This window comes from Manis pentadactyla, chromosome 6, assembly GCF_030020395.1.
Source record: "Manis pentadactyla isolate mManPen7 chromosome 6, mManPen7.hap1, whole genome shotgun sequence".
NCBI lineage: Eukaryota > Metazoa > Chordata > Mammalia > Pholidota > Manidae > Manis > Manis pentadactyla.
In genome coordinates, this window is record NC_080024.1 from 27,440,175 (window position 1) to 27,584,353 (window position 144,179).

At 37.8% G+C, this 144,179-nt stretch overlaps 1 protein-coding gene, 1 long non-coding RNA gene and 1 pseudogene across 2 annotated transcripts; 2 read left to right on the forward strand and 1 right to left on the reverse strand.

The window, feature by feature from the left end:
* Positions 1-10,060: 10,060 nt before the first annotated feature.
* Positions 10,061-16,992, reverse strand: LOC130684059 (uncharacterized). The gene is made up of 2 exons (XR_008998185.1): positions 16,932-16,992; positions 10,061-11,617 (listed from the first exon to the last, which is right to left on the reverse strand). It is a non-coding gene; the product is annotated as an uncharacterized LOC130684059 (long non-coding RNA).
* Positions 16,993-38,309: 21,317 nt separating this feature from the next.
* On the forward strand, positions 38,310-40,072 carry LOC130684164 (tigger transposable element-derived protein 1-like; annotated as a pseudogene).
* Positions 40,073-40,974: 902 nt separating this feature from the next.
* Positions 40,975-88,500, forward strand: LOC130684165 (parathyroid hormone 2 receptor-like). The gene is made up of 12 exons (XM_057504317.1): positions 40,975-41,064; positions 42,395-42,403; positions 42,605-42,707; positions 56,269-56,379; positions 56,508-56,629; positions 58,862-59,009; positions 63,305-63,365; positions 69,892-69,958; positions 78,036-78,130; positions 84,393-84,531; positions 86,026-86,067; positions 87,281-88,500. The coding sequence occupies exons 1-12, from the start codon at positions 40,975-40,977 to the stop codon at positions 87,674-87,676; spliced, it is 1,383 nt and encodes a 460-aa protein (XP_057360300.1). The 3' UTR covers positions 87,677-88,500.
* Positions 88,501-144,179: the final 55,679 nt, after the last annotated feature.

Here is a 144,179-nt window from a genome sequence, read left to right on the forward strand (position 1 = left end):
GTGGAAGCAGGGGCTGCGTGTGTAAGCTGAGATAGCAGTGGGAGAAACGGGGAGAAGCGGAGTCATAAGTATAGTGGGCTCAGTGGAGTGGGGGGTAAGGAGAGCTGGCTTCTGAGGGGATGGTGAGGTGCGTATATGTCCAGCATATTTGAGTTGTCACTCTCATGAATAGGGGTGACTTCTCTGGTTCTCCATAAGGCCCAAACAAGTTCTAGGGTTTTCTTTCTCATATGTGGGTAATAAATGCCCATTAGGTGACCTGGGCACAGCCTATGCCATACCTCCTGTGAGACTTTAACACAGTATTTAGGCACTAATAATTCTAAAAGTAATTATTAAAGCTTGTGTTGTCATATCACACATTATAAAAGCATGCCAACTTCACCATTTAGCCTTATGGTGTTTTTCAATCAGTAATGCTTGCATTTTTGCCAAGAAAATATAGTGTTAAGTGGTATTGCTTGAAATACTATGTTTTTAAATGTAAACCAGCACTTTGAAAAGTAGTACAAAAAAAAAAAACCAAGTAAGCTTGAGAAGGAATATTATCCATACTATTTTAGAATAGTTCTTATTTAAATCAAAATGCCTGCTGTTATATTTTAATGTATTTTGTACATATAAATAAAATCAGGAAAAATGATTTGTATCAGATAGGCTTTGTTTGAAGATTAGGTATTTTTCTAAAACTTGTCTGAAGTTGAAATTTCATATTACCATAAGAATTGATCAGCAGCTCATTTACAATGTGTAAATGGATTTGTAGAGTACTCACAGGGTTTTAGCTATTATTTTTGGACTTGCTGCCCAACCCACACATGCAATTAAGTAAGAGTAAGAAAAAAAACACTCATGAGTCATCTATTGAAATCTAGGTTCAACTCAATGACAGCATTTTACTTCTTGATCTCATAATGTTTAGCACATGCCTTGGTCGTATTCACATAGGTGGGCTTTACTCCCTGCAGTGCTCCAGTCCCCTTTCCCTCCTATGTGAGCCCACTCCCCTTTTAATGAAAAATGCCTCTTTCAGGTTTCTGAGGTCCATTTGATAGACAACTGCTTCAGCACCTGACTCCTCCTTTCCCCCCCAGGGGTTTGAGAAGATGTGGTTTTTTGTTTTTTGTTTTTTAAAAATATGTTGTCTGTGCACATAAAACCAGGAATTCAGATTAAAATGAGGGAAAACTAAATTTCCCAACATGTTTGGTGTCACAGACAGAGATAGTATCCTTCCCTAGTGCCTAAGATTGACTTGAGCTTTAACAGAATTCGGACCTGTTTTAGTTTAATCTGATTACATTATAAAGCTAACTCAGTGGCCAGGCCATTCAGGGGTTTCCAGGCAGAACTGACTTTGCAGGGCACCTGACAATGTGTGTGTGTTTCCTAGTTCCCATGGCTGTGCGGATTTAAAAGCATGTAGCAAATAATATTTTTTTGTTAAACCCAGACCTTTCATGCAAGTGTTATAATGAATAAAAAAAAGTATACATACTGGAAATAATAATGACTTCTTCATGAAAGTTTGAAGATTCCTAAGGGCATAGAAAAATACAGGAAGGCAAGAAAGTAGCCAAGTTTAAGGATTGCTGCTGGATGTGTATTAGGCTCCTATTTAAGACCTGAATCCACAGGTGAGCATTGATGACTAAGTAAAGATTATGGAAATTATAAACAGAGCCTGGTCTATGATTGTATAAATATTACTGGTTCTCCTTTTCTGTTTATTCTTTCTTTTCTTTTTTTGATCCATGGAGTTGACAGACCTTCACTTACTGGAAAGAATGACACACATGTAAAGAAGACCCTCTTTTCCAATGAAAAGTTCTTTCTGTTTCAATAAAATTCAGTAATAACCACTTCCTCTCAAACAGAAGTAATGCCAGTACCACATGACAGAGACACCTGTTCTCAACTATTCTCTTTGGATTCTAGCCAGTTGTTACTACACAGAATGTAAGAAGTTCCTTTGGTGTCGTCAAGATGATTATTTTGACAGACTGTCAGCCTTTGCAAGCCGTGTGTGGTTTTCATCTTAAATGAGAGGTAAAATCCTAGCCTAGTTGTATTAAAGTGTTTAACTGTTTTGTTTTCTTCTTGGAAAACAATTTTCATTTCCAGTTTGTTTGCTAGCATAATATTATACATCTCTAGAACGCACCTTTAGTAATTTCTCTCTTCTCTACACAGATTTATATTTATGTCTAGAAAAAAAAAATCTCGTTTAATTTAGGGCATCTACCAACTAGCCAGCCATGTTTCATTCTTTCCCAAACCAGACTTGAAGTGAGAAATTGGTCTCCATAAAGCTCTAGCAAAATTTTTTCAGTTAAAATTGTACAGCCCCCATTTTCATGAAGTCAGCACTATAGGAAATTGATTGGGCCTACTAAATATTCAAACATTTTAAGAAAACATGAATGGTGTTAAAATTGCTATGATGAAAATATTCGGAAAATACTGTTTACTTAATAATGAAGTATTGAAAAAGGTGTTACATTTTTCTACTTTTTAAGGTAAACTTCGATTTAAATTTTTTTTTTTTTAAAGAGGTGCCGTGATATAATGGAATGCCAGGTTTGGTAGGGAAAGGGGGACATCTCTGAGTTTGTTTCAGTTCCACTGCACATTAACTCTGTAACCTTGGGCAAATCACTTACTCTTTACAGAGCCCCAGTTTACTCATTTATAAAATACAGGCAATAATAGATACTAAGTAAATACAAAGGAGTGGAATTGCCAGGCCCTATGGTAAGTATATGTTTAAAATGATAAGAAATCGCCATACTGTTCTCCAAAATGCTTTTATCATTTAAAAAAAAGAAGTAAACTAGCTATTTTGGTGCTCTGTATCTACAACCCTAGAGAATCAAGTGTAGGAATTGTCTAGGTGATACAGGGAGAGTGTGGACGGAGCAGGTACCCAGGGCACTTGGGTTGAGTTTTGCTTTAGCTTGTCCCTCCCACCTTCTTCCTCAGTCTGATCTCTACTCCTCACAAGTGGATTCTCAGCCTTTAGGTCATTTTTTGTTCTAGTTACTGAACCATCAAACAGAGGCAGGAAGAACATAAGCTATGCCAGGCAAATTTTGGTATTACTCCGTACTTACAGATCCCAGGATGGCTTAACAGGTCACACCAGGTGCGAAGTCAACATGGGTTTGTAGCTTGCATTGACCAGTACCCCCCGTTAGTGTCTCAGGGTTGCTTCCTGCTGCCCGTGAGTCCTGGGTCATAAGGCTGGGCCTGCAGCATTGCTCCCACTCCAAGCTCCTTGCTCTGCCTTCCCATTGCTGGCCCGTTGGTAGGCTTGGGCTTATCGTTCTTACTAGTCTGTTCTGCCAAAGAACTGCACCTGTGTACTAACCCTTAACTCATTCTGTTACACCCGAATGGGCAGATCTAGGGCTGGCCCAAACCCTCCATTTCTGTACCATATCTTTCACAGTAACACTGTTAGGTTGCCTAGAAATTTATCAGTGAGGGAGTTAGAGGATGTAAGGTACTAAATATTTTTCTTTCTTTTTAAGTGTAATTTGGATCTAAGGTAAGGACAGTTTTCCATTTATTATTTGTACAATGTATACCAATTGATTCTTAGACCTTGGGCAGAACTGTGTTATGGAGTACAGATATGTGAAATAAGAGTGTATCTGTGTTGGTTGGAAACCTCCAGTGTTCCCTAGGTGAAATCTGAAACTGGTCCCCTTACACAGAGGATAAGGAGAGACCTAAGAAAGAGGGAGACAATCTCAGATTGGTAGGTGGCAGGTTTAGTAAGCAAGGGAACTTATATACAAATCTTAGCTTGGACAGCCACAAGATGAGTATATCTCTCTGCACCTGTCCACCAGAATCTTAAAAGTTTATATTGAGGCCCTAACCTGCATTCAGTCAAATATACCATCCACATGGTCTGAACAACACATTACACTCTCAAGGTTGCATCCCGGAAAATGCCTCACCTGTGGAAATAGGGGACAGAGCACAGATTCCAAGGACAGGGGAGGGGATGAGGGTCCAATTGCTGGGGTGCCGCCTAAGGGTCATCTGTCTGGGATCTCTGCTCAGCTGCTCACATGTAGCTATAAGGCAGAGATTTAGGGGATTGGCATATACAGACAAGGAGAAATAACAACATTGTTGGGGACCCCCAAATTCTTTAGAAAATGGAAGGAATTCCTTAAATTTTCTAGTACAACTGTTTTGAAAGGTAGAAATGCTTGAATGTTTAAATAGATTTTTGTGAAACATATAATATGTGACAACTCAGCTCTTCAGTTTGATTTATCCTGGTCATAAGTGCAGCATAGAAAAACATGCGTATTTTTAGGCTCTTTACCTAAATTTCTTTTGGCCTACAAATATCCCAGGAAAGCAATATAGAAATAGAACATTCCACTGAAGTAATGAATGGGGACCATATAGATTGCCAACAGCTGAACTTAAACATAATGTATCAGTGTGAGGACTGATGTTGATCTGCAGTGAAAGCAGTTGCCTATCACATCCCTGCTGAGATTCCCATGTCATCCCAAACTGCAGCGAGCTTCAGTGGGGGCTCTTCATACTCTGGTCAAGACACATCTCCATTCTTTTTTTTTTTTTTTTAATTTTATTTTGGTATCATTAATCTACAATTACACGAAGGACATTATGTTCACTAGGCTCCCCCCCTCACCAAGTCCCCCCCACATACCCGTTCACAGTCACTGTCCATCAACATAGTAAGATGCTGTAAAATCACTACTTGTCTTCTCTGTGTTGCACAGCTCTCCCCATGCTCCCCCCCACTATACATGTTAATCGTAATGCCCCCTTTCTTTTTTCCTGCCCTTATCCCTCCCTTTCCACCCGTCCTCCCCAGTCCCTTTCCCTTTGGTAACTGTTAGTCCATTCTTGGGTTCTGTGCTTCTGCTGCTGTTTTGTTCCTTCAGTTTTCTTTTGTTCTTATACTCCACATATGAGTGAAATCGTTTGGTACTTGTCTTTCTCCGCCTGGCTTATTTCACTGAGCATAATACCCTCTAGCTCCATCCATGTTGTTGCAAATGGTAGGATCTGTTTTTTTCTTATAGCTGAGTAATATTTCCATTGTGTATATGTACCACATCTTCTTTATCCATTCATCTACTGATGGACATTTAGGTTGCTTCCGTATCTTGGCTATTGTAAAGACACATCTCCATTCTGAGTGTCTGTTTGCCAAGACAGAGATAAGAATGTGGGAGGAGAGAGAGAAGGGATGTGGGGACCTGGCTTTTCCCTCTGATTAGGACCCTCTACATAGAAGCCAAGAGTAGGGAATAAGTGTTTCTACTTAATTTGTTTTTGGAAGAGAAGATATGTGAAAAATAGCTAAAAACTGAAATGAGCATAAGAGCAGGCAATAGCATGTAGGGTACAGAACACAACTGCAAACAGCAGTTTAGCAAAGCGGGAGTATGGTGTAGGCTGGACTGGTTAGGGCAGGTTTCTGGATGAAGATGGGTTTGACCCAGCACTTAAGGATGTGGATTGATGGGAAGACACAGGGTGGATGTTTCATGCCCAAAACAGGCTGTGCCAACGGATTTGAAGAGATTTAAGTACTTGTGTCAGAAAAGCCGGTAAGAGTAGGACATGATAATGTAGAGAAATCCATCAAAGCTTGGAAGCATATGATACCTGTTTTGAGAAATGTTGACTAGGAGCTCTGGAGATTTGGAGAGAGATAATGAAAGCTTTTTAAAATCAATGTGGTAAGCAGAATGGGTAACCCCCAAGTGTCTCACCATTCTATTACCTCCCCCACCAAGAATAGTACCCCGGTAACAATTTAGCACAAAAAAGGTGATTGAATCAGTGTTGCTGCTGAATGAGCTTGAAACACATACAAGCACACATTTTTCTTTTGAGAATGTTTCTATTCTATTAGATATATGAATTATTATTGAAACTAAAAAGTTACATAGTCCCACAAAACAATGAAGCATGTGGGTGATAACCCCAAAAGGAGAGATGATTGTTATGTGTATATAGCAAACAGACTATTTCAGTGTTTGGCTTGAAATGAAAGAGCATGAGCAAACATAGCCTTAGAATTTGAAAACACCCATCTGCCTTCCACCACTTTTTAGAACAGAAATAAAAGTTTGTGCTTTAAAATATTGGATAGAAAAATTTTATTTTCCAAGTTACAATTGCTACTTGATAGTGTCAATACTTTTGTTTAGTATCTTTCTTTAAAAATTACAGGGAAACAATCTGTTCCAAGAAACTGTGTCCTTTAGTTGTATGTGTGCTATGACTATTTTTCAAATGGCCTATTGAGTAAAGGACATGAATAGGTCATTTAAAAAACAAACAGTGAAAGTGGTTAATAAACCGCTTGTTTTGTTATGTTAAACATAACAAAAGTTCCCTCACTCGTAGTCAAAGAAATACAAATTAATGAGATACATTTTGCCTCTCAAGTCATTGAAAATTATTGAGTAAATTTTATGGATAGGGTTATAAATCAGCACACCTTTTTGGCAACTGATGCACATCATAGAAACTCTCAAACTGTTCTTATGCTTTGACCCAGCATTTCCATATCTAGACTTTGGTGCAGAAAGCCCTGTGGTCATCTGGGAGAAAGCCTAGCAGATACAGAGGTATGAGAGCAATACAAAGTCAAGGAAACACTGCAGTTTTCTCCTCAGCTGTACTCTTTTTGTGTGTGGTAGTTCATTTTCTAATTTTCAACCACATATTACCAACCAGGTGCCAAAGTCAAATTTACTTGTACGCAGGCACTTAGTCTCAACATGGTTTCTCCCAGCTTCATAGTCAAAGACCTAGGAAGGCTCAGACACAAAAGATAAAAAACAAACAACCCAAGTTTGACATATGACTTGTTACCAAAATTACTATAAGGCCAGTAGAACTAACCTGAGAAATAACCCTTGCTTTTTCTTATGAAACAAAGCAGCTGTCCTCACCTGAAACACTTATTAAGAAACTTCCCACCCCTACCCTGACTTAGAGACCCAGAAATCTGGGCATTCCTTTTCAACATAGTCTGCGAGTATTTTAAGCAGCTAGATTACTGTTCTGCACTCTCAATTTTCCCATGTCTCTTCAGATACAAAAAGCCCTAGAAAATATTTGAGTCGTCAGATCTTCAATTTGTCCATGTATCTGGCACAAGAAGGTGCCCCAATTACCTTATGCCAAAGAAACTCAGATTTAGACTTAGGTTTGCCAGCACACTCATCTTCTGGACATGGTAAGTTAAGCCCTGATGAGTTGTGCTCACATAATTCACATTGGTAAGTGTATACATATATCACGTTGTGTTTGTGTTTGATGGATTTAGGTGTAAGTAGACACATGATAGAGATGGCTGTGTAGTATAGATATAGATACAGTGGAGCTATATAATTAAATTTACATTTCACATACATTTGTACTGTACATCATACCTTATTGAGTTATGAGGCATAAATAAGTTGATATATGTGAAGCTCTTGGCATAGCACTTGACCCATTGCAATCAACCAGTAATTAGTCAAAGAGACAGAGAAAGAGACCATCAGAGGGACAGATAGGACCTGCTAATAAGCATAATGTATTTGACCAATGCCTTGGTTTGGGCTATTAACAAAAACCACAGAATGGATGGTGAACACAACAGGCATTTATTTCTCATAGTTCTAAAACCTGGGAAGTCCAAGATGAGAGAGCCAACAGATTCAGTTGTTGGTGAAGGACCCCTTCCTGGTTTGCAGACAGCCACCTTCTTGCTGTATCCTTAGCTGCAGAGAGAGAGATCAGCTGTCTTTTGCTCTTCTAGAGGCTAATCCCATCATGGGGGCTACACCCTCATTGTCTCATTACCCCCCAAAGGCTCCATCTCAAAATTCTATCACATTGGCGGTTAGGGCTCCAACATATAAATGTTGGGAGGACACAAAATCAGATCATGACAGGTGAGATACAATATCTCAAGAGTTTGTAATTTATATGTAAGAATATGTCATTAATAATGGGCAGAATTTTAAGTTAAAATGGCAATTTGTAGTCTATGTTCTCTCTCAAATTTTTATTTTGCTTTTCAATTATTGGACTTTCATATGCAAAGGGACAACAATCTCAGTAAATGTTCTCTACTTTTTGAGACCTGGAATATTATATACACTACTATCATTGTGATTATCCTATATATAGCCTTATGTTTCCAGAGATAGCACTTTATATTATTAGAAACGATTTTATATGTAGCATCATATTTTTGGTATTTCAAAAAACATTCTATGAGGTAATAAGGACATTTATTTTTATTTTACAAATAAGCTATAGGAGAATCTGGGGTACCTTAGATTATACAGCTAAAACATTATGGTACTAAATCCTAAATAAACAGTACTGCTTTTCCAAATGCACATTTAGGTTTCCACACCAAATCACACCACATCACATACCACATATCACCTCATCCTATGACATGACATGACATTACTTTACATCATGTCAATCCAACAGGCAGTTCCTGACTTATAACACTGCCCTATCAAATGGCACACCCTCCTAAAAATTTCTCCCTCCTATACTCTGTTCCCATCTTCCCAGTCTCAGAAGTTACTTACTCTACTGCTTTGATTCCTTTAGGAAAAGTTCCTGGGGCCTCAGAAATGAAGAGCCACTTAATCACCATAGAATTTTTATCCCCCTTAAAAGTGTGCTCTGTTCTTTGCAATTAGATGATCATTTTCCACAATGAAAATGATTGGGGGAAAATAACGTTGGGATGACTTTGCCTCTATTCTCCCATCATACTGTTTTAACTAGAGGATGTCACAATATTGTAATCTTCATTTTACTGGACTGTTCTCTGAGGGGGAGTGGCCACATCCATCTCAATCTCTGATTGTGTCATTGCAACAACTTTGGTACAACGGTACCTCTCCCCACACCTTTTATTTTACAAAGAGCAGGAAACTGGGGCTTAAGGGTTAAATAAGTTATTCCAGGATTACAGATGATCCTGGTGGTGGCAGAACCTGAATTTGGGTTCTCCCACTCAAGGCCTGTCCATAACATTGCATCATGTTCCTCGGAAGATAGGTTACACTGTCATGGATGTAGTCACGAATGAACTTACAACGGCTCTAGATTTCACCTTTTATTTGCATCATTCCCAACACCATCGAAGCTTTGATTTCACATATATTTGGAAGGTCTCAGCTTGGGTGACAGTCCATGCCATTTCTCAACACTGCCACAGATGTTTTTCTTCTGTTGTGTTCACTCTTGAATCCCATACCATCAACAGATTTGAGATAATCTGTTAGGTTGTATTTATCTCCCTATCTACCTGCTCTGTGTAGATATTGTAACTCCCCAAATGCTCTTTGCATACAATGCATCTTTATGTTTGAATTTCCAACTAATAGTAATTGCTCTGATATAGACATGTTGAGATTAGAATCATAAGGCAAAGTAGAAGTGGTGAAATAAACATGATTTTAGAAAGAAAGCTGTCAAAGATCCTGGCCAAACTATTAGGATATGAGACACACCAATTCACTGCCCATATCCCTGAACTTCTGCTTCTCCTGATGTTTGGTTGTAATTCCACCCCCAGGAGTTTCAAATACAATTTTTAGCTGGCACCTACAACATGGGAGCGAATACTAACCCAAGGTTTGGTATCCACTAAGTACTCGTGGGTGTAAACAGCAAATATCCTGTAGCCCAGACTCCTTGGAGCATAACACAAATATAAAAAAGCAATAGATTATTTGAACCTTTCATGAATATGAGAGAATACTAACACAGGGTCTGGTACCCAGTAAGTATTCATAGATGTAAACAGGAAATATCCTATAGCCCAGACTCCTTGGAGCATAGTACACATATGAAAAAAGCAATAGAAGAGTATTTGAACCTTTCATGAATATGCTGAGTAAAGTAACCTTAGCATCAACATCTTTGCCCCCTTGTAAAATCAAGAGATTCTGGTTAACAATAATAGGGTGTTCAGTGTAAAGGTGCTTTCATTACATCTGAATTTAAGAATACATTCAAGGTGTTGGACAAGATTAAATTTTTATTATTCTGAACATTAGGAATATGCCATACTTTATAGTGCTACATTAAAAGAAAATCCACATGTGTATGCATGCACACACACACAAATTTATTAGGGAAAATTTCTGGATTCTCTAGACTCCTTGGTGCATCTCCACAGCATTATGCACCATTACATTAAAATTCTTCCTTTTCATCATTTTTAGCTCTTGACAATTGTTCTGCTTAATTAACTCAACCAGTTGTGGATTACTGCCAGTTATGTTTGCAGAAACCATGGCAGTTTATTAACTCTCATAAATGCCAAAAGATGACAGAAGCACTGGAGGACTGATAATTAAATGCACCATTTAATTTCTAGCCTATAAGTGGAATTTAGCTTGTATTAGTTTTCAGGTTATTGGCAGTTGTAGACTCTGGAATAGCACCTTCCCTTGAGTCTAGGCAGTATGTGACCCACATGGGAATTCATGCATGAATCATGGCTAAACTGATTTTTCTATTGCCTCTAACAGTGTGCACAACATTGATGTTTTATTGTGAACCATCCACGAGCAAAATTTTAAGACCCTTGAAGATACTATAGTATCTTGAGAAGTACCTGCCAAAAGAATCTACCCAGTCATTAAATTAGTCATCAGTACTTATCTTTGTGGCCACTATTTTCTTTGCAATGGGATAGTCTTAATTTTTTAGGAATAGCAAGAGCTATTTGAATTCTCTTAGAACCTCCTTGTGTTTAAATGTCTAGTTTAACCTGGTAATGTAGCAAAAATAGCAACATGACTCAGGTCACAACGGGATGGTTCACAATAAATTGTATGTGTGGTTACTTTGATATTAGGTTTATTATCTAAAAATTTTTCTACAGATTCTATTTATTGATTTAATTTAGAGTAAATCATTTAAGACATGAAAAAAATCAGATACTAATTTGATTTAAATGTTTTTCAGATTAGGCCAGTGAGAGTTCAATATATAATTGCTAAGAATAGTTTCTTTAGTCTCCAAAGCCTATTCATGCTTCCTTGGAAATATGATGTATATATGTTATATTCAACCAATCAAGATACTCTTTTATCAAAAGATACTTGATGTCTAGACAAATATTTTACCAGATCTATTTGTATTCCTTGAACTTTTCTGTGCAAGCAAAAAAGTTTTGTTGAGAAAATAAAAGCAAATTGCATAATAAGACCTTAACACATATTTGACAAGTGTTGGCCTCATAGTTCCAGAATAGAAACCTACTGATAAGATATGAGAGTCAGTAGATCTAGCTTAGCAACATTATGCTCTTTCATTAATTGTACTCCAAGTGTCTGAAGGAGGTGTGCAATAAGATTATGTCATGCTTGGATATATTGGATGTGTGTATACATATTGTACAAATAAATCATTTATCTTCTCACATACATGGAGTTTCTTCAACTAGTTCATCCACTGCTGGTCTAACTTCTGCTTGTACCTTGATTACTCCTAAATTTGTCTTCAGCATCCTACTTTCTAATTTCATGTTCTCTTCAGTCCCCAGTTCACCAGTATGTCCTCATGTTCCCTGAAATGGAATACGAAGAGTCAATATTAGCATCTCTCCTTCCAAAGACAGTACCCTTCCCTGCCTTCCCATTTCAGCCAACACTATTCCCATTCTTTCGGTCCCCAAGACTTGCAAAAAGAAATGGTTTAAACTCTGTCATCCCCTTTACCTCCCAATGCCAATCAGTGACCAACTCCTGTTAATATTTTCCTTCACACTTTCTCTCAGCTTTGTTCCTTCCTGTGTGTTTCCCTACATATTATCATCTTTGGAGGTTGTAGCTGCACTTTCCCCTCTTAACAAACTGTCATGGCTCCTGAAGTCTTCAAAGTCTTAATCAATCTTCTCAAGGTTTCTTGCACTTCTTTTTTTAAAGAGATAAACAAATATATTGAAGTTTTCAATGTTCTTTCCTAACCCATCCCCAAGTTAGTGTCATTCCTTTCCTTATCTAGGTTATATTTCTTTTTTTAGTGTTATTTAGACCATTTCTGAGAGCATATGGCTCCTTGTGCTGAAAGACTCAAAGTAAATCACCCAGACATTTCATACTGCCTGCAATGTGAACAATCCTTTCGTATAACAAGAATCTCTCTTTTAAAAATGTAATTTCATGAGGAAGTTATCTTTGTGGGAGAAATGAGAAAATGAATGAGAAGGTGCTTAGTAGATCTGTGATGTTCTATATAAATGCTGAAGTGCATCTATAAGGGTAGCAGGGGGTAGTAGGAAAAGTAGATGTGGAAACAGACGACCCAAGCTGAAGTGTCCACTTGCTGCTGTGTGTCCTGCAAGTCACTTAGCTTCTCTGTGTTGCGGTTTCCTCACTTAAATAGGCCCCATCACTAAAATGGGTGGCTTAGTTTTCCTGTGTTAGGGTTGTTTGGGGGATGAGGATATTTTGCTGACACAAGTATTTGGGAAGTTGTGAATTAAAGAAATTGTAAAATTTGTAAAAATAGCATAAATCCTTAGAAAATATGAGTTTTTGTTATAGTCAACCCTTAAATCCATGGTGTTGCCTAGTTCAATCAGATGTTTCCCAAGTAAATCTCACAACCTACTGAAGTAGTTATTTTCATCCCTAGAATTACTTTTATTGAGGAAACACGGCAATAGATTTATAGAGGTGATTAAGTACTGGGAAGAAGTTGGAAGACTTTTCAAATAATAAAATTCTGTGGCGTTCCTTGAGAATCAAACTTTGATAATCAAAGTTCTCAGAAATTCTTGACAGAAGAATGAGTCAACTCTGAGAAAGCCATATCGTTTTGGAAGGACAAAATTGCAGTTATAAGGGCAGAAGGGGCTATGTGTCCAGTCAACATTTGGACAGGGTTGACTCCTGCTCAAAAGTGACCTAATGTTGCCAACAAATTATCCTCCTATCCTATGCCAACAGCTAGAGAAGATGATTTTTTTTTAGAAGACTTTTTTTTTTTTTTTAAAGAGCAGTTTTAAGTTCACAACAAACTTGGGAAGAAGGTACAGTGATTTCTCATGCCCTCCACACATGCAGAGCCTCAGTTTGTGCAGTGCTCCAGTTGTGGCCAATTCTAATAGGTGTGTAGGGATATCTTGTTTTAATTTGCATTTCCTTCTGACATAAGATGTGGAGCATCTTTTCATAAGCTTATTTGCCATCTTTCCATATGCTCATTTGTATATCTTCTTTGGCAAGATGTCTGTTAAGGTCTTTGGCCCATTTTTTTAACTGGTTACTCCCAGTTGTTGAGTTTAAAGAGTTCTTTGTGTATTTTGGGTAACAGTCCTTTGTCAAATGTGTCTTTGAAATATTTTCTCCCAGTCTGTGGCTTGTCTTCTAATTTTCTTGATATTGTCTTTTGGAGAGCAGAATTTAAAAATTTTAAGAATGTCCAGTTTATCAATTATTTCTTCCATGGACCATGTCTTTGGAGTTGTGTCTAAAAAGACATGACCATACCTAAGCTCATCCAGGTTTTCCTATGTTTCTAGGAGTTTTATAGACTTGCATTTTACATTTAAGTCTATAATTCATTTTGAGTGAATTTTTGTAAAGGGTGTATAATCTATGTCTTATAAAATAAAATAAAAATTGAATAGATTCAATTTTTTGCCTGTGGATGTCCAGTTGTTCCAGCATCATTTGTTGAGAGACTGTTTGCTCCCTTGCGTTACCTTTGCTCCTTTGTCCAAGATCAGTTAATTGTATTATTGGGGTCTATTTCTTGGTTCTGTGTTCTGTTGATCTATTCATCTGTTCTTTCACCAATAACACACTATCTTGATTGCTGTAACTTTATACTAAGTCTCAAAGTTGAATAATGTCAGTCCTCCAACTATTTTTTCTCCTTCAATATTGTGTAGGCTATTCTGGGTCTTTTTCCTCTCTATATAAACTTTAGTAGATGGGATCTTGAGACTACAGGAAAAGCAGTTTGATGCTGGGATGGTATTCAGTTATAATTGCTGCATAACAAGCTAGTGCAAAAACTTAATGACTTAAACTATAACCATTTGTTAGCTCAGACATCTATAACTGGGCAGCGCTCATCTCTGCTCCGTGGAGCATTAGCTGAGGCAGCTCAGTTGGGCTAGAGGATCCATTTTTGACATGATTCACTCTAATCTGCCGATTTGGTGCTGGTTGTTAACCTGGAATATCAGTTGGGTTTAGGAGCTGACTCAGAGTTGTCCCTGTGTGAGTTTGTTTACAGGCTTCTTGGACTTCTTCAGAGCACGGTGGCCAAATTCCAAGAGTGAAAGTGAATCCCTAGGAGTGAAAGTTGCGAGTTACTTAAGGCTAGAGTTCATGTCCATGTATTTTATAGGCTGAGAAGTCATAGACCCCAAATCAAGGAGAGGAAACTCCCCTGTATCTCTCAAATGGGAAGAGTGTCAAATAATTTTGGGTACATATTTTAAAACATCTGCAGATAGAGAATATAAAAAGAGAACAGAGGGCAGAAGTCTTAGATGGCAAGGTCAAACTGGGGTGTTGGCTATTAGGGAAGAAGTTCTTAACTAATTACTCAAGAAACAAATGAAAAACACTGGGTATTTAACAAGCCAGGGCAAATAAAGACTTAAGAAAGAGGAAGCCGAACAGTGCCAAACACATAATTGTCCAACCTCTTAATTTTTTTGAGGCTTAATCTTGACTGAGGTGGGCCTTGAGTTTATTATTTTCTTTAATCCTCAGTAGGAAAAATTTTAAATTTGTTGTTGCTTCCTTTTCATTATTTTCCCTTAAGCTACAAATCAATTACTGAGTATTTTATAAGACTTTGCATATTAACAATTATAAAGTGAATGTGATAGTAGTATATATGAAAGTATTCTGTAAATGCTAAACTTCCTGTCGTTTGTGAAGTTTTGTATAGCTGATAAAACTTTCTCTGCTTTTGTCATTATCTCATTTAATTCACACACAAACACACAGTAGGCAGGTTATTATTAATAACAACCCTTCCAGAAAAAACAGAAAAACAATTGTGTATGAGCCAGTGCACATCAGTTTGGGGCCCAGACAGAAGCCCTGTCGTTACAGAACACCTTTTCTTTTCCGTGGTAACTGACTAATCCCTGTGTTTAAGTGGCCAGGTTTTCCCTGCTGCTATCTGCCTCTGCTTCCCAAGTTCCAGCCACAAAACCCTCCGGACTGAGCTTTGGAGGCCTAATTTCTTCCAGCTTTCCAAGTGTAACAGTCAGGTACTCAGCAGAAACATTGCCAGTAGTTTGATGTAGGCCTTTGACCTCTGGGTTTGATGAATGGGATTCCATCCTGGGATGGAAATGGAAAGTTGTTCTATTAAACCATCTGCAAACTCTGTTTTAATTTCTAAACCTCTTCAAGCATGGCAGCCTTATGTGGAGCTGGAGATGTGATTTTAGAGCCATCAGCAAACTTTCATCCTCTATCTCCCTTTAAAATATCTTCCCATTAAAGAGATGGAATCTTTAATGAATGATGCTGTGTGAACTGGTTAGGTATTTGGAAAATTGTCAAATAGCCATTAAAAACAATTCAACACTTTAAAAAAAAAGGGTTAAATGTAAAATTATGAAATAGTAGGAAAGAACTAGGGAAAGATCTGTTGAAAAGATATTCTAATATTTAGTGTGCAATTTCTTCTGTTGGCACAAAGCTAAGGAAGAAACTGTAAAAGAAAAGATTGATAAATTTAGATACCTAAAAAATTTTAAAAACGTCTGTACTGATTAGACATTACAAAGGTTTAAATGTACAAATCAGGTTAAAAACAAAGTTGGAAAAATATTTTCATATTTATACCAGAAAAAGAATTCATATTATAAATACAGACAGTGCTTTTCTACATAAATAGGAAATACTCAAACTCACCATAGTCCTTTGCTCACTCACAGACTATGGTCACAAGACTAAAATAGGAATAAAAATGATGATGGTAATAGGAAAACAATACTACTTTTAATAGCCAACATTTTTTTTTAGTGTTTCCTTGGACCAGTCATTGTTCTTACAGCTTTATGTTTATTTACTCATTTAACTTTTTCAACAAACTTTTGAGGGAGGTACTCTTATTTTCTCCATTTTACCACTGAGATTAAGACAAAGAAAGGCCGTTATGTAATTTGTTCAAGGTTACACAAATAGGAAGTGGCAGAGCCATATTTCAAATCCAGGTTATCTAGCTTCAGATTGTGAACCACTTCAATAAGAATAGGAGATTTTAAAAACAAGTGATATATTGGCCAATAAGTGGATACAGTAGTTGACATTATTAGTAACCAATGAAAATTAAAGCAATAATGACATGCCATCTTTGCTTAACTGACAAGATTCTAAAAAATGCTGATGAAAACAAGTTTAAGAAAATGCTTCACTGAGACCGTAAATAGTTTCAATTTATAAATATCCACAATAAGTCTTAAATTTGAGCATATCATTTAAATTTTGATTTTTAAAATTTAAGACAATGCAATGATTTACATAAAAACACATTCAAGAAAAGCATCACAGTGATTTTTTTACAATAGTTTTTTAGAATAGTTTCTAGAATTTTTTGAAATTTTTTGTTTCCAGAATATTTTATCATATAATAAACATACGGAAAGTACAGAAAATTAAATAATAAAACCCACCCAGCCCAACAGTCTTATTGAATCTCTTTGTTTCCCATTCTTTAAAAAATATAGGACAAGTCCAATTTCACTTTAAAATTAAATTGTGAGTAGACAAAAGATTAGGTAAAGGAATCTGGGCTGATCTTTATTCTCCTCTGCAATTTTCCCACATTTTTAAGGTTTCGAGCATGTATTATAATAAGAAAAAGGGTGACTAAGAATTTTTTTTAAATGTTTAATTTACCTTGGGTTTCCAGAGATGGGGGGACTGGTAACACATTTATTTCTATTTCCTGTTTAAAGGCCCTGTTGAAATGAGAGAAAATGTTATACTTATTTAAAAGAATCACTTTACAATAATGGAAACAACATTTAGTACACTAAAACTTCTGAGAAATTTCTGGAATGTTAAAGCAGGTACAACTACAAACACAGAAATACAGATGCATTCACAGACACACGAAGCAAAAGCAGTAAAAATCATACATAAGTTTGGGATCAAAATGCTTGAAAAGTCTTAGAGAAATCATCAAGGCAATTAAATTACATTGATGATTAATCTATTAACCTCAAATGAATAGATTTTAGCATTTTAGTTGCCCTTCCCCCACATACGGAGCAGCAGATAGCAGGGATTTTTGCTCCCAGTTGCCCTCGAAGTTCCTCTTTAGAGATGGCGTGGTCTGCTCCAGAGAAGCTCAACAGGAAGTGGAGCCTAGAATGAAGCATAGCAGAGCTTCAGACCTTCAGTCCTTCCCAACAAAGAGAAAGAAGCACACCACTAAAACGAGGAAAGATGCCTATATTCTGAAATGGAAAAACAACCACAGAAACAAAAGCAGCCCTCTTCAAAGTAAGGTCGTCCATGAGCCATTGTGGGGTGGTCAGCCTAGCAGCCTGTTTGTCCCCATATCTTCACCTTTCAAAGTAAGCTGCCTGTTGACACCCTGCCCCCTCATTGCAAAGGATAACACACTCTTCATTGAAGAGAAATACTGGACTAACAGACCTCCCAACCTCCCATGAAGTCCACTCCAGCTGCATGTACCAGTCCGTCTAGCTATGGTACCCAAACTTGATCTTATATGAGAGTTCCCCAGGAGCTTGTTACAAATGCAGATTTCTGAACACCCAGCCCTGGAGACTGGGATTCAGCAGGTCTGAGGTAAAGTCCAAGAATATGCATTTTAACATACATGCCAACTAATTCTGATGCAGAATGTCATTGTGTGACACGGTGGACCTACAAATGATAAAACTCGAATGAATGAAACACAGCAAGAACCTAAACAAAACTGCCAGAAATAACCAGATTAATTTCCTTGGAGCCATGATTTACTTGGGAGTTAGTCTCTTTATCCTTAAGATCCTGATTTTCATTTGTGAATGGGGATGATCAGAACTATCACTTTTCACTGGTTTTAAGGATTGACAAGATCTTATTTGCAAAGAAATTCGGTGGGTGAGTCCCTTATCTTTGCATAATTTTTTGAGTTACCAGTTTATAAATAATATTAATTAATTATTCCAAGTTTACCTGTCTTACAAGCAATTACGTATTTTATGGCAAGAGCTACAAACATTCTGATATCACAGCAATACTATATTGAATATTATCTTTTTCACTTTCCTTAGTTTAATGTCTTTAAAACTTGTAATGTTTTAGTGTAGAGCCAGTGGATTTACACCTGTTTGTATGGATAGATCACTTGAATAGAGTAAATTTTAAAAATATTGATCATAAGGTGCAGTATATGGCTTATTTTAGTTCATAAACATCTAATAGTTTGGGGTATCCTTTTTGCTGTAGTGCGTGGTTTCTCAACATTGTCGCTGTGGCATTTCTGTCAAAAGCAGCTATCCTGTGGACTGTTGGATGTCTAGCAGCATCCTTAGCTTCTACCCACTACATGATAGTAACATACAATGTGACACAATGTGACAAAATGTCTCCATACATTGCCAGATGACCCCAGGAGAACCCCAGGGGAACAACTCTGCCACTAGCCCAGCAGCCCGGGACAGAGCGCCGGGAAGCAGAGACGTGCAGGCTGGCAGCGGCGGCAGCGGCGCCCCGAGTCCGTCGCCCTCGGGTCCGCCTCGAGGGCCGGCCCAGCCCCTGTCCCCGGAGCCCCGCCCGAGTCGCGGCGCGCAGGACGCGGGGCCCAGGAGCGCGGACGCTGGCAGCCCGGCCCCGGCTTCCTCGGCCGCCAGCCCGGCGCCCGCCGCCCCCGCAACGCCGCGAGTTCGCCCCACGCCCGCCGACGTGCGCGTGAGGAGCTTCCCCCGCTCCGGCCGGGCCGGGCATGGCCGCGCCCGCGCGCCTGGGCCCCGCGTCCTGCGCGCCGCGACTCGGGCGGGGCTCCGGGGACAGGGGCTGGGACGGCCCTCGAGGCGGACCAGAGGGCGACGGACTCGGGGCGCCGCTGCCAGCCTGCACGTCTCTGCTTCCCCGCGCTCTGTCCCGGGCTGCTGGGCTAGCGGCAGAGTTGTTCCCCTGGGGTTCTCCTGGGGTCATCTGGCAATGTATGGAGACATTTTGTCACATTGTGTCACATTGTATGTTACTATCATGTAGTGGGTAGAAGCTAAGGATGCTGCTAGACATCGTAAGGTTCACAGGATAGCTGCTTCTGACAGAAATAACTGTCCCCAAATGCCACAGCAACAATGTTGAGAAACCACGCACTACAGCAGAAAGGATGGCGTCTGGGGGTGGCTGCTGCTCGGCGGCTGCGTCTTCGCCGGAGCCCAGGTAAGAGCCCGCGCCCGTGCCCCGCGCGCCACGCCCCTCCTTCCCGGAGCCTCCGGGCGGGCCGGGGGCCGGGGAGCCGGAGAGGAGAGGAGGGCGCGGGGCGCTCACGCCACCCCCCACGCTGACACACCCCCACTGACACCCCCATTAACACCCCACACGCTGACACACGCCCACTAACACCCCCACGCTGACACACCCCCACTGACACCCCCATTAACACCCCACACGCTGACACACGCCCACTAACACCCCCACGCTAACACCCCCCCACTAACACCCCCACACTCTAACACCCCCACAAACTAACACACCCCCACTAACACCCCCACACTAACATCCACTCACACACGCACACACTGACACCCCACACGGACACACTAACACACGCACACACTAACACATGGGCACGCATCCGGCAGGGTGTAACAGGCATTTAGTGTTGCTGTAAAGGTACACTTTAGGTGAGTGATGTTCTGGGGTGGGCACCGTTCAGACCGGCTTCTCGGCATCTACAAAGTAGGGGAATATTTATGAACAACGAGGTTCTGGATCAGGAGGGCGAGACAAGGAGGTGAAGGAACTTTTCTTACTCTTAGACTCCTTGGTCCCCATTTAATCCGAATTTTTTTTGTCTGCTGACAATTTACTGCCATTTTTGAGCACATAAAACTTCCAGGGTGGATGGCGGTCACCGTCTGAAAGGATCACTGGCTCTTCCCCATACAGAATCACCTATCGCTAAAGCGAAAAGACTAGACCGAAAAGTTTGTGTTAAATAAAGCTCAGTTGTTAAGAATAAGTGGTAGTTGTCATTTTGTACTGCTGATATCGTTTAGAGATTTCTGGGTTATCGTTCACAACGGAGCCTCTCTAATGTCAAGCCATACTTCCTCTGCACATTTTCTTTGAGTCTAATAAAATGTAGGGTTTCCACTCAGCTTTTCAGAGGAGCTTGAAAGAGATGCGTGTAGTGGTGGATGTAATGCAGTTTCAGAGCTCTGTGAATTTAAATTCAATCAACGTTACTCCTCGATCCTGTTCAGTAGGGGGCGCAACGTGACCGTCCTAGGAAGCCCTAAGTGGGGTTAGTTTTTGTTGCTTTTTGAATTCTTTCACCATGAGAAAATCAAGGCATTGATTTATGCACTGATACTACCTAAACTTAATACTATGTTCTTGTCTTTCAGGTGACCAGTTTAAATTTCAATTATTCTATAAGCAAAATTGTTTTTTAATCACATAACCACCTAACCACATAAATTAAATAGTGCCCTGCTAAATATTGGGCTTTACCTATCATGACTAGGATATTTCCTGTAAACTTTTTCTGTTAAAACAATCAAATGATATGTATGTTACACGTTGACTGATTAGCAAAGGATGAGTAAAAGTAGGGTATGTTCAAACCTGAAAATTTCACCAAGTTAGCAGAAAGAATATTGAATGAGTGGGGAAAACAAACCAACGAACCTAGGAATTTGGTGACAGTAACATAACTCTGGGATCTCTAATGTATTTCATGTATTTTCTATCTCATTAGATATTTGGGCAATATGTTTAAAAACACTGTTTCATTGTATAAGGGGCAAATGAAAACTCATTAATTTTATTCTGTGTTCTAAATTCCTGTTTCTAAGGAGATGGGAAGATATTGATTAGTACCACAGAAACAAAAATCACTATGAGGTTGTGTGCAGAATATTTCCTTTCTTTTTAGCTTTCAGTAAGACAGTCAGAACATTGAACACTTTTTCTATAATTATGAACCAGGTTTCACAACTTTGGCATTATTGGCATTTGGGGCTGTGTAATTCTTTGTTGTGGGGACTGTCTTGTACATTGTAGGTTATTTAAGAGCTTTCCTGTCCTCTTTCCACCGCACGCCAGCAGTACACCTGCTCTCCCCCTCCTGCCCAGCTGTGACAACCAGAACTGTCTCTAGATATCGCCAAATGTCCCTTGGGAGGCAAAATTGGTTGAGACCCACTGTTTTAAACTGACTTCCATTTATGTTTGTAGATTAAGAATTATACGAAGTGACAGTTTGTAATATATATTACATTTTTGGCACTTTAAACAAAAGCTGAAAGTTAAAGTGATTTACACTAATACATTGAAGCCTCTGATCTTCATTTTCTTCATCTTCATTCCCAGCTAATATATATATCAGTCATTTAAAAATTTTTGTTGATAGAAAAACAGAGGGAACTCATATAAGTAGCTTGTGTGTAATATATGTTTAATATCCAATAAACATTGGATCACATCACAAAGAAGATAATATAGCCTAGTATTCATCAACTGTTTTAAAGATCTCTTTGGTGACATCTTTACCCAAGGGCAACCTCCCTGGGTATGAAACTTGACCTTTCTACTCTTAATCTGTGCAGTGAGGATGATGAGCTTCCAGTGTTGATTCAGAGTCGAGTGGAAAATGAGAAATCTCTTGGTGGCAGGTGGTGATAATCAGTGATGGTGTCTACTAACCTACTAAGTACCAATACTGTGCTAATCACTTTAATCTATTATTATTTAATTTTCATAGTAACTTTACAAGATAGGCACTTTAATTGGAGAAAATGGGGCTAAGAGATGTTAGATAATGTTCTCAAGTCACACAGCTAACAAGCAGAGTAGCCATGATTCACACTCTGGCTTCAACTCTGCAACCACCCCTCATATTGATACCCTCATTATATAGATCACTTGGACACTGCTTAGTTAAATTATGTATTTAATTTAACACATACCCTCTGTCCCAGCAATATCCACCCCTGAATATATACTCCAAAGAATTTCTCACATAGGTCCATCATGATTATTGCAGGAATTCTCTGCTGTTAGGAGAGTTGGAGACAATCTGGCTGTTCATAATGGGCATCTATGTAGTAAAAGCAATAGAGTCAATGTACATAAAGCAACACGAGTGACATCTTTCAAACAGGATAAGATATGGCACAGAAACATGAAATATATGATGTAATGTAATATCATCTACATATATTAAAATATACACATGTAACACAGCAGTATGTATTGTGTAAACATGAGATAAAAGATGTATGTATATGTATTTCATATAAATGGTTGCAGTGGGAAGGTAGCAGAGTAGGATTGGGGTGCAGAGATAAAAAGGGATAGACAGATAAATAAATAAATAAATAAAGCAAGTCAGCCTGCATTCTGTATCCCAACCTCTGTGTTAATTGGAAATTGTGGAGATAATACATGGAACTACCAACAAGCCATTAGTGGTAGATTTAAGAATGAGGACATAATTGGACACGGGCAGCTTCTCCAAGGCGGTAAGCTAGAGGACTGTTCTTAGCAACACCAATCGGAAACCTGACTGCTGACTGTCTGTATTGTGCTTATTTCCACAAGCATTACTTGCGAACCTGTTGGTTGCTTGGTTCTTTTGTATTAGCATCAGAACAGTTTCCATTTGCCTTCTAGTTATAGGACAGCCTTGTATCCCTGAGGTGGCGGACTTCTCAGTGACTATGCTAATTGTGGGTAGTCTCTTCAGCCTCTTATTTTAGAAGCAGCAGGACGCCAGATGCAGCCTTCTCTTGGCAATGCACATAGAGAAGGTTTCATTTCCTCAGAACTTCCTCAATTCTTTGTGAATAAAAATAGAACATTTTCAGCTAACATTCATACCTTCCCTTTATTTTCTTCCTGAGCTTCAATTAGTTTTGTCATATACTAGAATCCGTGTCCTTTCTTTCCCCTCTGGTTTTTGCCTTTTCTCTGGGTTATTCTTTAAATTTTTAATGACGATGTGACTTCAGGCAGCTCATTTCATCTCTTTTAGTCTCCATTTCCTTCTTTCTAAAATGAGGGCAATAATGGCATTTACCTCATAGAATGTGAGAGTACTGAATTTAAAAATACACAAACAAACAAAAGCCTTAAGGGGGCTGGCGATGAAGATGTCAACTCTTTTCTTCTATTCGTAGATAAGTAAAGGCTTTTTAATGGAACGATTATTAGATGAGATTATTTCTAAACAACGGAGAGCCACTGAAGGCTTGTAAATGGTGTGTGGCGTGAGTTTTGCAAGGCTATTCTGTCTGCAACATTCTTCTATTTCTTATGGTCTCTCCTTCAGAACCCATCTGCATTTTGACTGCAATTGGATATTTTACTCATAATACTGATAGATGACAAAATTTTACATTTATTAACATGAGTACTTAATATCTATCTATTCCTTTGAAGAAGTCATTCTGAAGACAGCAACTGATCAGAAAGCAGTTGCAGCCGTCCTGGTAATTACTGGTGTGTCCTTAAAGAAGGGAAGATGCAAGAGTGCAGATGGATTCAAGAGATATTTAGAAGGTACATTTAGCTGAAGGAAGAGTGGATTGGGGCAGATATGACAAATTAAAATTTTAGCTAAACTGAGTGTGGGGGTGCCTGTGAGATATGTAGTAGATGGTGGGATATTGGATTTTAGAGTTTAAGATTTCGTTCTAGATTTAGCACCATCACTTTATAGGTACCTGAAACCACATATGTGAATGATATTCTCAATGGGAGGATAATGGAATTAAAAGGGCAGGCTAACTTGCTTAAAAAAGGGTATAAAGATTGGTTTTCTATAAGATTACCCCTGTATTGTAAATTCACTGGGGGAAGTGGGCTAATAAACAATTTGAAACCTTCTGTGGCAGTTAGCATGGTATTTGGGGTAGTAGGTTCTCCATAAATGTTTGAATAAGCTAATTTGTATTTCTTTTGTTTCAAGAATATTCATCCTCTTTGAGCACACTTGGAACTCAAGTCTCTAACCATTTACTTCCGTTCTAATTTTAAAAGCGTCATTCTATTCTAAGGAGGAGAGGTGGCTGCCCTGCGTACAAATGATGCAGCACCACCTGCATCTGGTTATGAAAATGGAGAGAAGAGCGCTGCTGGTCTCTAAGGGAGTTTGAAGTTCTCAGAACTCTCTTGTCTTAGTAAATGACAAACAAGCAGGCTAAGTGTTGAGCTTATCAGGTATTCCACTGGCTGATGGAATTTTGTAGACTATCAAAGAAAGTAAACCATAGCTTTCTGGAACAGGAGAGCACTTTCCACAATGGTTAAGATTATGGACTTTGATATCAGAACTGAATTTGGAACCTGCAATTCCTACACTCTAGCTGTTACTTAACATCTCAAAAACTCAGTTTCTTCATTTGAAAAATGGGGATGACCTAAGGCCAAAGTCATTGAGTTGGTGTGTCTGGATTACATGAAACATCAGCAAAAGCGTTTACTATAGTGCCTGTTCCAGAGAGTGCTCCCTATGTTAGCCATCATTGTCAGCATCACCATTGTGGCTTCTACCATATTTTCTAATTAGCCATTGCTGGTATAGTGAATCTATTATTTTTATTTACTTATTCATACCAACCAAGTTTATTCCTACACAGTAATAATTTTCTCCAATATCCCTGTGTTATTTCTTTTTACCTTGTCTTATCGTATTAGCTAAAACTCCCAATATAATGCTGAATGGTAGTAATTATTGCAGCCATTTTGTTTTGTTTCTTACTTCAATGGGACTACTTCTATAGCTCTACTACTAAATATATTTGCTCATGCTACATCATTGCTAATTTTGTCAAGTGATTAAATGTAAAGCTAATATAGACAGTTCTGAATTACAATATGTATGATTTTTTTATTGAAGTATAATTGAGATACAATATTATGTGGGTTTCGAGTAGACAATATAGTGATTCAACAATTATATACATTGTTAAATCTCACCCCAACTAGTGTAGTTACTATCTGTCAACACAGAAGGGTGTTATAGAACCACTGACTATATTCTCTATGCTGTTCTTTCATCCCAGTGACTGATTTATATTATGATTGAGGTTTTGTCTTTTTATTCCTTTCATTTATTTCATCCACCCACCCCAAACCCTCCTGCATGGTAACTACCAGTCACTTCTCAGTGTCTATTACTCTACTGCTGTTTGTTCATTTTGTTTTGTTTTGTTTTGTTTTCAGATTCCACAAATAAGTGAAATCATATGGTATTTGTCTTTTCCACCTGGCTAATTTTACATAGCATAATACCCTCTAGGTCCATCCATGTTGTCACAAATGACAGGATTTCTTTCTTTTTTATGGCTGAATAATATTGCATTCTACATATGTACCACTTCTTCTTTATCCATTCACTTATTTACAGGCACTTTGGTTGCTTCCATATGTTGGATATATTGCAAATAATGCAGCAATAAGCATAGGGGTGCATGTATCTTTTTGAATCAGAGATTTTGTTTTCTTCAGGTAAATTCCTAGAAGTGGAATTATTGGGTCATATGGTATTTCTATTTTTAGTTTTTTAAAGACCCTCCGTACTGCTTCCCACAGTGTCTGTACCAATTTACATTCCCACCAACAGTGTAGGAGGGTTCCCCTTTCTCCTCATCCTCACCAACACTTATTTCTTGTCTTTTGGAGTGACCATTCTGACTGGTGTGACAAGATATCTCATTATAGTTTTGCTTTGCATTTCCCTGGTGATTAGTGATGTGAAACATTTTTTCATTTGCCTTCAATGTGTATGGTTTTATTTTAAAGTCATAAATGACATATTATTTCTTTAAAAAATATGTCACATTAGTTGTATTGATGTTTGCCAATGATATTGGACTGCTTGGGGGCAAGAACTGATTCTGAATACTTTTTCTACAGTGTATAGTACCCAGTAGATACTCATTAAATATTGATAAGTGCATGGTCATTGCTACAAAGGTCATTTGAATTAGCAAGTAAGTCAAATATTCTTAGTAATAATAAGATACATATTGATAAATTAACATATCTAGCAAACACACAAAAATTTTGTTTAATACTATTTGGCCAATTATTTTTATGACAATATTGGAACAGACTTATATGTGTAATTAAGATAATTAAGATAAACTTCTATTCTTTCATGAAACCATTCACATCAAATTGCAAACTGGATGAAATTTCCTAAATAAGAACAATTTATACTACTTGTCACTTTCCTTACCTATATAACCAGGCTAAGTCTATTTTCTCTGAGAAAGAAATTTTCAGTTATTTTTTAAATACATTTTTCTGAGAATAAAGATCGAGTTTAACAATGCATTTAAACCAATTTTGTGGTCTCTAAGCCTTTCATATTCTGCCTACACCACAAGAGAATCTGCCTTCAGGAAAGTGCTCATCCATATAAAGAGTACTAAGGTGGAATTTCTCTTTACAACACGTATTCTGGCACATTTTTTAGATAAATGAAGTCTGTAAGACACAGCATCCAGAAGCTTTTGATATTCATGTAAGCAAAACTTAAGCTCCATTTTCATGTTGATTAAATTGAGCTTAAAGATATCTAAAATTTGTAAGAAATCTTGAGTAAACATGTGAGGCTTTCTTGGAGTCTCAAAAATGCCTTTTAAAATCAACCAGAAACACATAGCATACTTCTGTGTCCCACTAGATTGGTAATATATGACATTTTGTTTGTGAGTCTATTGCACTTTTTACCACCCATGATAATTGTGTAATAAGTGGTGTCTGAGAGCCACATTATACCTCCCAACCTACTGAAGGGCCCGATCCATGGCTTGGATTTATTTTATATCTGTCTTCTGCTACAGTGTCTATAGATAGGGTCTTGCCCATGAAAGGTCTCAATAAATACCTGTAGAATAAATAAGCTCAACAATCCTTGCTGCTAAAACAGCAGTCACTGTAGAATGAGTAGGTGCCCTCCAATTAATATTCTTTCTCTCTAGATTTTCTCATTTTCAATTCAGTAAAATCACATTGGAGTACTAAGTATTATGTCTTCTATGCAGGCTCTTAAAGTACTGAAGACATGGCCCTGTCCTACAAGGAGCTTCTGTTCTACAGGAAGAGGCAGATTGCCAGTAACACGAAGGGGAGCTGTGTTCTGACTTCTGTCTCCCTTTCTACCACCTCTGTTTATTCTCCTTCCTTCTAATGTATCTCGTCTGTCTTATATTCCCGTATTTGTGCAGTGTAGATGATAGATCTCCAATTAGAGTGGGACAGGCCTGCCTGGTCTCCGCCAAAGCTTTCTCATGCTCAGCATCCTTTTTTACTTTTTTCTTCACCTAGTTTATTTTAGTCAAATATATTTAGATGGTGATGCAGTGGTCATAATAGCATTTATATGGTGCTCACTGTATAAAGGAATGCAGTGAAATACCCTATACGCATTACTTTCTTTAATCCTTACAACAACCATATGAAGAAAGTATTAAGCATTTTTATTGGCTCTTCAACAGTCATTCCATTCCTCACCAATTTTATGGTAAACAAGGACTGTGGTAAAGTAAGGATACACTGTGAAAAAAAATTCAAAACTGAAAATCCCTTCCTTTGTGAATTTTATCTTCTCTCATTCTCCTGAGGCCGGCTCTGCCTGTGAAATCAGGTACATGTGCCAAGAAATTTCCTCCTATTATCTAGTTAAGTGTATAATTGGCACAAATTTACCTTGAAAACAAAATAAGGTTTGCACTTGAATTACACAGATATGGGAAGACAAAGACTACCTTACCTATTGAACGACATCTCCCTATTTAAGTTGAAGCTGTGCTAGATGAGTAAGTCCTAGAGGCCTGCTGTACAATATAGTGCTTATAGTTAGCAATGTAGTATCGTGCACTTCAACATTTGTTAAGAGGACAAATCTTATGTTAGCTATTCTTAACACCACAGAAAGAACAAACACACAAATAGGAAGGCTCACAAAGGCACTTTGGGAGATGTTGGAGACATCCATTACCTTGATTTTGGTGATGGTATCATGAGTGTTTGCATATGTACAAACCCATCAAATTGAACACATTAAATATGTCTAGTTCTTTGTATATCACTTATACTTCAATAAAGCTGTTAAAAAAATAGAATACCTTACCTAACAACAGCAATAATAAAACCCTAAAGCAGGGTGAGGTGGCAGAAGGTGGTCAAAAGGTATGAACTTCCAGTTGCAAAATGAATGCCCTGGGATGTAATGAGTAGCATGGAGACTATAGTCACAATACTGTATTACACATTTGGAAGTTGCTAATTAAGTAGATCTTAAAAGTTCTAATCACAAGAAAAAAAATTTTGTACCTGTGCATGGTGATGAATGTTAACTAGACTTATGTGATTATTTTACAATATATACAGATATCATTAAGGCACTCTACAGATTCAATGCAATCCCTATCAAAATACCAACAGTTTTCTTCAATGAACTGGAACAAATAGTTCAAAAATTCATATGGAACCACAAAAGACCCTGAATAACCAAAGCAATCCTTAGAAGGAAGAATAAAGTTGGGGGGGATTATGCACCCCAACTTCAATCTCTACTACAAAGCCACAGTAATAAAGACAATTTGGTACTGGCACAAGAACAGACCCATAGACCAATGGGACAGACTAGAGAGCCCAGACATAAACCCAACAATATATGGACAAATAATATATGATAAAGAAGCCATGGACATAACAATGCAGAAATGACAGCCTCTTCAACAACTGGTGTTGGCAAAACTAGACAGCTACATGCAAGAGAATGAAACTGGATTATTGTTTAACCCCATACAAAAAAGTAAACTCAAAATGAATCAAAGACCTGAATATAAGTCATGAAACCATAAAACTCTTGGAAGACAACATAGGGAAACAAAATAAAAAATGAACAAATGGGACTACATCATGTTAAAAAGCTTCTGTACAGCACAGGAGACCATCAGCAGAACAAAAAGGCATCCTACAGTATGGGAGAATATATTTGTAAATGATATATCCAACAAGGGGTTAACATCCAAAATATATAAAGAACTCACATGCCTCAACACCCACAAAGCAAATAACCCTATTAAAAAATGAGCAGAGGAATGAACAGACACTTCTCCAAAGAAGAAATTCAGATGGCCAACAGGCACATGAGAAGATGCTCCACATCGCTAATTATCAGGGAAATGCAAATTAAAACCACAATGAGGTATCACCTCACACCAGTTAGGATGGCCAACATAGAAAAGACTAGGAACAACAAATGCTGGCAAGGATGCAGAGAAAGGGGAACCCTCCTACACTGCTGGTGGGAATGTAAGCTAGTTCAACCATGTGGAAAGCAGTATGGAGGTTCCTCAAAAAACTCAAAATGCAAATCCCATTTGACCCAGGAATTCCACTCCTAGGAATTTACCCTAAGAATGCAGGAGCCCAGTTTGAAGAAGACATATGCATCCCTATGTTTATCACAACACTATTTATAATAGCCAAGAAATGGAAGCAACCTAAGTGTCCATCAGTAGATGAATGGATAAAGAAGAGGTGGTACATATACACAATGGAATATTATTCAGCCATAAGAAGAAAACAAATCCTACCATTTGCAACAACATGGATGGAGCTAGACGGTATTATGCTCAGTGAAATAAGCCAGGTGGAGAAAGACAAGTACCAAATGATTTCACTCATATGTGGAGCATAAGAACAAAGCAAAAACGGAAGGAACGAAACAGCAGCAGAATCACAGAACCCAAGAATGGACTAACAGTTGCCAAAAGGAAAGGGACTGGAGCGGGTGGGTGGAAAGGGAGGGAGAAGGGGAATAAAGGGCATTACGATTAACACACATAATGTAGGTGGAGGGGGGCCACGGGGGAGGCAGTACAACACAGAGAAGGCAAGTAACAATTCTATAGCATCTTACTATGCTGATGGATAGTGACTGTAATGGGGTATGTGGTGAGGACTTGATAATGGGGGGAATCTAGTAACCACAATGTTGCTCATGTGATTGTATATTAATAATACCAAAAAGATATATATATATACACATACAGATATCAAATCATTATGTTGTATATCTGGAACTAATATAATATATGCCAATTACATCTCAACTAAATTCAAGAGCAACAAAAAAACACCCCAAAATCTCCTAACTGTCTCTTCATGACAATTCAATTCAGCAAGTATGTTGAGGGCCTCTCTTGTGACAGACACTGTGATAAACACTGGAAATACAAATACAGTAAAACACATGCTCACGTTTTCAAGGAGATCACGTTCAGCATTTTTAGAAATGTCTCTGAATTTGAATTAACATTTAAAAAACCTTCGAGTGACAATGGTTCCTTGGGGAGGGGAAATCAACCTGCTTTGTGTCTCTTCCTCATCTATCCAAAAGTTTGTGTCCCAAGTCACACTGATCTCAATCTTGTCAAATATAGCCTTTCCCCTCCCCACCTCCCCCCTATACTAGGTTATGTTTTCCTTTGTCTCCAGTAAGATCATACAGACTCTCACTTCTTACCCATTTTGAATCTATTATTCTGAGATCTATTGACCAAATTGCCCACTACATCTTACCTTTTACTACTTTTTTCCTATTATTCACTCAATCATCTAAGAACAGTTACACCTTGGCCTCCTCTTTTTCATCCTGAAAGCTAAATCTTACCTGATAGCCATATCTTTACATCAGAAATTAGGGAAACCAAACTTGAGTTGCAGTATTCACCCCTTTGTTGAGAGGCCATAGAAAATTGTTTAATTTGCAACTTCTCATAGTAATTTTCTTTTATCCTCTTAGTATACATGCATATTGTTACAGCTAATGAGTGCACAGAATTTCAACTATGTGAAACTTTACATTACAGCTCGTTGACCTCATTATTAATGGTGACTTTACCTCATTGCTTTTGCTCAAAATTAGCCTCCTCGTTGCTGATGGATATCAACAATGTTACTTTTCCCAGCCACTCTTTCCCAGGATCCCACAGCTGTGCCAAATGATGAATGTGCTGCCCGTGGTGGTGACACTAGATGCAGATGGGTGGAATGCTGAGCACTGCACTTTGACCCACAGCCTGATATTCTGTAATGTCAAAATTTCCAACTGCCTGAAGGAAATCATCTAATTGGTGATTTGTTATATCCCCAAACAGGTCGACACTGGTTTTTCTTTTTGGGGGTGGGGAGGTTAGAGGAATTTACTTTTTATTTTCAAGATTTTTTAGGATGTACAACGTGATTTTTAAAAGGCATCTAATGTGATAATTTAATATACATACACATTGTGAAATAATTACACTATCAAGGTAATTAGTACATCCATCACTTCACACAGTTACCTATTTTGGTCATAAGAACACTTAAGCAAATTTCAAATGTACAGTACAGTATTGTTAACTATAGTCACGGTGCTGTACATTAGATACCCAGAAATCATTTATCCCGTTACTGAATGTTTGCACCTTTTGACAGACATCTCCTCACTCCTCCCACCCTGAGCTCCTTGCAACCACTGTTCTAGCCTCTCTCTGGTCCTAGGAGTTTGACTTTTTTAGGTTCCTCATGTAAGGTCATACATAATGTGTGACTTTGATTTTGATATTGGTGATGGGTATATCAACAATACCCCCAAACAGGGCAAAATCATCATTTAACAGTATGAATTCTTCCAATGCATGAGCATGGAACATCTTTCTGTTTATTTGTGTCTTCTTCAATTTCTTTCATCAACACATGAGGTCACATATATGAGGACATTTGTCTTTCTGTCATCACAGTTTTGACAGCACTAATCATTGTCCTCTTTCCTTTCCACATGAAATCTATTCCATTATAAAGCAGTGGTTCTATAGAATAGACTTGAATGATAGAGGCTGTACTGTGGGAGAACATTGTACTGGAAGACAAGAGACCTGGCTTTTAGTCCATGTTTCACTGTAAGTGAGCTGGGTGGCCATAGATATATGAAACTCTGGGTCTCATTTCTCTGTATATGAAGAATAGAAGGTTTTGATCTCTAGTATATGCTAGAAATTCAGATTTCTTGAGATTATCAATACAGTTTTGGTATTAAAAATAAATTTATTGAAAAATGTATGTAAACATGAGTCCAAGTCAAAAACTGACCATTTTCATTTAGTCTTTGTCTATGTACATATTCAGTTAATACATACTCTTAGTTATGTGATAAATGAAATTTTACATGTTACTTTTTCACATGACATACAGACCATATTTTTCCATTTTCTACAACTTTTTTCCTGTTTTACACATTTTTTTCTCTTTCTTACTTCTCACCACCATCCGCCATCTCTAATCACACTCAGGTAACATGCATCCTTCTACCCCTTTCTCCTAAGTCATTTGATCATACAAAATAAAAACATATATGTAGGGATGGCATAACATTTTGTTGAGAGTTTCCTTCGTTGTACAGTTTCCTTTGTTGCATTTTATCTTGATGTAGTCCCGCTTACTTATTTTTGCTTTTGTTGCCTTTGCTTTTCGTGTCAAATAAAATCATTGAGAAGACTGATGTCAAGGAGCTGACTCCCTATGTTTTCTTCTAGGAGTCTTAAGGTTTCAAGTCTTATATTCAAGAGTTTAATCCATTTTGAGTTGATTTTTGTGTATGGTGTAAGAGTGGTCCAGTTTCATTCTTTTGCATATGGCTGCCCAGTTTTCCCAGCATGACTTATGGAAGAGTGTGTCCTTTATCCATGTATATTCTTGGCTCCTCTGTCATTTAATTGGTCCTTTATGCATGGGCTTATTTATGGGCTCTTTATTCTATTCCAATGATCTATGTGTCTCTTGTTATGCCACTCAATATCATACTGTTTTGATTATTGTAGCTTTGTAATATAGCTTGAAACCAGGATATAAAGCATGGACATTTTAATGATATTAATTCTTCCAATCCATGAGTATGGAATATTTTTCCATTTATTTGTGTCTTTTTGAATTTCTTTGATCAGTGTCTTGTAATTTGCAGTGTACAGATCTTTCACCTCTTTGGTTAAATTTATTACTTAAGTATTTTATTCTTTTTGATGCCATTGTAAATGGGATTATTTTCTTGATTTCTCTTTTGGATAGTTCATTTTGAGTGTATAGAAACAACAGATTTTTGTACATTGATTTTATATCCTGCAACTTTATTGAATTTGTTGATTAGTTCTAAGGTTTTTGGTGGAGTCTTTAGTGTTTTCTATGTATAAATTACGTTATCTGCACATAGAGATAGTTTTACTTCTTCTTTTCTGATTTGGATGCTTTTTATTTCTTTTCTTGCCGAATTGCTCTGGTTAGGACTTCCAGTACTATATTGAATAAAAGTAGCAAGAGTGGATATCCTTGCCTTGTTCTTGATCTTAGAGGGAAAGTTTTTAGCTTTTCACCATTGGGTATGATATTAGCTGTGGGTTTGTCCTTCATTTCCTTTATTTTGTTGAGGAATATTCTCTTTTTACCCATTTTGTTTAGAGTTGTTATAATATATTCATAGACTAGAAAAATGCTCAGAAATAAAAATTAACCAGCTGCTGATCCATGCAAGAACATAGACAAATTTTGAAAACAATGTTATATGAAAAAAAGATAGAAATAAAATAGTACATAATGTATGATTCCATTTATATAAAGTCCAAGAATAGATGAAACTGATCTGAGGTGACAAAAGTAGTTGCCTCTGACTGGTGTGGGAGTGGGAATGGGTAAGAGGGGAACTGATTTGAAAGGGCACAAGAAAAATTTCTGGAGTGATGGAAATGTGTGTAAGACTGTTAAAACTCAAACCAAAGGCTTAAGAATCTTATTATTAATTAATTTATTACTTTTGTTATTTATATCTCAATAAGAAATGCTAAAGGCAACTGCAAATTATTGAGAATTGTTTTTACGTATTTCACATACACTCACTTAATCCATAAAACAAGATCTGGACCAAATATTTATCTAATTTTACAAATGAGATAAGTCAAGTTCAGAGAAATGGAAAAATTCTCCCAATGTTCACATCTAATAAAAATTCACATCCAGGTCTGCCTGATATCAAGGCACATGTTCTTATTTACCATGCTGTCCTCTTTTCCAAAATCTGGGAAAGCAAATCTGCCATTGTCTTCCATAGAGTCCAGGCACTTGGCTGAATACAGGTGGATTATTTTGCTTTAGCTTCTTTTGCTGTGCCCCAAAGAAAAGGCAATTGTAATCGCACAATCTTGATCTAATCCTCTATTAAACATGTGGATAACCACCCTTATCATGTGGAATGGAAGCTGTGACACCAACCTCATCATTTATTTCAGTAATATTTGAAATTATGTATTTATGCATAATTGCAGGGACCCCATTCTTAGTTTTTCTATTTCACAAAAAAAACCCTCAAATTCATATCATGGCTTGGTTTGGAATACTATTTTAGATGTACTAGCTAATTAGGTTTATAAAGCAGTTTTTAAATAAGAACTAAAAGTCTCAGGCCAAATTTGCTAGGATAGGAAAATGGAATGTTTAAGAATTGAATGCTTCATAAACTTTTTTGATCCTGTGTGCATAATTCTTAACTTAGCTAATTTTGGATTTGTGTTTTGAAGGCAACTTTTTGTAAAATAAGTAAATTACTTTTTGAGGAAGATACAGACAGTTATTGCATTTAACTGACAAGGGAGTTATTTTAAACTGGTTGGTGATTAATAGAGCTTGCTTAAGAGATCTGGTAATAGGTGAGAATTTAAAATTCTCAGTTCTGACTGGTGTTCTTGTTTTCTGAGAATATGGGGAATCTTTCATATTTATAAAAGCCTGTATGTTAGGGGGAACCAGCTAATGCATATTTCTTTTAACCTCAAATTCTTTGCCAAGTAGTCTTAATATTCTTGAGCTTAATTCAGCTCAGATTAATAGATTATACATATTGTAGTTAATATATGCTTAATTTAAAATTTAGTTTGTCTTTCTTATGGTTATAGTCATTAAACTAAATAATTTATGGAAAACTCTTTATTACATGAATTAAAAAACTCCTTATTTTGAGAAAATTGTTGGTTCACATGCAGTATAAGAAATAATACAGTGACACTGTATGCCTTTCACCCAGTACTTTTTTTCCCAATGGTAACATCTTTCATAACTATAGTACATATCCTAAGTCAGAAATTGATATTGCTACAATCCACCTAATGTATTCAGATCTTAGTGGTTTTACATTTACTTGTCTGTTTATTTAATTTTATGCAATTTAATCACATGTGTAGATGCATATGACCACCACTAGTCAAGATACAGATGAGTTTCAACAAGGAATCCCTCCTGCTATCCTGTTGTAGCCAGCCACTTCCTTCTCTTCCCTTGGCCCCACTCTCACCAATACCTGGCAACTGAACTGTTTTCCATCTTTATAATCATTCTGTGACTCTTAAAATATTAACTATTCTAAGTATGAATACCTACTATAATAAATTTGTGTGGTTAAAGGGAAAGGGAAAGGGTGAATAATAGGTATGAAGGATGATAGTTCTAAATAGCCTAATGCTATTTTAACTGTTTATGAGACATGCCATAATTAGATACATTTTATTCTTAAACTGTTTTCAATTTGCTTCTCACATGAACAGGGTCATAAGTTTTACAGTTCATAACCAAATGTGTAAAATGGACTGGTCTTCAGATTTAGTTCTGGGTTAAGGTCACTTTGTGAAAGGATTAAAAAACTTGAGAAGTACACACTTCTGGTGTGTGTGTGTGTGTGTGTGTGTGTGTGTTATTCTGTGTATTTTATCTATATAGTTTATTTTACTCTGAATTAAAAAAGGACAAATGGAGAAACAATTTCATAGTTGGTGGTTTAATTAAAGGTAGCTGGTTCAATAATGTTTTCCAGTTTCAAAGAATATTTTAATAAAATAATCTGTTATTGTAACAGATTCCTTTTCTCTGTTCTAACACAATATTGCAGACAATAAATTCTGAATAATTGAAAAGATATTTCATTTGCAAGCTCCCTTCACAATATAAAAAGTTTGGCTACTCTCAAGGGAATCACACTCTTGAGAGTGATGTTATTATGTAGGTAAAATAAAATATTTTAATATGTCTGTAAGAACTCTTTTGAGGCCTGTGTGAAAACATGAAGTAGAGAGTTAATAAACCTGATTTATTATTTGGCTCTTCAATACTATATTGTATGAAAAATCTGAATTCCAAGCAAAATTCCTTATTATAGACCAGCTTACCTTCCTCTTGGTCTATGGAAAATAGAATGCCTAACATAAAAGAGAATTCATTCTCCTTAAACATATTGTTTTAATCCTTTCCAAATTAAAGTCAAATTTGATATATGAATATTATAATAACTTTCCAAGTGGGCATTATGTACATCAAAGAAACTTTACTTGATGAAGGAGATATTTTTGAAAAATTATAAAATAATCATATTTAATGATTCTTATTTGCCTTTGTTTTTCAACAGCCACCTTGTAGCAAATCTGCATGTACTAGACTGAGGTAACATTTTAATATGTTGTGGTTTTTCAAATTAGGACAGAATTCTTCTGTTAGTAAATTGAACTTACCGAGATAATTGTTGACTTACATGAAGTTGTGAGAAATAATACAGAGAGAACCTGTGTATTTTTCTGTGCAGTACCCCAGTGGTAACATCTTACAAAACTATAGAACAATATCACGACCAGCATATTGATATTAATACAGTAAGGATGAAGAACATTTCCGTCCTCGAGAGGATCTCTTCTGTCGCCGTTTCAGAGCTACACTCACTTCCTTTCCAGTTCTTACTCCTCCTCAGCTGGGGGCAACCACTAATCTGTTCTCCATTTCTGTAACTTAATTTGTGCTTTCTCTCCTTATATCATTGCTTGCTAGAAGTTTGCCAATTTTATTGTCATCTCAAAGAATCAGCTCTTTGTTTCATTGGTATTATCTATTGTTTCTCTGTTTCAATTTCATTGATTTCTGTTCTAATCTTTATTATGTCCTTCTTTCTACTTGCTTTGGTTTTTGTTTGTGTTTCTATTCCTAGGCCCTTGAGGTGGGAGATTATGTTACTGAAATGAGACTTTTCTAATGTAGATAGTTCTATACATTTCTCTCAGCATTGCTTTAGCTGCGTCCTACAAATTTTGATATGTTTTATTTTCATTTCCATTCAGGTCAGTGTATTTTTTGACTTTCCTTGAGACTTCTTTTTTGGCCCATGGATTGTTTAGAAGTGGGTTGTTTAGTTTTCAAATGTTTGGAGATTTTCCTATTATCTTTCTGTTATTTATTTATGGTTTCAGCCCACCGTGGTCTTGGAACATACTCTGTATGATTTCAGTTCTTTTAAACTTGTTGAGATCTGTTTTATGGCCCAGGATAGTGTGACTGCCTTGGTATATATTCTGTGAAGCACTTGGAAAGAAATGTGTATTCTATGTCATTGAGTGAAGTGTCCCGTAAATATCTACCAGATCTTCTTGGTCGATGGTGTTGTTGAGTTCTTCTATAGTTTGTTGATTTTCTGTCTGTTTGTTCTATCAGCTGAGGAAGGAGTATTGCAGTTTACAACTATAACTGTGGATTTCTGTATTTCCTCTTTCAGTTCTATCATTTGTTGCCTCATATTTTTCTGGGGTTTTTTTTTGATGCACACATATTTAGGATAGTTATGTCTTCTTGGTGGAGTGACTCTTTTATCCTTATATAATGGCCCTCTTGATCTCTTCGGATTTTGTTTTTTTTCTCTGAAGTCTACTTTGTCTGGTACTAATATAGCTGGGGAAATGGGAGTGTTTCCTTGTTACTGTTTAGTAGAAGTAGGAGTTTAAGTTTCCCAGCCAGCTGCTGTGGACACCAAGGTGGGGAGCTCCTTTTATTGATGTGTGGGGGTGTGTGAATTTACTGACACCACAATGGGGTGGCCTCACTGTTACTAGGCTGACTCTCCACTATGTCTTCTCTGATACTATCCCAGAGAGGGAGATGGAGGGGCACCTTGTTACTTCCAGGTGAAGGTGTAATATTGGAATTAGATCAGTGAATAACCCTATAATGGCCTACAATTGTTCAGTTGAAAGGAAGAGTCACATTTCTCTCTCTTTAAATCAAAAGCTAGAAATGATTGAGCTTAGTGAGGGAGTCATATCAAAAGCTGAGATAGACTGGAAGCTTGGCTTCTTGTGCCCAACAGTTAGTGAAGTTGTAAATGTAAAAAACAAGTGCTCGAAGAAAATTAAAAGTGTGACTCCAGTGAACACATGAATGATAAGGATGTGAAACAGCCTTATTGCTGATATGTAGAAAGTTTTAGTGGTCTGGATAGATGATCAAACCAATGACAACATTCCCTTAAACCAAAGCCTATCCAGAGCAAGGCTCAAACTCTCTTCAATTCTATGAAGGCTGAGAGAGGTGACGGACCTGCAGAAGAGAATTTGGAAGCTAGCAGAGGAGGTTAGTTGATGAAGTTTACAGAAAGAAACCATCCCCAAATAAAAGCACAAGGTGAAGTAGCAAATATTGATGATGAAGCTGCACAAGTTATGCAGAAGATCTAGCTAATATAACTAATGTAGGGGACTATGCTAAATAACAGAATTTCAGTGTAGCTGAAACAGCCTTCTATTGGAACAAGGTGGTCCATCTAAGACTTTCATAGAAAAAGTTAATGCCTGCCTTCAATGCTTCAAAGGACAGGCTGATTCTTTTGTTAGTGGTTAATGCAGCTGGTAACTTAAGTTGAAGCCAATGCTCATTTACCATTCTGAAAATCCCAGGGCTCTTCTGAATCATGCTAACTCTATTTTTCCTATGCCCTATAAATGGACAAACAGAGCCTGAATGACAGCATATCTGTTTACAGCATGGTTTACTCAATATTTTAAACCCACTGTTGAGGCCTATTGGTCAGAAAAAAGATCCCTTTCAAAATATTACTGCTCAATGATAATGCATGTGGTCACTCAAGAGCTCCAGTGAGGATGTACAATGAGGTTAATGTTGTTTTCATGCCTGCCAACACAACCATTCTGTAGCCCATGGGTCAAGGAGTAATTTCAATCTTCAAGTCTAATTTTTGAAATGTACATTTTTAAAGGATAAAGCTCACATAAATAGTGATCCCTCTCATGGATCTGGGAAAAGTAAATTAAAACTTTCTAGAAAGAATTCACCAGTCTAGATGCCATTAAGAACATTCATGATTAATGGGAAAGGTTAAAATATAAAAATTCACAGGAGTTTGGAAGAGGCTGACTCCAGCTCTAATGGATATCTTTGAGGGGCTCGGGTCTTCATTGGAGGAAGTAACTAGATGAGGTGGAAATAGCAAGAAGACTAGAATTAGAGGTGGAGCCTGAAGGTGTGACTGAATTGCTACAACCTCATGATCAAACCTGAATGGATGGGAAGTTACTTCTTACGGACGAGCAAACAAAGTGGTTTCTTGAGATGGAATCTGCTGGTGAAGATGGTGTGAAGGTTGTTGAAATGACGACAAAGGACTTAGAATATTACATAAACTTAGTTGATGAAGCAGTGGGAGAGTTTGAGAGGGTTGACTCCAATTTTGAAAGAAATTCTACTGTGGCTAAAATGCTATTAACCAGCATCACATGCTACAAAGAAATGGTTTGTGAAAGGAAGAGTCAGTTGGTGTGGTAAACTTCAGTACCGTTTTATTTTAAGAAATTACCACAGTCACCGTAATCTTCAGCAACTACTACTCTCTGGTCAGCAGCCATCAGTCAGCATTGAGGCAAGACCCTCCACCAGCAAAAAGACTATAACTTGTTGAAAGCTCAGATGATGATTAGCATTTTTTAGCAACATTTCTTAATTAAAGTATGTACATTGTTTTTTCAGGCATAATGCTATTGCACACTTCACAGACTACAGCATAGTGCAAACATAACTTTTATATGCACTGGGAAACCAAAAACTCACTTTATTGTAATATTCACTTTATTGTGATGGTCTGGAACTGAACCCATCATATTGCTGACATATGCCTCTACTTTCGGTAAAATACACGTTATCAAACTAGGGCTTCTTTAGTCCTCAGATATGTGATTGAAATTCAACATTTTATTTCAAATTGTAAATGATCACTTGCCCAAGAAAAGTTACTAACATTTTTTTTTCTAAATGTACCACTTTGTTTTGGATGTGATTGTTTCTTTTGGGGTAATAGACATTGCATATGAAAATGGATCTTCTGTTTTAAGTACACTATGATTTTAATGTCCCTCTGTGGTAAAGAACACTTGTACCTGTGACAAAGAAGGAAGAAAAAAGCAAAATAAAAGACATTAAATATTTTAAGTTATTCTCACTTAAAATGACTATAGATCAATGTAAAAGAGCATGATTTAACACATTCTAATCACACTTGCTCCTACTTAAACTGGCCACATTTTTTAGAGCAAAATATCGATAGAAACTGGAGTTTATATGCTGCTTATGCTTCTGAAAAGTCTATTCCAATTAAAAGGCTACATCTGCCAAAAAGAAAACAAAAAAAAGAATATGTTCAAGTGTAAGTGATGTAAGGGGTGATTGGAGAGTTCATATTGGATAATTGAAGTCAGGTTTCTCTGAATCAAATTTATAGTTCTGAAACTTGGTCACAATTTACCCAGTGTTTTCTAGGAGTGAAATAAAAGAAAGTAACTAATGAACTGAAAAAAAGTCAGACAAAACAAAACACAAAACTCGAATGGTGACTGACTGGTTCTGGAGAGTGAGTGGGAAGAAGCCTATTTTCCTGCTGATGACTCATCTGTTTCCATCTCATTCTCCCTTTCAGGTAAGTGAGATTTTATGGCTCACTTTTAGTGCAGCTGCTTTTAACTCAGAATCCGCATTGTGTTAATCTGATAGCTAAATTGTGAGGTGTATTCCAATCCAAAAAATTAGATTTTGATTACTATGTCCTTTCATAGAAATCATTGAAGAAAATGTGGGCACTGAACTATGAATATTATCCAGAAATCTCTGGATATATATACACCTGACTATTCTCTGAGCTACCCCTTGTATTTATAAATATATTGGAAAATAAAAACTGCTAATTTTCAGAAATTAGATAACTTTTTGGTGCTAAAATTAGTTTTTATGATAGATATTCTTTCATAGTGTCCATTTCAGTTTATTCTGCCATTCTGTCATTTCATGTACCATTTAAAATCACAATTGTCAGTAATCTCTAGGCATACTTCTTTGGCCAATAACATAAACATTTTTCTATTTCTACAGTCCATAATATCTTATTGCACAACATAAAAAGGTTTTCCTATTTTCCTTAGTGATTCTAGAGAATAAATTTATCTGTAGACTGAAATTAAAGACTTGGGATTTGCAAAAGGTTGTATCATTGGGAGTTTGTCACTTAGGTAATCGACAGGTTATATCATCTCATTTGATTTAAGAACCTCTGAGTCCCTAACAGAAAGCAGAAATGTAAAGCTTTGCACCTAAACAATACTTAATATTTTCTTTCTAGAAAAGGGATTACCACCTGCAGAAAATTGTGATGGTTTAAAAATATATTTTTAAAATTTGTGATACCTTGCTTTAAGTGGTAGAGATTAATTCCTCTCTGCTTGAGTGAGATTTGGTGACTTGCTTTTAACAAATACAGTATGATGAGGCTGAACATGAGTGGCAGCAGAGACTAGATTGTAAAAGACATTGTGGCAAAAAAAAAAAAAAAAAGACATTGTGGCTTTCTCCTTGCTTTCTCTCCGGAATCACTCAGTCTGGGAATCCAGTTGTCATGTTGTAAAGACATTCAAGCACCCACATGAAGAGAACCATGTAGTGCAGAACTGAACTGAGGCTTTCTCTCATCAGTCACTGCGGAGCTGAAGGCCGCCTGCAGACAGCCATTGAGTGGGTCATCTTGGTTGGAAGTGGATCCTTTAGTCCCACTCAAGTCTCTAGGCGACAGTATCTAGTCCATTTCTCCTCTTATGTGCCATAACTAACATAATGCAAGAGAATTAATAAAATATTGGGTCTTCATAACATTCCAGGAAATTTTCAATCTGCTTATTATTTTTTCTAACTAAAATATAATAATATAATTACCTAACTATATTATAATTTTCGGTATGGTTTTTTTTTTTTTACTTTAGGCTAATAAGGTAAAAGTATGATTATTCTAAATCTTATACATTGATGGACTTTGAATTTTGACTCAGGTAAAGGACTACTACATATAGCTTGATATTAAAACTTTAATTTTCAATTATATTAGAAGGTAAAATAATGAAAGATTGTACCATGGCTTAAAAAAAAGGTGATGAATATGTTTTTCTCTCTTTGTATTTTGTTCACCTCTACAGCTGGATTCTGATGGTACCATTACTGTAGAGGAGCAGATTGTCCTTGTGCTGGAAGCTAAAGTACAGTGTGAACTCAACATCACAGCTCAGCTCCAGGAAGGAGGTAAAGTTGCTAATGTCTCCTGTGCGCCCACCTGAGTCTTCACAGAGATTGCCAATTACCCTCCTTAGTTAGCGTTAGGGAGTTCCTCTTCAGTCATTCCATGTTTCCATGTGGAGGGAATAATAAAGAGCAGAGTAGCGCTCTTTTCATCTCTTTAGCCGAAAAGCTCTTCCCTCTCTATGGAAGGAGTGATTTGTCTGATTTGTTTGGGACTAGCAGCTGGGCGTGTGCACATCAGCCTCTTCCTCAGGCGCCTCCCTGGGATCTGTCTGCCTGCAGAGAGCGTGCATGCTGGTTTGCCCTTGACTGCAGTGAGCTTGGAGGGGCAAGCTCTGCACCTGTGGCTACTGGCTGCTGTTTGGGGTAGTATATAAAATCAGGAGAGCAGACAAGCCAATTTACATGCACCTACTGTTCTCCAAAAAACTTCCTTCTTAATAAAATGATCATTTTATCTCTGTCTGCTCCACTCCTTATGTAACTTCCCAATTAGTTCCAGATTCAAGTAAGAAACTACAAAAATGAAACCACAAAACTCCAGGTGAGCTTGTGGCAGTGTTGGTGCTTGTGGGTGCGGGTGCCTCTACCGTTGCAGCTGCTCGGGGACCTGTGGCTTGTGCTCCCTGGGACCTGGTGGTCGCTCAGAGTTCTCATTGGGGTCTTTGGGTGAAGATATTTATTGGACTGCTTTAGAGTAGTGGGAAAGTTATAGTGTTTTATATGGGAAAATGCTTCGCTTTGATAGTTGAATATATTCAAGGAAAATTTATTTTAAAAGGGAGGTGCTATTTACCAAGCCCCCTAAGATCCCAACAAACTGAATGGACAGATAAGGTCCTTAAAAGCTGTTCTTCATAACCAAAAATGTAGTTTGATATCTGCTTCATTCTAGTCTTCAAATATAAAAAAAATTATGATTAATTTCTCAATTGGTATGATCAGAGAATGTTGTCTGCATGATACTGATTTTTAAAAGTATGTTGAGACTTAATGTCTTATATTGTGGACAGTTTTGATAAATGTTCCATGTAGTCTTCAAAGGAATATGTGTTCTCCAGTTTCTGAGTAGAGTGTATTATAGTGTCCACTGGGTTGAGCTTATTGGTAATATGGTTCATGTATTCTGTATTCATAAAGATTTTTCATCTGTGCTTGACCTATTATTTACTGAGATATATATTTTAAAATCTCTAAGTACGATGGTGGATTTTTTGGTTCATGTATTTTAAAAATATGCTATTGGGATATACAAGTTTAGAAAAGTTCTATTTCCTGGTAAATTAAACCTTTTATTCATATGAAGCAGCCCTCCATACCTCTAGTTTACATTGCTTTAAATAGTAAATAATATACAATATAAAATTATTATATTAAAAATAACAATATTTAATAAACTGGTTTCTTTCTTGGTATTTGCCTTGCATCTTTTCTAATCCTTTAAGAATTTTAGTTGTGGTAAAATACACATAACAAAATACATAAAACATAACATAAAATTTACCATTCTTAAACATTTTTAAGTGTACACTTCAGTAGCATTAAGTGTATTCACATTGTTGTGCAACCAATCACCAGAAATTTTTCATCATACAAAATTGACCCTCCAAATCCATTCAACAACTCTCTCTCTTTTCCCATTTGTTTATTAAACTTTTCTGTATTGTAGGGGCCGGCCTACGGCCGAGGCTGAGTCCCACTATGGCTGAACACCGCCCTTCCACTCTAGTTGACCAATGCCCTAAGGTGGCGCACGCTTCCTGGGCGCCACCCTGCCTGGTTTGGTGGCATTAGCATAAGGAAGTTGCTCCTATAGGCTTGCATGATCTTGATCACCATAGGCCAGCTTCCTTTATGTAAGGCATAAGCAGGAAAGAGAAGCACTCTCTCACTCACTCACTCTCTCACTCTCTCTCTCACTCACTCACTCTCTTTCCCACTCTCTCAATCTCTGTCTCCCTCTCTCCCCTCATTCTTCTTCTCATTCGCTCCCCCCGGCTGTTGCTTCTTCTCACTCACCTTCTCCCGGCCTTCCGAGCAACAATAAACAACTGAAGTGAACCAGGTCTGTGTACGTATCGCTGTCGTCACCGCAACAAGGGGCGAACGCGGTATCTGGTGCCGAAACCCGGGAGTTTTTCTCCAACCACCCAGAGGAGAAAACTGACGGACGCGGACGCCATAGAGCTTCTTACCCTGAAGCAGTACCTGTGGACCCCGTTCGGAAGGATTGCTCGGGAAGGCGCCTCAGATGAGAAGGGTGAGTGGACCAACGAGCAAAGCAAATGTAGGAGTAGGAAAGGAGATAGCAAGCGGCTGTGGTGGGGATTTCTGTTTTGTCTGTCCGTCATAGTGTTCTTTGTTGTACTGTTTTGTTTTGTCAAAAATGTTATGAAAAGTTAGGGCGCCAGTGAAAGTTCGCGGGATAGCGACGAAGCCAGGAAAGTTCGCGGGAAAGCGACGAAGCCAGGAAAGTTCGCGGGAAAGCGACGAAGCAAGGAAAGTTCGCGGTATAGCGACGAATGCAGGTTAGCGATAAGAGTTCCCTTTACCCATAAACTTAGAAGTAGCCTTTTATCCTTTAATCGCTAACATGGGATCTGAAGAGTCTCGAATTAGAGTAGAAGAGCCTTTGAGAGCACTCCTGAGGGCCAACGGAACCTCATTAAAAACAAAAACCGCAAGGGCTTTCCTCCACACGGTGGAGAAGCATGCTCCGTGGTTCCTAGATGCAGGAAGAATCACTACCCCCGTGTGGGAAAAGTTAGGCGAGGATCTGCGCAGCGCAGATCGCAGGGAGCCGCTCCCGGCTGGGACGCTCCCCATATGGGGGCTGGTTAAGAGCTGCCTAAAGGAGAATAAACCTAGTTGTAGAGAAGCCATAAGGGAGGGAGAGGAGATTCTTGAGGAAGTGAAAGAGGAAAGAGCCTCTGCGAGAGCATCTGAAAGTGGATCTACACAGGGGGGGTCCTCTGATGAGGAAGAGGACCAAGAATTATCAGGAGAAGAGTTAGAGGCTAGGGCTGCTCAGAGAGGACATCGGCCCACATTGTGCTCCTCACTGAGCCGACTGAGAATAAGCAGAGAGGAAGGAGAGACTAGCTCAGCCCCTCTTCCCAATAAGAGCAGTAAGGTAGAAGAGATTGTGCCAACCGCCCCAGATTATCCATTTTGCTCTCCAACCTATAGAGCAGAGCCACCCCTTTACCAGAGTTACTCATATTGTGGTGGCCAGGGGTGCCAAGAACAATTGGGCAAGAATAGATGGAGGGAATGGCTAAACATGGAGGGGAATGCAGCCTTCCCAGTAATAGAAGATCCAAACACCCAGCAAAGATACCATCAAGCCCTAGATTTTAAGCTTGTTAAAAGCCTAAAGGAAGCTGCCATCACCTATAGAGTGCAAGCAGCGTTCACTGTGGCCATAGTGGAGTCATTAGCCACTCAGAATCTAACACCAGATGATTGGGCTAATGTAGCCTGAGCATGCCTTACTGGAGGTCAGTACCTGCTATTCAAAACTGCGTGAGCAGAGCTTTCTCAAGACACTGCCCGGCGCAACGCTGCTGCAGGGAACAATCAGTGGAACCTAGAGATGCTAATGGGCACAGGACCTTACCTAGGACAGCATAATCAGATAAATTACCCTCCTGCTGTGTATATGCAAATAGCTACAGCAGCTGTCAAGGCCTGGAAAACACTCCAGGGCATTGGTGATTTACAGGGTCAATTATCTAAAGTACTCCAAGGACCAAATGAGCCTTATGCAGACTTCTTGGCAAAGTTAATGCAAACTGCAGGCCGTATATTTGGAGATGTTGACACAGCAATGCCCCTAGTAAAACAGTTGGCCTATGAGCAAGCAAATAAATGGTGTAAAGAGGCTATCAGGCCTTGGAAAAATAAAGATTTAAATGTGTACCTCAAAGTTTGCAGGGACATCAATGACACATTAGTGCAAGAGCAAATTGCCGCAGGGCATCTTCAAAGTTCTACTTCCCCATTTAATACACCCATATTTGTCATAAGAAAGAAGTCAGGAAAATGGAGATTGCTGCATGATTTAAGAGCTGTAAATAATCAGATGATTCTCATGGGATCAGTGCAATTAGGTTTACCATTGCCTATGGCCCTGCCAAAAGGTTGGAAATCAATTGTAATAGATATCAAAGATTGTTTCTTTTCCATCCCTCTTCATTCTGAGGACTGTAAAAAGTTTGCCTTCACTGTACCAGCCATCAACCATGATTGCCCAGATGAGCGGTATGAGTGGAAAGTGTTGCCACAAGGCATGGCAAATAGCCCTACTATGTGCCAGTTGTATGTGCATGAGGCCCTGGCAGAAGTTAGAAAAAAGTTCCCTGATGTAATTATCTATCATTATATGGATGATATTCTCTTATGTCATGAAAAGAATAGTAAAGTAGAAGAAGCCCTCTGCTTCATGCAAGCACACTTTAAGATATGGGGTCTGGAACTAGCACCAGAGAAAATACAGGCAACTTGCACCAAACAGTATTTAGGAATTAAATTGGAAGATACTATTGCTAGGCCATTAAAAATGACCATAACAACAGATCAATTAAAAACCCCTAATGATTTTCAAAAACTACTTGGAGATATAAATTGGGTAAGGCCATTCCTAAAGCTTACAGATGAAGAGCTCAGTCCATTATATGAGACACTGAAGGGCGATTCTGATTTATCATCTCCGTGCTCTCTCAGTAAGCGAGCCAAGGAAGCCTTGAGCCTAGTCCAATCCCGCTTGCAGCTTGCCCAGGTAGATAGAATAGACTATGGCAAATTGCTATTCCTTATAGTGATACCCAGTAATAATAGCCCAACAGGGGTACTTTGGCAGGAAGGGCCAATTCTCTGGGTATATCTGGCCCACTCTCCAGGAAAAACATTAAGATGGTATCCTCAGAGTATAGCTGATTTGATCATCAAGGGAATCAGGACAGCTATAAAAACATTTGGGATTCCCCCAAACATGATAATAACGCCTTATACTGCTGAGCAGATTGAATGTCTTACTGCATGCTGTGATGCATGGGCTGTTGCTTACACCATCACCAATGCTTCCTTTGACAACCACTACCCAAAACATCCTTGGCTACAGTTCTGCCTCTCTAATCCCGTCATCTTTCCTAAAAACACAAGATGTAATCCCATACCCAAAGCCAAGGTGGTGTTCACTGATGGGTCAAAGAATGGCATTGGGACTGTGGTCACTGGTGACCAATCTTGGACATTCAGTTTTCCAACCACTTCAGCCCAACAAACAGAGCTGTTGGCTGTAGCACAAGCCTTTACGCTTTTCTCACAGGAACCTTTTAACCTTTTAGCAGATAGTCAGTATGTAGTGACTGCTGTGTCCATCTTAGAGAATGTAAGTTATATTAGCCAGTCTTCCCCCGTTGCCAACATTTTTAGAAAGCTACAACAACTAATATGGACTCGATCAGAACCTTTCTTTATTGGACATGTAAGAGCCCACACTTCCCTCCCAGGACCCATTGCTGAGGGAAACAGACGTGCCGATGCCCTGACCCGTGAGTTTAACATCTTAGTTCTATTTGACCCTGTAGAACAAGCTGCTCAATTTCACAAACAATTCCATGTCAATGCACATACCCTTCGCCTAAAATATAATATTACTAGAGACCAAGCAAGAGCCATAGTAGTCAGTTTCAAATGGTGTGTCACACTCCTACCCTCCATCTCAGAAGGAGTTAATCCAAAGGGGCTACTCCCCAATCACATTTGGCAAATGGATGTTACCCATATTCCAGAATTCGGTAAGATGAAATATGTCCATGTGTCTGTAGACACCTGCTCAGGCATCATTTTTGCCTCTTGCCATACAGGAGAAAAATCTAGAGATGTCATATCTCACTGCCTCCAGGCATTTTCGGCCTGGGGAAAGCCCAAACATTTAAAAACTGACAATGGGCCAGCATATACATCCCAGTCGCTCCTCAGCTTTTTAAAAACAATGGATATCACCCACACCACGGGCATTCCCTATAACCCTCAAGGGCAAGGCGTGGTAGAGCGCGCCAACCTGACCCTTAAAAATGTTCTCTATAAACAAAAAGGGGGAATAGGGGCAGACTTCAGATCCCCCAGAGACAAACTTAACATCATATTGTTCATTTTAAATTTTTTGACATTGGACAAAGATGGCCACAGTGCAGCAGAGCGGCATAATCGCCGTTCCAGGCCTAAAGACATGCCCGCAGTTATGTGGAAGGATGTATTGGAAGGATCATGGAAAGGCCCGGATCCAGTGTTAATCTGGAGCCGAGGCTCTGTTTGTGTTTTCCCACAGGACCGAAACAATCCCATCTGGGTGCCTGAACGCCTGACACGGAGAGTGGCAAGACCAGAACCGGAAGTGCGAGATGCCGATGCCACTGATGCTCATCCTGCTACTGATTCTTCAGCAGGCGATAGCGGAACCCAGAGAACTATGGGGTCTGGTGAAGGCTTGGCCTATTCCACTCCCGGTGACTGAAACTGCACATACCTTTCCTGCCTTTTTCTCTACCTATAGTACACTTAATCTCCCATATCTGCCTTTTGACAGCTCTATGTGTTGCTGGCATTCCTTTTCATAACCTCTCTAAAGCTGCCAATCTGTCCAGGGAATTAGGCAAGATGTTATCCACCAATTGGTCCAGTGAGTTTGATGTGCTCACCACTCAGCTATGGCAAGAAATATTGAATGTTAGTCCCCAAAAGTTAGAGGCGTTGTCTGTAGCTCAGTTTGCTGAAGCCATGCTAAATGCCACCAAAGCCTGGTCAGGCATGGGTGTTCTGTTCCATGCAACGGCAACATCGGAAAGTGCGGATGGCTCTGGTGCAGGCCATGGCAGCTATAGAAGAAGGCATCTCCCCTAGGGTGTAGCACAATATGTTGGACCAGTAGTCAAAGACGGGTAAGATCAGGAGGTACGCATACCAACCTAAGACAGGGTGCAGACCTTAGCTGTCTGTTGCCTTATGACGGGTAAGGATGCTGCACCTCCCTGACAACCTAAGACAGGCATGGTCCCCGAGCCTCATTGTGCTAAAAAACAAAAAAGGGGGAGATGTAGGGGCCGGCCTACGGCCGAGGCTGAGTCCCACTATGGCTGAACACCGCCCTTCCACTCTAGTTGACCAATGCCCTAAGGTGGCGCACGCTTCCTGGGCGCCACCCTGCCTGGTTTGGTGGCATTAGCATAAGGAAGTTGCTCCTATAGGCTTGCATGATCTTGATCACCATAGGCCAGCTTCCTTTATGTAAGGCATAAGCAGGAAAGAGAAGCACTCTCTCACTCACTCACTCTCTCACTCTCTCTCTCACTCACTCACTCTCTTTCCCACTCTCTCAATCTCTGTCTCCCTCTCTCCCCTCATTCTTCTTCTCATTCGCTCCCCCCGGCTGTTGCTTCTTCTCACTCACCTTCTCCCGGCCTTCCGAGCAACAATAAACAACTGAAGTGAACCAGGTCTGTGTACGTATCGCTGTCGTCACCGCAACAAGGGGCGAACGCGGTACTGTATACTTTTGTTTTGGGAGTGTCTTTTGTAAAACAAGACACAGGTGGACTTTTTTCTTGTTATCTATTCTGATAGTCTTTGTCTCTTAACTGAAGAGTTTAGCCATTTATGTTGATTTTAATTTTTAACATACAGTACTTGAATTTAATTCTACCATCTTATTTGGGCTTTTCATTTCACTAGCTCTTCCTATGTGTCCCTTCCACTTCCCACCTGCACCTTCTTTTGGCTTCTTTTGGATTGATTGGGACTTCTTTCCTTATTTCATTGTCTCTTCCCCTACTATTTTAGAAGATATATATTGAATTTAGTGATTTACCTAGAAATTATTTTCATATAATTTAATTTAATAAAGGTTAAAGTTAATGACTTCCCCCTCCCAAGTAATATAAGAAATTCAAAATATTTAATTACTTCCAAATTTTGTTATTGTCATAGAATTTTACTTTTATACAGTTTTAATATGTTATTATAGTTTTTATTCTTCTTGAAATATGCCTGTTTTAGAAATTCTTTATGTTAGAATCTGCTTATAGTGAACAATCAATTTTTGTTTATCTGGAAAGGTATTTATTTCAGTCCCAATCTCCCAAGACACTCTTTTGGATATATGGTCCTTGGTTGATAATTACTTACTTTTAGCTCCTGAATATTATTTCATCTTTTCTCTCTAGCTTATATTATTTTTGACAAATCAGTTCTCAGTGTTTGTTGATGATTAGTTTTTTTCTCCTCTGGCTCCTTTTAAGAGCTTTTCTTTGACTTTGACATTCTGCAGTTTCATTCTGTATCCATGTATGGATTCATTTGATCTCTAGAGTCTGATAATGATTCGCTGTTTTATTTTTGAATATTTTCTCTCTCCCATTCTTTTATTCTGTCCTTCTGGAACTTTAATAAAATAGGCAAATTTTCTCTCTATACTTTGTATCTTCATGTCATATATTTTCCTTTTCTTTCTGTATCGACTGCTGTTTTTTTAATTTCTTCAAATATATTTTCCCATTTGACACCTTTTTGTTCAGCTTTGTCTAATGGCAGTTTAATCCATCCACTCAGTTAATTCTGATAGTCTTATTATATTATTTTCACTTTGGAATCTTTATATTTAATTTTGATAGTCTTTTGTATCTTCAATATGGTTTTAATCTCTTCTCTTTTTTTCCTAAACATATTTTATATTCTGCATTTGATAATTATAATATCCACAGACTTTGCTTGTCAGTGCTGACTACTGCACACGGTGGCTTATTTCCTTCTATGTGTAATGATTCATGGCAAAGAACTCATGAGGTATTCGTTTGAATTGCCTTCCTCCAGAAAAAAATTCTTTTTGCTTCTACAAGGTACCTAGAGGAACTATTGACCTAAGTCCACTTTAAACTGAGTTTAGAGATCACATAAATGTGGGCTTGTGGTTAGAATATCAGAGAAGAATTTTTTTCTCCATTGTTTCCTATTACAACTGTAAATGGAGCCAATAGTGAAATGAGCCAATCATAGTTTTGTTTCTTGTTCACTCACTAAGGGAGTCTTTTTTAGGGGGCATTCTGACCTTTTACAGGAGTTTTCAGTCCAATTTTAAAACTTTATCAGGAGACACTCATCTTTTGTCACCTGAACACAGTCAAAATCCAAACTCCAAGCCAGCAGGTGAATAGAGGCCTCCAGGGTATACCCCAAATGCAGTGTCCACTGGCCCTCTGGAATAATTTCCAGTCCTTTGGTTTATAGACAGCTAAGCCATGCTTTAAGAAAGAAGGTTTTTATATTAATCCAGCCTTTGTAGACATTGTGTATTAGGAAGGACTTCTCTAAATGGCTAGATTAATAGTGTAAGAAAAGGGAACCATTCATGCTACCTCTGTAGAACACTGACTTGAAATTTCAAGCACGCAGGTCTCCTAATAAGGAATAACATCACCATTTTGAGGTTGAAGATATCTTAGAGGTTACCTAGGCTAACATGATCATCTTCAGCATTGTTTTAACAGTTCAAAAATATATTATATGCCCACCGTGGGTTGCTTCTATAGTAAGCACTGGAGAAAATGAATCAGGTTCCATCTTTGCTCCAGGAGATGACCTGGTATGGGAGGTGCGCACCTGTCAGTATGTGTGTCAGTTCAGCAGCAGAGGTATCACAACTATCGAACCATTGCAAGAGCATCTTAATTCATCAGGGAGGGATTAGAGGAGGCTTTCTGGAAGAAAAATCATTACATCTTAAAATAAAGGAGCAGTAATTAGATGTGTACAAGAGGAAGTAAAAAGACACTCCTGGGAGAGGGAATAGGATGGGCAAAGGCAAGGAAGTCTGAATTAGTCATGTGCCACACGAGTTATACATAAAAAGAGTAAAAGATCTGGGTGGAAACTTAGGTAGCATCCAAATCTGAGGAGGTATGAATCATGTGAAACATGTAGATGAACAAATATTAGAAGAGGAAAGATACTTTCTTTGAGATCTTTCTCCATACAAATAGGATAGAATTAAATCTGGTCAAACTTTGGTTTACCTTTCAGTAAAAAAGCCTAATAATATATAAACTGACTCAGAGTTCTTCACTTTATGTGTCAAAAACTAGAATGACATTTCAAATTCACTAGCTAATTTAAAATTTTTCATTTTTAAACTTCTCCTAAAATTAAGATATTTAGGAGTAAGCTCTTATGTTGTCTGCAAATTACATTAAAATAACACAGCAAAAAGTAAACCAGATGAAATAAATATTAACTAGTAAAATATAATGAAATATTAACTAGTGTCAATTCTAGATGACTGATATATCATAGCCTCTGTTTTATTTATGAAAAATAATTTATAATAAAAAGAAAATAAAAAATTTCCTCCAGTCTATGAAAGAAAGAAAAGTCAGTATAAATGCAAATGCCAAGTTATAGAACTATTCAAGTATTTAAAAACAAAAACCAAAATATTATTGTTCCCAGTTCTACTTCACAAATGTATGGTCGCATTGTGTTATGGGTAACTGTAGATCTGAAAAGAGACAAAGATTCTTCAAATTTTACATTGTTCTGTGTAAATACCATGGTTTGACTAATGAAAGCAATTAATTAGTTTCTTGCTAAATAATGAAAGTATTTGCTCACATGTGATGTGAAATGATGATCAAAGTGTAGATGTTAATTAAGATCTGTTTATTGTCTGTGTGAGGTCATGGCTTCCCCAGTCTTTTCAAGTTTTTGTGAATATTAACCACTGCCTAAGTCAAAGAGGCACTAGAGAGATGAACATGATATAAAGAGACATTTTGGATATTGGTTTTCTCAAATTTGGGGTGTGTCTGTGGTGTGCATGTGTGTGAGGTGGTGTCTCGTAGGGAGCTAGAAAACTGTGCCCTTTAGAGTGTGAGGAAATAGCAGATTGTTTCCCACAGCAGTTTAAAAACTGCATAGTTATACAAGAAACTGGTCATTGGGTTTTGACTTGTGTGAAGACCTTATTCCATTATGTGACTAACTGGCCAGGAAATCTAATATGACATTGCAACATACATTTTCAAGGGGCAGTTATATACAAGAAGACAGGAATGCATGTCCAGGTCCAACTTATTAGATTGCAAAGTATATTTCTGGTAAAGGATTGGACAGTCTAAATAAATAAGGAAGCATGCCTTAATAATGATGGAGTTAATGGATGGAAAACCATATGGAATGCTCTAAGATGCAGAAAAGTGTCTAGGGCAAGATTAATGGGAGAGATTGATTCATTGTATTCAGTTCAAACAAGGAGGACAAACAAAAAGCAGGTAATGGTGGAAAGAAGCAGGTGAAACTGTGCATCAAAAGCAGGAGCCAACCTGATGAGTTCATGGCATGCCTGGTAAAGTTCAGGCTTTTAATATGTGAGCAAAGTGAGACTGTTTCCAAGAAAGTGTCCTCTTTTGTAAGAACAACTGTGGGTGACAGAAGACATTTTCTTTTTCTTATGTGTCAACAAATCCACAAAGCAAATCAAATATTTGTTTCCACGTGATATGGTGGACACTGAAATTAATTTCAGGTTTATGCTGAATTCTTTTCTGTAGAGATCGGTGTTTGCATGAGGTTCTATTATGCTGATGACTCAAAACTGAAAAACAACTTGACATCATGAATATTAGCTAGAATAAAAATTTTCATCTATGATTAGTGTATTTGGTAAATAAAAACTTGAGAAAGCTATACTGGATAGTAGTGGTAGCAGAGCAGTGGCTCTCCAAAGATGTCCACCGTGTTGTGCCTGCGTATGTTGTGTTATGTGGCAAAGGGGCACTACAGATGGAGTTACGGTTACAGGCCTTAAAATAGGAAGATTATCCTGGATTATCTGGATGGGCCCAGTGTCATCACATGGGCCCTTAAAGGTGGAAAAGAAAGGTGGAGGAGTCAGTCAGAGAAAAGGAGAGTGGAAGAGAACCTTGACATGGGAGAAGGACTCGACCTGCCTTACTGTCTTTGAAGATGGAGGAAGGGTGCCATGAACCAAAGAATGCAAGTGGCTTCTAGAAGTTGGGAACATCCCTCAGCTGGTGGCCAGAGGGAAACAGGGATCTCAGTCCTACAGCTGCAAGGAACTGAATTCTGCCAACAACTGGAATGCGTATGGAAGTGGATTCTCTCCCAGAGCCTCCAGAAGGGGATGCAGCCCTGCCCAGCCCTTTATTTTGGCCTTGTGAGTTTGAAAGCAGAGATCCCGCTAGGCTCACTGGACTTCTGACTTACAGAAACAAGTGAGATAATAAATTTGGGATATTTGAAGCTGCTTTGTTTGTGGTAATCTATTATGGTAGCAATAGAAAAGTGAATACAGAACTCCTTAAAAGTAGTGTGTCTGGGGAAGCTGGGGTATGGCATGGTGGATATGCTCTTCTTGAAAGTTCAACACACAGCTAACTGGGAGGGGTCCTAAAGAACACAGTGTCGACACTGACTGAGGACTTGTTAAGCTCCGACCAGTGCTGGGTGGCCAACACAGGAAATAGAACAGGCAAAATTCCCTGCCCTCAGGGTCCTTAAACCCTGTGATTTAAGAAAACTAATAAAATAACACTTAGTGTTTGGAAAGTGATAAGAGCTCAGGTGAAAAATGCATCAGGAAAAGGGATAGGAGTGTTTGGGGATGTAATTTTAAATGGATAATTTTACTCAGAAGTTGACATTTGAATAAAAATCTGTAGGAAATCAGGGGCTAAGCCTTAAGGCTATCAGGGGAAAGGCACTTATTCAAGGGAGAGCAAAGAGGACCTTAGGGACCTTAGCAGGAGCCAAGGTCAAACAGAGAAGCTGCAGGGAGAGCAGGTCCTGGAGGGTCTTCAGACACTGTGAAGACTTGGCCTTTGTGCAGAGTGAGATGGGAAGCCTTTGGAGGATCTGGGGCTATTCCTGCAAATAGGAAGACCCCTTGGAGGCCCTCGCAGTAATTCACGCTGGAGATACAGCTTGGACTGTGGGTGTTGGCAGTGGGGGTTATGAGAAGTGATCGATAGGGCTCTGGGTGCATCTTGAGATCCGGAGAGCTTAGGAGATTTTCATTTGAGATGAGTGTTAGACTCAAAGACATTTCTGGTAAAAAGGCAAACCCGAGTCTTTGAGTTTTCCTATGAAGTTCAATCTGTTTCATGTGTTATACTTTTTAACAGCAATTTTAAAAAATTGAGGATTAAAAAATGTAGTCACAATGATGATAGAAGAATTTCACTGCAGAAGTTGTTCACGATGAATTCCAATGGTTTTTTATATATTAATTGCTATAACTCATCTATGTTGAATCACTGAAACATTTTTAATTTATGTAGATCAAATATTTTTATTAATGGGTGTTTGATGACACAAGATGGATGAATTTTGGAACATTTATGTCGTATCTACCCCATACTGTTTCCAAAACTACCAGTTTGCATTACATTTTGCTACAGGCAGGAACTTGAAATTTTGTATTTTGAATGTATTTACTCTCTGGTTCTAACTGCATTTTTGTTTATTTGATTCTTAATTTTTTTCTCATCAGAAGGAAATTGTTTGCCAGAATGGGATGGGCTCATCTGTTGGCCCAGAGGAAGAGCAGGGAAAACATTAGCTGTCCCATGCCCTCCTTATATTTATGATTTTAATCATAAAGGTATTGAATTCTTTTGAACTTTTTCTGAAATTGATTAATTTGGAATATAAATTTACTTTTTTGGGGGGGGGTAGTGGGCTCTCTAAGGGAACTGAACAATCTCAGGGTTTTTCTTTATGTCTTTATAGGAGTTGCTTTCCGACATTGTAACCACAATGGAACATGGGATTTTATGTACAGTTCAAATAAAACATGGGTTAATTATTCAGATTGCCTTCGCTTTCTGCAGCCAGATCTCAGCACAGGAAAGGTAATGGTAGTTTTGTATTTGTGAACCCCTAAGAGAAAGCAGAATAATGTTTTTATGTAATTCTTCATTGTCAACCACTATACTTAACAACTCTTTTATTCTATGACATAAGAGCATAAAAGATAAAAGCAAGTTTGGAATCTTTTCAGGTATTTGGTTAAGGAAAGGTCTAGGACTTGAAACATTCTGATATTTTGTTTAGGTTAGAGTTACCTGGCTGAGATATACTTACATACTTATAAGTATATATATGCTTATATATATATATATATATATGTATATATATAAAAGCATATATTGTATTATGCTATATTATGTATAAAAATCCATATAAGTAGTTAGTAACATGATTCATGATTTCTCCTTGGTTACTTATGAATGGCTACATCTCATCTCACTCTATATTCCTGGAGGAACTGTGTATTTTAGAGATGTATTTTGCTTCATAAGATTTGCCAGTAGATGATTTCATTAGTATATACAGTGTGTGTATGTGTGTGTGTGTGTGTGTGTGTGTGTGTATTAGAGTTGTAGAATTAAAGAGGAGCAAGGGGTATATTATAGGTGTTCCAGCATGATACCTTAATTTTACACATGAGTCGACCCAGAACAGAACTAGAGATTAAGTGTTGTTCAAAGTGACCCAGCCCACGGTTGTCAGGGCCTGAAGCAGAGCCCTCATCTCCAAATTCCTCTTCAGTGCTGTTTTTAGTATAGTAATCACACACAGATTTTTAAAAACCCGTCTAGATAGTTACTTTTAAGTCGTATGTGGTGGCTTAAAAGTCATGCTTAAATTCATATTACTGAGACCTTGTAAGATGCATGATGCTATCTGTATATGACGCTAGGAGTGAATGTGATAAATTGATGTATAAGTAGTTTTTACAAGGACCCTGAGAACAATAAATCATACATACGCTCTCCTCAAATTACACATTTTTCTTTATGCATTATGATCTTTTTTTCAGCACAGAATGCAGAGCAGTAGGTGAAGTGGTACATGGAAGATTTCTCTATTTGCTTTGCATTAATAGTCAGAACTTCCTTTTTTAACATTCCTTTTTTCTAACACAAAGCACTGCCACCTTAATGAGCTCTTCAGTACATTTCTGAAAGACCTAAATATGTGTTAACTTGTTTTGGCTTATCTCTGAATTAACTGAAATAATGACCAGTTTGTATAATGACGTTTACTACTTCAATTCTGCCCTCAAATCTCATGCCTAATCACTCATCATCTTGGATTATTAAAAGTGCTTGTGTACTTTCCTCCAGAACATTTTGGAATGGGAACTTGAGAAAGCACATGATTGGCATTTGATATGTGATCCACAGCAGCTATCATGGCTCACCAATTTCAAAAGTAAAAAGCCTAGTGGCAAAACCAGAAGCATGGGATTTAAAAACACATGATATTTAGTTCCTTTATCGTAGACCCAAAGACTTGTTTAAAATAAAATTCCATGGTACCTGAATCTCTTCTTAAATGTCCTCATGTTATTTAGTAAACAGAATCACCCAGTTATCAGTTAATTAGGTTATTGAAGCAATATATCTGAAAATTTAGTAGAGTAGATTAGTTGCTTTGATCATGCAAATTAATACCCTTTCTGTATCCTTGCCCTTCGCCCTTTGTAGTCCCTGCTGATTCTGATGCTGGTCTGGCTTTGTGACTTATTTTACCCAATAGAATGAAGTGGGAATGATGATGTGTCAGTTGAGAGTAAGCCTTTATAAGTGAGCCTAGACAAGGTTAGCTGAGACGGGCCCAGCTCAGCAGAATCACCTAGCCAACTCGTAGATTCATAAGATATTAAATGGTTATTGTTTCAAACCATTGCCTTTGGGGGTATTAAAAAGGCCTAGAATAGAATAAGTCTGTGGTAGAATGATGGATGATATTTTCTTCTTTATAGTTTTTTATACTTTTCTTTGAGGAACATGTATTGTTTTCATAAACAGGAAAAATTAAGAAAAAGTGATGTTTTATAACTTCTCAAGGAAAAAAAAATACCTTATTTTAAAAATAGAATCAAACCCATAGTCTTAAAAATGCAACATTAAAACAACTTTTTTGGTCTCTTTCAACAGTTTTGACCTACTTATGTACAGGAGATTTGATTATAAAAAGGAAACTAAAGAATCACTTTTTGGTGGTCTAATGTTGGCATCTAGTACAATCAGTAGTTCTAACATGATACAATTCTGGTTTATTTGTAACAAATTGGGTGCAAGATTGCTGTTGTAATGTTTATTTACTTCTTGGCTACAAACTACTATTGGATCTTGGTGGAAGGTCTCTACCTGCATAGTCTAATCTTCGTGGCATTCTTTCCTGACACCAAATACCTGTGGAGCTTCACCTTGATAGGCTGGGGTAAGGGATTTATGTTTCCTTTTCTTTTAAGATGGATTATGGATTTGAGGGCATTCTTTCAGCCTTTTTCCTGCCATAATCCCTCCCCATTTTATCTTTACCCCTTCTTCTTTCTCTTTTGTTATTGACTGTGGAAAATTATTAAGATCTAGTCTATAATCCTCTCAGAGGTAACAAGCTTTTCACCATTATGGTTAGTGTTTTTAAGCCAGATTCTTGAGAAGACTCTTTGGTGTAAGAGAAAAATGCATTGTTAGCCATACACATTTAGAACTGCTCATGTCTTAGGTTGGTGCCCTGCTTTAGCAGTAATTTCGCCCTTAATATTTGATTTTTGAATTTCTGAACTGTAATGATGCATTTTTCATTTGTATTTCTAGATCATATGAAAATGCCAGAAAGGAATTTAAAAACCATCTTAACTACATTTAACAAAATAAATTACAAAATTATGTAGGCTTACCATGTCATTAAAGAAAATAATCCAAATTATTTTTGGCTCAAGTAAGTAAAAAAAAGGGATATTCAGCTCATGTTCCAAAAATGCCTTATCAGTACTAGAGGGACTACTGGACTAGGCACTAACTCAACATGATGTGGAGAAAAGGATGTTTGTTTGTCAAAATTTAAGAGAAATGACAACTCATATATGTTTAAAATTAAGAAGTCATGAGATTAACAATTGCAGATCTCAATTGCCATTTTAATATCCAAATTATGAGGTAATTAGGAAAAGAATGAACTAAGTGGCTTAAGGTTAAATTTGAAAGTTTTTTTCCCTCCACAATAAGAGTATTCCTTTACCTGTTTTGCCTTACTATCATTTTAAAATTGAAAATGTGAAATAAGGAACACTGCATTACCTGTTAGTTAATTAATAACCTTTAAGAAGAGAAAGGGTCAAGTCACTGTAATATTTCATTTCTTATGAAATAGTGATTGTCATGAATAAAGTTTTATTTCTGAGGCAGCTTGTCTGTTTTAAGGCTCTTCCTTATCTTTGATTAGCAGTTACTAAAAATAAAAAGGTATATTTAATTTTTTTTAGGGTACTTTGGAAATTTCCTCGACAGTTTTTGGTAGTTTACCTTTATATCAAAATAATATCCGTGTACCTACATAATTACTAGAAGTTGATACAGGTGTCGATAGAAATTTAAAGAATGAATATAGACATTTGTCCTCGTTACAATGTATTTTTTTGGATTTTTCACACCTCTGGTCACACTTGTAACTTCTTTTTCTCTATTTACTTATTGGTTTGTTAGCTAACTCTCCCATCAACTCTTATTTGGGGGTATATCTCTCAGTCTGTCCCTCCTGAAAGTCAGGAGTTTGTCCCATGAAATCCAGGAAATTAGTTTTCAAATCTTTCTATGAAAAAGAGAATAAAAAAATAGTCCAGGGAGCTTCTATGCAAGCATGAATTTCTTACCTTCCTTTACACTGTTTATTAATTTGTCCATGAAAATTTGGCCTAGGAATGACAACTCTAGTAGAAAAACATCATTACTTGAAATATTCATTTTATCAAATGGTTTGAAAACATTCATGAAAGCAAGTAGGATTTACATGGAGGCTTACTTTGAAAAGCCATTTTACATGAAATATGCTCAATTAAGCAAAATCTAGAACACTAATAACCAATTTTTATAGAGCTATTTCTATAGTTGGTCTATCTTCTGACCCTCTCCCTCTCTTTGCAACTCTATACTTAAAAAAAATGTACTAAAGTATGTATAAAAAAGTAGTAATATTCTTTTAACAATATCTCTCTGCTACTAAAGCACAGCTACCATTTAATGAAGTAAATATTCAAGTCTGATTAATAAACAATTTTTTTCTTTTATCTTAACACAGATTCCGATTTTAAAATACCATTTTAATTTCTGATCATTTTTCAAAATTCCTATAAGAAAAATAATGGTCAAAAACATTATAGCTGCTTTGCAGGATCCTTTGCTAGAAAAATTCATAGTGAACCCCAGTTTCATACTTTCTTCCAATGATGTGATTTACTGGCTTCACTAGAGAAGAGAACTTGCTTGGATTCCTTTGTTACTCATTTGGACCCAATCATTTTAACTTTAGGTGATCAAACATCCTTGAAGAGCCCCCAGATAATTACTGTTTTATTTTTTTATTATTCTTTGATTGTCTCTATGCTAGTCTTCTGAATAAGGATCTAACAAGAGGATGAGAAAAGCAATTTCATTAAGACATGATGCCTAAAATACTTATAATTTTCATCTAAAACATAATTCCAACTGAAACACCAGTAATCAATGGGTGTAGAATATCATTCCAGAAATTGCCTGATCAGGAGATTGTAAAAGAACAGAAGATTAAAGGCCTGCAAATGAAACAATGTGAAAAGCTTAATCAAAGGCAGGCAGACACTTTTTAAACACAGCCAAGGCAGCAGAACAGCAAAGGGGTCCGTGCCAGGCCTTTCTGAACCAGTCTTTGAAGAACATCATGCATGGTTTTTCTTCATAGCTGTAACTGATAACTGAAGTTGTGTCATTAATTTTGCCTCCACGACTGGAATATAAGTTTCAGGAAAATAAGTATATAATTTATCTGTTCATTGTTTTATCTTCTGAGACTAGAATAATCCTTGACACAAAAATAGATGGTTACTGGATGTATGGATAGGTAGGTGGATGGATAGAAAGAATATGCAAGATGAACTTAATAATTAGAATTGGGTAGATCCATTTTGACATAAATAATTTCCTAGAACATAGAATTCAAGCAGATTATTAAAAAAAGAGTTATATAGACACAATGAATAAAATTGGAATGCAGAATTATAAAATGAAATTGCCACACAGGCAGGTTGATGTTAAATTCAATTAGACAATCATTGAGAGGACCAAAGAAATAACATTGTAGGGCATCATCTAATTTTCATTTTTTGATGAAATTTTTCTTCATCTGAATCTATTTGTTCACTTTTTTGCAAATAAAGAACACCTGAAAAATTACAAATATGTTTGTAAAAAGTAAAGAATTTAATATTATGTTTAATAAAAATATTCAAACTTAGGTTAAACCTTTTCTCTCATTTTGTAAGGTGCTTCCTAGGTTCTGTACTGTTTTCACTATGGTGTCTCTTTTTTACAATCTCTTTCATAAAGGCCATGTAATGAGAAGTTATCCATTAAATCCTTTGATTCTCTATTACAATGTTCTGCAAGAGTTATTCCTGTGATTTTTTTTGTGTGTGTGTGATTTCAGAGTCTAATCAACTATAGCATGAACTGATGGTCAAACTAAGTGGGGGCAAAGGACACGTGAAATGAATGTAGACATTCGTCTGGGTTACATTTTATTTTATTTTTATTTTTATGCCACTGATCACACTTGTAATAAATTCTTTTGCTCTATTTATTTATTGGTTTTGTATTTACCTCCCCCAGCAACTCTTACTTGGGGTATATCTTGCAGTCTGTCCCTCCTGAAAGTCAGGAATTTGTCTCATGAAATCCAGGAAACTAGTTTTCAGATTTTTCTGTGAAAAAGAGAACAAAAAATAGTCCAGTGAGCTTCTATGCAAGTATGAATTTCTTACCTTCCTTTACAATGTTTATTAATTTGCCCACGAAAATTTTGGCCTAGGAATGACAACCATACTAGATGACAGATTTGATGTTGTAGGCTCACACGGTGTTTATCATTTATGAATGGCAAGTATCTTACGATGCTATAATCAAACTAACATAGTGGCCACCCTTTGCTAAGCTATTAGTTCATGCAAATCCTTCTGCTTTGAGCCACTATGAACCAATGAAAAGAAGAGGCTAAACTGGTCAAAACTTCCCAATTTTATAACTTGCAGTATAGCTTCTCTTTGCCTTCCACTTTGAGAATGAAGAAGTTCTAGTTTTTTAAAACAGCCACCTTCCTACAGCTCCTTTGAGCCCCTCTTGTTGCTTCACTCCTCTCTGAAAGCATGTGGCTGTCGGTGTGGCAAGAGTCAAAGTCAAATGCACCAACCATTGCATGCTTCTCGCTCCAGGAGCTTCAATGCCCTCAGAGTATGGAATGAAATCTGGGGCCAACTTCATCTTCAGACTTTTAAGAACAATTAACAGCAATATACCTGGTTCATTTCTCAAGTGGACAAGATGAACAATAAGTGGACTTTTCTTGTACACATAGCAACATTTTTCATGTCCATTTTTCTCTCTCAACTTTTAATAATGTATTCTTACGATTAATGCCTATGAGAGAAAAAAATACCTTAATTTTAAAAGAAATATGGTCTCTGACTCCTTTTCTTATTTCAGGGTTTCCAGCAGCATTTGTTGCAGCCTGGGCTGTGACACGAGCCACTCTGGCTGATGCAAGGTGAGTGACAAAGAGGAGGAGGTAAAGAAAGAGCTTCAGATTTTCTCAATACCCAGCCCTCCTGCTTGGAATTGACACTTGAATTCACACTGTTCTTCACCACATTGCCCTTTAGGGATGTCATGTGGGAAATTACCTTGGTGTAATGGTAGCCTCTGATACATTACCAGCAAGCCATCCGTCCCAGAGTCATGGAACAGAAAGACTCACACACCAGATCAGGATGCTCGAACTCCCTGGTTTATGAAATCAATTTAAAACATGCTGTAAGAAAAGGAAAGATATGGGTAAATTAACACACAGGATATGGTGCAAGCAAGTGGAAGGACCCCACTGAGTCTGGGATAGGCAATATTGATATTTCCTCTCTTTCCCCCACATCAGTCTTCCCTCCTGGTGGTGTGGTTACGAGGTCCAGAGATGAGGCTGCAGCAAGCGGGACCACAGACAGAAGTTTGTTTGGGCCAATGACATACAATGACTTAGACTGTCTTAGAGAGACGTAGGGGCAAGCACACCTGTAGCTTGCCAGTCAGCCTCCTGAGCAGCTCTAAGTTTTATTTGTGTTCCTTGGGCAAAGGATATGTGTGTATGGGTTTCACCGATCAGTGCCTGAATTAAGATGTCAAGAATATTGAGCACTTCTTGTGTATCAGGGATATTTTGTGCCCCATGCCTCGTATGTATTTAATACCTATGTGTGGGGTAAAATCACAGAATTTCCAGAATCTCCCGCCTGGCCTTAACATTTACACATCAATAGGTGTTTACCACTGCAGCCTCTGAGGATCTGAGAATCCACAGCAAGGCAGGGAGAGAAAATAGCCACTCTCTCCTCCCCTCCGTTTCTGGTACGTACTCGGTCTGGCGTCCGCCAGTCACCAAGGACCCGCCCACAGAGCTTCTGGAAGGGGCGGGCAGGGAAGTGAGCGCCTGCGCCCTAGCTGCAAGGACGGAGAGCACGAAGTGGGCTTTGCAAGTGAAAACCCGGGAGGACTGAGAGAGCACGCGGCCAGAGGAGACAGACAGACAGCCGTTCCTCCTCGTGAGCAATAGAGGGTTTCTCCCAACCTGCCCTTCCCCTTGCCTTACTTGGCTTTATAGGGAACTTTGCTCCGGGAAGGGGACCCCCTTCTCCCCAGATCTGCACTGTGTCTAACACTCATGTGCTACACTTAATACTTGCCTATATTTAATGCAACCTATGGGTTTCATCCATCATATTTGTCTTCTGTAGCATAATTAAATCTTTTTAAACAATAAAACATGCACACTCGAAGTGGAATCCATCCTCGTGAATCAGTAGGATATTCTAAGTAGCTTGAGGTTAAGTTAATGCAGTATTTTAGAGTACAGGACAATGATGCTGGGTGATGGCAAAGAACCCTTCATTAGATTAGGCAGACCTGAGTTCAAATTTTGATTTAGCTGCTCTAGTTTTGGAACCATGGGAAAGACACATGACCTCTTTGTCTATCAATTTCTTATTTATAAAACAGGGATAAAAATGTATAAATGACCTTAATACATACAAAACACTTAGCAGGTTGCAGGACAGATAGGAGGCACTAAGTGGGAACCTGGGGAGGAGGAACTTGAGGGGCAGGCCTGTTGTGCTGCTGCTTGGTCCTGCGGCTACAGGTATGTTACCTGACCGCTGAGCCTCAGTATTCTCATCTACCAAATGCAGAGAAAATTAATGTTATTCTCACAGGGTGGTTGTACAATTAAATGAACTAATGTATGTAAAACAATACAGGGCTTGGGATGGTAAATGCTAAATACTTAGTATTATTCCTTTAATGATTTCATTAATTATACCTACATGTAATGTCTGATTAAAAATGTCTTTGTTTATTATTATTTCATTGGAAATGAGAACTCACCCTTTCATTAATCCTAGCTTATGATATTTTGATTTTTATCTTACCAAGTCATAGGAGCCTTTGATTCTGCTAAAGTTAGAGCTTAAAAATGAAGCTGGAGAAGAGATGGGAGCCAGGCTTTCCAGAACTTTATAGGCTATATCAGGATGGCTGAGTTTATTTTTTAAGTGATAATAACAGCAAATTTGCATTTATAAAGATTGTTATCAGCCCATGGAGTAAAAATTGTAGGGAAGTAGTAATAAAGGTGGTAGCTAATGTTTTTGAGTGGTGATCACATTCCAGGCACTTTCTGAGACCTTTGCGAATATTAATATAATTGACCCTCGTAGCAACCTATTGAGACCAAGGCTAGAGAAGTTGTGCCCAAAGTCATTCAGCCACAAGTGGTAGAGAAGGAATTTGGCTGCACAGTCGGGCTCCAGAGGCACCCAATTAACACTATAGGCAGACTAGATGTTTCCATTGAAGTTATTGTGAGAAGTAAGGGTAAAGAGATGGCTAAGTTAATATACTTAGGATATGATACAAGCAAGTAGAAGGACCACTTGACATTTGGGGGCCCACCCCTCTCATTTGACAGATAAATGAAATGAGACCTAGGGATATCAGTTTACATATTCAAAGCCTGCAGCCAGCTTGGAGCAGTTTCGACTCTTCCAACCATTTAAGAAATTTCCAGGCATTGAGCATGGAAAGAAAACAAATATATTCACAGTACAGTTTATTTTGAATTAGATTAATTTTATTAGTTATTTTGGATTCTTTCTTAAAAATCATAAACTAAGTCATAATCCATTAATAATAAGTCTTTACACTGAAAAAAATAAAAAATACAAGTTTATTATTCTTGAAGCAAAGAATCCTTTAGATACATATTTTGAAAAATACAACTGATACTAAATATTGCCCTAAAGCAGTTGAATTAATGTAAAAAAATTAAATATAAGTTGGATCATGTTACTCCTCTGTACAAATGATTTATTCCTACCTTACTCAGAATAAAATCTTGAATTCTATAGTGCCCTGATCTGAGGGCAATAATTGGGTTAAAGGGTCATTTTACATTTATTTTGCAAATAAAATAAAACTATATTACTACATACATGGCATGATTTCAGAATTGTCTGATTTAACTTTTGATGAAATTCAGCTTACCTATAGATAGAAAGTTCTTAGGGGTTTTCTTGAGCATAAACTGACCTATGTATGGTGTCATGTCACAAAATTCAGGTGGGAGAGCAGACTTAGAGCATCTCCGAAGGATGGATGGGGGTCTGTGCTCAGGTCTCTTACATTTGATTCTATCAGAATTGTTATTTGATCAATGTAGGGTAAGGTAATTGAATAGATAGGACAAATGAACTCAAGATATATTTTTGTTTCTTTTTCTTTTTCTTTACAAAAGCAAAAATATTTTCCAAGATACCTTGTTACCTTCTCCCTGCTCACTCAGAGGAGATAAGAGATGTCAGCAGGAAAAGTCAGGCCTGCAAGGGAAAGGACCAAGGAAAGATACCCTCTGTTTTTCTTAGGAAATCTGCATCTTTCTCAGGGTTTTTTCATTTCCTCTACTCTTATCAGATTACGAAGATAATTCAATATTCCATCAATACAATTCCCTAGATCCCTTAGCAGAATAGTGTATCTCCTGTTTTCAATCCTGGCTGTAGGGAGTTCTCATTTCTAGTCAGACCCCTGTACCATATACGCCACTTTTCAGAACCGCACTTTTACTGACATTCATTCATGCATTTCCTAGGGTGTTAGAATTTATTTTAAAGAATCTGAACAGAGGGTAGTTTGGGGGACATGTTAACAATCACAGTGTGAGCTACAACACTGAAGAATTAATTAAAAGCAAGGATTAATAGCATTTTCTTTAAAAAAAAGAAATCTGAATTCTCAGTTACCTCTCACATCAAAGGGCACGTTTGACTTTTTGGCATTGAAAATCATCAAAGTCAAGTTTTTCCTGTTTTTAGAGGCAGCTGGTTTTTACCTACTTTCAAATACAAGTATTTTGTAGAGCTGGAATTGCATGATTGAATTCCAGGGTGTCAGGAGACACTGTCATGCCATGTCACTGAGGCAAAGAAAGGAGATTGTGAAGATGTTAGCAAATATCAAAACTGAAAAGAAAACTTATGGAATCCAAGAGTCTTACAGCTAGTGAATCAATATTCAATTTATATTCATACTGTGTATACCACTTTCCTTATAGTAGAAAGCCTTTTTAGGGTAATGTGATAGGTGTTCTGCAGAAGTCAATAACACTATTTTTTAACCTTCTTGTCTGGTTGAATCACATGGAAATAGATGCATGCAATAATGCTAGGAGATGTTCACTAATGTACAAGTATAAAATTTCTCTGTCTTTGATTTCTATGTTATTCAGACTTCAGGTCTTTTGATTTTCCAGATTTCAGTGTGGCTACATGAGATTTACACTTTGTTCTAGGGATCTGGTTGGTTTAACTGTGTTACATCCTCCCAATAGAATGCTTTGCAACTGAATTTTCTTGATACTGATATGGAAATTTAAAAAAGAATCCTGTTAAAAGGAAAGAACAAGCTGCAAAACAGTATACATTACAATTTTTGTAACATGGGGAAATAAGATTATAATATTTGTATTTGTATGTGCATAAGGAAACAATGGAAATATGTTCAATAAAATAATAAAAGATGTTGCCTACAAGGCATCAACCTTAAAAGTAAAACAGGCAGTTATTTTACCAGCAAAATGGGTTTATTTGGGAATAGTGGAGGAATTGCAATTCGGGACATGCAAGCTATGGCAAATCATAGGCAAGTTTAGATATTAAAGGAGAGGAATGTTACTTTATAAAGGAAAGGATGAAATTGGGAGGGGCTGCTTTGTATGAAAGTCCATGGGAGGAAAGCAAGAGTTGGAGGTGGAGATAGTTTCCAATTAGGTGAGATGTGGTATTTTCCTATTGGCCATACTTGTTGCTTGGCGAGGAGAAATTCTTCCTTCCTCTGCTGGAATAGTACAGTAGGTATCTTCCTGTTGAGAATGCAAGGTCTCTTCTCTTGGGGCCTGCAATTGATGACCCGTGGTAGGTGTGGGAGCTCCCCCTTCTGGCCTCCCAGCTCCATTTTAAATGAGTTTCCTTTTTCCGGTTTCATGGAGAAGGGTGGGGTCGAGGTAGACAGGAACATGGAGAGGACTGAGATGTCTCAATGTCTGCCTTTTTTATATAGTGTGATTTTTGAAATGAGAGTGTCTTGTCTATTTAAAAAACTAAATTTAAAAAATAAGTACTATTATTTGAAATAGCTTTATTATCCATAAGTGCTCCTTAATTTAAAAGTAACTTCTTGATAAATTTATTCCCTAGGATTCAAAAATGATCATTATATCCCTAGAATTTCTTTTTAAGATTTCATTTACTGTTGCTGCAGTCAGTGCTAGGTTTTGTCTAAGGAGGAGGAAACTGAAGGCTTTTATTTGTGTATCTTTAACTTAAAAATATTGTTTAAAGTGCTTCATTGAAGTTTTAAGTGGAACTAGTTTTCCTCAGTGCTGTTCCGTTTATTACCGTGTCCTCCCTCTACCACAAACCAGGCTGAGTGACGTAGAGGCAAGCTTACATTGATTGTAATTCAAGGTCAAACTTCATCTGAATTCAATTTAAGCCCACAAATATTTAGTGACTACCTACATGTGATGTATTGTTCTAGACACGTACAATACATCAGAAAATAAGAGCAATGATTACTGCTCATGTATAACTTAAATGCTAGTTGGCGTGGGAGGGAAGCAGAAGTTAATTATAACAAATTGGTAAGTTATATAATGTTTTTTTAAGTACTGCTAAAAACTAACTTTTTAAAATAAAAGATAAAATCATGGATGTCATGCAAATATAAAATGAGCACCTGTCAAAGATTTTTTTTAACGCATTGATTAATGAGGGAACCAGTAAAATGTTATAACTTGTTCAAAGGGGAAATAAAATAATCACGTGCTTATATTTAGTAAAATGAACACTGAAATAAAGTCAGAAAAGAAGGGCAAAACCTGATCAATATTCACAGGGTACTCATCAGTTATGTTCCACCACACATAATTTTCATTTCTAGGTACGAAAATCATTTACATTGTTTTTCTATTACGCTCCTATTAACAAGAATAATTTTCATTACTGTTAGTTCCCTGTTGCATTTCTATAGATAAGAATTATTTTAGTTATTGTCAGTGTTCTACATCTTAGGGTTTTATAAAATAGCATTGCTTTAACTTCTGAAAATGAGAGGACTTCATCAATCCAGTGGTAGTGAAAATGAAGTATCAGTTGCACCACATTATAGAGGACTAGAGGACTACCACTTTTTTGTGGTTCTGGAAACATGATTTTGATTCTTGTTACTATGAAAACAATTCACCAATATATATAATACTCTGTAGCTAATAGTATAGACATTAGGACTCATTTCACATTTTTTTCCACACTGGTTTGGGTGTTTTATGAAAAGATTTGTGTGTGTGTGTGTGTCTATTTGTCTCATAAAAGCTTGGGGCTGGAGTTTTGGTAAAACTTAAAATGCTACTTAATTCTCACTGCTTATTTGCTTTGCCAGTTTATTCATAAAGGTTCTTTTTCATGTCTCAGATGCTGGGAGCTTAGTGCTGGCAACATCAGATGGATTTATCAAGCCCCAATTTTAGCAGCTATTGGGGTAAGTTTTAAAGCCTGTATAGTTAAAAAAAAAAGACACATAATTTAACTGCTGCTAAAACCCAACAGAGTTTGTCTATCACTTTGTTCTACAAAGGTTTAGGAAACTCTCACTTTATAGCAGAAGCTGTTGGGAGAGTCCGGTTTGGGGAACAGACCCATATTCATGGCTGGCACTGAGCCCCTGAGGAAATCACGTGCCCTTCCTTTAATCAGCTAGCATGTGGGGACAATTCCAGGGCCTCAGAATATCCATGAACATTTACATGTTCAGGCAGTTGGAAGGTCCTACAACTCTTTCCCCTTTTCATCCATTATTTTATATATCTTCTTTAGTATTCTGATCACCTACTCTGGTAGGTCCAGAGTAGGAGGCAAATAGCAGGAAAATAGAGGAATTACTGAGAGAAAATGATAGTATGATCCATTACAAAACATTGCCTAAAGCTTTTATTTGGCATTATTTCCCCAAGAAGTCAGAGGATTCCAGACCAAGACATGTCCTACAGAATCTTGTCGAATAGGTGATAGGGAAAATGACTAGACTTAGCAATGTTTATTGTATTATACCTTTCTGCCTGTAATCGTTCAACTGTATATTACATCTCTGTTGCAAAAGAAAGCAAAGTCTAACACTTCTTTGTATCTAAGAAAGCTCACCAAAATGTTTGCTCTTGACCTGTCTTGAAGACTTTATTGCATTAGCTTCTCTGTGGTTTGATGAAGAAAGGATATTAGCTGTGTTTTCCTGTTTCTCATGTTTGAAATATAAGAATATAAACATAAACTTATAAGAATATAAGTCCTTAAAAAAAGGACTGATGTTTCAATATTAAATGTTAAATCATTTGAAAGTAAGTTAGCAGTCTAATCCTTTAACTGTAGTTTTTTTTTTTTTTTTGGTCTTTCTTTGTTTTTCAGTTACTTTTCTCATTTTGTTTTCTTCTGGACAATGTTACCCAGTTTGTCAGCACATTGACATTGGGTACAGAAGGGTAGCTATTAATGTGGCTGAAGTTTTGTAAGATCTAAGAGTCAGATGAAAGCTTAGTTGTTTCATAGGAAAAATTCAGAAGGAAATATAGAAGAGATCAAAAAGGAATCTTCACTTCAGAAGCCCACTGATATAAATATTTAGAGGGACAAATAAAATACAGAACACTTCTAGTGAAGCCAATTCATATTCCTGCTAAAACAGCCTGTCATCAAATTGGACCTGATTCTGTCTCGTAGGAGAAGTTTAAAATGGATCGTAGATTAATGAATGAGAGTGATTGCATTTACAAACTCCAATCATTTAAATTTTAATGAAATGCTCCTATATTACTCTAGTGATAAACCACTCCATCAAACCATCTAGTGATAAACTATATTCCTGAGAGAACATCAATGAAATTAAAGGTATAACTTTATAAAATAAGGTGTTTACTACTCTGAGTTTCCTTTTATCCTTTGATACCCTATCCTTTTCTATGCTACCAATCTTTCTATTTCCTTCATCCTTGTTCCTCTTCTATTGTGTTTGCTTCTCCGTCACTTACGATCATCTTTTTAAGGGGATAACCCATGTCTTACTACTTTTTTTTGGAATTGATAAATTAATGTTCTTAAACTTGCCAATACTTTTATATAATATTTGAGTTTGCATTTGAGTTTGCAAAAGAAGGGCCTATTGAAACCCAAAAATTATTAGGACTTGAAGCAAAGGACAGTGGAGAAAAGTAAATCATAGTGCATTTTCCATTGAATCCTGGCGCTCTTTCAAGTTGCCGACTTTACTATAATTCAGCCCCTCCAAGCTGCACTTTCTAAAAAGGAAATTTGAGATTCCAATGCCGATTTTGTAAGGTTATTATAAGGACTAGATGAGACAATTAAGTTGTTTAACTATGAAAAACACTCAGTGAACAGTGGCCAGTAGTGTGGCATGGGAATAGAAGTGGTAGTCAACGGAAATGGTGGTGCATGCAGTGGGAACACAGGCTGTCTAAGTCTTTCTGTGGCCATCAGGGAGTCACGAATGAGGAGGAGATAGCAAGAAAGTCTGTCCAGAAGGCTTAGTTATAAGGAGACACCAAGTAGGTGAGATTGGAACTGAAAGTATGAAGGAAAAGGAGAAATCCCCTAACAGGCAGATCAGTGCATGCTAATGTGTGAATGGACAGCCACACATGTTCTGTGGCTGGAAGGAAGAATGCATCTGCAGAAAATGCAAGAGATCAGAGTGGAAGGTTGGATGAGATTTGCATCATGATTAGACTCATATTCTCTGCTAAAGGACATTGGAATTTTCCTTGAAATCATGGTGAGACATTTAAAAATTTTAAGCAGGGTAGTAATCTGACTAGATTGGGGTTTTGATAAGAAAATTCTTGATGCATTAAGGTTATGGATTAGATGAACTAGTTTGGAGGTGCGACTGTTAGAATGATATTAATTAATCACTTTAAAGCACATAGTCCTATCTGCTTGACTCTGACTTCAACCATGATATTTTGAGAGTCTTCAGATTTTCGCATGGGAGACCATCCTCTTGATGTAGGCTTCCAAAGAAAGATACAGGAATTAAAGAGTTGCATTAAAGTTGGGACAATTGTAAGCTGTTAGGAAAAGCAGCAAAGGGACATTCAGTGCAGCAGCAGCTGCTGCCCATGGACAGTGGGACAGCAATCCATGCCTTTTCTTCTTTCGGTGTGTCAGTCCCACATTCACCATTTGTGTGAATCCATCCCTTTGGAGATGCCATAGAGCCTCAAAATATTTCCCTGAACAGTGTGTTGCTTCATCTTAGCTGAATTAAAATGTGAATGTGCAATAAGGAAAACTAAGATAATTATTGTTGTCATCAAAACTGTAAATGTATAACTAACTTAGTGATGCATCTTTGATACTTGAAAGACAGAAATTTCTTCCAGAGCCATTTTCTTATAGTACATACATTTCAGCAATGTTTATCCAACGAGAGTGATCAAATACAAAGGTCCAAGACTCAGTCATTTTCTTTAAGTTTTCTATTGTATTGGAAACCAATACAATATTATATTGGTTTCAGATGTACAACATAGTGATTTGACAATTATATACACTACTAAATGCTTACTACCATAAGTGCTATTATCATCTGCCACTTTATCAAGATAGTACAATATTTTTGGCTATATTCACTATACTGTACTTCCATTCCTGTGGCTAATTCATTTTCTAATTGAAGTTTGTACCTTTTTTATACCCTTCATCTACTTCATCCATCCCTCCATACCTCTCCCCCACAGAGTAACCAGCAGTCTGTTGTTTGTGTTTACCAGTCTCTTTTTTGTTTATTTGTTTTGTTTTCTAGATTCTACATGTAAGTGTAATCATATGGTATTTGTGTTTCTCTGACTTATTTCACTTAATGCAATATCCTCTAGGTTCATCCATGTTGTTGCAAATGAAAATTATTTCACTCTTTTTTATGTTTGAATATTATTCCATTCTGTATATGTAACACATCTTCTTTGTTCATGCATCTTTAATGGATGCTTTGGTTGCTTCCATGTCTTGGCTATTATAAATAATGTGGTGATAAACATACAGGTGCATTTATCTTTTTGAATTAGTGATGTTTCTTCAGGAAAATTCCTAGAAGTGCAATTGCTGGGTAAAACTCAATTTTAAAGCTACTCAAAGCTTTTATTAAAGAGACTGAAATTGGAAATCAGGGTGATAGAATTGCAAATACCAAGTTGATTTTTCCCCAAAGGAAAATCTGCACTCCAGAATTCCTTCCCCCTTCTCAGTGAGTCAGATATAGAACTTCAAATAAAATTGAAGTACTACCATTTACCATAGATGCTGTTGCTAAGTTGTAAATTGAATCTCTAACTGATAAGAAATTAATTACATATTATATCTTCATAGCTGTTATCAGTTATTGGAATTATATTCATATTCAATATAAATTTAGATAGATTAAGGAGTTTATTATCTATTACTTAAATGTTCATCATGTAGCATCAGTATACATATAAAACAAAGCAAACACTTTTCTTGTGTCCATGATATTGAAAAATAAGGCAAAATATGGGATGAGATGGATGTATTCAGAGAGTCTCTGAGGGAAACAAATGCATAGCATCCCTCTTTGCAGTTCACATTCTAAAAAGTTGAGATATGAAACAAAGGACATAGAGAGAGAACCAAAGCGAAACCCTCATAGCTGTGGGAGCTGCGGCTGGAAGGCGTGATTTTAGGTCTGTTAGCCTCGCAGGCCTGGTGAAGAACCTCATAATTAGGCAGGATCCACCCACCTAGACACAAGATGCGGAAGGACAGGCTCCCAGCCGAAATGCCATGGAGAAAGTCTACTCTGCAAGCTCCCAAGTTCAGGAAGGAGGGGCTGAGTTAAGCAGACTCAGTCTTCTCCCCACATTTGCTCATCAAAAACTTCCCAAGCGCAGATCTATTGAGACGCCTCCCTGGGAGGAAAATTTAAAAATTGAGAGAAAGCGCATCTCCTTATTCATGTATCCAAAGGCATAGATCAACTAGGCAATGGCAAATAGATGTTTTATTCATGTTTTATAATGGTGGATTTTCCTATACATAAATTCTGACTTCTTTCTTTGATTATGTCTTTTAGGATAGATACCTAGAAGTAAAAAATTCTAGATGGAAAGGGGATATTCTAATTTACTCAAATGCACATAAGGTTTGGCGAGTCCCATTCATCACTCACTCACTCACTTAACAGATCTTGAATAAACACCAAGGACATTGCATGTGAGATAACAGGAAAGACATGGTGAGGGGTCAGACACAAATTTCTCATTAAGCTTAAGCGTCGTTGGTGAGGCAAACTTTTAAATATATGGCTTCTCTGCTGCTTCTGAGAAAAACTGACATTCAGCTTTAATCCTGAGAATGAGCTGACCGAGTAAGGATGGGAGAGCAGAGGCAGTGGGAAGGATGATCCAGGCAGAGGGGACTCTAGGTGCAAAGCCTCAGCAACAGCCCGAGGAGCCAGAGGCTTCGTGGCTGAAATGGCACGTTCTTTGTTTCAATTCATTTGTGGTTTGCTTGGAGTAACTCTTTAAATTTTTAATTGAGAAAGAATCGAATGTTTATATTTGCATTATTTTAAAACCACTTTTGGTATGTGTGAGTGGCTTTAATGCTTACAAATGGTCCTTTTATTCACTTTCTCTGTTTTTTGTTTCTTTGTTTTATCTATAGTTTGCCTGAAGTACATCTTTAAGCAAAATTTTCCAAGGAGGTTACATGAGATGTACGAGGACTCTCTAAGTGATTTTATTTTAGAATTATTCTTTCCTCTTTTAAAATAAAATGCAAAAATCTCACAAGAAGATTCCTTTAGTCTTGTTCTTTTTCAGTCTATTTGCCCAGTATACAATGTCATTTTCCCATCTGCAGGGGATTAAGGGCTGATACAGAAGGTCTCTCTTTAGTGCAGGGACTTTCTCCTCTTATGCCTTTACTGATTCACTCTATTTATCATTATCTTTTCTTCAGAAAGGGAAATCATCTGCATGATGACTCTCAACTCCATGCCTTACATATCAGCATCTTATCCCTCATGTCATATAAGTCTTTGTTCTTTATCCCTCCATTTGTGAAGATTTCTTTAAGGGTGTTCTGAATCGCTCAATCTGTGTTCCCATTTAGTCAGATCCACTGTTTGCTGTTTCTAACATTGGTTTTAAAACTTGGTTATATTTTAGATCCTTTACAATCTTTTCTTAATCTATCCTGCCCTCTAAAAAACTTCTGTTTTCATCTCAATTTGCTGTTAACTCTATTTAATGGGCAGTATGATACAGTGATTAAGAGTCTACACTGTGCATCTCATCTGCACAGGCCTCGTTCGGGCTCTGCCACTTGCTAGCTGTGTGACCACGTGTCATTTGTGTAAGCTGTGGCTGATTCCCCATCTGTAAAATGGAGACAATAATATGCCTGTCTTATGTGAAAACTGGTCAATTCATCAAGGAAACCTAGAGTAGTAAGGAATCAATAACTTAGTTTCTAACTACCCTTTATTGTATATTTTCTAAAGTATTCAGAATAATTATTTGGAGTTTCACCTAACTGTTGTCTCATGTATCAATATGTGTGTGCATGTATATATTTTGTTTAACTCTCTTTTGAGGCAGTAAGGGCTACTCAATCTTAGTTTTTATTAATTCTTTCCATGATTCACTTCATTGTCCTTAAATGTATCCCCTTAGTTATTAAACCAATGTACTGGTGGTGTGTATCGTCTTTAGTGAAGTTTCTGGGAGCTTCAGGTATTTATTTAGTGTTATCTACTGGCCTAAGGAGAGAGTCTCTGGTCAAGGACATTTTAATATAGATGGAGCTTAAGCTTGGCCCATCTGAAACCATTTATAATTCTTCCTTATCCAGGAATGGGGAGTGACAAATGCCAGTGCTCAGCTGGCATTGCATCTACAGCTCTGCCAGCTTCAGCTCCTACCACTGGCTTTGTCCTTCACACAACAGTTATATAGCATCACTTCCCACTATTTTCACTCCCAGCGTCACTGTACTGCTGGGAACTGTAGTCAGATAGGGAGGAATTAATGGGACATGAAGTAAGTTTGGCCATTCAGAAAACAGCACTCATACGATAGACAAGCAGTTTTTCACTTTCTTATTGAAAAAGATTGTGTCAGGGAGCTAGGTGTTGTTAGCAGGTGAGGAGGATGAATGGGACCCTCAACTCTTGCATCTTTTTATCCTCCTGAACATATTAGTTAAGAATTTACAATACAGACTCACAGAGAACTGGTTCAAATCCAGCTGATAGCTGGGTAGCTTAGGTCAAATCAGCTAATCTATTTGAACTGGAGTTTCTAGATCCTTAATAAATGGACATAATAAAAATCCTGTCCCATATCCATGTGAACATTTAAACTAGAGTGTGTTCAGTAAATGGCGGCTCTGACTGGCCTGAAAACATCTTTTTTCTTCCCCTGGCTCACAGCACCCCTCTGTCCTCCTTGCAGGTGTGGTGCTTAAGTCCAGCCCTTGTTCTTATAGAAATCTGTGAAACTGGTGAGAGGTGAGAGGTGCCGCAGGGTAGTCAGTGGGAGGATGGCAAAGAAAATGGCTGGAGGTGAAGGGCTGATACAGATGATCAGCTGGATTGTGGAGTGGGGCACTTGAATCACCCAATAACCAAATTCTCCAAATTCCAGAAATGATTGAAGACTCAGCAAACCACGTCATTCCCAGAAATGCCGAACGTGGCGGGTCCTCTTCTCTGGCCATTGCTCTGGCAAGGGCACAAACCACACTTGGCGATCTACATTTCCATCCCTCCTAAGTACTAGCGTGTCTGGGCTGCAGACATCTCCCTGAATGATGGAACTCAAGGGCTTCAGTTTCCACTTCCTTATGATCCAAGACCTGGAGACTTTAAAAAAAAATCTCTTCATTTTGGATTTGGTCACTGATCCTTGGTCCTTGGACATATGATTGGCTTGAACTACCAATACCTTCCCACCTTTTTTAAAGCTACAACTTGATTGTCTCTGGTGGTACCTACAATGGTAGCATTTCAAATTCAGTTTACTTGTCTACACTGGGGGCCTTTCCTTATACAGCATCTTACTTGCCTTTTAATAAAAATCCTTATGTATTTCACCCAATACTTTTCACAATTTAGAGTGACAGCATCCCCAAAACAACTCTATTATTTCTCTCTCTCAATTACAGACAGAATTTGGTCATCCATTTCACAAGGGCAGTTGGTTCCATTTATAACGACGATCATCCTGTATCCTGCCAGTTTGCCGCAGGGCTTCATATGAACTTTGGTTGGCAAATGCCCTGTGGATTCTAGCAGATCATTCTCTGGTATTTCTAGTGTTCAGTGCTGTTGAAACTTTTTATCTTTTTCATGAGGGCAAATCAAGACTCACCAGCTTTCCAACATCTTATCTCAGACTCCCTCATTCACATTTATGGAATGGGTAATTTTCAGTCTTTGAATATAAAGTTCAATTTACATACATTTTTATAAACATCTTGAAGAATAACTTAATAATTCTTTGTAATATCATCTTCTCTTTCAGCTGAATTTCATTCTGTTTCTGAATACAGTTAGAGTTCTGGCTACCAAAATTTGGGAGACCAATGCAGTTGGACATGACACGAGAAAGCAATACAGGTAATTCAGGACAGGCATCCATCAGAGGAAATATTTTGGTTTCTCTGTTGAGTAAAGAACAAATAGTGATTGATCTGAAATGTCTCTAAGAGATAAATTTATGAATATGTATTTTAATTTGATTCAATAGTGCTCTTTATCAGAAAAGTCTATATATTTTAGGAAAATACAAGTAACCCCAAACCTTCCCAATGTACTTAAGTTCTAAGTATATTTTTTAAATCTATTCTTAGCAGACTGGGATTTTTCTCATAAACTATGTGTCCACCCAGAAAATCTCTTGTTAATGATCTTCGCAGACAATTTAATCAGTGGTTTTAAAATAATGTCATTACTGAAAAAAAATCTAGAAAGTGGTTTCCAATCTTGCCATCAAATTGGCAACTACCAAATATAAATTTTCAAGAACTTTCATATTACTGATTGAGCAAGGTTCAGTATTCAGTCTTTCATGAGGAAAAGGGCAAATTGAGTGTTCACAATCATTATCAAAAAGGTGTGTCCACTTCTCTCAATGATCATTTTGGAAGTTCTGGATAAGAGGGGCCTCTACCCAAATGGACACAAGTATCCAGTAGTCAGCTGGATGTGGATTGAATTTATATTTCCTAGACAGGTAACTATTTCCATCTGCCTTGGATTGTTATGAAATGTTATCTCAGAAACAGAAAGGAAAAATCATAGTCAGCATTTTTAACTAACAACATTCTCTGAGTCCTTTGTTGAATTCATTGTATTATAGTAGAAATGGTGCATAAGGGTTTACAGTGAAGGGCCTTGGCTATACTAATATAGATGGTCTCATGTCATATCCCATTGGTGAAAACAAAGGCCAAAAGATGATATAAAATGGAAAATGTAAATAGCCTTTCATTTTTCTTTACAAAATGATAAAGTGGAATGGTATTGGAAAGCTGGTCATTTCTCTAGTTCTGAATAAATACAACTTATTTCTATTGTTCTGAGTGATGTGAACTTGCACTTTCAGTAAAAGTTGCCCAAGAGATTTGGGAAACTTTGGAGAGAACAAAAAGTGATGATCTTAAGAAGCAGGTATAATAGACAATATTTTGAGCTCATTCATGAGGGATTATTTTTCAAAATATTTTAAGAGAATAATTTATTAAGGGTTGAAATCATGTACTCAGAATTCAAAATACATTTTAAATAACCTGGTGCTCAAAAGTTCTTCAAGTTTGAAGTGATTAATTAGAATGGGGTCTAGACTTATAGTAGTCAGAGAAAGTATTTTTTAGCCAAGACATTTTTTTCATAGCTGAAACATATTTAGTATTCTTTATAATGTCCAAAGTTAAGCTATAGATTAAAATGAAGTAAGACATGACTCTTTCTTTTGGAGAGAAAAATGTGGGAGCTTATATGGCAGTAATTTGGGAATTCAATTCAGTATTCAGGTTCTGAGGCCTCAGACTGTCAAGTTTAAGTAGCCTCTCACTTTTTAAATAAACTGATTTAGGAAAATGTAATCTGTGCCTCCATCCCTGAGACATACCTTCGATTAGGCTTACTTGAATACTTAAATTCACACCCACTCATTTTTGTCCCTTTAAACTTCTTTTTCATTTGTTTATTAGCAAATGGTCAAAAATTCTTGCTAAAACAAAGCAATGAATATATGTAATATATAAATACATATATTCCAGATGGTGGTGTCTTAAACAATTTTTAAACACCTTTCCATGCATATTACTCTTGAAAGACTGACAGACTGAATATGTATCACAGAGCTGAGATAGTCTTTTTAGGGGAATGTGTGCACACACACAAAGAAAGACTTCTAAAAACTATATGATATCCCTTCATTGATATAGTGACTTAAAACTGAAATAAATTGACATAATCAACTTAAACAAAACTTTTTGAGATAATTGTAGAATAGCAGTTATAAAAATAATACAGAGAGATCCCATATACCCTTTACCCAGTTTCCCCCAAAGGTGACATCCTGCAAAACTGTAGGTTACAGTTATTATAAAGCCAAATTGATATGAAGAAAATTAAATAATTTATCAGATATGACTAATATATTTTTTCTCTTTTAAATTAACAACTCAATTCCTTTGCAAACTAAGAAAAGATTGCCAGTACTGGAAGGACATGAGAGATGTGAAAAATGCAAGATTCAATGGAATGGAACACTTAAATGTTTTGGCCAATTTGACTTTCTATTCAATATTAGACAAAAATAATATTTAATATTTATTATTTGGGGAATAAATCTAACCAATATTTATTATGCAGTATGATCATAAAGAAAACAGATTTTTAAGGCTGAATCCACTACTGTGTAAACTTTGGTTGAATATTTTCCCTTTCTGAGCCTCTATCCTCACCTGGACATGGGATAATAACAGCTCTCTCACATGTTGTAGTCAGAATAAAAGGAGGCAGCGGGTACAGGATGTAACAGGAGGATGTGAACAGGCGCTTGATAACCAACAGCTTCATTCGCTGACTGCCCTCCTTGTGCCACACAAGAGGTGCAAAATTAAAGAAGACATGGTTTCTGTCTGCAAAAAACCCACAATTGAGAGAAAGAGGGGGAGGAGGGAAGGAGAGAGAGATTTAATTAAACAAAGTGAGAAAAATACAAGTGGAGATGCACTTACAAAATGTTATGTGTATGGAAAATAAGGAAAGATTAATTCAAGGCCAAGAAGTACTGAAAAAGACTTAAGAGAAATAGTATTTTTTAAAATTAAGTTGATTCTTAAAAGAAGAGATTTTCCAGAACTTTTCACCTGAGAGAGTTATTACTACAAGAATTGGCTATCTATTTTCTAAATAAGACAGCAAGTCCAATGAACCATTTGACTCCATTGTATTCCTCTCATGGCTTTGCCCTTAGATACAGAGCCGCCACCATGTTTCCAGCAGGCCAGAAGGCCACTTATGGTTGTTGCATCCCTGAGTCATCTCATTAGACAGCTATGCCTTTTCAGAGAGCCAGGCTGCAAAGATACACAGTGTGCGTGAGTGACCAGATGGGCGCTGAGACAAATTAGTGCCCAGGATTGCTGAGAGATTGAATGTGATTTAAAAAGTGCATCTTTATAAGTGAATAAACAGATCACCCATGTGTACATTGGCCTTGCATATGACACTACAACTCATTTCCTGTCACCGAAGGATAGGTTTAAAAGAGGATGTAATCATCATTCTTATATAAATGAAAACACTTTAAAGATTTTATTTAACTCATTAATGAAGGAACTGGTAAGGCATTACACAACCTTGAAAGAGAATAATGAATGCTGAAACCAATTTATGAATGGATGCAAATTAGCAAAATTTGTCAATATTTTTGGGGCTATAATTAGTAACATTCCATTGGACACAGTTTGCATTTCTATGGATAGGAATTTTTTGCACTGCTGTATTAGGTAGATTTCTGAGATGGCCCCCAAGATTACCCCTGCCTGGAGAGAGATTCCTCTGCTAGCTTTAAAGAAATAATCTGACATGTTGTGAGGGGCTTTGGCTAGGATCTGAGGATAGCTTGAGGGCAGCCTTTAGGAATTAAGTGACCCCTGGCCAACAGCCAGCTACCGGTTCTACAACTGCAAGGAAGTGAGATCTGGTAGCAATCTGAACGAACTTGGAGGAGAACCCTGAGGTGGAGATGAGAGTGCAGTCCTGGCTGACACCTTGATTTCAGCCTTGTGATACTCTGAGCAGAGGGCCTGTCTATACTGTGCCTGGACTTGTGGCATATAGAAACTGGGAGATAGTTCCTGATTCAAGCCACTGCATTTGTAGTAATTTGTAACATAGCAACAGGAAATGAATTCAATTACTATCTGTTTTCTACAAATTAACTTTTATCTTTATAGAATTGTAAAAGAGCCTAGGCATAGACAAAGAAAGAGAAAACCCAGCTAGTTGAGTGAGTAGGGTACCCTCTAGATTTTAGTCTTTGGCAACTTTTCTTTACTCTGCACTGCATCAAACTGTAACCAGACTTTTACATTTGTGATCACTTCACAATATGTTGCTCTACGTTAGTTTTTATTTTAACTTAGGCTTTGCCTCCTAGACACACACAGTAGGAATAATCAAAGTTAGCTTCATTTTGAGACTAGTCTCCAGGGGGATTTATCCATTCGCTGTACAGGAGGAAATGCAATTTTCTTTTCAAGTGATGTTTGTTGGCAAGACTTCCAAGGTTCTGCAAGTGCAGTTAATGCTGTTCCACTTTATCTGGTCAGACTGAATGACACAGACATGAAGGTAGTCCAAATGTCCTGCCTGTATAAACCGTGATGTGAAGAAGGTACTGGCTGGTCAGGATTCAGGAGGAGGACAGGCACATCCCAAGGAGCCTCTGAAAGTTGAAAGGATTAGTTAGGTCAGAGAATCCCATTGACTTATCAGGGATGCTGCCTTGAACTAAATGGATGTAAGGTAGAATTTTCAAATTAAGTGGGTCTCAGGCATGAGGACTAAGGGCAGCATAGGAGAAAGCCCATAGGTCATCAAGGAAACTGGATGTGAGGCAGAGCAGATGGCCCTGAACCTAGAGGAAAAGAGGGTCCAGACACTTGTAAGAGGTAAGTGAGGCAGAGGAGAATGAGATGGAGCCAATGCAACTCCAGATGTCTACAACAGGGATTTCAGCATGATTCTGTGGGACTCTGCAGCTCCTGCAAGAACTGAAAAGGTGGTTATGATAGGAAAGTGGATGTGTCTGGAAGATGATACCTAGTAAAGCACTAAAACATTAGTGCTCTGATGAACTTGTGGGCCCCATTGCTTCACTTTACAGGTAAGAAGACTGGGTTGTAGTTGCTCAGGTAGTTAATGGGAAATCTAGAAACTGAATGCAGTTCTCTTCAATCTTAGATTAGAGTGATCTCTACTCACTCACAGGGTTTATTTCCAAGAAGAAAAATAAACAAGTAAGTAAGTAATGTAGCTGGAGGGAAGAATAGTGAGAAAGGAAGAAGATTGCAGTCATTTGAGGTTACTGGGACATAAATAATTCTTAGAGAAAGAAATATTTGAGAAATAAGAAAGAAGCACCCAGAACTGGCAGTTTCTTGGATAAAAAGTTGCAAAACAAAAGCCCCACCAGGAAATGATGTGTTTGGGTGTACTAGGTATCTACTGTGCAAATGATTACCACAAGCTCAGTGGTCTGAAATAACACATCTGCTATTTGATAGTTTCTGTCAGTCAGGAATCTGGGCATGGCTAGCTGGGTCCTCTGCTTCAGGGCCTTCTACAAGGCTGCAAGTGAGGTGTCAGTCAGGGCTGCAGTCTTATCTTAAGGCTGGGCTGGAGAAGAATCCATTTCTAAGTGCATGTGGTTGTTGACAGGATTCAATTTCTTGCTGGCTATTAGCCTGATGCCCCCTCTTTTTGCCACATGGCCTCTCAGTACAGCAGTTCACAAATGATAACTTGCTTCATCAAACCATACAAGAGAGACAGTCTGCTAGTAAGATAGAAGTTACAGTCGTATGAGACATAATCACAGAAGTGACATCTCCTCATCTTGGCTGTAATCTATCAGTTAGAAGCAAATCCCAGGGAGAGGATTAACAAGGATACAAACACTAGGAGGAGAGATCCTTGGGGGCCATTTTAGAGTCAACCCATCATATTGGAAAACGTGGGATTTCTCCAAATACACAAGAAAATGTATATGAAGAAGCTCTTAAGGGAGATAAAGTCAAATTGCTTAGTTTGCCAGAAATAAAAGGCACAAAACCTAGAACTATAGATAGTTTGAGATAGAACATATGACAGAGCATATTTAGAGAAAGAAAGAGGTATTGACCACAAGTTGCTCATAAGAATATATGAAATGATAAATGGAGATCCAAGTGTAAGAGGAAATCAGGGAGTAGTTGATTTTAAAATGAGCAAAACAAGCCGAAATGCTGCCTCTGAAAGTAGACAGTTAACGTGGATGGAGTTAGCAGTTACTACTCTTTTAAGACTTGACCAGAGAAATTAAAACTTAGGACAGAAAAAAAGGCATTTCACAGCTTTATAGAGATGGTGTCCTTTAAGCAAGAATGGAAAGAGATTGGAAAGACTTAGAGGATAATAATCATGGGAAGTGAGAAGAAATGACTCAGTTCAGCATAAACGTGGTAGCAAGTAGGAAGGGGACAGAACTTGTGAGATCCAAAGAGATGGGGAAAAATCAGCCCCGGTTAGCTCTGTCAAGCTTATTTTTTTCCAGAAAGGCAGTCGAAGTCCTCTACTAAAAAGGCTGGCATTCTCCTTCAAGGAAACTGGCCAAATCAACCCTGGTCCTGGTGCTGGTCTTTGGAGTGCATTACATCGTGTTCGTGTGCCTGCCCCACTCCTTCCGGGGGCTCGGCTGGGAGGTCCGGATGCACTGTGAGCTGTTCTTCAACTCCTTTCAGGTAGAGAGTGCCATCTGGCAACCTGGTTCTGTGTTTCGCTTTTGTGTTCCCCTTTGAACCTCTTGCTCTGCGCCTCTGGCGTTCATGAACTTGTCTCCCAGGGGCCATGAAAAGGTGCGGCTCTGGCGTCTGGGCTTTTCCGTCCCGCAGAGGCTGGGTTAGCGGCCGCAGCAGGAGCTGTACCTCACAAAGGAGCCTGGGTAGTGAGACAAGCAAGCATCCTGGTGTAAAATATGTAACACCCGCAGAGCAGGGGCCTCTGCGCATGAGTATGGAGAAGAAATGAAAGCCAAAGAGGGAGAAGGCAGGGACCGAGGGGAAGGAAAAGGGAGAGAGGACAAAAAAGAGCAAGAGTAGCGTCTACCATTTCATTTCATTTGAGTTACTGTCATCCCTTACCTGGATTGCGTAGACGCCTCCTACCTCCTTTCTGTGCGCTCATTTGCTACCACCTCCTGATGCCTTAAATCTAATCTCCATACAATAGTCTGAAGAATCTTAAAAATAAATTTGATCATGTCACTTATCTATTAAAAGAATCCTGAGCTTCCCATTGCACTCAGAATACAATCCAAAGTCGATTCCCTGGTGTGCACAGCCCTACGTGACAGGGATCCTGCCTGCCTGTGACTTCGTGTCACATCATGCTTCCTGTCACCCACGGTTTGGGTCACACCAGTGCTTCTACACTTCCTGTTCCTCAAGCTCATTCCTGCCTCAGGAGTTCATTTTTTTGTGTTTCCTTTGCCTGGAACACCCTTCTCCCTAATATTCACGAGGCCTGGCTTCTTCTTGTCACTCAAACCAGCTTAAACATCACCTCCTCCGAGAAGTCTTCATTGAGTTCTCCATGTGATATATCTTCTCTGTTCTTCTCTTTCAAAACAACTTGTTCTGCCTGCATTGCCCTTATCATCTGTCTGCATAGCCCTTTTTCTCCTGTGGCTGTTTGTTTGTATTTTATACATCTGTGTTTCCTTCTAGAACGTACATGCTAAGAGAACAGGGATCTTGTCTGTCTTGATTAAATTGTTTAGCCTTGGCACTCTGAGCCATTTGTACTGTATAAGCTCAATAAATATTTTTGAATGAAAGAGAAAAGTTTCTTTCGCTTTTTAGCACATAATACCACATGTCTGTAGTTTACAGCATTGACAGTGTATAAACGTCTCTTAACAACCAGGGGCTATTCCTTGATCTTTGAGTGGCAACATAAAAGGAAACTAATATAATAGAAATCAGTTTTTGTATTATCGTGGAGAATTTTATTTTATTGAGTTACTTTTTTGGTTCAGCTGACAGCCAAAGAAAGATCTCAGACAAATTTAATGAAAACTTGAGAATTTAGAAATCGGAGAAAATAGTTTATATAATTTTCTGAGGGAATCATAAAAAAATACCCAGTTTTTCTATTTCTACATTTTGACACAAGACACTTTGGTACTGTGATCCTCATGAACTGTCAGCATGTTCACATTCTTTTTCCTTCTCCAGGGTTTCTTTGTGTCCATCATCTACTGCTACTGCAATGGAGAGGTAGGTTTGAAGGAGCCCCAGACATCCCACAGGCCTAGCTCTGCGTAAGCTTGTTAAAGGCCATCACAATGTGAGCTGAATCTCTTTAGGATCCCCAGCAGTTACAGGGCAGAATGGGCAATATATATATATTATGCACAGATATGTATATATATATTTGTTAAGGTATTATTGATATACAATCCTATGAAGGTTTCACATGAGCAACATTGTGTTTACTACATCCACCCATATTATCAAGTCCCCCCCACATACCTGATTACAGTCACTGTCCATCAGCATAGTAAGATGTTATAGACTCATTACTTATGAGAAGGGAGATATTTTAACCAAAAATTATTTATAGAAAGCAAGAATTAATGTAAATATGATAAGGTCTTCCCCTCCCAGCACTTCTAAATGTCAATTAGTTGCAGACTTTGATGTCAAAAAACTTGTTGGAATGCAAGTCAATACTTGGAAGAGGAGTATCAATATGACACATATTCCAGTGAATGCTTCAACTTATATTCAATTTCAAGTTCTGTAAGGAACTCAAAAATAAGTTTCCCTGGGTCAAATACATTAGAAATGTTCGTATTTTTTTTTAACTACAAGACGATGATGGGACAATTTCAGTTCTTTTAGGAGTTAGCTGGAGAGAAGCACTGTACTGCTCTTTTCAGTGACATCAGGTTCCTGGGTTTGCACGGCTTCCCGTGGCACTTCCAGATAGGCTCCTACCGGGAAAGAGGCGATAGCGGTAGAACTGGATCTTCAGCCACAGGGATGGAAATGAGACCGCCAACCTCCTGAGAATGCACTTGCAGGGCCTGACTTTCGCCTTCCCCATTCTTCCTCCATCAGTATGCCTGCCTATGCAGTTACATTTCTAGCCCAGAAACGTCCATACCATTCCTCAGCCACAGCTGGCACTCCCTCTCTCTCTCTCCTCCACCCGAGTCCTCTTTTTCCTCTCCCACAGGTTAGATGTTTCTACTGGCAGCATTACAACTTCTTTCAAAATACTTATATTTCTCTCTAAACGTGTTGTTCATCTCCAGGGACAATACCCCTCTGGAAGGTTTTTTGAGGTTGACAGAGAATATGTATGTCAAATCCCTAGTACACAGAAGCTCAATTATTACTATCACTGAAAGGCAGGCATCCATCAAACAAGGCTTCAGGGTCTCCTTCGTGGTTTCTGGTGCATAATGTGGTTCTTGCGATTTAGGTTCAGTCAGAAGTGAAGAAGATGTGGAGCCGGTGGAACCTCTCTGTCAACTGGAAAAGGACGCCTCCGTGCAGCGGCCACAGGTACGGCTCGGTGCTCACCACCCTGACCCACAGCACCAGCAGCCAGTCGCAGGTGGCAGCCAGCACTCGCCTGGTGCTCATCTCCAGCAAAGCGACCAAGATGGCCAGTCGGCAGCCTGACAGCCATGTGACTTTACCCGGTTATGTCTGGAATAACTCGGAGCAGGACCGCCTGCCACACTTGATCCATGAGGAGACCAAGGAAGGTAACGGGAGCCAGGGAGATGAGATTCCCTTGGAGGAGTCTTCCAGACCGTTGGAATTTAACCCAGACCCTGAAGGAAGCAAAAGAGAAACCGAGGATGTTCTCTGAATGAACATCTTTAGCTCTAAAGAGCTGGTCCTTCGGGTTGTGTGAGAGAAGCTTAGCTGGTGTTCCTGGGCTTGAGCCCCTGAGCTGAAAATTCAGGGTTCAAGTGTGACTTCCCAGAAGTTTTCAGACTCCATAAACTGGTTTTATGAAAAAAGAGACATGTCAATGGAATAGTTTATTACCTTATTTTGGCATCAAATGCTCTTCTAAATTGATCTGTGATACTTTGTGATTGTTCATTTTTCTGTGCTTTTGGGTGGAAAAACTTTCAATTGCTTGGTTCTGGTTTTCCCCCATAGATATTACTCTAAGTATGCTGGAGACCATTTAGCATGTGTCATTTCCCTTTTCAGAGATTGGTGTTCTCCTTTTCTCTTTCTTTTTTTAATGTATGGTACTTCTATTGTTGCATATGTTTTGCCTGTGCATAGGAGCACTTATGGGTTGAAAATACATGTTGAAAGATTAATCTAAGAACAAGCGCACACTGGAAAATACGTTGGCTGGACTTTTGATGAAATAATAAATTTGTGGCAAACTTGTTTCTTTCTAGACACAAGGAAAGTTACTCAAGAAAGAATATTGTACATATTCATCCTTTCAAATGTCCCTTCTGTGACCAGCCAAATCTCAGGTCTTTACTCCTTTGTAAAGCTTGCCATGTCACAAGATTTTCTCAGTCATGCACTTGTGCCTGCAAACTGATTTTGTTTGTAATCATTTTTATCAATAGTAAAACCCACTGTATCTATGCCTTTTTCTTCTTCTATTACTACTTTCCAAATGGCCTTGGGGATAAATTAAAAGTTTATTTTAAAAATGCATTTTGGGTCATTAAAAAAAATTTTCTCTCAACATCTAAGTTTGTTTTTAAGAGCCAACTCAATTTTCTTTCTGTAAATCGGCAGAGATCAGTATGTAGCTCCAGTACTTTACTGAACTTGAAATTTCAGTATGTTGCAGCAGTGAAGCATTATTCAGTGCATGTCAGGTACCCAGCATCCTGCTAGGTTTTTATAAGCACTAACTTATTTAATCCTCACTATAAATTTATGGAGTAAGTCTCGTCACTGTCACCCTTTCTACAGGTAACAATGAAGTAACTTGCCTGAAGTTGCATAGCTACTCATGGACAGAGTGTGTTGTCAAAAGTAGATCTACTGACTTCAAATGCTTGTTCTTAATCATTATACATACTGTCACCTATATATGTCATCCTATAACCAGTTGAGAAATTCAGTGAATTCCTTGATTGAATAGAGAGTAGCAAATTGGGTTGAGAGTGCTTTAGGAATTCTTATTGTAGTATGTTTTAGCCTCTGGCCTTCATGAAGTTTCAAGTCCGGTGGGGGGACAAATAAATGAAATGAAATAAAACATCACAGATCAATGTGTTTTCAGGTGAAACAACACATGTCAAGCTGATCTGTTTCATTCTGCTGAATGATTTAACCAATGTGCAAATAGTATTATGATGAATAAGGCACTCTGATATCCACACACCCTCTTGAAAAATAACATACTTTCCTTCCATGCTCATTATTTCATTTTCTCCTCTGTATTATACAGAGGCCACTTCCTTCTTATCCTGGTTATGAAAGTACCATTGTGTATATTTAATTAATCTGATTCAATGTTATATTGTCCACATCCCCAGGCTTCCTCCGTGTTAGGAGAGAACCACCATGACCTAAGTCAGAGATTAAGTTCAGTTCCATTGCTAATTTTCTGCAAGACTTTATAAAATCACTTAACTTCCTCTGTAGTTCAAGTTCTCCATCTTTAAAATGAATATAATATCTGCCCACCTTAGGGAAATGTTCTGATAAGAGAAAACATATTGAAAGCACTTTGTAACATAAAGATACCATGCAGATACTTGGTTTAGGTTATTGTTATATTATTGTCTTAAGTTAAATCTCACTTTGCTCCATTATATTATAAAAGGCCTCCTTGGTTATTGCAATAATAATAATTGGTAGAATGTATATATTTTGATAATATAGAAAATATAAAGGGTTCTTACTCTCTAAGTCAATCCCAAATTCTAAGGCTAGATCTCTGTTTCTTTACATTAACAAGTATGAATAGAGTTAACCAAGGTTTTCCTTAAAGTTTAGTCATTCGTTAGTTTAACTGAACAAATACTTACTAAGAGCCTATTATATGACAGATACTATGCTGTGTGCTGGGGCCAGAACAAAAATTAAAGCATAATCTATTCCCTCAAGAAATAAAGAACCCCTTAGATGCTGGGCTCTTTATCTCATTTGCGTACACACATTTTTATTCTAAGCTTTGCTAATGTTTGCATCCAGTCAAACAATAAGTTTTAGTAGCCTATTGATTTTATAAAGTAAGATATTATACAGTTATCAGGGATTGGCTGATCTAGATCTGAAGGTGTAAATTGCTGGCTGATTGGTGATGAGCTAAATTTGGTCCATAGCTGTGTTTATTGTTCTGTCAGGGGTTGCTGTGTATTGTTTAGTTGCAAATATTGAAAAGTTGAGTGATTCCACATAAATATTTACTTTCTGAATTATGAAAACATGAGTATCTTATGAACTAACAATTAGCTGCTAGAGCTGAGTAGTAGTGGGTCTCTTCAGATGGAACAAGGGCTCCTGTAGTCCTGGTGCCCATTCAATTATTTCTGCTATCTGTCTGCATTCCAGAAACATTTAATCTACATCTCCTGGTATAGACAAGTCACGTAATAGAATTTTTAAAATAGTTTTTAAAAATGTTCTTGGGGAGTGATATCTGATACAGTTTTAATTTTTCTCATGAAGTTAAGCAATCAAGTATTTTTATGTGTATTGGCATTTAATTTAAGCTTGAAATAATAACAATTATTCTGTTTAAATGAGCTATTAAGAGAAAAATGCATCCCATAATTGCTGTGATTTCAGATCCCAACCACACTATCCATAGCTTCACTTTCTAAGTCATCATGCTAATTTACTTATTACTAACACAGTGGATATTTTTCCCTTTGGAAGTAGAGCAAATTCTAGATGCAAGATGATTAAATGGTATGATAGGTTATAGGGATGTGTGAAGACAGCCTTATATGGCTGTTGACATGATTAAATTTTGAGATCCCTGTATTTCATGTAGTCAAAGAAAGCCTGACATCAGTGATAACCAATTTTTACTGCCTAGTGTTGACAGGAATGATTTTGGTTAGATAACTCCTATGTCATAGCATTGTCTCTTTCTGTTAAATAAGATGGAAATGCCTTTGTTAAAGCTATCAAAAAACCTCCAATGTTTTTTGAGTCATTGGAAGAAAATGAATAAGGTATGTGTAAGTTGTAGTATATTATTTATACCCAGAAGTTAATATTATATAATTCAGGAGTGCTCTCCCTTGGAGATCATGGTAGACAGAATCCTGCCCTCCACCCCCAAATATCTGTATACTAATCGTCAGAATTTGTGACTATGTTAAGTTACTTGGAAAAGAGGAATTAAAATTGTAGATAGAATTAAGGATTGCTAATAAATTGACTTTCAAATAGGGAGATTATCCTGGGTTATCTGGGCCCAAAGAAGTCACACAGGTCCCTAAGAAGGAAGAGGGGGGTAGAAGAAGGAGTCAGAGTGATGCGAGGTAAGGATTGCTTCTTAAAGAAGGATGAAGGAGGCCATGGGCAAAGGAACGTGAGCAGCTTCCAGAAGCTGGAAAAGGCACAGAAACAAATTCTCCCCTAGAGCCTCCAGAAGCAATACAGCCCTGCTGATACCTTGATTTTAGCCCATCTGGACTTGCCACCACTGGAACTGTGAAGCAGTGAGTTCGTGTTGTTCTAAGCCACCATGATTTGCTGTGGCCCCCATAGACCCTATTGCAGAGATTTACATAGATTGCCAGGGTGGAAGGGTTGTGATGGTTGATTAGAATTTATCTGTATAATTGCTCTTTGGCTGCTTCACGGAGATCAGTTTTTCCAGTTTTATGGTTTTTATGTGCTTCACTTACAGGGAGGAGTGTTGTCTAGTTTGCCATTTAACTGTAACTCAACCTCTCACCAGTAATTGTTTCATTTTAGGAATGCAAGTATTTGTGGAGGACATTCTCATCTTTTCTAAAGAGTTCTTAAGTACCTTGTTACATGAGTTGGAGTTCAGTCTTTCTCTCTCTCTTGAGGCCTGCTCAGCCTACAGACTCCACTCCGGGGCCCTCTCCCTGGGACACACAGGGACTCTTGCTCAGGAAGGCTCTTCTCTGCTCTTCCAAGATGTTCTAGGTTGGAAGGTGGCTGCCTGTGGGCTGTTTAGGAATAATTAAACAATTAGTGTTGGTTTGGGAACTGGGCTCAGTCTTTTCTGTAAATTTTATCATATAATCTTAACATGCTTTGAAGTTACAACCTTTTCAAAAAGGTAGAGATAATCCGAAGTTAGATGATCAGCTCCAGATCAAAGTGGCTGGTCAGGATTTGAACCCAGTGTAGCTGGACTCCAAGGGCCTTGTTTGTTCTCTCACTCTATGGCCCTTTTTACTTTCTTTACCAAGAACCTAATAGTATGCCAAGTCAGTGAGGGAATAAATAAGAATTTGTTTAACTATTTGGATAGTAGAATTACTGGTAAATAATATGGGAATGTGAAAAATAATAGTAACATGACTTTAGTTCTGTAAAAGTATTTTTATCTCCTGGTATTCATGACAATTTGAATAAAAAATAGCTTTTGAATCTAAGCTCTTCTTTCACCCTAAATATCCACCTACAAGATACAAAGATCTAAATCCTGTTCTTAAGCTGCCTCATGATTCAAAGTTTTCCTGTGCATTGTTACGAAAATGACTTTGAACAATTTCATCTTTAGATTACTCATCTTTATGACATTTAAAGATAGCTTTTATGTAGGTTTCCACTTATTCACTATTATAAAAACCACTCCACTCAGAGCAATGGAATTATCTATAAATGGAACAGAAGCCAGGCAAAATGGTAAACGTCCTTTTCCTTACTGACTCTTAGTTTAATGCTATTAGCATTTAAGTTCAACTCCTACTTAGACCCCAATCTCTTCCAAAACCACATTTCACTTTGGAAGCTTATGTGGCTCATTTGATTAATGATTTAAATGGCTAAATAGGAAAACATATTTAGCATATGAAGCTGTGAGTTTCTGTAACATTTTTTTCACATTTTTAGGACGTACAGCAGATCCTTACTAACCAAAGACATTTTCAAAGTCTGTCCCCCTTGACCTTCCTGGAACACGTCAACAGAGATCTATGCCTCAGAAAAATGCCAACCTGATCAGGCAAAAGGCAGGTATTCCCAATTCAGCCTAATTTGAGGGTCACCTGGAGGCACTCCTTCCCAATTCCATTCCAGTGGCTAACAGAGCAGCTAACATTTTAAAAGTTACTGTAACTTGGAAAGAATGCCTCAGTAACTCATAAGAACCCTTTAAAATCTGCTTATTCATCAAAAGTAGCAATGAATGATTTAATCTTGCCGGCTCTTGCTTTGGGGTCTGATAATGGGCAGAATAAACCAAGAAGGTTTTCATAGGCTTTTTTTTGCACACAAAGGAAGTGACTCATGAAATAGGACTACTTAAGCAAGTGCTATTTTGCTGAAGAATCTCATTTTTTCTCAGTTTAATCATGAGAAAAACAACAGAGACACCTACACTGGGGACATTTTACATTTGGCCAGTGCACCTTAAGACTGTCAAGGTCATGAAAAAAGGATAGCTTGAGAAACTGTTACCATCAGAGCAGACTGGAGACGCATGACAACTAAATGCAGTGTGTCAGTGTGTCACCCTGAATGGGATTATGGAACAGAAAGAGGAGATTAGTATAAAAACTGGTAAGTAAAGTTTATAGTTTAGGTAATACTAAATGTGCCAGTGTTAGTTTCTGAGGCTTGACAAATGTGTAGTTGTAACATAGAACACTAACAAAGGGGAAATCCGTTGTTAGGTGAGGGGTGTATGGGTCTTTTCTACTATCTTTGCAAGTTTTCTTGTAACTACATTATTATGTATATATATTTATATCATATATATGTATATAGGTAGCATTTCATATACATAAATATAAACAAAGTATACATAAATATAAAATATACATAATAAAAATACAATGTATAGTATTTTTTGCAACTATGTAATAATATAAAAGTACTAAATATAAAAGTTTTCCTAAATAAAGTCTCAAAATCTCATTTTAACAAATTAGGAAAAATTTAGGACATCAGTATGGATATTATAATCTAACTCCACTTGAGTTTTTCCATGTCAAATATTTTATATGATTGAATTGACATAAAACAAATATCACACACCAGGATCCTTTGGCTTGTAGTTATATCTATTAATCCCATTTTGAGAATAATTAGTAATTACTAAATGCGTTTATCTGAAAATGTTAAATATTCATTTTTACCTATTCCCATAGCAAACCTTCTACTTCTTTCACATTTAGTAATTACAATACAAATTTCTAGTTATAATTTAAATTCAGGATTCTGAGACCCTTGGGACAACAAAAAAGTAAATGCTGAAAGTGTCGTCTAGAGGCCTTAGCTTTAACAGTTGTTATTTTGTTACTGTTTCGTCACCTCTCTGGTAAGGCCTCCTCCCATCTTTTGAATGCTTTTTTTATTCTAGTTGAATTTATGATACACCGAAGAGAGTTGGAAAAAGGTCAGCTCTGGAGCTCGAATCCTGTGGTAATGTCATCAAGCGTACATGTGTACTCTTTTGCATGTTTCCTATTTGACAGTTTCCCTTCTGTAAAGGTACCAGTTTCTGTAACGTAATGTAGATTACATTTTTGTAATGAAATTGTAAGAATAATTCCATTGTTTTCCTTTTATCATAATTTTCATTCACATATATACATTCATTGATTACATTTGGAGTTGAATAATGTGTAGAGTTTCTTCTTTGTAGAGTTTTACGCTGTGCCCTTACAATCTTGGAAGTTTCCCACTGAGCCATAGTGATATTTCCGTTCCTTTGTTGAACCTATATCTATTGAACCCTGATTAAAAACTGTAAATTTAAGATACAGATTCAATGCACTCTATCCCTATTCTCAAGAAACTTACAGTTGGATATAAAGACTGTTACGAGAGAAGATAGTTATGGGAGCACAAAGGGGAGGCACTTAGTTGGGACACGGAGTAAAAAGAAGGCTTCCCAGCGGACGTAAGCAGAATCTCTAAAGAAAAGGAGAAGTGAGCCCGCAGAGAAGGGAAGGTGTTCCAGGCAGTTGAACTGTAGCTGGAAAGATACCAAAGTGTGGGAGAATGAGGGTCTTGGTGGGGAACTCCCAGGGTTTCACCATGAAGTGTGAGCTGGGAAGGAGGAGTTGTTAAGAGATGTGGCTGGAGAGGAAGGCAGGAAAAACCCCGGGAAGGGCTTTTATCTCCTGCTGTAATCCAAAGGGAGTCAGGAATCCCTAACAGAAGCAAGCAGGAGAGGAGTAGGTGTGTAGTTTTAAAATAACTCTTAAATTGGGGGAGAACCAACTAGAAAAGTTTAAAAAGGTGCAAAGAAAGCAGTTAGGAGGTATTTGAAATGACATAGGGGAGATACAGCATGAACCTAAACTATGACAAGGGCCGGTGGAAATGTGAACAGAAGGGAGAAGGCAGGCAGAAGTACTGATGAGCGAGGCTGGTGATTCCTGTGTCGGGCATGCTTAATTCGAGAGTTCTTTAAATCAAGGTAACTTGAAGTTGGGAGCAGAAGGAAAGACAGGAAATCACCTCTACAGCAAAGAAATGACTCTGTTACGGCTATACCCCCATGACGGCAGTAGTCTACCTCCACGATGGCTGAACAGCCATTCCTCCAGAGCTCAGCTGGCTATACCACTGAGACTTTCCTGAGAATTATCTATCAGGTTTCAGCTCAAAAAGAGTCACAGTGTAATAATATAAGACTGCTAAAGAAGGAATGAGCCTTGACGGGGGTGGTGATCCCCCTCCCTTTGGAGGCATTTTGGGGCAGAGGAGCAATTGGCTCTTAGGAGCTGTAGAGATATTCATGAACAATTAAAGAAGTATTAAGTAAAAGCCTCTACACTCATTTCTGTTTTCCTTATTCCAATCAGAAATAACAGAACTCTGTAAGGCTAAATAACATTCAAACAAAAGCATAGGTTTAAATCAAGTTAAGTATGATGGCAATTCAAGGATTAGAAGAAAGACCTGTAGAGGACTATTGGTGTTGCTGCCCAGTGTATGTTTTCTTTCCTTCTGGTAATAATGCTCCAAAAATTCCTTTGGGAATACACCGGACCCCCATTCTCAGGCGAGATTTGATTTGGGCGGGACTGACTCCACTTGTAACTCCCAGCTGGGATCTGCTAGGCTTCAGTAAAGCAAGCAGCCTACTTCTTCCTTCTGGCTGGGTGTTGGGTTGAGGAGAAATAGATTGGGCTCCTGGGGAAAAGCGGCTTTCGCCCCTGCTGGACTGATTGTTAAGATGCCAGTTTGAATCCGTCAGCATGACAATGAAGCCCGTCCTGATGAGGCTGTCATCCTGGTGTCATAGTCTGAGGTAGGAATCTCTTTACCTTAAATATAAACTCTTAAGTGATGAAACCCATAAATTACTTATTTTCTGCCAGTTGAGGTTTGTCTGCCATTTTCAACCCAAAGTATTTTGTCACAAAAAAGTCACATTTTATTTAGAAGTTTATTTTCTTCATTCAACAAATATTTAGTATGTGCCAAGTTGTGTTCAAGCAGCTGGGGTTAAAGCAGTGAACAAAATAGACTTCTTATTCTCGAGATGATTTTATTCTTTGGGAAAATATAGCCCAGACAGTAAACAAAGTCTTGTATTGCTGAGATCATTTCAGACTGAGTTAACTGCTGTGAAGAGAATCACAGGTGATGTGATGGTAATGGGGGAGCTGCGTAAGATACAGTAGGTCAGGGAAGGCCTTTTCCGGAGGCTATGTCCTCGGAGTTGAGACAAAAAAGCCTGCTATTATGTTTGGGGCAGATGGCACAGCCAGGGCAAAATTCTTCAGCAAGAGAAGAGTCTGAGTATTCTAAAATCATAACGGAAATAGTATTGTTTGAAAGTAGTGAGCAAGAGAGAGAGAGAGAGATGACTGGAAAGGTGAGCTTGGTGTACCTCTCCCATGGACAAATCCTACTCTCTGTTTTAATCCAGATGGATTTCCACTTGATCCCCATATTATTCATAACTAATACTTAGGCCTTTTATGTGCCAGGCTCTAGAGAGATATAGCAAATAAAGGATGACTAACGCAGGATTCCTATTCCAGAGGATCTCAGTCTTTGAGTGTTCTTTTCACCCACAGACTCTAGAATCTCGTGCACCTCCCCGGTTTTGTATGGCACCTCAGTGTTCTAAGCTTGAAGTCTGCGTCCTCATGTTCCTCACCAGTTCGACCTACTGCTGTCATTCCTGCTCCGCACCCCCCATCACATGTCTCATGGGCCTTTCTCAGACCTCAAACTCTTTCCTTACAGTCGAGCTTCCCACTTTCCAGGTTGTAAGCATTTTCTAATGCAAACCTTTATGTGGTATCAAATAGCACAAATATCATAAAATACAGCATATAATTTGTCATAATTTCTGGTGGTCTTGGCACATGTGTGCTTATTAATATAACTTTTTATATGTATATCTTTTAAAGGTTGCCTCATTTGTAACAAATCCAGGAATTCTGTATAGAATCTAAGACTATTCTAATGATGTTAATGAAGATTATATGTTTATGAGATTTTTCTACAAATTTTCTTATGAAACTGAAGGTCAGACTGGCAAATAGATTATAAAAAATAATTAGAAGAATTTGTTCACACACATAAAGCTGCCATCGAAATTAGAAGACCCAGAAGAGGTAGCCTTAAATTATCAGTCTGCTGGAAGATGTTTCATATATTATCACAGAGAATACTAAAAAAGCCATGATAAAGGCAAACAAAATCATTTTCAGTGGCAAATACTTATCAATAGTTATTTTATGCAAAGCATTGAAGTAAGATTGACACTGGACTATCCAACAAGCATAATTTCATAATTATGAAAATAATATTTAATGGCAAAATAATGAGAAATCATGAGACAGATCCAAATACTGAAAAAGTTTGAAGGCTTATACATACCAAATTTCTTCATTTATGTCATTTGGAATGCTGAGAAAAGTATTTCACACCACTCCTAGCCATTGTCCAACTGGGAAAATGAATATAAGTTTAATTAAATTTGCATCACTTTTCCTCATCTATTATTTAATTTACCTCAGATTTCTAAGAAAATGTCATCAAACAGCAGTATGCATATAGACATATAACTATGAATTTCATGTGTATGTAGATAAATGTCTTTAATGAATAGTTCTTTTATTTAAATGCCACCTCCTCTCAGGCATGAAAAAATGAGGCGCACATCACTTACAGGCACATCACAATGAAAAATGGTGATGTTCAAAAGAAATAAACAACATGTAACTCTCCAAAAGGCGATTAAGCATGAAATAAAGCATATAAATTGAAAATTATGTAAATGGTGAAACATAAGCAAAAGTTTGATGATACTGAGTTTGTGTAAATATCAGAAATGGGTGTCACGATCGAAGGAAAAAATGAAGACAAAGATGCGCCATCTCATGGCATGACCTATCAGTAATACTGCCTCACATATGTGGCTGTGCCTGTACAGTCACATGCTTCTACCGCCTCATCTTCTGTGCCTTGACTCAGTTGGTAGTGGGATGGAGAGAGATGCTAACGGGATGAGGGAAGAAATGTGTGATCTGAGCCTCTCCCCCATCAATACACACACTACTCATGGGCCACCACAGTCTATTTACTTTGTGATCAAATTATTATTTTCACCAAATGATACCACTATGATTAGAACAACATTTTTTTAAAAGCGTCTGTCTCCATACTACTGTAAACAAAAGCAGATACTCTTACAGAAGAAACATGAAAATTCACATTTCATGCTGTTTCCCAGTGACTCCATTTCCTCAAAAAAACCCTGTTTTTTGTGTTAAATAAAATGTAGCTATTTTAAGTGTACTGTGCAGTGAGTTTTGACAAAAGCATGTACCTCTGTACTATTACCCCACTCACAAAGATTTTCATCACTTCAAGAATTACTTGTGGCCCTTGCCAGCCAATCCTCCATCACTCCTGGAACCAGAAAAGCACTGATCTCCTTTCTGTCACTATAGATTAGATTTGCCTTTCTAGTTTTTCATATAAACATAATCATATACCATGCTGATTTCTTTTATTCAGCATAATGCTTTTTGAGATTCATCCATGTTGCTGAGGTATCAGTAGTTTGTTTCATTTATTGTTGAGTAGTATTCCATTACATAGATACACAAAACTTTTAAAAATTAGTTCACCTATTGATGGACATGGGTTGTTTCCTGTTCTTGACTGTTATGAATAAAGCTGCTATTAACATATGTAAATAAGTCTTTGGGTGAACATGTGCTATTTCTCTTAGGTAAAAGCTTGCAGAATTCTAGGTGTTGTATTAAATGTTTAACTTTATAAGAAACTACTAAACTGTGTTCCACATTTGGTTGTATTATTTTGCATTCACACTGGCCATATGTGAAAAATTTTAATTCTAATGGATATATGGTAATATCTCAATGTCGTTTTAATTAAAATTTCCATGAAAACCAGTGATATTGAGTACATTTTCTTATATTTACTGGCTATTCGTACATCTTATGAAGTAGCTGTTCATCTATTATTTATCGTTTTATTAGTTATTTGTCTTTTAATTGTTGTAAGAGTTCTTAAAGTATTCTGTATAAAATGAATTGTATACAACTCATTTTTAGATATAAAGCTTTGTGGTTTTGGAAGTATTTTCTGTTAGTCTGTGCTTGCCTTTTTATTTTCTAAGTGTTGTCTTTTGAAGAGCAGGAGTTTTCAGTTTTGACGAAGTACAATTTGTCAGGTTTTTTTTTTTGATGATTCATGGTTTTTGTGGCCTAAGAACTCCACTCCAAAGTCACAAGGATTTTCCCCTTTGCTTTTTTTTCTGATAGCGTTAGGATTTATGGTGAGAATTATGTTCCATTTTGAGTTCACGTTTGTGTATGGGGTGAGGGTTTTGGCCATTCTAATAGGTGTATAGTGGTATCTTGTTTTAATTTGTGTTGTACTGATGACAAATGTGGAGTATCTTCTGATATGCTTGTTTGCAATCTGTGTATCTTTGGTGAGGTGTCTGCTAAGGTTTTTGGCCCATTTTAAAAATTAGATTGTTTGTTTTCTTATTTTTGTGTTTAAGAGTTCTTTGTATACTTTGGAGAACAGTCTTTTACCAAATACATCTTTGGCAAATATTTACTCCCAGCCTATGGCTTGCCTTCTAGTTGACTTTTGTATATTAACCGTATATCCTACAACCTTGTTGAATTGCTTTTTAGTTCAGGGAGTGTTTTTTGTCCATTCTTTTAGGTTTTCTATATAGATAATCATGTCATATGTGAACAAAGACAGTTTTATGTCTTCCTTCCCAATCAATTATTTTATGGTATTAGCTGGGATTTCCAAAATGACGTTGAAATGGAATGACAACACAGGGGCATCATTGTCTTTCCCTCATCTTAATGGAAAAGCTTCTAGTTTCTCACCATTGATGATGCTACTAGTTATAGTTTTTTTTCATAGATATTGTTTATAAGATGGGGAAGTTCCCCTCTATTCCTAGTTTATTGAGAATTTTTTCATGAATAAGTGTTGGATTTTGTCAAATGTTTTTTCTGCATTGATTGATATGATCATGTGAGTTTTTTTTCTTTAGCGTGTGGATGTGATGGATACATAAATCAATTTTGGTATGTTGAACTGGCCTTGAATACCTGAGATAAATCCCACTTGGTCATGATATGTAATTATTTTACACATTGTCGGATTCAATTTGCTAATATTTTGTTGAGGATTTTTGCATTTATATTCATAAGACATAATGCCCTATAGTTTTGTCTTGTTTTGTTTTGTTTTTAATAATGCCTTTGTCTAGTTTCAGCTTTAAAGTGTTGCTGGCCTCAGAGAATGAGTTTATTATTCTCAACGTATTTTCCATTTTCTCTTGTGATTTCTCCTTTGACAAATGGATTACTTAGAAGGGTGCTGTTTGATTTCCAAATATTTGATGGATTTTTTGGATGTATTTGTTATTATTTTCTGATTTAATTGCATTGTGATCAGTGAACATATGCAGAACTACTTCTATCCTTTTAAATTTATTAACTTATTTTATGGAACATTATATGGCTTATTTTGTTATTTTGTGAAAATTATTTTGCTAATTTTCACATTAACACTTGAAAAGAGTTATTCTGCTATAGTTAAATACTTCATTATAGTTAATGCAGAGTTATTACATCAACATGTGTATGGTTAGTCATAGAATATTGTAATATTAGTCATTGAGGCACACATTTTTAACACCCTTGATAGGGGGTTTGGGGATCTCACAGGAAGTATGTTTAACCTTAAGGCACACCCTTCCCTTAATTAATATAGTCCATGAGATTTTCATCTGGAAATCATTAAGGAAACAGGTGTGGTAGATTTTTGAGGCACAGTATAGTCACACTCAATTTAAACCCGTACCTACTACAGCTGCTACAAATGATTTAGTCCTCACTTAAATTTTTATTTCAACTTAGAACAGTTTTTCCTACCAGCCATGGAAAAGCTGGAGCCATATACTTGAAAATTGTGAGAATGGCCTTTATCTTATACATCAAGAAGAGAAACAATTTCAAGTGGCATATACAACAATATAAACAACATAAAATGTGTTTTTAAAAAGCCAGAACCAGACCAGTGTTCTCGGGGAGGAGAGATTGACAGCGAATAGATATGAGTGAATTTTCTGAGAAAGTGGAAATGTTTTAGTTCATGACAAGGGTACAGTTTACAGAGGTGTATATATTTGTTAACATTGTTCATATGAAATTTCTTTAAAACATACTCGGCTGTTGAAAGAAAAAAATAATATATTGTTAGATTTATTATATTTGTATAATTTTACTTCAGAAAATAACTACAAAAATGATATATATATATTTTTTTAGATAATTATTTTTTATTGAAGGGTAGTTGACGCACAGTATCACATTACATTAGTTTTAAGTGTACAACACAGTGATAAAACATTTATATACATAATTCTAGGTTCCAGCTATCACCCTACCAAGCTGTTACAATATCTTGACTATATTCCTTATGCTATACATTACATCCCGGTTACTTTTTTATTTTACCATTGGAAGTCTGACCTTTTTTTTTTTTTTTTTTTTTGTGAGGGCATCTCTCATATTTATTGATCAAATGGTTGTTAACGACAATAAAATTCTGTATAGGGGAGTCAATGCTCAATGCACAATCATTAATCCACCCCAAGTCTAATTTTCGTCAGTCTCCAATCTTCTGAGGCATAACAAACAAGTTCTTACATGAAGAACAAATTCTTACATAATGAATAAGTTACATAGTGAAATGTACAAGGGCAGTCATCACAGAAACTTTCGGTTTTGCTCATGCATTATGAACTATAAACAGTAAGTTCAAATATGAATACTCATTTATTTTTTATACTTGATTTATATGTGGATACCACATTTCTCTCTTTATTATTATTATTTTTAATAAAATGCTGAAGTGGTAGGTAAATACAAGATAAAGGTAGAAAACATAGTTTAGTGTTGTAAGAGAGGAAATGTAGATGATCAGGTGTGTGCCTGTAGACTATGTGTTAATCCAAGCTAGACAAGGGCAATAAAACATCCACATATGCAGAAGATTTCTCTCAGAACGGGGGGGGTGAGGTTCTAAGCCTCACCTCTGTTGATCCCCAATTTCTCACCTGATGGCCCCTCTGCGACTGTGCCTGTCTTAGGTTGTTCCTCCCTTGAGGAATCTTACCCGTCTCTGGCTAACCAGTCATCTTCCGGGGCCATACAGGGAAATGTGAAGTTGGTAAGTGAGAGAGAAGCCTTATTGTTTGAAATGGTTAGCTTTTTATTTCTTTGCATATTTATGCCCTGTAGCTTCTATGCCCAGCATTTGTCTTGAGGTATCTTTACCACTTGGAAGAATTATGATACTCGGTAAATTTGATATGAGGCACGAATTCTATTTAAGGGTTGTAATTAGGAAGGAAGAAGAAAAGCTATAGAAGTAGCAGGCGGAAGGAAACATGGGAAGATTGATTATTTCTTTGACATATCTTCTTGTAGAGTAACTTCAGCATGTATAGGTTTTAAGCTACTACTTAAATTGCGCACACACATTAACATAATAGGAGTACAGTTACATAACCAAAGCATATCTGTAATTACCAGCCACCTCCACTGAAACCAAGAAAACCAGTTAGGCACCTTAGGCATTTGTGAAAACTTATCTATGATATGGTGGATATTGTCCAACTGAACTTGAACAGTCTGAGAGAAATCAGACAAATTAAAACAACCCATTCCTGGGGAATGTTCACATCCCTTATGTTCTTTTAACAGTAAATAGTCTGTAGTTGTAAGATTTTGGAGCGCTACAATTTGCACTTCTCCTAATTCTTGGTTGAGTTCCAACAGTATAGGTCCAGTCAAATTTGTTGTTTTACTGTATGCACAGGCCAGCTTAGATATCTCCTTCATTCCCATGGCAAGTCCAGGAACTGGTGGGATGAGTGCATCTACAGCTGTAGCAGTGCGTGGATCTTTGTTGGGGTTTTTTGATGATCATCTTCTGGCATGAGTCTTCCAGAGAGTGCTGATGTTGGAAGTTCTTTTTCATATCGTATCTTAGTTCATTTTCGGGGTAGCCCAATTAGGCTTTGATCTTCTGTATAAACGCAAACAGACCCTTTGCCTACACTTTTATATGCCCTTTATACCCTTGTGTAGACCTCATTGGAGGTTACCACACAGGAACTGCCCTTTTTTTTGTTTTGTTTTGTTTTGTTTTTGGTATCACTAATCTACACTTACATGACGAATATTATGTTTACTAGGCTCTCCCCTATACCAGGTCTCCCCTATAAACCCCTTTACAGTCACTGTCCATCAGCATAGCAAAATGTTGTAGAATCACTACTTGCCTTCTCTGTGTTGTACAGCCCTCCCATTTCTCCTACCCCCCCAAGCATGTTAATCTTAATACCCCCTACTTCTCCCCCCCCTTATCCCTCCCTACCCACCCATCCTCCCCAGTCCCTTTCCCTTTGGTACCTGTTAGTCCATTCTTGAGTTCTGTGATTCTGGTGCTGTTTTGTTCCTTCAGTTTTTCCTTTGTTCTTATATTCCACAGATAAGTGAAATCATTTGGTATTTCTCTTTCTCCGCTTGGCTTGTTTCAGTGAGCATAATACCCTCCAGCTCCATCCATGTTGCTGCAAATGATTGGATTTGCCCTTTTCTTATGGCTGAGTAGTATTCCATTGTGTATATGTACCACTTCTTCTTTATCCATTCATCTATCGATGAACATTTAGGTTGCTTCCAATTCTTGGCTATTGTAAATAGTGCTGCGATAAACATAGGGGTGCACTGATCTTTCTCATAGTTGATTGCTGCATTCTTAGGGTAAATTCCTAGGAGTGCAATTCCTGGGTCAAATGGTAAGTCTGTTTTGAGCATTTTGATGTACCTCCATACTGCTTTCCACAATGGTTGAACTAACTTACATTCCCACCAGCAGTGTAGGAGGGTTCCCCTTTCTCCACAGCCTCGCCAACATTTGTTGTTGTTTGTCTTTTGGATGGCAGCCATCCTTACTGGTGTGAGGTGATACCTCATTGTAGTTTTAATTTGCATTTCTCTGATAATTAGCGATGTGGAGCATCTTTTCATGTGTCTGTTGGCCATCTGTATTTCTTTTTTGGAGAACTGTCTGTTCAGTTCCTCTGCCCATTTTTTAATTGGGCTATTTGTTTTTTGTTTGTTGAGGCATGTGAGCTTTTTATATATTCTGGACATCAAGCCTTTATCGGATGTGTCATTTTCAAATATATTCTCCCATACTGTAGAGATCCTTTTTGTTCTATTGATGGTGTCTTTTGCTGTACAGAAGCTTTTCAGCTTAATATAGTCCCACTTACTCATTTTTGCTGTTGTTTTCCTTGCCCGGGGAGATATGTTCAAGAAGAGGTCACTCATGTTTATGTCTAAGAGGTTTTTGCCTATGTTTTCTTCCAAGAGTTTAATGGTTTCATGACTTACATTCAGGTCTTTGATCCATTTTGAGTTTACTTTTGTATATGGGGTTAGACAATGGTCCAGTTTCATTTTCCTACATGTAGCTGTCCAGTTTTGCCAGCACCACCTGTTGAAGAGACTGTCATTTTGCCATTGTATGTCCATGGCTCCTTTATCAAATATTAATTGGCCATATATGTCTGGGTTAATGTCTGGATTGTCTAGTCTGTTCCATTGGTCTGTGGCTCTGTTCTTGTGCCAGTACCAAATTGTCTTGATTACTATGGCTTTATAGTAGAGCTTGAAGTTGGGGAGTGAGATGCCCCCTACTTTATTCTTCTTTCTCAGGATTGCTTTGGCTATTTGGGGTCTTTGGTGTTTCCATATGAATTTTTGCATTATTTGTTCCAGTTCATTGAAGAATGTTGCTGGTAGTTTCATACGGATTGCATCAAATCTGTATATTGCTTTGGGCAGGATGGCCATTTTGACGATATTAATTCTTCCTAGCCACAAGTATGGGATGAGTTTCCATCTGTTAGTGTCCCCTTTAATTTCTCTTAAGAGTGACTTGTAGTTTTCAGAGTATAAGTCTTTCACTTCTTTGGTTAGGTTTATTCCTAGGTATTTTATTTTTTTTCATGCAATTGTGAATGGAGTTGTTTTCCTGATTTCTCTTTCCGTTGGTTCATTGTTAGTATATAGGAAAGCCACAGATTTCTGTGTGTTGATTTTGTATCCTGCAACATTGCTGTATTCCGATATCAGTTCTAGTAGTTTTGGGGTGGAGTCTTTAGGGTTTTTTATGTACAGTATCATGTCATCTGCAAATAGTGACAGTTTAACTTCTTCTTTACCAATCTGGATTCCTTGTATTTCTTTGTTTTGTCTGATTGCCGTGGCTAGGACCTCCAGTACTATGTTAAATAACAGTGGAGAGAGTGGGCATCCCTGTCTAGTTCCCGATCTCAGAGGAAATGCTTTCAGCTTCTCGCTGTTCATTATAATGTTGGCTGTGGGCTTATCATATATGGTCTTTATTATGTTGAAGTACTTGCCCTCTATTCCCATTTTGCTGAGAGTTTTTATCATGAATAGATGTTGAACTTTGTCAAATGCTTTTTCAGCATCTATGGAGATGATCATGTGGTTTTTGTCTTTCTTTTTGTTGATGTGGTGGATGATATTGATGGACTTTGGAATGTTGTGCCATCCTTGCATCCCTGGGATGAATCCCACTTGGTCATGGTGTACGATGGTTTTGATGTATTTTGAATTTGGTTTGCTAAAATTTTGTTGAGTATTTTTGCATCTACGTTCATCAGGGATATTGGTCTGTAGTTTTCTTTTTTGGTGGGGTCTTTGCCTGGTTTTGGTATTAGGGTGATGTTAGCTTCATAGAATGAGTTTGGGAGTATCCCCTCCTCCTCTATTTTTTGGAAAACTTTAAGGAGAATGGGTATTATGTCTTCCCTGTATGTCTGATAAAATTCCGAGGTAAATCCATCTGGCCTGGGGGTTTTGTTCTTTGGTAGTTTTTTGATTATCGCTTCAATTTCATTGCTGGTAATTGGTCTGTTTAGATTTTCTGTTTCTTTCTGGTTCAGTCTTGGAAGGTTGTATTTTTCTAGGAAGTTGTCCATTTCTCCTAGGTTTCTCAGCTTGTTTGCATATAGGTTTTCATAGTATTCTCTAATAATTCTTTGTATTTCTGTGGGGTCCATCGTGATTTTTCCTTTTTCATTTCTGATACTGTTGATTTGTGTTGACTCTCTTTTCTTCTTAATAAGTCTGGCTAGAGGCTTATCTATTTTGTTTATTTTCTCGAAGAACCAGCTTTTGGTTTCATTGATTTTTGCTATCGTTGTATTCTTCTCAATTTTATTTATTTCTTCTCTGATCTTTATTATGTCCCTCCTTCTGCTGACCTTAGGCCTCATCTGTTCTTCTTTTTCCAATTTCGATAATTGTGACATTAGACCATTCATTTGGGATTGCTCTTCCTTTTTTAAATATGCTTGGATTGCTATATACTTTCCTCTTAAGACTGCTTTTGCTGTGTCCCACAGAAGTTGGGGCTTAGTGTTGTTGTTGTCATTTGTTTCCATATATTGCTGGATCTCCATTTTGATTTGGTCATTTATCCATTGATTATTTAGGAACGTGTTGTTATGCCTCCATGTGTTTGTGAGCCTCTTTGCTTTCTTTGTACAGTTTATTTCTAGTTTTATGCCTTTGTCGTCTGAAAAGTTGGTTGGTAGGATTTCAATCTTTTGGAATTTTCTGAGGCTCTTTTTGTGGCCTAGTATGTGGTCTATTCTGGAGAATGTTCCATGTGCACTTGAGAAGAATGTATATCCCGCTGCTTTTGGATGTAGAGTTCTATAGATGTCTATTAGGTCCATCTGCTCTACTGTGTTGTTCAGTGCTTCCGTGTCCTTACTTATTTTCTGCCCAGTGGATCTATCCTTTGGGGGTGAGTGGTGTGTTGAAGTCTCCTAGAATGAATGCATTGCAGTCTATATCCCCCTTTGTTCTGTTAGTATTTGTTTCACATATGCTGGTGCTCCTGTGTTGAGTGCATATATATTTAGAATGGTTATATCCTCTTGTTTGACTGAGCCCTTTATCATTATGTAGTGTCCTTCTCTATCTCTTGTTACTTTCTTTGTTTTGAAGTCTATTTTGTCTGATATTAGTACTGCAACACCTGTTTTCTTCTCACTGTTGTTTGCTTGAAATATGTTTTTCCATCCCTTGACTTTTAGTCTGTACATGTCTTTGGGTTTGAGGTGAGTTTCTTGTAAGCATCATATAGACAGGTCTTGCTTTTTTATCCATTCTGTTACTCTGTGTCTTTTGATTGGTGCATTCAACCCATTAACATTTAGGGTGACTATTGAAAGATATGTACTTATTGCCATTGCAGGCTTTAAATTCGTGGTTACCAAAGGTTCAAGGTTAGCCTCTTTAGTATCTTACTGCCTAACTTAGCTCGCTTATTGAGCTGTTATATACACTGTCTGGAGATTCTTTTCTTCTCTCCCTTCTTGTTCCTCCTCCTCGATTCTTCATATGTTGGGTGTTTTGTGCTGTGCTCTTTCTAGGAGTGCTCCCATCTAGAGCAGTCCCTGTAAGATGTTCTGTAGAGGTGGTTTGTGGAAAGCAAATTCCCTCAGCTTTTGTTTGTCTGGGAATTGTTTAATCCCACCGTCATATTTGAATGATTGTCGTGCTAGATACAGTATCTTTGGTTCACGGCCCTTCTGTTTCATTGTGTTAAATATATCATGCCATTCTCTTCTGGCCTGTATGGTTTCTGTCGAGAAATCTGATGTTAGCCTGATGGGTTTCCCTTTATAGGTGACCTTTTTCTCTCTAGCTGCTTTTAACACTCTTTCCTTGTCCTTGATCTTTGCCATTTTAATTATTATGTGTCTTGGTGTTGTCCTTCTTGGATCCTTTCTGTTGGGGGTTCTGTGTATTTCTGTGGTCTGTTCGATTATTTCCTCCCCCAGTTTGGGGAAGTTTTCAGCAATTATTTCTTCTAAGATTCTTTCCATCTCTTTTCCTCTCTCTTCTTCTTCTGGGTCCCCTATAATACAGATATTGTTCCTTTTGGATTGGTCACACAGTTCTCTTAATATTGTTTCATTCCTGGAGATCCTTTTGTCTCTCTCTATATCAGCTTCTATGCGTTCCTGTTCTCTGATTTCAATTCCATCAATGGCCCCTTGCATTCTATCCATTCTGCTTATAAACCCTTCAGAGTTTGTTTCATTTCTGCGATCTCCTTTCTGGCATCTGTGATCTCCCTCCGGACTCCATCCCATTTCTCTTGCGTATTTCTCTGCATCTCTGTCAGCATGTTTATGATTCTTATTTTGAATTCTTTTTCAGGAAGACTGGTTAGGTCTGTCTCCTTCTCTGGTGTTGTCTCTGTGATCTTTGTCTGCCTGTAGCTTTGCCTTTTCATGGTGATAGGAATAGTTTGCAGAGCTGGGACGAGTGACGGCTGGAAGAACTTCCTTTCTTGTTGGTTTGTGGCCCTCCTCTCCTGGGAGAACAGCGACCTCTAGTGGCTTGTGCTGCGCAGCTGCGCGCAGACAGGGTTTGTGCTTCCTGCCCAGCTGCTATGGAGTTAATCTCCGCTGTTGCTGTGGGCGTGGCCTGGCTCAGGCAGCTACTCCAAAATGGTGGAGTCGCGTTGGAGGGGGAGTGGCTGGGAGGCTATTTATCTCCGTAAGGGGCCTCCCTGCTCCCTGCAGTCCAGGGGTTAGGGTGCCCAAAGATCCCCGGATTCCCTACCTCTGGATTAAGTGACCCGCCCTGCCCCTTTAAGACTTCCAAAAAGCACCCGCCAAAACAAAACAATGACCACCAAAAAAAAAAAAAAAAATTTTTTTAATTAAAAAAATATATGTAGTTTTTTAATTAAAAAGAAAAAGGTGGTTGCTCGTTTTTCTTTATTCTCCGGTGCCAGCCTCGGGCCTCTGCTCACCAGTCTTGCTGCCCTGTTTCCCTAGTATTGGGGTCCCTATCCCTTTAAGACTTCCAATAAGCGCTTGCCAAATCAAAAGAGCAAAAAAGCAAAAAAAAGAAAATGGTTGCGTGCTTTTCTTATGTCCTCCAACACCCGGCCTCCAGTGCCCGCTCACTGTTCTTGCTGCCCTGTTTTCCTAGTATCGAGGGCCCTGCACTCTGGCCCGGATGGCTGGGGCTGGGTGTTCGGCAGTCCTGGGCTCCGTCTCCCTCCCGCTCTGTCTGCTCTTCTCCCGCCGGGAGCTGGGGGGAGGGGCGCTCAGCTCCCGCGGGGCCGGGGCTTGTATCTTACCCCCTTCGCGAGGCGCTGGGTTCTCTCAGTTGCGGATGTGGTCTGGATATTGTCCTGTGTCCTCTGGTCTTTATTCTAGGAAGGGTTGTCTTTGTTATATTTTCATAGATATATGTTGTTTTGGGAGGAGATTTCCGCTGCTCTACTCACGCCGCCATCTTCCCACACACCCGATATGTTTTTTTTAAACCATAGTGTGCACATTAATTTTCTGGATGTTTGTTAAATATTTTGATTACCATATTCCACAGCAGAGATTCTGTCTGATAAGGCCTAGGGTGAAACCTAGGAATTGGCATTCTTAGCAATCATTCCAGATGCTTCTTAAGAAGATAGTTCAGTGTCTCATATTTTAATAAGTTATGGACAGAAAAAATTTCAAAGAGGGGTCCAGGGAGAGGTATGTTAGGTTTCTAGAAATTGGGAAGAAGTTTCTGAAAGAAGTAGGACTTAAGATAGTCATTGTAGAATAGGAATAAAGCAGTAAGCAGTTATAACCATTTTGTACAGAAACATTCATTTCCTGAAAATTCTAAGATGTAAAGATCCATCCACTCTGTAAATTTCAGTCCCACTGTTATTTTATTTATAGTAAATTTTTAAAAAGTATGGCTGCTGACTTATGTGACACCATGGTAACCGTTTTAAAAGTACAATTTTCCTGAAAAGAAAGTAGCAAAAATAGCTATGTAACCAATAAAATATCCCTTTAAAAACATCTAAATGAAAATTAGTTGAAGAGAGGACTTGAATGTAGTGAGGCACGGAATTGTAACTCAAGAAAATATAACATAACTGGTTCATCTGAACGAAGTGGGCAAGGTAAGACATGTTTTCCTTTTTTCTTCAAATATACTGTCAGAGTAATTGATTAGTAGTAAGTTAGAAGGTGTCCTGAGCTACACTGAAGAATTGAACTTCATACTGATGCATTCAGAATTTGAGGATGAACATGGATATATAATACATGTGCAAACAATATATAATTTATATTAGAGTAGGTACATCATGCATTAAAACTAAAGGATGATTTCATTATCAGTTAAGAAAGGAGTGTTATTTTTATGGAGAAGGAGGAAGTTGGGAGGGTTTGTTTTGAATGAAAGTTCATTGGAGAAAAGCAAGAGGTCAGGATGAAGATGGTTTCTCATTGGCTGAGTTGCAGGAGTAGCTGATTTCTTGTGGGAGATGCCGTGTACATCTTTCCCTGTGTGTGTGTGTGGTGGGTGGTGGTGAGGGGGCTATAATTGATCATTCTTTCCTGTTGACAGTTCTTCTGTTGGATTTGTAATTATAGTTCTTCCTGTAGTTGATGTGGAGAGGTATGGCTCCCCTTCTAGCCTCCCATTCCATTTAAGTGAAATTTCCCTTTATTAGTTTGCACAGGACTTATTCTAATTCAGCCTTGCACCAAGCCAGCCATGTAACCCCCATAAGCTTGTAAAGTATTCTATTTTAAAACAGGTGGGCCAATATTCAAACATTCTATGTGAAATATTCATGTCTAAAAATATTGTCTCTGGAGAATACTTATCTGTTTGGAAAAAAGTTTGAGAAAATGTTAAACTTCGCAGTGTATTTTTAAAGTAAGCTTTATTATCATGTATGTCATGACTTGTGGGTGACTGCTTCCATTCCTTGTCCCTTTACTTTAACTTCCTGTTACCTAAGGGGGGACTACTGGGTGGAGTGAGGGTCCCCCAGGAGCTCAGAGCAAGACTCCCCATGAAGCACAGGCTGGTGCACCCCTGGGGAGCACACAAGGGCACCTGGGCTCTTCCAGGCAGTGGGTTATCCCAAAAGAGGTTTCAAATATTTGGTTTGCTCCCATGTAGTCATTTTTCTAGTTTTTAGATTATCCAAGTACTCCGTAGACGAGTAATAATTAAACATTTTATGAGAAATGGTTGGTTGCCTGAAATCAGAATTAATAAAATACAAATTTAATTAGAACATTTCTTAATAAAAAGATCAATAATTTTTAAGGTACAAATGTGGTATTATTAGTACATATAATTGATATGTTTTCTGTTGAAGCAGTGAATCTATTCTTTTGAAACCATGTGTAGAAAAAATTATTCCCTTTGGAAAACTCACAGACAACACTTGTGACACCATTTCCTAGAATATGGGGCCACCAGGATTCCATTTTGAAGCAAAGTGGTCATGTTTAATATTAGGTGCAAGGTGGTGAAGATAAGCTTGGTTTCTCTTATCTTTGTTGTCAATTTGAATAATACCCCAAATCAGCACTTTATTGTGTGGAAGGATTAAAAGACCAAGTTACATGTGTGCATTATTATACATGTTCTCTATTATAAATAAAGCCATCTGTATATGAAAATGAAGGAAGACTAAATGTATTCTCCATCTTTTAAAAGCCTAACATTTTCAAATGAAATAGATATTTAAATGTTTGTTAAATCAAGGAAGAGTGATTTTAAAGTGTAAGGGAAAATGGAAAGCCTCTCATGAAATTAGGTCATGTGAACGTAGGCATTTAATGCTCATTTTTCTAAGCAAATGTCAATACTTTAATTTTTTCTTACTATGAATCAGCTAAAGAGCTTTTAAGGATGGTGGTGTTCATTTTATCACTCTCAGCAGGAATTGCATTGCAAAGAGGAAATTGTGATGTTATGACAGTTATGACAACTGGAAATAGCTACCTATGTTTCAGCATACACCTACTACATATGATATTATATCATGCTCCTAAATGCACTTTCCCTAACAAGTAAAATCGCCCAATAACTCCAATGATAGATTACATTTTCCTTTTCTGTGGGTTGTTTTGTTTCTGTACACTTTTCTACTCTCCAATTTCTTTCCTACAGGTGCAACAACATTGCTTCCCATTCCTGTAAAAGTTAATGAAACTGCAGAGTGCATGTTTTGGTTAGTTATCCATTCTTTCAGCAGACATTTTACTTTAAAATGATAAGAATAATGCAAAAAAATTTGCTCCCAACTAACACTGTAACATGGCAAATACAGGATCTTCTAATTTTGCAGTAATATGCCCTTCAAGCAAGAATTTAAATTAAATGGTTAGTCAGAACTACAGGTTCAGAAAACACTCCCTTATTTTGTGTAATTGGGGTAACTCCTCCCTTGCAGCCGGCCTGCTTTCGAGCAGCTGTGTTCAAGATGTGTTCCCAGGAGCACCACCCGCGCATCCCCAAAACATTTTCTCAGGGCCCGTGAGGTTCTTCTTTTCCCAACCACACAGCTGGATTTTCCTCATATATTTCAACCTAAAACAGCACATCGTAAATTGGATGCAAAAGCAAGCATGAAAACCTATGTTTTCCTTTAAATGAAACATGAGATTTTACAAAAATTAGAGATAAAATGCTATTCTCATTATTTTTTACTGAAAATATGTAGTCATCTGAATGAGAAAATATAGTCATTTTTCATAGAAATGTTTACTGTTATGCATATTATGTATAACATACATAATATTTTTATTTTACAATGACTTTATGAACATTTTAAAATGCCACAGCATTAATTTCTAACATGGTAAACATTGATGGCTCTAAGTGACATAAAAACTCCTTTGGATTCTCCATTTTTAAGTGTGTAAAGGGATTCTGAATCCAAAAAGTGTGAGAACTGAAGCTTTGAGTATGCCTTTTATCATTAAAGCAGAAGGAAAAAATTTTTCTCCTTAAAATAAATATCTGAGTAAATATAAATTCTAGGTTTATTGTGTTAAGCACATATTTTAGGGAGTTTCCATGGCACTGAGTAGTATGAAGGTCTGAGAATATCATTGTTCAAAGTCAACAAATGAAAATAGTTTGAACCCAAGGTGTTTATTTTTTCTCCTGTTGGACAGCCTGAATTTCTGTACAGCTGACGCTTAAACAACATGGGTTTTAACTGCATGTGTCTAGGCAGATTTTTAAAAAGAAATATTTTGGAAAATATTTTTGGAGATATGTGACAATTTGAAAAACACTTTTCTTCTTTCTAACTTTACTGTAAGAATACAGTATATAAAAGATATGCAAAATATGTGTTAATCAGCTGTTTATATTTTTTGGTAAGGCTTCCAGTCAACAGTTGGCTGTTAGTAGTTAAGTTCGTGGAGAGTCAAAAGTTATATGCAGGTTCTTGATTACACAGTGGGTCAGCACCCCTAACTCCCACATTGTTCAAGGATCAACTCTATAAGCCAAATTAACAATAATATTTCCAAATAATTTCCTTGGAGTTATGTGAATTGCATAGTGAAATGTCACAGGTATTCAAGGTTATGGCTCAAAATGCCTTCTGACAAGCTTCCATTTGCACACCGTCTTCTATTCTTCATTTGCAGTTGTTGTTATATCTTTATTGCATTTAGGCTTCCAAATTCTTTTTTAAATCAAGTTATCTTCCTTTTATTTATTGCATGCTCATCTGGATTCATTCCCTCAAAGGATTACAAATACCCTGTAGAAAGAGTTGTGCTCAACTTTGTTCCTAAAACACAAAATAGGGTGATGCGTAGTAGGTGCAAAACACATGGGCACTAAATGAACTGGCAGGTGATATAAAACTTGTTTGGTGTAATTAGCATTAAATTTCATAAACTAATTATTTTCTTCTGGGGAAGTTGCATCAACAAAGGTAAAATTTAGGTGACTAGATTGTTTCTATAGTCCTCCTATTTTCTATACTTAATGGAAATTTGTCTTTTCAGAACTAAGTTTTTTATTATTTCCCCCAAATCATGCATTACCATTTCAAATTGTATGTGTGTACATGTATGTATGTATGTGTATGTGTGTGTATTTTGCTTACTGTGTTCTCTCTCAAGACAAAGTAAAATTACAAAATGTCTCTGTGAAATATTTATTTTGTAAATTTTTTGTAAAAAAATATTTTGTAAAAAATATTTATTATGTAAATAAGATTATTATGATACCAAAGAGTTGGATGACTCAGTTAATCAAGGAGTTTTAGGAAAACTATTCTTTGCTTAAGATGTTGATAGACTTAGCCAAGTCTAGACTGCTATACAATCACCCTCATTTAAGAGTCGTCTCAAGGGGAAAATTGGTTTAAGAAAAGCAGATTTTTTTTCCTTTCAGAAGTATCTTCCAAAAGAATAACTGTTCATTAGAAGTTTTAAACTTAAAAGTTTAACACTTAAAACCAACTCAACAGTGGATATAACCTATACAGAATTAGGAATTAAATGGTTAGGAGTAAAACCTCAACTGGCAGCAGTTGGAGGGGCTGGTCTAAGAGTGGCAGAGAAGGTATCAAGGCTTCCACAACTGCCTGGTGGTGAAGAGCGTTTTGTAAACTGAATGCAAGTTGGAAACTGTCCCATACACCAGAACTGTGTGGCTCAAAACAAAACAAAGCTAGTAGTGAAAAAGGTTGGCAAAGAAAGAGAGGGAGAAGAAGCTCCAGGGATGCATCAAGAGAAAAGCCATTCCTATTTCTTAAAATTTATGTAAACCAAAACTTAAAACAGCTTCATAAGCAGAAACTGAGACTTTTTCTTCCATTAATAAGTTCTCTGATCAGTAGCTCTGATATTAGCACAGATGAGATTAAAGAGACCAGCAAAATGATTTGATCTGATTTTTTGAAGAGAGTCAGGACTAATTCTTCAGCCAGGTAATCCTTAGTGAGGCAGAATTTAAAGCCAATATCATTGGTATTTGTGTATAGTTAGATGGTTTTGTATAAAAATTAATTATATCATATTTTGTGAATTATTATTCTGTACCAGTGTTCCTCGATCGGCTGTCCATTACCACACCCAAAAAGAGGAAAAATTAATTAAATTTAAATTGAATTTCTACCTAGTGAGAGAAAAAGAGCAAGATTTTGTTGGATAAAGTTAAGCTTACCTCTTATCCTCTACAAACCTATTTTGTCACTTGTTAAATGGAGTTGATTACCCTAACTTCTTCTTCACTAGGTAGGAGCTGAGGAAAAGGTAGCTATGTCTGGAAAGAAACCTGGGAAAGGGGAAGTGGCCTTCTCCCCATGGATGTCATCTAGGGGAAGACACCAGCAGATTCTAAGAGAGTATTGGTAGGACAGTATTTAGATTGGGAAACAGTATAAAAACTAGCTGATCAAATCCAAGTGTTCATCTGATGTGTGGAGCCAGATACAGAAAATGCTCATTCTAGAGACATTTCACTATATGTGAGGTTAGAAGTTAAACACATTACATATTTTAACACACAATTATGATCAGCCTCTCTTACAGGTCTTGTAGCTTCTTGAAGCCTGAGATAAATAAATTTTTGGTCCCGATCTCTTTTGGAAACGGATGTTAGGACTCTGCTTACTTCTCTCCTTTCTTTTTCTCCTTAAGTCTTTACCTTGAAGTCTGATGTAGAGTAATTGGAAGTACTGCTAGTCAACAGTGTAATTTGCATCGGAAACGTGTTCTTGAGGATATGATCCTCAAAATTGTCAAAGGCTATGCTTGAGAACCATTGAACATGTTTTTAAATGTTCTCTGCCATCTGGGATTCGTTTCCTGTCTCCTTAGCAACAGAGGAATTTCATTCCTGCCTGTGAGAGTCATTTCTTGTCTAAGTCATCAACATACTATGTCAAAAAAAAAGTAAGGAGTTGAAACAATGTTATGATCACCAAAGACCTCCTGTCCCTGCACTAATTCTAAATAGGTCTAACCCCGTGTAAGAAGCAGAGGCACATTTTCTAGTATGGTAACTGAATTTCTGCTATTAACGAAACACACTTTGGACAGCTTATTTCTCTAGAGGAAATGTCTAAACTATATAATAATAATATCTGGATTACTAAAGATTCAATTTTAAGTAATATATCATGTTCTTAGAAATTTGAGTGAATTTCTGTGACTGCTCTTCCACGAATAATTTCTCACAAAGAGATTGTAGTACACCTCCACGGATAGTTCCCTGCAACACAGGCAGGTAGTGGTAGCCGAATTATTTATGTGTACTTACTTTTCTGTTGTCTTTTTTTTCTGCTTGTTAGCACAGGAAAACACTTTTTTTAAAAGACATAATTTAATTCAAACCTGCTGATTAAATCTTTTGAGAGGGTCGTATGAAAAAGAACTTTGAAAAAGATGAATTTTCTAGGGAAAGCGGAACCAACGTAGGATACCAGTAGGGAATCCCTGACTCTGCCTCAACCGGTCCGAGACAATGAGACGGGCTACAATCCCTCCCCCTCTCCCGCTCCCTCCCTCCCTATGTCCCTTCTCCTCTTTCTTGCCCCTCCTCCGTCTTGCTCTTTCTTTGGTCTGGCAAGGAGGCTATTTAAGGATTTGATCTTCTTCTCTCCTGGGCTAACACGGTTTATTTCCTCAGAAAGTCTTCTGCATAGGGGGAGAGAAGAAATGGTGAAGTTGGTCTCAATATGGGATTGAAGACATGTGGATCATTCCAGAATTTCAAGCTCTGCATTTTCTATGGAAGTTAAATGTTCCAGAAGCAATGCTCACGGGAAACATATAGAATTAACGTCTAGATATATGAACTACGGGCAGCAATACAGGAGGACCAGAACACAGATACTCCGGGTGGTGTACGAGGTGTCTTCACTAACCCTTAGATGGGCCTCAGGAACGTTAACTTCAGAGAAATGTGTGAGACTCAGTTCTATCTGATACAGAGGAATCAATTACATCTGACCAGGGGATAATGGGTTTTGTTTTATCACACCTGGTCAATTTTAAATATTTTCAGATGGACTTTTAGACTGTTACAAAGAAGTATAAATCATGTTATAAATCATATATATTATCTTACATAGATTTCAATTTGCTCATGACAATTTTATGTGACCCTAATTTTTGAACACTATATAATAATACCCTTAAACTGTCTTTACGTCTTTGCCCAAGTGACATTTCATCATTCATGAATAAACATTTCAAACTGTAGCATTGGTGGCACATCTCCCAGGGAACAATTCAGTTGGGGTAGCATTGCCGTACTGGTACAGCAGTGTTCAAGCAATCTTTCTGAATATTTTATTTCATTTTCCCTTGAGTATGTAGTGAAAATGAATGATTGGAAAATGGAAAAAAAATGACTACTAATACTAAAGGTTAGTTGCATAGGTCTCATGATCCTGACACTATTGAGATGGGAAGGGAATCATTAAAGATTTGAAAATAGCATATCTTTCCTATTTTAGAATGAGCAATGGTATATTCAACTGTGAAATAACATCTCAAAATTTAAAACTATGAGTCTGGAAAATAATAAGAACATAGGATTCCTACATCATCTGGGTCCCTACCTCATATGTTATACCAGGATAAATTTTAAATGATCTACTTTCTTTTTTTAAGTTAAAGCATAAAAACAGTAGAAGAAGTCATAGAAAAATTATTTTATCACTCCAGAGTTAGAAAGGCCTTTTTAACTGACAGAAAAGCCAGAACACCACAAAGTGAAGATTATTACCAAAAAAATCTGCAAGGCAAAATCTACCATAAGCAAAGCAAAAAATGAATATTTGTAATTAATATCAAGGAAAAAAAGAACTAACTTCTCTAATTAGTTTATATACTTCCTAATATGTGGGGAAAAAAACCATCTTCAACTAATAACAAGAAAAAGATAAGCAATAGGAAAATGGGCAAAGGCTGAGAAGATCCATGTCTTCTACTTCCTAAAAGTGAGGAAATATTTTTCAGAAGCCTTCTGCAGACTTTCCTCCACCTTAGCCCTTATGGGATCATGTGCCTATATTATCAGCAGCCAGGGAAAGGATTTGTCCTTGAGTTTAGTTTGACCATCTAATGGATGTCTGTTGGGCAGTCAACCATAATGATCATGGCAGTGGCTCATGCTTTGGGAAGTTAGAGATGCAGAAAAACCAAACCCCCAAAACCCTAAGCAAATAAAGATGTATACTCTGTCTCCCTACTTAAATAAAGAAAAATAATTTATTTTGATATAAAGAACTAAGATTGCCATGATTAAATGTTTATTCTCAGTGTGGCTTACCTTGAGGCTAGATCCTAAAACTCCTTCATCAAGTACTGGCAGCATGGTTGTACGGCAAAGTAGCTTACTTAATGGATACTATGTCTAAAATAATGAGACTGCAAAAATCTATGACAGAAACTAAAGTTTTCGGATTAGAAATAACGTTGTTCCAAACAACTAAATGTATCAGTCACATAAGCAATAGAAACACAACTCAAGGTAGTAATCCCTTTGATACAGATTTTTACCTTAATTTTGTGTACAATTATAGGGAGTAAATCATGATTGTTTAGATATATTCCATCTGATCAGCATGTAGTAAGTAAACATACCAGCTGCGACATGTAAGAGATGGGTCATTAATTTAAAGGTTTAAGAAAGTACTGGCAGGAACCTCATACACACTACCTCTTCAATTTATTATTATTCTGAGGTTAGCTATACCAGTCTTAGCTGTCTGGAGTTAATGGGGAAAAATATAATGCGAACATGAAAGAAATCTTGGAATTATCTATTTTTTCTATGGCAGATAATATTTAATGTTTATTTCAAGTCAACAGTCTATTATTTTTTCACATGTATCTCACTTTAATCTTCACATTAACTGAAAGGTAGATACCTCCAGCAATAGCATCACTACTTTACAGATGAGGAAACACAACACAGAGGCAAAAAACCTCTAGCAGAGGCTGCTGGATCCCTGTGCACATCTCCTCTGGAGTTAGCAGGCCTCTGCACTCTGATCAGATGGCTTTCCAAGGGAAGCACCTGCAGTTGTTTGCTTCCACAGTTTCTCTGGCTGCTGGAAGTGCTGGGGAGTGAACTCACCCGGGAAGCAGCACTTCACCAAGACAGGAGCTGGTGGATACGCCGCCAGCTCCATCACACCTGTGGAGGAATAACTTTAAGGCGTATTGTACAGGCCCCCAGAGTTCTTCATCAGGATTGAGCCTTCCTTGTCCCACTTCCCTACACCCGTAGGTGCTTCCTGGAATTGCCTCTAATAAGCTATTGTCTCTCAAATTCTCCTCTCCTCTTTTGCTTCTAGGGGAATCCGACTTGAGACAAAAATTCACCCAAGAACACAGTGGAGGTTCAAACTTCCAGCTATAACATAAGTCATGGGGATGTAATGTACAGCTTGGGGAAATACAGTCGGTCAATAAATATTGTGTGTTTGTATGATGATGGATGGTTGCGACTAGACTTACTGTGGTGATCAGTTTGCAATGTATACAAGTGTTGAAACTATGTTTTACACATGAAAGTAATGTAGTATTGTATGACAATTATATTTCAACTTAAAAGACCCCTGTTATTTACTTTCTTATTTTGTGTTGATCAAACACAATTTATGTCAGCCTATTAACAAATGTTACATTATAGGTTTCCCCTTGATTTTTGTTATTAATTATTTTCATGGTATGTGAAATTAAAAAGTTTAATTGGATGCATCCCCCAAGAGACAAGAAACTTAGAGCCCTTTCCTAGTGAACTTTAAGAGAATCTTAATATATGTTTACATGATAACCTTGAGTACTGTTGAAAAGTACTTTATTTTATGTTTCTGAAATTGCTCATTGTGTTAGCATGATGGTGAATACGTTGTCAAAGTAGGTTTATAGGAAACTTGAACGTACCAAGAATCAAAGCTTAGAATGATTAATTAGATAAAGGCAAGCATAAGGCACAGATGAAATGTTTTCATAAAGAAGCCTGGAACCATCAGACTCAGTCCCCAAAATGTCTCTTTTCTCTAGATTGGTGTCTGTTTTGGTTTCAGACTTTTGGGCGATGTGTGTAGAAACATTGTCCCCCAAAGGAGCCATTATGATTTTGGAGCACCTTCATTTTGTGCTGCAGTTATCACACAGTTTACATGACCACCACATTCTCCAACCAGACTTGCTTTATAAACCCATAAATTCAGGTTTAATTTACATGAAGAAATCCAGGAGTACCATGTTTAAAAGCCATCCTAATAATAGAGACTTTCCACCAGTAAATATCATCAACTGTTTATAAAAGGGGCTGTCAAGGTCATGCATTAAAACTGAAGTGCAGGTAGGGGGATCATTCACAGCCATTAATGGGCCAATTTTTTGCAATTAAGTCTGTCATCTCTCTCAGTGAATTTTTATTTATTTGTTTGTTTGTTTTGACTTTTTTTTTGGTATCATTAATATACAATTACATGAGCAACATTGTGGTTACTAGATTCCCTCCATTATTAAGTCCCCACTACATACCCTATTATAGTCACTGTCCATCAGCGTAGTAAGATGCAATAGAGTCACTACTTGTCTTCTCTGTGTTATACTGCCCTCCCCATGCCCCCCTACATATGTGTGCTAATTGTAATGCTCCTTTATCCCCTTGTCCCTCCCTTCCCACCCATCCTCCCCAGTCCCTTTCCCTTTGGTAACTGTTAGTCCATTCCTGGCTTCTGTGAGCCTGCTACTGTTTTGTTCCTTCAGTTTTTTCTTTGTTCTTATGCTCCACAGATGAATGAAATCATCTGATACTTGTCTTTCTCTGCCTGGCTTATTTCACTGAGCATAATACCCTCTAGCTCCATCCATGTTGTTGCAAATGGTAGGATTTGTTTTCTTCTTTATGGCAGAATAATATTCCATTGTGTATATGTACCACCTCTTCTTTATCCATTCATCTACTGATGGACACTTAGGTTGCTTCCATTTCTTGGCTATTGTAAATAGTGCTGCAATAAACACAGGGGTGCATATGTCTTTTTCAAACTGGGCTCCTGCATTCTTAGGGTAAATTCCTAGGAGTGGAATTCCTGGGTCAAATGGTATTTCTATTTTTAGTTTTTTGAGGAACCTCCATACTGCTTTCCACAATGGTTGAACTAATTTACATCCCCACCAGCAGTGTAGGAGGGTTCCCCTTTCTCCGCATCCTCACCAACATTTGTTGTTGTTTGTCTTTTGGATGGTGTCCGTCCTAACTCGTGTGAGGTGATATCTCAACATGGTTTTAATTTGCCTTTCTCTGATGATTAGCAATGTGGAACATCTTTTCATGTGCCTGTTGGCATCTGAATTTCTTCTCTGGAGAAGTGTCTGTTCAGATACTCTTTCAGTGAATTTTTAGAGATGATTTTTTTTTTTTGGTACATTTGCTTTCCTTTTATTCTCTATATTTTCTGACAAACTAGAGACACAGCTATTGTCATTTTCTAAGAAAGTAAACCAGGCTGTATATCTCAAGACAGTAATATCCTCTTTACCTCTTGAGAATTTTATGTGAGAAGTGAGTTTTTATGCCAAAGGGATACTTTCTCATTAATCAACTATTTAATTTGAAATTTGATTCAAAGTCCTTGTGTTTTTTTGCTTTCTAAGAATAAAAAAAAACTGCAAAATGATCATTCTAAGAGTCTAGATAAAGTTTCACACTGTGTAATATAGATTCATGAAGTCAAGAGTTTTGGAATTTGTGTTTTTAAATTAAATAGTAACTAGTAACTAGTCCAAATCTAGAATAATTTTATTGACTCAATATTTAGAGTTATGAGTATAGTCAAATATGAATAGACAAAATCACTCTCTTAAATTATGTGGTCAACATCTTTACTATTACCTAGGAAATAAAGTCCCTTTGTTACATCCTATTGGTCATAGAAGTCCAAGGCCAGACCAAATATAAGAAGTGGGAAATACAGCCTATTTAGTAAGAGGAATTGTAAGTCATTAGCTGGCAAAAAGACTCAATATGAAGAATTGGGTCCATTATTGCAATATACTGTGTCTCTATGAATGTTTTCCCTCATTTTGTAGTCATTCTTTGTAATTATAATTTACAAGTCCATTCTTTATAATATATAATTTATGTGTTCTTTATAATTAAAGATTCTTTCCTATCAGATCTAGCTTACTTTTTTGGTTTGCCTTTCATTATTTTCCCTTGTCCCCATACTATAAACTAATTTGGATCCTTCATTTATGTGAAAGAATGCTTTCACATAAATTATTTCAAAACAGGTGTCATTACCATTTTGCATTGAGAAGACAAGGCCCATTGATGTCAAGCAAGCTGTCTAAGGTCACGCAGTAAATGGCTCTGGGTCTGGGCTGGGGCTTATGTCATCTCACCATGCTATTCCTCTATAGGAACAGTAACTTTTTAACTCATGTATTTGGTGTCTAAACTTCAGGAAGGAAGAGGTAGGCAAACTTGACTATTCATTTTTGAAAGATGTTGAATTTTCTACACCATTAGCTGGTTTTGTCTACATCAGGTTCTTTCTCTGTTTTTGTATAAATAGAAAAGTGGAGTGTGGGCTCCTAGAGAGCTATTAGCACCTTTCTATTCCCCTTCTCTTGTCATATTATCATCCAGTGTACTATAATCTATAGCCTAATGCTGTTTCAAATATCTCAAAATGAGATTAATCAGAGTGGACTTGAAGCTGATGGCTTATTTCTTTTATAAGCAGTTCTAAACCAAATGTTATTTTTGTCACTGTGGCAAGGGAAACATGTCAGAGGGAAAGTCTGTGAACAAGTTCAGAAGGATCGCTTTTCTACTGAACATAATTGTCATGCCATACTCAGTTTTCTTTGGAGAGATGCTGCAACTATTTGTTTTTTCTCTAAGATAATAAACTATCTTCATAATATGATTTTCCCCCTTTTTCCTCTTCCAATGAAAAGTAATGGAATTCTTATTAATCATAATTACACAATTGCACATCCTCGAACTAGTCTTATTCTATTTCAGCATCTCTAAAGTTAGTCTGTTCTGTGTCATATTATCCTTTTCTCATGGTGGATGGATCTGAGTTTGATGAGACTCTCATTATTGTGCTGTGAAAAAACACCCCTACATTCCAGGCCAGTGGCAAGTTCTTTATACTGTCTTCAGACTCTAAAGTGAAACCCATCCTCAATGTCTTCTCAAAAGTTAACTAATGATTTCCATTTCAAGCACGGGGTACAGATAAGGAAAATGGAAGCAGTCGGTGATTAAGCATAAGCCACTTACTAGCTGAGTGGTAACTGGCAGTGTCACCAGGACCTCTCTTATCTGTCTCATGCCCTGCCCTTTATGGCTACTCTCTGCCATTTAGTGTCCTTGGAGGTGTCTACCCTGTGCTGTTGAATGCACATGCCCCTGACCACCTCGGAGCATGCTGACCTTCCCAGTAATCACTGGGTGGCTCACGGGTGCTTCCTGATGCTGCCTCGGCACCTTCCTTTCACTGCCAGGGCACTGTCTCCCCTACGCTCTGCTCGGGCAGTCACTGCCTCGTAGAGGATGGGAAACCTCACCCCAGTCCCCATCTGTGTAAAACTCACTGTGTCACAGCTGAAAACAGACGTGGCTTGTGGGTGCTCAGTTTTTCCTATTTCTTATGATGCTGTTCTCTCCAAAGACAGGTGGATCTAATCATCACTTTCTCTCTCCCAAATGTCTTCTCACCTGCTGTCCTCCAAAGCCCGGACGGAAGTTTCCCAGGGGCTCATCAGACGGCAATTAGAATAAGTCAAAATGACTTCTCATTTCTAAAACCCCACCTCAATTCTGAGACCCCTACAGTACAACCAAGGACGGTAAGAGCAGCCACTGCTTTCTCACTGGGCTACTACAGGCCCCGAAATCTAAGTCACCGCGTGCCTTCTAGGGATTGCTGTGCCTGGTTCAACCCACCGGCTGCTGCTTTGCTGAGGTACTCCCAACCATGTGAGAAAAGACTGCAGTGGTAGGTGTTCAGACTCATTAGACTGCCTGCACAAACTCTATGTAGTATGTATACTCTTCCTCTCCTGGCCATGTTGTCTCTTTCTTCATTTAACTATTATCTCTAATTTCCTATCCATTGACATATGGGGTGTTACTGTATCCCCAGATATGCAGTGAGCAAATCATTGCAGTTTCTGACAGATCAGGAAATATCCAACCATTGTCCAGCAGACCTGCCCCAGATAAATGACTGACAGGCAAACAGCTGAGAGCTGTATAAATCCATCTGCCCTTTAGATGTAGATTTAAGAAGGGAGTATCTTTAAACCCATAAGTTGATGAAGAGAACTGAGAAAAATGCACTCCAATTTTCCATTCCCAAATACTGACTCTGATAGGGCTCTGCTCATTGGGGAACGGATAAGCAAAATCATCCAGAAAACCCCAATCTCTGAGAGTGTTTTGCTCTGATAATCAAAGGAAATTTTAGAATACATTTTTGAGTTCTTAAAAGATGCACAATAGGTGGCTTAAATGGGGTAGAAGCAAGAACCTCTGGATACATGATATGGAAAGTGAGTTACCCCGTGGAGAAAAAGAATGCAATGGGTTCTCTTTGTGGCAATGAAGTAGATTAGATGAACTCTGGGGCCCCCAGAAGTACTGGAAAATACAGCAAACATCCTTTAAATACTAAGCTGAGTTCCTGAGAGAGTCAGGAAAATCCCAGGAGACAAAAATGATAAAGGAATTCATACTATGTTATGTACTCTATTTCCTTTTTACCACTTATCAGTTAGTACTATGATTTATTTTTAAAGAATAAGTAATTTAGGAAATTGGGGAATAGGAGCTACAACAGAAGGGTGAAAGAAATTGGAGTCAGTTTGAGATTAATTATACTAATGTTTTAATATTTAATTGCATGTCCTGATTCTGCATCAATAAAAATTATATCTTAGTATTTCTCAAATTATTACATACTTTCTTAAAATGGTAGTCTATTTAAGAATGATTTAGCATTTCTGATTTAAAATATTTCATCCCTTTTAGAAAATAAGTTTTCTGTTACAGTTGATTAGGAAAAAGATGTTTAGCAAAAGAATGTTAGATAAGATTAAGTTTATACAAAATTAATTAATGTCCTGCAGGACAATAAAACCATAACCTGTGTGGTTATCTTTTACTAATGGACAGAAATCTGTAAGTTTTACATACATACATGTATGTAACTTCATGTTACATAAATAACTCTAATAAACATAAATAAATATAATGGAACTAATAAACATAAATAGGAAAGCTCTAGTAAGTATAAATAGGAGAGCCAAACACTGCTACGTTTGCAGGTTATTATATAATCCACAATGGAACCTATGAAACAATGTCCCAGTATAACAAACAATGGACATGCCACCCACCTTTCTGTCTTATTTTCTAATTGGCTATTTTTCTTCCTATTGGGTCTCAGAAATAGATGTAATAGCAAAGAGTTTTCAAGCACTTTTCCAAGCTATTGTTGTTTGTGTGGACTTTTTTGGAGCATCCTTACAAAACTGTCTTTTGTTGTTATTTCTGTTTTTATCATGTCACTATAGATAAGGTGTATCCAGGTACTGGCCTGATTTTAAAAATTGTAATTCCTTACAAAGACGGTGGCAGTAGTCGGCAATTACCCTGTGTACTAAGAATCCAGCCAACCTAATCTTAATTCTCTTTACCATTTAATATAGGAGGTAAAGATCTTTAATGTGCCTTAGCATCTACTAGGAAACTTGTTTTTTAATTTTTATTTAATAAATACGGGGTATGGTGTTTTTTTTAACAAGAAGACTCAGGGAACTTTGAAGATTGTCTCCCTGCATTTGAGAAATACCGACTGACAGTCTCTAAGTAACTTGTGAAGCAGGTTGTATTTTCAGTGTCCCTTTGGATCAGGCGTTTTAAAATCAGTTTTTGCTTATTCACGAGCAACATAAAGGTCACTGATTCTCAAATTTAAATGTCATTAGCTGGGAGCATGTAAAAAATGCAGGTTCCTAGAATTCTAAAATAATCTGATTTAGAAAGTGTGAAATGGGCTCTGCAAAACTGTGCTTTTAACAAGCAGCTCAGACATGATTCTCATGAAAATGAAGATTGAACTTTGGAAATGCTGGTGAAGATCACTACAATTTACCAGTAATGCTCCTAACTTTTATCCTCTTTCCCTGCCCCTCCAAAGCATATATTAAAACAGAGGATTTTATATCCCCTCTAAAGGAAGTTCTGGTAAGATCTTTTAAAAAAGAGCTGGTTAATGGAAGGAAGAGAAGCAATGGTTACATATAACTTGGGTTAGACAAGCTCTAACAACTTCTAAATTCATATATACATTTTTTTACCATGTCATTAGGTAGGATGGAATTCTTAAAGATTTAAAAGTCTGATGATTCTATATTTTCATGTTAATTGATGCTAATAACAATTCAAATATGCCCCAGTTTTAAGACAGAGATGAGTTAGATTTCAGTCTTCTCGGCAAAATGCCTCTTCTCCTGTGAAGTAGAAACTATAGAGAAGCTGGCTAAGGATAGAAAATGGCATTTTGCTGAGAAGACTGAAATCATGAGGGCCACAGAATGTCCACTGTTCCAAGGTGGGAAGAACGCTGTCCTGCAGTGGAGAATCTGACAAATGCCGTGTATTCCATCTGTCCGAGAAGGAAACCAGTGGCTGAGAGGTTCAGGATGAGTAGCTCTTAAATCTCTCGGTTATCATGTATTTAGCAAGTCTGAGTTTCTTCTCCAAAGTAACAAAGACTGCTTCCTGCCCACCACTCTTTCTTGTTTTCTTACCCCTTTTCTACCATTATAGCCTTGAAAAGCTCCTTTATTAGCTAAGATCTCCAATGACCTGAGGTCACCCATTCCTCAGACTCTTCAGCCCTTTTAATAGACCAGAGGTTGCATTGTCCCTCTTTGTAATTCTCCAGATTATATAATGTTCTACATAGAGGAGCTGCTAATAAATGCTGCTGATAAATTTCCCTAACAATGCTTTCCACATCCCTCTTAGCCTTTTCCAACTTTTAATAAGAATCAAATTTTTTTGAAATAGAATTTCAAATGGATATTAATGCCTTGTCAGTGACAAGTTATGTTATAGTGAATATGTGACATGTTTTCAGTTAATGACATGTCTTATATACCTCCTTGACAAGCAAAATAATTCAGTTTAGTCACAATTAGTCTTTGGGGTGCCATTAAACTGTTGTCCTGCATCCAGGAGAGAGCTGTCATTATTTTTGGAGGAAAACAAAATCCTGCCATATGTGACTAATCTCTCAGCAGATTTGTATTCAATAAACAAATCCATTCCTACCTTGACTGACAAAAGAAAGGGAATGCATTTCAACTAGTAATCATTTTTAATAAATCAATTTGGCTTCTAAAGACAGGTTAAACATCTATGCCAGAACCTAATCTTATGCTGATGGGCTTTCATTAGATGCGGTTGCTTCTGCTGGGAAGTCAGGCTTTCTGTTGTGGTATAGCCAAATCAGTGTAATGATAACATATGATTTTAGGGTTGAACTGGATTATGATTAAATCAAATTTTATCTTAGCACATTCTGAAAACTAATTTTGAGTTTTATGGTGAGTAATGAAAGGTACTTATGAAATCTGTCTCCTGCAAGTTGGTACACAATTCCTATCCACAGGTGTAGAATAACTTCCCTTGGGCACTATGCCTGCGGTTCCAGTATATAAGTCCTCAGCGTCTTATAATGGGGTCTATTAATGGGGCAGGTCCATTATGAAGACTGGTTTTTTCCCTTTAGGGATAAAGACAGAAACAAAGCATAATATTTTCTGGGAAAAAAATCTTGATGAAAAGAAAGAAGCTTTAATTTTTTCTTCAATACAAAAAATAAAAAAGAGAATAGAACAAATTACCTTGTAACACTGTTTATCAGTCCACTATAGTTATCATTCACTGCTTAATCAAACCATGGCCTTCCTTTCTTTCAGAAGAAATCTTCTTCCCTTCCACCTAAAGAGGTTTAGGCGAGCTCTTTGCTCCACTCACTGTTCTGTCTGGTCTTCATGAGAAACTTGGGTATTGGCTTCAGCCATTCCGTGTATCACAGTATGTAAAAATCTGTCCTGGTCTCCTTAGTGATTCTCAGAGGAGGCCTTTATTCACCTGTTGCTTATTCTGTTTGCTTAGTAGGTACCTAGAAAGAAAAGCTGAGTGGGATTCCACTTTTCAGAAAAACCCTCTTTAGCTTAGTAGGGGTCATTTTGGTCCCATTAAAAACCAGAAAAACCTTGAGTTCTCAATAATATCCACAGTTCATGCATCAATCATTTATTATCATAATGATGATATGTAATACATGACTACAAAATGTCAGTGGCCTACAACAATAAGCATTTATTGCTCACATTTACTGCTCTGGGTAATCAGCCAGGTGGCTCTGCTGATCGTAGCTGGGCTGGCTCATGTGTCTAGGTGTGGGCTGGCTATTGACTGATCTAGGTTGGTTGGTATGTGTTGAATTGTGTCTCCTCAAATTTCATATATTAAAGTCCTAACCCTCAGAACCTCCCAATGTGACCTGATTTGGAAATATGATTGTTTGTAATTGCTCTATGTAGTTTTCTTTTATATTAGATAGAAGAAAATAGTTTCAAAGTTCATATCTGATAAAGGGCTTGTATGAGAAATATGCAAAAACTCTTAAGAAAATAATGAACCCAAACATTTTTAGCAGCAGTATCATAAGTTCCAAAAATTGGAAATAATCAGGATGTCATTCAGTAGGTGAATGTATAAACAAACTGTGGTGTATTTATACAAGGAATACTATTCATCCTCCAAAGAACTGAACTATCAAGCTGTATAAAAGTATGTCTAAATTTTAAATGCATATTTCTAAGTAAAAAAAAGCCAGTTTGACAAGGATTCTAATTATGACGTTCTAGAAAAGCAAAACTCTAAAGAAAACAAACAGATTAGTGATGCCAGGGGTGTGGGGAATAGGGAGTGTTGAATAGAACAGCTCATGAGCTTCGTTAGGATGGCGTGCAATTCAGTATGGTATGCTAATGGCTGTATGGTATGCTAATGGTGTATACATGATATTATGCATTTGTCAGAATCTGTAGAACTTTACAACACAAAGAATGACCTTAATGTATGTAAATTAAAAGAGGTCTCCAGACCCTCAACTGACACGCAGAATCAGAAATCTACAAAGCTGAAAATATAGACCATTTCTTATGGAAAAGGAAGCATAACTCAGAGTTCAGAGCCAACAGCCCAGGGGGTCAAGCAAAGAGCCATGAAAGCATTCTCTTAGGAAGCAGAACTGGGCTCCATTCAAGGACTTTGTGATATGCCCACCTGAATTTCAGAATTGCTATGGAACAGTGATTGTTATATGCCTCCTGTTTCATTTTTTTGGAAAATGATTATCAACTCTTGTTAATTGGGCCCTGTGAAATCCCCTCCCCTCAAGTCTGAGTTGGCTCCATGATTCTCTTTTGACAGAATGCAGCAGTGAGGACAAGCAGTGAAGTTAAGCTGCCCATCATTTGACAGTGAATAGAGCTCTATTAGCTCCATTCAATTGCTGTAAGGACTTTTGGTGAAAGATTATGTGCTACTGTTTTAAAAATAATAATTTATAGGTGAATCACTGATATTTAAATTGTTCTGTTAAAAAAAAATCTCAACCAAGTAAATTTTAAGATCTGGTTTTACTGAACAATTCATGAATTGGGCAATCCCATCTAGCCATAGCAAAGAGCTCCAGAGGGCTACAGAAAAGGAAAGATTTTTAAAGGCAGAGTGGGGGGTGGGGTAGGAAGTCATAAATGATAAAAAGGATTATTATGGCAAGGTCACCATCCTTTGGGAAACAATAGGGTCTATTAGGAGGGTTATCTCATTGGTGCTGACCAGTAAATTCCAGATTTATCAGTTAGGATTACATTCCTGGGGCAGGTTGAATCTGCAATTAGGTCAGGTATTACATCTCAGCTTGGTGCTGTGGGTTTAACTCAGTGACTCCATTTTGGGACTGTAGCTTCTTTTTAACAGTTCCATTTGTTTTTGTTTTTAAAAGCATTATTTTAAATTTTTTGTATTTTACTGAGTCTTAAATGAGATGTTGTCTATATAAAAGTATAATTTGAGGTAAGATTTGATTGGGTGACACTTGGTAAAAGAAAACTACCTTCAAAAATGGTTGGACCCTGGGTCTGAGTTAAAGAGAAAAGAACTTGAGGGCAGTGAGTGGTGTTGTTGGGCAACATGATTCTGCTGCAGAGTAATCATCCAGTACTTGGATTTGATGTACTCCAGGGGCTGTGTTTATTTTTTGCTTCTTGTTTGTTTCACCCTTTTATTGAAACAGAACTAGTTTCCTTCATGAAGGAAGAAATGAATTCTAGCATGTTAGGCTTTTGACTCCATGGTAGGATGAAATTCAGTGTTAGGATTTCAACTTGAGGGTCTTAAAATAGAAATTCCATTATGAATGGCATCAATGCTTGATTCTCACTTGTGCTTCTTCTGAATCAAGTAGAGAAAAATAAGCAACCCTTCCAAATGTAGCAGAACTGCATGTCAGTGGTCATAATAATAAAAAGAATTTCCATCCCCTCCCCACCCAAGGAATCTAAACACAACAACAGTGACAAAATACTGTAAACTCTGAAGCCTAAGATATGACCAAGACATAAGAATTTAGAGCAGCTCAACACTTCCATCATGAGGTAAAAATCTCAGGGAACTGGGCTGAAATCATGAATCATTACTGAACCAGCATTCCTTCACAAATCCTCTACCTATAATGCTGTTTCCAATAGTTGGCTAAATTATACCTCTTCATTCTGAGTATTCCTAAAGGCAGGGGGATCTTATTCATAATATTATATCTAAAATGTCACCTGATTTTCCATAAAATTGAACAATCTACTATGCTAGCCCCAACTCAAGATTCCTACTATGGAATTCTTAAATTTGGCTGCTTGGCCATCTTTTCTTACTTCAAAAACAGTACCCAGATTTTCCTTTGCAGAACCAGCTCTCCTCAGTCCATGTGACTGTTCTGAATAATGCCATTCCAGCTTAAGGAATAATAATGAGACACTAGGCTAGCCAATCAGAATTATACTAATTGGTTCAGGAATTGACAAGTGATCTAATTAGAACCAATGAAGTATAACATTTTGACTTCTCTTGACAGTATTTTGAAAGCGGTGTTTTCTTTCCCCTAGCACGGTGCAGCTGGTAGAATGTACACTTGGGACTGCAGGTAACCATCTTTCTTGTTTCCTGTCACTTGCAGAGACCCTTCCTAGGAATGAAAACCAACACAGAGGGGTACACAGGGGCAAATTTCTGGCAATACCATTTAAATGTTTGGATTCTGTCATTTCTGAAGCTGTGTTGATTCTTGTATTTTCTCATTTTATAAACGAGAAAATTCTCTTACTTTTAAATGAGTTTGGGTTGGCTTTTAAGTAGAATTCTGCTAAAGTAGTCACCAAATTAGAATTTCTTGTGTAGATAATATCATTACCTATGGCTACACAACAACCAACCACAAAATCTCAATGAGCATTTTGCTCCTGTATTTGTAAGTTGGCTGGGGGTTGGCTGATCTAGGGGGAGATTGGCTGGTAGCTCTGCTAATCTTGGCTGGGAGATTTCACACTCCTCTGGAAGGCAGCTGCTCTGGATTGGATTGGCTGGATTAACTTGGCTGTGTTCCACCTGTCTCTTATCCTCCTGAGACTAGCTGGCCAGGGAAGCCTATTTTTCTCATGGCAACGGCAGAAGTGCCAGCGCCCAGGCCCGTTCACACAGGGGTGCTCAGGGCTCTGCTTGTGTCATATCTGGTAACATCCCATTGGCCAAAGCAAATCACATGGTGCAGCAGAAATCAAGTCGTGGGGAAGTGTGCCCCTTCCACAATGGGAAGGCACTGCACGCTTAAGTGATAAAGGTGTGGAGGGAGAAGAGTTGAAATGATTGTTTAACCTCTCACCTTAAGACTGAGAGACATCTTTGTAACAGCCACCCCGGCTGATTCTGTGCACACTAACATTTGGAAACTACATACAGGCACAGGCTTAGAGCTTGTTTCTCAGTGTTCACTGTTCACTAAATTATATGGTGCTTAAAATATTCTGATGCTTAAATCCCACTCTCCAGAGATTTTCATTTAATGGGACCTGGACATTGTAATTTTAAAGAAAATTATTTTAGTTAACAACCACTCCCCTAGAAGAATTTGAGTTCCAGAGAAAATCACTGTTAAGCCCCTCTCATCTGCTGAAATGCTTTATAACATTTTGACATTTATAACTTTATAACAAATGAGATGAAATGAATGGGGAATCATATCATAGAAAAGTAGCTCTCAAAGACTGGTTGGTAAATAAATCTTTATTGAGAATCTCCTCTCTGCTTGGTGTTTTGCTGGGCAGGAATTAGAGGTGCAGACTTGCCTTCATGAAGCTGAGAGAATCCTTAAGAAGATGCATAAGTAAATATTTACAAATTATTAATTAAATAATAACAAGCATGCAAAGTGCTATAAAGTACAAGTACATGCTGCTGTGAGAACAAATGACAGAGACCTGTTTTCACACGTAAATCCACCAATCACCAGTAAGAAGACAGAAAAGTTGCAAAGGTGAGAAGGAAAATTTTATATTAAAAAGAGTCACAGCTCTATTTTGCAACTAGTTTCTTCTCTCAGATTTGTGTGTGTGTCTTCACTATTTCTTAATTAGCCTGTCTTAAATTGAATGGATTCTGCAGGAGTCATTTCTTAGAGCTGTTCTAAGAAATGTGAGAGCTGGGGCCATTAATAACACCTTCAATCAGGTCATGAGCTAGAATCTGGGCAGCCTGTCAAATTTAACTTGATCCTAATTGACTCCAGCCTCGAGAAAGTAAAACCTTTTATGCAGTGTAATGTCTGTCACATGAACTGCATTGTGCATAATTATACGATTCTAAAACTGACTCTATTTAATAAGCGAGACTTGTTAAAAGTTACCATCTTTAAATCAGAGGTAGGATTATAATTCATTCAATCTGGTAAACCTGCCATTGTGGGTTGACATTCCACTAGGTGAGAGAATCTTCACATAAATTTTGCCAAAAGAGAATACTATTAGCAAAATGGTTGGTTTTTTTGGCCTGGAATAATACACTGTGGATAAAGTGAAGGTTCCTGTGGCCAGGATTCTCACCTGGCCCTGGTTGCCTAGCTCAATACACACGTGTGATATAAAGAGCTCTGCCCAGTGCTCGGCACAGCTGCAAGGCTGCAGGAGAGCAGAGCAGAGGCTGGAGTGGTGGCAGCGCTGAGGACAGAGACTGGGATGGCGGTGCAGGCAGAGAGGCACAGAGGCAGAAACTGACTTGCTGCCTGCAGACTCGCTCTGAGTGGATGGGATTCTAGTGAGTGACCTGCCACCATGGGAATAAAGTTGGGTATAACCCTTTCACCCCAAGAACCTTCTACTGTCATTCCTTTGGTCACACTGAATCCATAGTGAACTTACCTGGGGCTGAAACCCATTGGCAAGACATACATCTCTGCTGTCACCCTGTTTTACAAAGTAGCCATAAGACTTTTATTTAGTTACTCAATATTCAATCAAATCTATAATGTTCTTTAACTCATTACAAATTATAATTGCCATACTGATTTTTTAGAGGCATTAAGTGTGATTTTCAAATTGACTTCTTGATATTTTACATGCTGTGAGCATTTAAAAAAATTATTTAAACATCTTGAATTGAAAGATGCCCATGTGTTCTATTTTGCCTAATCAATGTTCAGAAAGTATAGACTGCCATTCAATAGCTGATCTAAACACTAAAACAATGATAATTACTTTTCCTTCATGGAACCATAACCTTTAAAAATTTCAACTCTATTTTTAGTCTACCGCATTTGTTAAATTTAGCTTGTATATTAGATTTCTATTGCTACATAACAAATTACCACAAATTTAGGGCCTTAAAAAACACCCATCAGTTGTATCATAGCTTCAGTGGACCAGGGATCCAGTTATGGCTTAGCTGGTTCTCTGCTTCAGGGTCTCTCAGAAGGCTGCAATCAAGATGCAGCCTGGCAGTTGCCTTCTTATCTGGAGGCTGAGCCCTCATCCATGCTTAGGTAAAATGTGTTTCTAGCAGCTGTAGAACTCAAGGAAGTATACTTCTTTTCAAGCCCTGTAGGGGAGCATATATCTGACACTTCACCTTTGAAAGTCTTTGATTAGATCAGGAGTACTCAGGGTTATCTTGCAGCTGATTAATTGAAAGTCAACTGATTAAAAGCCTCATCACAAGAGTGAAATCCCATTATATTTACAAGTTCTGTCTACACTTGAGGGGAGAGGATTATACAGGCTGAGTACAACTGTGGGTGGGAATCTTGGGTGCATCTATGGTCTGAATGTACTCCCCTAAATTCATATGTTGAAATCTTAATTCCTAAAGATGATAGCATTAGGAGGTGGGGCCTAGTATTAGGTTGTGAGGGTGGGGCTCATGAATGGGATTAGTGCCTTTATAGAAGAGGCTCTGGGAGAGAAGGGGTCCTTGCCCCTTCCACCAAGTGAGGGCACAGAGAGAAGTCTTTGCAACCTAGAAGATGGCCCTTACCTGACCATTCTGGGACCCTGATTTCGGACTTCAGCCTCCAGAACTGTGAGTAATAAATTTCTGTTGTTTACAAGTGTAGAGAAGGCTCCCCCCTTCCCCTACTGTTCTATGAGGACACCTGCCCGCTGCTTCACCCCAGATACGTTGGGCGTTGAGAAACCTGAAAACACAGCGTTTTGTACCCGTGGGAAAGGAGCTAGATAAGGGTCCTGAAGGCAAGATGCCTGTGCATCTTCAAATACTGTAACCATGAATTAGCAGAATAGCAGTATAAGAAGTACAGCTTTGTGCAGAATAAAGTGGCCTCTTTGAGCACCCTCCATGACGACTCCCACTCCCGTCTTTGCTCTTTGCGTTGCCCCAAAACCTCAAAGGCAACCCCTTGACCCCGACAATAAGCCACCCAGTCTGTGGTATTTAGTTACAACAGCCTGAATTGCCCAAACAGGGACCATCTTAAAATTCTGCCTACCACAAAGAGAAAATCTAACATAGTTCTAAAATACCTCTGAAAGAAAAAAGTTTTAGTTTTGAATTTTATTTAAAAATTCGCATTCCACATGTGCCTCATATATTCATTATGTTTTACTCTGCAGTACACACACACACACACACACACACTCAGGAGTGCAGTTTTATACTGTGGGGCAGTCAGTGGACATTCAGAGAATCTTTAGTGAATAAGTTTCTTTTGAGTGTTTGTCTTTCAGCCATATTTTCCATACACATCATGTCAAAGGCCAATTCCAAGGGTTTACAAAGAAGGAATTTAGTTGTTCATCAGCTTGTTGAAGGGAGGAGGGAATACTGAATCAAGTCAATAGCCAGTTGTTGATGGATTCAATGCCCTTTTCGTTCAAAAATAGTATGTGGCTAAAGTTAAATTATTTTCTTTTGCAAATATGTTTATCTTGCATTGCCAAAATAAAGCAAAAACATGTGTGGGGAATTTGGGGTTCCTATGGTCAGGATCCTCACTGAACTTAAACCACCTGATGCCCTAACTGGCCTGTGGATAGGCTGCTGCTTTCACACCTTTGGGCAATAAGCTATTTTTGAACTATATAGACAGCTCGGCCCAGTGCTCTGTGCGGAGGCAGAGACGCTGGGCGACCCACCGCCGGGAGAACACGCCGGGTAACAAACCCTTTCACCCCAAAGGACGTTTTGCTGTCAATTTCTTTGGTCACACCGAATCCATAGCAAACTTGCCCTGGGCTGAAACCCATTGGCAAGACACATGCCTCCTATAAACAAAAACAAACCCACAAGGAAATCAATAAAGTATGATTAGGAATTACTTCCTATTATCAATATGAAAATCTGTATGTGTCTTTTCAGAGAAAAAAGAGACTCCCATTTCCCTGACATCATTATTAAAATAAGAAAAAATTGTGAAGACACTATTGAAAATTATCCTAGCTAATGAAAAATGAACATTTTGGAATTCCATATTCCTATAGGCTTTAACTACTCTTTCCTAAAACTGATTTTCCCATGATCTTTGCAGAAATAAATATGTGAATTTTAACTTATGTAGCTAGCACAAAAACTGTTTTAGGAATATTCTTAAAGATATCTCTATGCATGGTCTGAATAGTTCCCTTAGAATTCTCTATGTTACAAAATAAAAACTGATAGTTTTTAATAGTTCCTTCATTCATTAACCATGAAATATAAGTAACATCCTGTTGATATTCCACAATGTAATGTGTGGATTTAAGAGAGGTAACAAAAATTAATATAAGATTACAAAATAAAAAAAGCTAATTGGAAGGCCCTGACAGGCAGCAGTTAAAAAGGAGGGACGAAGCTGGGCTTGAGGTTGCGGAGGTCTCACATTTGGTATTAAGCATTCGGGAAGCCAGTGAAAGAGGAAATGGATCCTAATATGAACACAGAAAATTTCACCCTTACATCCTTAAAAGAGACATAATGTGATTCATTCATTCATTTCAAAAATATTTCTAAGCGACTACTATGTGTTAGGCATTGTTTCAGATGTTGGGAAATGACAGAGAACAAAAGCAGAAAGTTCTGGCTCTCGTGAGTTTGCATTCTATTGTAAAGCAGAAGATAATAAACATATTTTTTTATTAAGGTATTATTGATATACACTCTTATGAAGGTTTCACATGAGAAAACAATGTGGTTACTACATTTACCCATATTGTGGAGTCCCCACCCACACCCCATTGCAACCACTGTCCATCAGTGTAGTAAGATGCCACAGATTCACTATTTGCCTTCTCTGTGCTATACTGTCCTCTCCATGGTCCCCCCACTCACACCATGTGTGCCAATCATGATACCCCTCAATCCCCTCCTCCCTCCCTCCCCACCTGCCCTCCCCCACCCCTCCCCTTTGGTAACCCTAGTCCCTTCTTGGAGTCTCTGAGTCTGCTGCTGTTTTGTTCCTTCGGTTTTGCTATAAACACGTTTTAATAAAAGTGCATATGGCACATGGGGATAAGTGCTCTGAAGGAAAAATGAAAGCAGATAGAGGGAGGAGAGGCAGATGAGTAGGTGAGTGAGCGGCAGTCAGTGAAGGCTGCTCTGATGTCGTAACGGGTTTTGAACACATACTTGAAAACATGAGCACTGTGGTTACTTGGACAAAAAGCTTTCCAGGCTGTGACAAGGGAACGTGTGTGCTGTGTTCAGTGAAGAGCAGAAGACCAGTGAAGCTGGAACGAAGGAGAGTGAAAGATCACATTCCAAGTGAGATGAGAAGACACTTGGAAGGTTTAGATAAGTGATGACACGATCTAACATATTTTAAGAGGATCGCCTTGGCTGCTGTGTGGAGACTGGACTGTAGAATGTCCAGGGAGGCAGGGAGCAGTTGGGGTTCTACTAAGATAATTCTGACAAGTGGTGATGGTGGCTTAGAGTAAGGAGGTCACAGTGAAGGTGGAGAGAAGTGGTTGAATTCTGAATATACTTTGAATGTAGAGGCAATGAATAGGTTGTGGGGTCTTAGAGGAAGGGAAGAGTCAGGGAGGGCCAAGGACTTTGGCGGGAACCTCTAAAGAATGAAGATGTCATTGATACTGCAAAGTGGGGGATGAATGGACTCAAAGGTTTGGGATTATAAGCTTGAAATGCTGATTGGACATCTAAGTGTACAAATGAAGGAGACGTAGGACTGGGTAAGTCTGAAGGTCAGGAGAGAGAGCAAAGCCAGAGCTGTAAATGTGGGAATCATTAATATGTGCATTCTACTTAAAGTGTGGGAACTAATAAAATTAAGTGTGAATAGTGAGTGAAAGAAACCCAAGATTGAAATCTAACGGCAATTTAACATTTGCAAGAAGTGATCAATTGTCAAGCAAGTTGAGAACTAAAAACTTATCATTTTATTTGTCAGGTAGAGGTCATAGTCGCCTGTCACACTGACAAGAACACTTGCCTAGCCTAGGATTTCTGACTGTGAGCTGCAGTCTTTCCAGGGTGCCACGCTGCTGGTCCAGGGCTATCACCTTCTTCCTCCTTCGCTCCCTCCCTCCCTTGCTTCCCATACATTGAGCTGCTTTCCTTGCTCCTGCACCTGGAATGAGTGTGAAGAAGGTCTGCTGCCTGCTCCCCCATGGGGCACAATCTAATGTAGTGCTAATATAAGCATAGTGATCATCACCTCATATTCTGCACAATGAGCAAATGAACCATCTTTGACTAGAATTATGCCCGGGCTAAGAACAGCATTGCATTTAAGGAAACGCATTATGACTTGCATCTCTGAAAGCACGTTAAGGGGTATCTCATTCATACCCCTCAGCAACAGCTCCAGAAAACCCCTCACCTCCTCGGTGTCTCATTTCTTCAAGCTTCTGTGGGGCTGCCACTCTCCCTTTTAATTCTCCTCCACTTTCTGGAGCTCAGCCCCTTTGCATTTTTTCTTCCTCTCCCTGTTCTTTGCACTCCACAATCCTGTGTTTTTTCATCTTTCCCATATTCTGCATTGCAAAAGCCTGAACCTCTGGTTCAGGTTTCATACAGGGTGAGACATGTAAGAAACTGAGCAAAGACAAAATTCTCACAATTATTGTTCCTTTGCATAGATAATTGTCAGTGTCTCCATCAAGCCTGATGAAGAACCTCACCCTGGAATAAGCCTAAATCAGTATCAGGAATGAAATAGCAACTCCACAAGATAGCTGGAAAGCAAAAATTGAGAAGCCCTTTCCCCTGGCATCTCACAAAGAGACTAACCCTCTAGGTGTTATTCTTCTGGTAAGAAGAGCTCTTGAGGACTCCTAATAATAAGAATGGTTAAGTAGCTCTGCCAAAACAGGGCTTTGGTCTTCAGAACAAGAACATCGACGTGCTTGAAGTCTTGCTTACTAGGTTCTGAGCCTTTGTTGACTCCTGTCTTGGCACTGCTCTTGAGTGACTGTAAAATCCCATGTGGCAGCAGAGAGCTCCAGGCACAGAGACAACTCTCCCCAGGTGCATTATGATTCACATCTTAACTGACTCCCACTCACTAGGTAAAAACTATAATCAAAAGCCGACTCAATTAGCTATAAAGTCCTGATGGTGTCTCCTGATTCCGGGGTTACCCCCTGTAGTTTCATATCAAAAGAAGTTCTGAATTTATCCCGAAGCACTAATTTTCCACACACGATTTCAGATTGTAAATATCACTTAATTGTGCCATTACTTTTCCCATTCCTTCCCTTTTCTTTTTAACAATGGAATGCTTTTCAAAAGAAAGATTACTAGTAACTCTGAGATACAAAACAAGTAAGAGCAAATGCACATGCCTCCACAGTTTAATTCCAATTTGGACAAAATGTGTCATTGCTTAAAGAACCTTAGAAAAGAGGAAGAACTCTGAAACCTCTGTTCTCTTCATTGTATGTATGTCGATAAGGGATAGCTTATGACTTGAATTCTATTTTCTACACTTTGTTTTGCACAGTTCTTAAATTATGGAGCAAATGATAAGAAAAACATAAGAGAATTTTCACTTTTGGTCATAGTAGATATGTTGTCAAAAGATACAACAGTCCAAGTCCCAGGTCTGCCATTTACACATGTGGCTTTGGTGATTCACTTGACAACCTGGACCAGGCTCTGTTTATGGATCATCCTAGAGGGTGCACTTGTTCAGCTTTCTGGCTGGAAAGGCCTTGGCCACAGTCTATGCTGTCCCAAATTTTGGGAGTCACACTGCTCTGTTGCCTTGCTTTTTGCTGCTGCTGTGCACTAGAGAGGCTAGTTCACCACATCTATGCCCTAGGAGAAAGGCGGACTCCAAAGGTGGTGATGGAATATAAGGAGAGAAACCTTTGAAATGGGGTTGAAGAGTAAATAGCAGAACATACTGCCCCCAGATGTGCTCCTTTGGCACAAGGATTATTTTGAGAGACAGCAGATAAAGGAGCAGCTCCAAAAGCATAGTAAAAGTTACCCGTTCATAAGGAAATTTACATTTTAATGAAAATCTCCATTTCTAAGGGTATCTCTCTGTACCAGGAAGAGTAGGGTAGCTCTTAATCACAAGAGAATCTTATCAGTGGAGAAGGTGTTCACTTAAATATGCATAACATACCTTACTCTTGTTTACTGTGCCTTTCCTGGTAAAACCCATAGCTGGCCTTCCCCACACCTTTTTTCTTTTGTCATTCACTGAGGATGGTATTTAAGCCTGAGTTCTAAGCCACCTGTGAGAGTTACTCACTTTTCCCTGGCTATCTCCCATATGTACATGCAGTATACATATCAATAAACTTCTTGTTTTTCTTTTCCTGTTAGTATGTCTTTTGTTACAAGATTACTAGCTAGGAACTTAGAAAGCAGGGTAAGTTGTTTTTACCTCCTATGGTAGGAGGTGGTTTAGTGACAGACTGTGGATAATAAGAGGTTGCCTGGGAGAGATGCTCTGGAGCATCCATACAATTTTAAAGAATAATAAAGAAAAGAGGATTTTTAAAGTACTGCATTGCTTATATTTTGGATCTCTATTAGTTTACTTCAAGAGACACAGTTTGGAATTACATTTTAATTACTTAGAGTCTTAGAAAGATGTTTCTTTAAATGAGATAGTATCCAAGATTGGATACGATCAAGAATTTATTTCTTATATAGATGAATGAGTGACCATGTGTGGGATTACTTTGTAAACTGTCATTTGAGTCCATACGTTTGTTATAAATAGCATTGTAGTCACACTGGTCCACTTAGCCGAAGTCCTCTACATCCATTTTGACTTTTGGTCTTGCCCCACTTCTTGATATTTTTTCATCCTAGACAAAAGGGAAGAGATAAAGGGAGAAAGAAAGATAGTAAATGTCGATCAAAATAGAAGAGCAAAGTTATGCTGTTTGAAAAGAATATGTAGTGGTAGAACTCCTTCCCTCATCTCCCTTATTTTTAGGTAGCAATTTCTATTTCTCTCTCAGATCCACTCCCTCATCACAGAATAGTAATACATTTCTTCAAAGTTATTTGCATTTGTAAAGTAAATACAAATCAAAAAAAGAAAAAGCAATGGAACTTTCCCTGGCACAAAAAGGGAAAGAGGCTTTCCCACTTTTCTAGAGTGTTTATGTTTGAAAACTTTTTTTTTGCCTTCTTTCTTTTTTCCTTTGCTATATATGCAAATCGTTCAAAAGCTAAAAAGCCTTTTGCTAGCTTTATAATCCAGGAATGTTTTATCAAAGACCTGGGAACCATGTCTTTGAAATGTAAATAGCAAGGATGATAGGACCCCATCTCCCTCTGTTCATGGGAGTAACAGGACTTAGAAGCTGACTCCAAATTGTAAATACCTACCTGTCATAGAGATATGAGAACTTTTATAATTCCTTTCGAGAAAGTCAATTAGTGAACACAAATGGCCACTTCAATTTGTATGTGAATTTAAGAAGAGGTACATATACCAGGTGGTGCTGTTAAGTCCTCCTAACCTAATCTTGAAGATTAGATACTGTTTATGTTGGGAAGGGCAGTCTCACGTGCATGGCCTTCTGACTCATACTTGGCCATGTAGGAATTAAGAATGGGCCTTAGGCCTGGGACACTTCCTTACCCAGAGATGAAGAGTCCTCATAGCCTCTGCTGGGTTTAGCACCTTGTGTGGGAATATCTTTCCCTGTTTTAGATTCTGTGTGTGTTCTTTTTTTCTTTTTAAATGTGCATCATATGGCACCTGGCCAATCCTACTGCTATAGATAGTTCCTGACTTATAGTGGTTTGATTTAATGATTTTTTGACTTGAAAAAGTACAAAAGTGGTATGTACTGAGTGGAAACTGTGTTTTGGAATTTGAATATTCCTCTTTTCCTGGGTCAATGTTATGTAGTCTACTCCTCTCTCATGATGCTGCACAGTGGCAGCAAGCCACAGCATCCAGTCAGCACGTGGTCACGAGGGTAAACCACCAATACACTTACCACCGTGCTGTTTTTCACTTTCAGTACAGTCTTCAATATGTTACATGAGATAGTTAACATTTTATTACAAAACAGGCTCTCTGGTAGATGACTTTGCCCAACTGTAGGCTAAGGTAAGTGTTCTGAGTACCTTTAAGTTAGTCTAGGCTAAGCTATGATATTCAGTAGGTTAGGTGTATTAGATGCATTTTTGACTTACAAAAATTATTAATTTATGATGAGTTTATTGGGACATACCCCATAATATGTTGAAGAAGGTCTGTGTACCTGCCCTGCAGGGAGGGGTTGGGATTCTTTGTTCTTTAGCACAGGAGAATGATACCTGCTACTGAAGCTGATCTTGCTCTGTCTCTTTTGTCTGTGAGTAAAGCATTCCATCCAGTGCTTGGCTGTGTTAAAGGACAAAATTCAGCTGAGTCAGTATTAAGATCTTTTTGGATTAGTCAGCTGTTTATGAACTGAACAGCATCAGATCTAGCAGGTAGAAGGTTTAAAAATGCTGTACTTGGTGAGAGATTTTTATGGACCAAAGTGAACAGGAATAGAGAAGTTATACTGGGCATTTGCTGATTGGTTAAAGCAGGGTTACTTTCTTCAAGTGGATCAAAGGTAATTCTTGGTACTGGTCAGGTAACTTGGGCTGAGTGGGCAAAGCACTGATTCGTTGGCCTAGGCCTTCATTTTCTGGAAGAGCCAAGCATAGAAACTTAATTAAGTTTTGGTTTGCTGGTGTGGACCTTAGCATGAGCGACTTCATCTTGGGCGTGCTCTGGATATTTATTGGCTGTGTTGTGTTTTCCTTGTGTATATCAAAATGCAGTAGGCAAAAGTGTTTGCACGTCTGCTCTTTGTAATAGTAACAGATGTCAGTTACTTGGCTGTTTAGCCTGAGAACATGTGTATAAGACGTATTTGACTATATGGAAAAGTAAGATTTCTCTCTGTTTTTGCCAATATTCGAGCAGGTTGCCTGTGATGTGCATTGCATGCTTGTTTAATGCTCATCCAATAATAAAACTGTTTTCTTTCTCTTCTACTTTTGTGGAGAGGTTTCTCTGGATTGGCAACAGATTTTATTTGTAATTTGTTTTTCCAAACATTTTATTTTGTGTCTGGCCATTCTCACTTCATTGCTTGCTTACCTACACATGAGCACACAGGCTCCTAACATTGAGCAAACACTGAACAAAGAGAAGGGTCTGAAAAGTAATTTTCTATGACAAGAGTAAGAGAAAGAGCAGGGGAAATAAATAAAGTGATGCTAGCCAAAACTGTGTTAATGTTCCTAATCTCATTTAAAATGTAAAATAAATTCTCTCTTTAGGTTATTGGTATATATATATACAATCTTAATATTTGTTTCAGGTATATAACACAATGGTTTAAAAGTTACCCATGTTATTAAATCCTTGCCCCTACTAGTACAGTTACTGTCTGTCAACATAGGAAGATGTTATAGAATAATTGGCTATATTGTCCATGTTGTACTACTTTATAGGGTTTTTTCTAAACCCACAATTATCTAGTTGCATTTAAGCAGCAAGACATAGAACAAAAACAAGAAAGCAAACAAAAATTCCACTACATAGTGGCTTCCTAACCATGTTTTGAGCTCAGTGAGCCTACAGTTTGGACTGCAGAGGGATTATATTCTGCCCTTTCCTGGAGGCCAGCACCTTCCAGGCCCTCAGAGCTTTTCCCTGAATCT

What these genes read in the sequence shown, in the direction of transcription:
- LOC130684165 (XM_057504317.1), top strand. Translation starts at nt 40,975, where the DNA reads ATGGTGACTGACTGGTTCTGGAGAGTGAGTGGGAAGAAGCCTATTTTC. An exon ending in TTATGATTTTAATCATAAAG is followed by an intron (nt 56,380 to 56,507) that starts GTATTGAATTCT and finishes ATGTCTTTATAG; the next exon opens with GAGTTGCTTTCCGACATTGT. An exon ending in TGTTCTTCAACTCCTTTCAG is followed by an intron (nt 84,532 to 86,025) that starts GTAGAGAGTGCC and finishes TTCCTTCTCCAG; the next exon opens with GGTTTCTTTGTGTCCATCAT.